Genomic DNA, 131,850 nt, shown 5'->3' on the forward strand with positions numbered 1-131,850 from the left:
TTAATTTTACCACCTTGAAATGTCTTGAAACAAAAGTATAAGTTCCATTTTGTTAATATCGTGTTGATATTATTGTTTGCATTTCGTCATGAGCCTTACGCTCGTACATTAGAGAATGTAAAAATCGCAGGGGATTAATTTGGATTTATTCGTTTTAATCTCCTCCTTATCTGCCAACAATGGAATACTTCTTATCGATTGTTGATGCCATTGTCTCGCAACAATCGCCCATTCATCATAAACGCTAGGCTAGGTTTACAATGAAACTCGAACAGCCGTAATTGTTCGAATGAGATTTATTAGTTTTTTCAATTTTAAAATCAGTTAACACAATTTCAGTTAATGTTTTTTTTCTAAATATGTATTAATAAAAAAGTATTACTTTGAAATAAGTTGTAAGAAGCCTAGTTTTGTTCTTTGTAAGAAATAGTTCAGTGTGATTCAGAGCAAGTTAAAAATAACATTAATATTTTGATATTGTTGCTCAATTAAACGTTATTGCAAAAATATATATTTTAACTTTTAGGTAAAATAATTTATCCAGATATGTCGAAATCCTGTTAGCTGCTTTTACTGTTTATATTCATGTCCTTCAATTTCATATTTAACAAAGCTTGTTTTCCTTATTTTAAAAAATGCGGACTAAGCTAAGTATATTTAATTAAAAAATGACCTTGGTAAATATATAAAAATGTGTTTTGCAAATAAAATTAAGCTTCCACAAATCGACCTTTTAATAAAATTGTTTAATGTTTGTAAATATTTTTATTGGTGTGACATAAAATGTTTTTTAACCGCATTAAGTAAAGCGGTTTGTACTAAACTTTTTAATTAAATCATCACAAAAATGTGCGTTTATAGACTTTTACAAAACAGGTTTAAAACAGCAACAATTCCTGGTTGTTCCCACTCAACAACATTTGGTTAAAGAGGGTTGTGTCTGGTTTTATTTGCAGGAATTTGTTTGGTTTGAGTGATTTATTTGTTGCAATTGTAGGTTTGCGATGAAAACATAAATGTGTCGAAAATGAAATGTCAACCGTCAAAGAAGAATGTATCAGCTCGCTACACAAGGTTCGTTGCTTTCAGCACTTCGACCAAAAACATGTTTTACCTTCCTTAAAAACACTTGCTGGCATAAATTACCATCACACTTATGCTTCTTTCAATATTACCCAGTGGAGAAGTAAGCCCGAATGATGTTACGGTAAAAGCAATATATTTAGGTTCATCGGTGGAGAAATGTTCAATTCCTACCAGGCCATTTCTTTTTTAACTTGACCATCTTCTTGCGTGGATTTAAGCTAGGTTTCAGTTTAATGTCTGTGCACGACATCGAACGATAACCTCAGGTTTCCTAGGTTTCTTTTTCAAACGTCCTGTTATGAACTCAATTTTGTGACGTCATTTCTGAGTATTTATGCGTCCCGGTAAAAAGTATCTCATTTCACCTCTGCTGCTATTACGTTGTCAAACCTCGATGAAACGATCAATATATTGTGTTTTTAACAGACTTCGGAGCCCTGATCAAAAGCATTGCAAAGTTTATCAGTTAAAGCAACAGCTAAAAGACATAAAATATATTTGACTGGCACTATATTATATTTTCCGACACCAAGTTTTTGGTAGTGGTGCCAATACCGATACAAAATTATACTATTTAAGCTTTTCAGATGCACTTCAGTTTAACCTATAAATGCTGCGTGAATTTTAAATAGTTAGTGTTCAATTAGTGTTGGATTTGCGTGATAAAAATACAAAGCCCAACCCACCCTGGTTTATGAGTGATATATGTTTATTTCACCATAGTAATGACGTCATTCTATACTAACCTCCCACTGATCAAATATCGGGCGAACGCCTTGTCATCCGTGTTCATGACACAAACCTTTCTTAAACCCCGCAAATATTTCCCAGAACTCTGAAAATCTTGGTCGTTTTATTGAGCTGACGTCACTCCATCGATTCCTGGCATCCTACGGCTCAGGATCTTTTACCGTGTTGGACCAAAATGGACCGGATTTAAGAAAAAGGATCACTGTTCTTGAAATTCAAATTGTTGAGATGGCTTTCGACATCATGAAAGTTTTATTGCCAACTTTTAAAAAGTAATACACTTTGTATAAAATGCACTTATAATTTAAATAAAGTTAAAAAAAAGTGTATTGTTTGTTTTAAGGTAATTAAATTAGCCAAGCACATTTTCTTGGTCAACTTCTACCATGGTTGTTTGTTAGCTTATAACTCAGTTTGTTACGTCACAACGTAGTGGTTACATCATAACGTGGTTTGTTACGTCACAGTGTGGTTTGTTACGTCACAGCGTGCTATGTTACATCACAGTGTGGTTTGTTACGTCACAGTGCTGTTTGTTGCAGGGTGAAGCAGGAGCGAATGGGCGATAGTGTGATGGAATCTTTGGAACTCCAGTGGACAGATTTCACCGCTGGACTCGACTTCTTCCTCCATGACGTCACAGTCATCTACAAAATAAACGCAGTCTTCAACAAAAAGACAAACGTGCAAAGTAAGAATACCCAAATACTGACCCAACAGCTCAATCAACAATCAGCACAAATGATTCCCAGCATTTTTTGCTAATTTCAGAAAACTGAAACGATTTCTCGATTTAATGAAATGAAAATCCTATTGTGTATTATAAACGAATATAAATTTAATTAGCATAAGAAAATTAGACAGAAAGCATTAATTTTTGTAAATTGTTTATTGTTTTATTAAAAAACATTTTATGTTATTTAATTTGATAACTACAAGGAAAATGTGACAGATGTTGTACAGACTCTAGACTAGACTCTAGAGCAGTGGTGGGCAATTATTTTTAGCCGCGGGCCGCATGAGAAACCTAAAATGTTGCGGCGGGCCGGGTCAAAAATGAATCTGAAATACGCGCAAATTGACGTCATACTCTGACGGTATAAAACAAATAAGCTAACGAACTTGATATTACGTTTGGAGTTGTGCGAAAATGTGCAATTTAAGTCGAATATAAAAAAGGCGCGAAGCGCGAAAAAATTCGGACTATGTTTGTTTGAAAATGCAAACTTTAATTTGGGAAGTGAAATCATGGAGCAGATAAAAATGTACATTGCTTGATATATTGGCGTTTATCAAGTTGGCGCGTTGACCCAAAAGTTAAGATTAAAATACGAAAAAAAAAGTTACCGGTTGTATTACTTGCTCTATACAATAATCGACGGAATAGTTTCGACGCTCAAAAAATATATAAATATTAGGGTAAGTTTGTTAAACTTTCGCTGGAGAGAGTGCCACTGTGCATAGGACGCCATTTGTCTGTAAAGTTGCGAATATCGCGCCGAACATACGAGAAAGACAGAAAGATTCGTTTTAGTATTTTCAACAGGCTAAAAATCGATTTTGTCAAGATCATGACTAGATCCGTCCCTGATAAAAGTTTGATACAAACATGTAGAAACTCACCCCTTGTTTTCGATTAGCCTACAGTATATGTATTTTAAGGGAAATAAGCCGCGGGCCGGATGAAACTGCTTGGCGGGCCGTATGTTGCCCAGGTCTGCTCTAGAGTCTAGACAGAAGTTTGCAAACTTGTTAAACTACAAACACAAGCAAACCACAAAATGTAGTGTTACAAATATGTTCATTACTATTGGAGTTCAACAAGAGGAGCCACAAAAACATGTCGGCCTTGGTTTGACGGCTTCATCGGTTAAATGTTTGCCCTCAGATGGAATGTTGGATTGGTCGGGGGTGAGGGATGGGGTGCAGACCCCCCCAACCGTGTTTGACGTCACAATGCCCAACACAAAGGAATCTTTGAAGGAAGAGAACAAACCTGTGTTGTCGCGGATCGAAGATTCCATCAAGAAGTCCAGAATGATTTTACACGCCTTACATGTGAGTAAGACCAGTAATGGCGGCCAATTTTACACGCCTTACATGTAAGTAAGACCAGTAATGGCGGCCAATTTTACACGCCTTACATGTAAGTGAGACCAGTAATGGCGGCCAATTTTACACGTCTTACATGTGAGTGAGACCAGTAATGGCGGCCAAATTTACTTGCCTTACATTTGAGTGAGACCAGGCGTGAGGTTCGAACCAGCGACCCTCAGATCGCCAGTAAAAGTGTAAAGTTGGTTTGTTTTTGTTTCAGACGCAAATGGCTGTTCAGGCTTGGACCATAGAAAACTTCAGTTGTAAGTAACTTGCCTAACATTATTCACAATGATGTGGATTCAGTATTTTATCAAATTCCTGCTAATTTTATTTTAACTTGCAGCTTTCAAAATGGACATAATCGCCACTGAAGCGAGACGCGGAATACAGGTGCGCTATTAGGGGATTACCCCAACTTTAACGATTTTCCAAGTTTTCTGATATTTACTTTATACAAACTAAAACACTACTGACGTCATAATGCCAACTATTGTTTAATCGCGTCCTTTGAAATGCACAATCGCACACCGACCAGGTGGCCTAATCCGGATCATTCCGATCAATTAATTGACACCAGGGCGACCCGGATAAAATATATACGATTGTTTACGGTTGAGTGCACACGATTCATGCTGCTTGTTGCCATGGGAACAGGGTTTCGGGGGGGGGGGGGTTAATGGTCGCTTCAAATGTGAACTTGCCTTCACCAGTAAGTTGTCAGTGGGAGGTAATAACTGTAGATGACAGAATGAAGCTGTTTACTTCATTGCCGTTTAGTTATTTGGTTGTTGGTTGTTTTGTTTGATACAGACGTAACACAAAACTCACGTTTGCCGCCAAAAACACCTATTAACTAAAATACCCCCAAACCACAGAATTTGTGATGGAATATTAATTTTTTCCCCGGTGATCAACTAATTATTCTTAGAATTAATTTTTTTTTACAGAAATCTTTCAAGAAACTTTTCGCGACAAAAACTTCAATCGCCATCTCCATTTTCATCATAATCGTCATTGTTGTCGTCATAATACTGCTACAATTGGGAATTTTCTGACGCAGCAGAAAGCATGGGGATTCCCCGTGATTAAAAAACAAGGCAAAGTGCATTGATGCGTGACGACGGGTCTGCTTCGCTTCTGATGCAATAATCGTTTATTGTGACGTCTAAAATGTGTTTGATCAAAATCTGCGTCAATAAATGTTTATTTTAGGGAAATTGTTATTTGATTCACAAGGAATGTTATTTAAGTGGCCAAAATACACATTCCTTGTATAACCAGGATTGCCACGCTGCCCTTATTCTCAGAACATTTTAAAATTATTTATTGTTATTTCTGAGAAATGTAACCCAAGTAATAAAGCAGGGATCGGCCCGCCAATGCAATCCATCCGGCTCGCCACCCCCATTACCTATATTATTTACTATTTTAACTTGAATGCAATTTTTTTTAGGAAAAAAAAATTTTTTTCGCTTTTTGGAAATCTTGTTTATGCATCTTGTATGCTAACGATTAGGAGAATATTTTCAGCCCAAATGCGCTGTGCGTAATAACCTGTAACTTTCAACAATCAAAGGTTCGCCAACTTAGTATTGTGAATGCAAGTTCAAATATAGGAAGTCTTTAAACATAACTTCAAGTGTTTAATTCAGATTACACAAGAAATAGTTTCAAGGTTGAATAGTTTCATTGTCGTGATGTATGACGTCATGTGGACCCAAATGCTAAAGCAGCAAACTCATTTTTATCATACGAACGCATTACCACCTTCTAAAATGTATGTAGACGCATTTTAAAATGCAAAAGTAAACCTAGGTTCGCTCTCACCAATTGTTGTAATAAAACGTTTAACAACAGAATTGACAGTTAACATTGATTACGGCCGCCACACTTTCCTGGGTTACGACCCGTCAAGAACCTTCCTGGGTTTGGCCCGCAACTAGGAAAAGGTTGCCAGCTGTTGGTCTAACATAAAGGAAAAGTCATAAATATTAAAAACCATTATTATTTTCCTGGATTCGCTGTAAAAATCCTAATTGTTCAAGGCGACCTTATTTGGTTGGAATAGCGATGGTAGGCCTGGGTATAAAGCAACATTTTGTCGCAAATAATAAATTGACCTTTATACGAAAGGTACCACGTCAAAAAATATCGAAACCTTCTGAAAATTCCCAAAACCGCGGAGTTTCCCTCGCACCATAATACCGCATTGTGACGAGGTTATACGTCACACACATGAGCAGCCAAGCGTTAAGACAGGCACTTTTCGATCCAGTGAAGCGGAACGAAGCAGGTTAGGTTGGATTCGGTGAAAACAAGTTTCAGAGGTTTCAACAAAGCGAACAAACAACAGGTCAAGGTCGTGTATTGCGTTCAAGGTCAGAATATTGCGCAGTTGTGAGATAGAGGCGACCAGAACACTTTAGGAAAAGCTGTGACGGGTTTTCGAGTATTTTTCGATGATCAGCAGTTTTAGCAGTTTTGCAAGATGACTCCCACGTTTTACGAGAATATAAAATGTTCCTGATCAACTTGTCTCGCCATCTGAGGTCAACCTCGATCCGCTAGTCCAGTGCTTCTCAACCTGTGGGTCGCGACCCAAAATTGGGTTGCTGTTTGATTTGGTTGGGTCAGTTAGCTCACATGTTTATATCAATTAAGATTGGTGCTGAGAAAGATTTTTCAATTTGGAAATTAAGGAAGCAATACAAATAATGTCTTATAATATTTTTTTAAATTCGAAATTCTTTATGCCAATGTCTATTTTTTGTTCGCTTACAAGAAAAAATAATTGGGTCGCCAAAGCTCAGTCGCCATACTTACGCCTAATATTTGGGTCGCCGCGAAAAAGGTTGAGAAGCACTGCGCTAGTGACTAGAATCTAAGGTGTGACGTCATACATTCAGGAAACAAACCTGGCAATAAACAAGGGTGTTATCGGTACTAGGATGTCCGATAATATCGGATCGGAGTCGATACCTGAAGGAATAATATCGTTACTTGCCCGATACTAGGCTGGTATCGGTGCCGATCCGATATTAAATTGACATAGGAGCCAGGTTTGCATTCCAACGCAGCGATTTCTTGCCAAGATAAACTGTTGGTCAAATAATCTAAAAATATCGATGTTTTAATTTCATCTTTTGTTTTTGCTTGGACGTGGTTATGACGTCATTTGGATCGGATGGCGATATTATTTGTCTAAAATATCGGGATCGGGATAAAATGCATCGTCACCCTTAATCACTAAAACATTTAATATCGTCATGGTTCAATGAGCATTCATTTGTTAGCGGCGCCACCAAGTGAGCTATTCGTGAACTTGCACTACTATGTGTGACGTCATAGTGTCTACATTTACTTCACAGCATTACAATAATATAGCGACAAGCGGAAAACATCCCATAACAGGGCAAAAGTAACGTGACGTCAGCACAATGACGTCACAGCAGATTAAATTATCTTCAAACATAAGTTTGCAAAGTTTATAATTTGCTGCGTGAAAAAATAATTTTGTTTTTCAAACTTTTTTTTTTGTAGCAGAATAATTTGTTTTAATAATTACAAGCGCCGCCCTACCCGTCAATCATCGCAGCGTCGACCAATCATGTGCTTCCAATCGTGCGGCGCCATGTTCTTCTTTGTCCTCTTCCGATTGGCCAGTTTCGCTGGCGACGGACTCATGCTTTATGACGTTATAATCCAGCTTCTGAAGTAACTTTCTATTGTTTAAACAATGTTTATTCCTCATCTAACGCCGAATTGTTTTTGCAGAACTTCCGAGAGTTTCGTATTTCAATTGGCTCGGAACATAAGTTATTGCGAAATAACAAAAGCGTAAGTGACGTCACAATAGCATGCTGTTACAGTGAGGGGTTTCGTTGTTGTATTTAAATCCAATAATCAAGTAGAACATATTGCAAAGCGAAAGTAGCTTGAATGAAATTTCATTCGTGCCTTCAATCATCTTTTACGAGCACTTTGCCGTTTAAAGTAAAATGTCCTTAAACAATTATGTTCCTTTCAATTTATTCCAAAATAAACTAAGCGCCGAGTTATATCGCAACTATGCGTTAAATTATCGGACGGGCATCGATACAATCTATTATCGGGTATCGACCCTAACCCGATATTGTTATCGGACATCTACTTTCAGATCCGATATTGATTTCGAATCGTTTCGCGACGAACTTCTCTACAGCTTGGTGGCGCTAGCGGTCATCGTGGGGTTTTCCCTAATTATTTCCCCCGCTCTCCTGCCCTTCATGGTCCCAAGGTCAAGCGACGTCATCGATGCAGACGACGATGATGACGTCAGTATAGGTTAGAACTTTTTTAATGATGTTACGGGCATTTTTTAAACCTTGACTGAGTTGTGTTGTATTTAGATTACGAGTTCCGCATGAAAGAGCGCGGAGGGAGACGTACTTTGCGATATATTACGTCACTTGTCCTCATATTCATCCACGATGTTCCAACTTGTGCGCTCGGAACTTTCCTGTTCGCAACTATCGTCGCTCCTGCTGAACCGAGGTCAGTGACCTAGGGTAACCCCTGCTGGACCGAGGTCAGTGACCTGGGGTAACCCCTGCTGGACCGAGGTCAGTGACCTAGGGTAACCCCTGCTGGACCGAGGTCAGTGACCTGGGGTAACCCCTGCTGGACCGAGGTCAGTGGCCTAGGGCAAGGGTCCGCAAATACGGGGTCGCGACCCAAATTTGGGTCGCGAGACCATTAAGTTTGGGTCGCGAAAGCCTTGATATATTTTTAAAAGCGGCCTATATTTGGAAAGTTTTTTAATTGTTTCCATGAAGAGCCGTCTTACTTTGAGTGCGACTTGAATTGTCACGCCAAATATATACAACAAGACCCGTAAAATATCGTGAGACTTTTGTTCGATCCAGGTGATGGAAAAGAACGCTGGAAATCACACTATTTTGGCCATTACCAAACCAAACTGATCTGCTGAGCAGGAATTTTGGTTTACTTCCTAGTTAGTGTTTTTAAAAAACTCTTTTTAGCCCGTTTTCTGTAACGAAAGCGTCGTGAGCACGTTGTTCTCTTAAAATTAACATGTGCAAAACTTGCATCAGTTTTATTTATTTTGGTAAACGCGATATGTTATGAGCACTAATTATTGTCTCTACTAATCTTATATTTTTTGCTAACATAAACTACTTAACCAGGTTATGCAGTTTTTCACGGACCCTAACGATATAAACAAGCTATTAAATGACGCTTTTCGTGGATCTTCATTTGCGGAAATATATTTTTTGTGGTCAAGGGCCGTCCAACATTTTAAATGAAAAGTTTTGCTAACTGAAACCAGATGCAGGCAATCTGGTTGCGCTTGGCGCATTGAGTTAAGCTGGACAAATCAGGGTGTTTCACGACCTTGTGTTAACATGTCACATTTTGGTTTAATTTTGTTATATCATGTCTTAATACAGAGGACGGCAACCTTCGGCCGCGGGCCGGATACGGCCCTCCAGTGAAAGTCATCCGACCCGCAAACTCGTTTACAAACTGTACACACGACCATGTCCCAGATTTTTAACTGTTTAAACTATACGAAAATGCACAAAATCTTTCTGACTTTCAACTATATTTGCGTTTTGATGGAGCCTTCTCAGACCAAAGTGGACGTGCGCGTGTCAACTATAAGTAGGATTTTTTCGTAGCATGAAACCCTCTAAAATCCAATTTTCTGGAAATTAATTTGCTGATGTATTCTTTTTATGATAAACATTAACAAAAAGCGTACAAGAAATGTGTTCAATCTTTATTTTGTGTGTGCCAAATGCGTCTCGTCTCATTATAATTAAAAGGTTTGCCAATTTAAACCAAACAATCAAAACATTTAGGTCCATCACTGAATAAGAGTTATTACATTAAAGTTCTTTAAGGCCACACGTTTTTATAACAAAAATGTTAGTCGAAATTTTAAACGACCCGCCGAGAACTTGCTGAGTTTGGTTTAGCCCGGACTTGTTAAAGGTTGCCGATTTTAGTCTTAAAATTTATGTTGTCCCCTAAAAATATTTAGATCCGCGCCTGTTGTGCTTATAATGTTGAGTTTCCTAAAACGATTAGAAGACATCGGGCATTTTTGGTGAGTTGCACCAAAAAATCATTACACACCTTGCCAGTAATTATTGCACTAAGCTAAGTAGCGGACGGGGGTTGAAGGGGTTTCCAAAAACACAATATTGGTTGCTAAATCATATTTGTCATCCGAAAGAGACAACACAAGTAGTAAAACTCAAGGCATCCTTTCAGTTGTGTTACAGAACCCTTTCTCTTTTAAAATTAACAAACCGCATATCATAGGTTTATCTTGATAAATAGAAGCACAATAGTTGCTGCTTTTTTAGCAAAACTATTTTATTAAAACCAACTCGAATAATTTGGGTCGAGACCTCGGGACTAGTAATTTTGGGTCGCGCCAAAAAGTATTTGCGGACCCCTGGCCTAGGGTAACCCCTTCTGGACCGAGGTCAGTGACCTGGGGTAACCCCTGCTGAACCGAGGTCAGTTTCCTGGGGTAACCCCCGCTGAACCGAGGTCAGTGACCTAGGTCAACCTCTCGTGGAACTGAGGTCGGTGACCTACGGTAATATCTGAGGTTATTCTTGTCTAAAGTAACCCCTCTGTATCTGACGTATTGTTCAAAAGGTTACCCCCGATGAATATTTGACCTTTAGTAACCCCAGTGACGTTGCGCAGATGCTTGGATTGCGTCACAGCAAACGACCCACTTTACAGCGATTGCAAGAGCAAGTACGGGGAAACCCCAGGTTGGCCAGCCGATGCGATTTTCCCGATGAACAAGTGAGTTGATGGAATCTACGTTTTAACTTTTTTCGTTGTCTTTGCATTATAAACTTTTCTGTAGAACAATACACATTTGACTAAACCTTTTTAAACCATAAGTTGAAATAAGGGTATAATGTTAACATCCAAAACTCAATTGTTTGACATGTGCTTCATGGTAATGCAATGTTTGTTACACAACAAACCTTTACTCACAGAAAAACACACAAGTTAATGTTTCTCAGCACCTTTACTAAACACCACAACTTGTTAATATTTGCAGCGATTACTTTTGGCTGGCGATGGTTGGAGGGAAGATACTTGCAACAGTAGGAACCATCGGGTTGGTCGCATACTTCGAGCTCCAGTACAGATACCAGATACACGAGTTAAAGGTAACATGGTGTAACAGTTTCAATACTTCAACACACTTTTATTGTGATTATTTTAGTGTTTATAAAGGGTTTTGCCTTTTTTTAATGAACCCTTAAATTCACTTAACTTTTTATTCAATTTTTTTTTAACTTGTTTTACGGTGGTTTCCCAGCTTTTAATCTGCTTTCGTATCTTTAGACTCAAGGAAAACAACAAAAATTTAACACAAAAAAAAATTATAAATATAACTCCAGCATTCAAATAAACGCTCATTAAAACAACTTACTGTATTGGCAATTTCATCATTACTATAAAACACATCTTGTCGGGGTTGCACAGTTGGAGTCAGACTCGGGACTCGAGTAAACTTGAAACTACCAGAGTCCCAAGTCCGACGTGCGCATGCGCTGTACCAAACTTCGAAACTTATAAGGCCGTGAAGTGTTAATTGTAAACGTGAAATATCATATGGTGGATACTTTCCAACCAGGTATTGTGGGTGTATGGGTGTATAAGACACCTCTATTAGTGGATAACTATATTTGCACCCTATTTGAGTGGGTTGTATCGAAAATAGGCTGTAGAGTCGGCCTCGGGTTGTTTTAAACCGACTCGGCAGACCTGACTGTGATTAAGATAATTTGTCAGTAAATTAATTTGAATGGTTTAACTTCCTGGCAACCGTAGTTTGTCAATAATCTCTGTTTTGTTAACACCTTCGACATTTTTGGTCTGCGCAATGTTCAGAGGGGATTACCCTATAACTGACTGCTTTCTGATTGGTCCAGGTTCAACGTCGACGTCAGCTTTTACGACGTCACTTCGGGCCGGATAGGGGGCGCCAGAGAGGCAGGAATAATTATTTCGGGGTCTGGTTGCTCGCACTTCTGGGGACTTCCCTACTCACACTGGTGGTTGTAGCGATGATGTTGGCTCCAACTATCTCGGTTATTGTCATCAGGTGAGCTGTTTGCGACGCCATTTTGTGTCTGTTGAGTTGGTTTGGTATCATCACAAAGTACTTAAAAAGTTAATGAAAGACACACACAAACATATGTGTTTAATAACATCTGTGATCTAGCCCCTCGGAAGTTGCTTTATGACCAACGATTACGGCTTCCGTATCAATAGTTTCATTGATTGATACGGACTGATGATCCCCCAGTGTGAAGTTGCTTGTACTAACAAAATGTGCAAGTATTGGCGCATGGTTGTTTCTCGACTCGCTCCTCTCTGAGCCTGCATAGCTCAGTTGGTAGAGCGACGGTCCCGGCTTGACCGGAGGTCGTGAGTTCGAACCTCACTGCAGGCCAGTTGTTTTTCTGGCTTGATCTGCTTGCATCATAGATCGACAGATTCGGCGAGTCTGCGATGGCTTTTCGGTGTACTATTGATACGGAAGCCGTAATCGTTGGTCATAAAGCAACTTCCGAGGGGCTAGATCACAGATGTTATTAAACACATATGTTTGTGTGTGTCTTTCATTGATTGATACGGACTGATGATCCCCCAGTGTGAAGTTGCTTGTACTAACAAAATGTGCAAGTATTGGCGCATGGTTGTTTCTCGACTCGCTCCTCTCTGAGCCTGCATAGCTCAGTTGGTAGAGCGACGGTCCCGGCTTGACCGGAGGTCGTGAGTTCGAACCTCACTGCAGGCCAGTTGTTTTTCTGGCTTGCTCTGCTTGCATCATAGATCGACAGATTCGGCGAGTCTGCGATGGCTTTTCGGTGTACTTAAAAAGTTGTTTCACACTAGACGCGTTTTGCGTTAACAGAAAACTTCGTCACCTTAAGCGTAAGACGCGCTTAAGGTGACGGAAAGTTTAAATTGTGAACTTTGTCGCTTTCGGTTAGGAGCGATTTGTCCTTAACACTGGCAACACTTTATGTGCGACGCTGTGAATCAGCCTTCAGACATCTTCGTTATATCGGTGTTATAAGGGTTACTGTTTAACATCGTAGGATTAAATGAAGCAGATAATTCAAGTGAACGATATAACGGTATTTCTAACATAAGTTGAAATACAACTTGCCTTTTTAGGTTGTTCTATTTCTTCAATACAACTTTAACAAGTTTTTTTTTAAGTTAAACCCTGGAATTTTATAACCGGGTCAGTTCTTCTCAAAAACTTCACAATTTCACCCAGTATTACTTGGTGACCATGACCTTAAATAACCCCCACAATCTACCCAGTATTACTTGGTGACCATGACCTCAAATAACCCCCACAATCTACCCAGTATTACTTGGTGACCATGACCTCAAATAACCCCCACAATCTACCCAGTATTACTTGGTGACCATGACCTCAAATAACCCCCACAATCTACCCAGTATTACTTGGTGACCATGACCTCAAATAACTCTCACAATCTACCCAGTATTACTTGGTGACCATGACCTCAAATAACCCCCACAATCGACCCAGTATTACTTGGTGACCATGACCTCAAATAACCCCAACAATGAAATTGTTCGATGACAGGTGGGATCTGGTTGGTTCCCCCGAGCTGAAGACCCGCTTGGAGTACAGCAACTTTGTGTGCTGGGGATGCTGGGCTGCAGTCACACTGGCTGGCATCATCGCCACTTACACCTTCGCTTACTGTAGGAAGGCCTGCAGCACCAGCAGGGAATGATGACGTCATATGCGAACTTACGTCATCATCGTGACGTGTCGAAAATTGCCAGACGCACTTTATTGCAAATATTTTGTAACTATAAATCAGTGAAACTTTTTAGGCTGCGGCGCACTAAAAGAACTATTTTACAAATCGCGGCGGCAACTAGAATATCGGTTCCGGGCCGATTAGATGCAAAATGATAATATCGGTACTCGTCCGATACTAGGGTGTATCGGCACTGATCCAATACCAATTTAATTGGTTTATTACAGCAATGTTATGCAAACCAACATAGAATTCTCTTGTCGAAAATGTAATTTATGAGAAAATATTACGTTGAAAATTAGTAACAAAGCAGGTATCGGCATAATGCACTGAAAAATATTCAACAAAGTATAACATGGTACTTTTAATTTGATAAATTTTGCCTTTGACAGTAGTAATGACGTCATTTAGTAACGGATTGGAGCACGATACAACTGCTCTAAATACTTGTGCATTTTTTAAATGTTTGATCTCGTATGACGTAACAACTGCATTACCTACGTAGCCATAAAAATATTCGAAAATTTGTGGCAATGGTTAACATGGATTGTTATGGAGGTTTTGCTCTTCATTTAGTGGTCATTAAGTTGTGGTGAATATTGTTGGATTTGGCCACAAATTTACCCATTGTATAGTTTACTTCTGGGTTAAAAGCGAAATATTTAAAGTAGCCATTACATCGATGGTGTCGCTAGGCCTGCAATGGACTTGTTATTTTTGCGCAGCCCTCTATATTGCACCTTTGTTGACTGTACAAGAATATCGTTAACCCAACTGTATTTAATATTTTGAATCTCTTTAATCAAATCTAAAACATCAACAATTCAACTCACCAAAGTGTCAAGTTACCTATTTAATATCGCCCTACTCACTATAGCATTCGTATATTGAACCCAGGCGCCAGGCGTGGTGCAATCCAAACCTACCTAATTAGTTTAAAAGTAACAACACATTTGAGTCAAATGATTGTTTCAGTAATATTTCAACTATTTGCATGTTTTTTGTGAATATCTTTTCAATACAAACATGATTTCAGTGAATGTACATATCCCTCCAAATGCATGATGCTTTAACTAGTCGTATCCCTTGGCGCGGTATTTATTAGTGCTAGTAATGAAACCATAGTATAATTACACCGTCTACTGGTACGCAGGCTGTATACGGCCACATATACAAGCTGTCTTTAACGCAATGCTATGCATTATTCATCACAGAATGCGATGTGCCGCTTTTATATTGCTGTGTTATTCAGTTTGTAAATCAATCGTAAATGCACTTTTACTGGTGAATAAAAGTTATATAGCACAATTAAAGTAGGGTGTGTTTTGTTAAGTAGCATAGCAACCTTTCATCACACTCAAACAAAAATACACCATTTTTCTTCTTGACTTGCCGGAAAAGGACGTTGAGTGAATTAAACTGAGGAATGTTTATTTAATCGTTGACCACAATGAACTTTAGACAAAAAACTAGGCAACAATATGCGTGACGTCATATGTAACCGGTGCGCATTCCCAAACTACGGCTGCGTCGAGGTTAATATGATTATCCACAAACGGCCAATCAGCGTTCGTACAGCGGGTTGTTTTATCTGGAACGGACCAATGAGAGGCCTGTATCTGTTGGCAACGAGCTAAGCGCCTTGGGTATTCATCGGAAGAAGGTTCGTTAAGTTTTAATCGAAAAGTTTGAAGCTGAGTCAAGCACAACTTTTCGACTGAACTACGCGAAGCTTATACTTGCTACGAGCTGCTTATAAGGTAAACTTTGCTGTTTTAACCGATACTGGCCGTTTAAGATAGTATTTCTGGTTAATTTTAAGGTTAATACCTAATTTTATAAAGATTATGATAACTAAATTACATTTTTTGTTATTAATGCTACAAACTATTTGACAAATTGGTTTTTGCGCCGCTTAATTTCTGTATACGACCACTTAAAAAGACTAAATTACCTTATAATGCAAATTTAAGTTATCCAACTACTAGAATTGTCATTTTAAGAGGTTTTATTATATTTTTAGAGTTAAAAATGTCGGACCGCAAAGCAGTTGTCAAAAATGCCGACATGTCGGAAGACATGCAACAAGACGCAGTCGACTGCGCAACACAGGTAACAAATTATCTTCTTTTTCATATTTATAGTAAAAAATATTTTTATTTTCACTTGTAATGTTGTAAAAAACAATTTTATAAACTTTGAAGTTGTATCAATTAAAACAGCTATTCTGGTATTGTTTTTTCGTCTAATAAGATTTTAATTAAATGTTTAAAAATTTCCAAAAGAGCTGTTCTGATTGATAATATTACTGGCACTAAGAGTTTATAAATTCAAAGCTAAAAATGTATTTTTTCAGGCGTTGGAAAAGTACAACATTGAGAAAGATATCGCTGCTTACATCAAGAAGGAGTTCGACAAAAAGTACAACCCAACATGGCATTGCATCGTCGGCCGAAACTTCGGAAGCTACGTCACGCACGAAACTAAGCATTTTATTTATTTCTATCTCGGACAAGTCGCAATTTTGCTTTTTAAGTCTGGTTAGAACTTTTTGCGATTAAGGATGCGTAAATTTGAAAAGCTGCATCATTTCTGTTCTTGTAACCTTGATATTATTTTTTTATGTTGCTTCAATGTGCCGCATGCCAGAGTTTGCGTTGCCTTTTGGTGTTCCACTTTAACATGGTGCTCACAGAACTTAAATTATTTCACTTCAGCATTTAAACAAAAGTATTTTCTACCAAAGTTTCTCCTGTTATATTCTACACAAGGTTATCGTTTTCACAAGAAGCATTTGCTTCACAAATAAAAAGTACTGACAAAAACAATACATTTTAACTTCTTTGCTTTAAAAGAATCCATATCTTGATTAAATTGCACATTGTAATATCTGAGACAGTTTTTTATACAATGCATTTAGCATAAAGTAAAAAAAAAGTTTATTTACAAAAACAAACGACCCAGGTTATAATTTAAATCCTGAATGAATTGCACATACGCCAAAAGTCATATCTTCGAAGGAAACTTCTTTAAACCCAACATCTTTAATAATCTGTGCAAAATCCTGTTGGTTTGGAAACTTTCGGATGCTTTCAGCGAGGTATTGGTAAGATTTCCAATCCGACGCAATAACTTCGCCCATCACAGGAATCACTTGGAAAGAATAAGTGTCATACATACTGTAACAAAAATAAAATGTGTTAAATATCTGAACATAAATATATTAACTCTACAAAGAAAACTTTTTTTGCAATGTAATTAAAATGATATCCACTAAACAATAACCTTTTAATGAGTGGATTTGTAACGTGGCTAAATTCCAAACATAGAAATCTCCCTCCAGGTTTTAAAACTCGATAAGCTTCCTTTACAACCTAAAAAAAGAAAAAAAGAAGGATGGCAGCAGGTCAATTTGCGTGATTAGCAGAATGCTAAGAAGAACAGTACTCCTAAGACAACTGGAAACCTAATTTGCGGTAATGAAGCATGGTTACCCAAATGAAGGTAAATAGTTGCTTTAGTACAAATCTTTTTCAACAAATGGAAATCCCAATCCAGCTTAACGGGATTAGAAGTCAATTCAATATACAAATAATCCAAGATTGACAAAAATTTGATTTTCAAAACAAACTTATCTATACCAGGTCGTTTGTCATAAAGTGACTGAAGAAAGTCAAACATTAAAAGAATAAGTGAACTACAAGTCACACAATTTACTTAACACTGTTAAAAAATACAGCATCTGCAATTCACATACAATTAAGTTTTAAAAGGGAGCTGTAAACATCATTGTTTTGACAAGCTAGTGAGAGTAGAATAGCGAGAGATGCCTTACAAGTGTTATTTTATTCAATAAAATATTCTGTAAGGAATGAGATGTGGGCTCGATTAAATTGGTTGGCACAGTTGAGGGCGAACCTTGCGAATATCTGTGCAATTTCTGATTCCAAATGAAATTGTGTACGCCGAGAATGAGGCGTCATCAAATGGCAAATCTTCGGCGCTTCCACAAACCCACTTTAAATTGAGGTTTCTTTCCTTAGCTCGCTGCTTTCCCACTTCCAGCATGTCAGGGTTTAAATCACAAACTGTCACATCAACTTTTGACGATGACATTGCTTGTACATAGTGCATTGTACGAAACGCAATATCACCTAAAAAAACAGAAAGTCTTTCATAAATAAAACACATCCTTACAATATTAGCAATTCAGATTTAAAATTCCATTAAAATACCCCTACAATATCAAATAATGTAATTCTGAAAAATAAAATTCTATAAATATTGAGCTTAGTTGAACAATGAAAGTTTAAATTTTTAGTAAAATATCCATACAATTTACAGCAATACACAGAAAAAAATGCCTATTCAGTTAATAAAATTATTTTTGCAACACATGTTGCAAGTATTTTTACTCGGTCTGTTATGAGGGTTTTTTGTCACGTTATTTTTTTACTTCAAAGTTATTTTTTCCACGTACCTGTTCCACCGGCGCAATCCAGAAGTTTTGTGGTTTTTGTCGGGTTTAAAGTTGACACAAACTTGTCTTTCCACAAGCGATGGACGCCAACGCTCATTACATCATTCATCAAATCATACTTTTGGGCAACTTTATGGAATACTTCATTCACTGAAAGCATATATGATTTGATTTTGGTTTATAAAGCTAAATGTAAACTAAATAAAAGCTTGAAAAGTAGCATTAAAACGTTATTATCAAATTAAAAAACAGAAACTTTTACAGAGAAATGTAGCATTTATCATGCAATACTACTCGATATTGCCTAATTTGACGTCACTATAGGACAATGTTATTATGATTCTTTCAATTTTAAGTTAAAATCTTTAATTATCTTCGCCAATAATAAATACCCTTTTCCGCTTTTTCATTTTTGCGAATTGTCTCGTATCCAAAATGAGTAAATTCATCGTCTGAAGCATTTTGACTTGATGTTGATGCGAGTCTGTTAACTTCCACTTTATACTTGTTCAACGAACGTAATAAGAAGGTACATCGACGTACAAACATATTTTAACGTGGCATTAACCAAGTTCTACGTTTTCATCCTTATTACAAATTTTATTTTGAAATCAAATTAGAAATTTTCGCGACCAACTATTCAGTAATAAAATAGGGAATATCCCTTTTGATAATGGCAAATGGATAATTTCATATTGTCAATTAAGAATGTTTTGGAACAAAAATATCATTACAGTGTTGGAATTAAATTATAATATTGTTAAATTATAAGTTTTAACAAAAAATATAAAACTTTTTTACAAGACTTATTAAAAATACACTTGCTAATGTATACGACTTTCGTAGATATAACTACTTTCGCGAAGTTTCTCAATGTACGTTAAATTCTGCGTCATGATATTCTGCAACACTTAGATCAATCTACAAAGAGCGACAAAAAACATTTAAATGGTAGCAAAATATACATTGACATCGTAAAACTATTTACTATTTTCAATTTTAAAGTTAAATTTGATTAATAGCGAATTGTGCTCGAAGAGTTTTTCACTTGCGAACATCTGTCGCAATATTTCCCGCAGCGCGTATTTTCCCGCGTGTTAGCGCATGAAACGCACGTGTTGAAGATTGCAAAGGATTTCATCAGAATGAGTTTGCAAAGAACGAATTGCTCGGTTTGAAATTTGTTCTAGCGTTAGTAGCGCGATCTTAAGAAGTTTATCTGAAACAAATTGGCTTGGAATTTGTTGTCAGCATTATCTACTAATATATTTTATAGTTACTATAGTGATAATTAAAACGCTTACAGAATGGTTTTGTTCGTATAATGACTGAAATTTTTTAGAAAGCTACAAGTTACTCTCAACACACATGCTTCTTCAAGTTATTGATTAAAATAATCATCCTTTCTTTCAGAAAACAATAACTGCAGTGCTGTGTAAATAGTTACATCAAATGATAAACAGTGCTTAATTGTAAATCTTAACTTTTAAAATTTTATTTTTGCAAGTAATTGTAACGTTATTTTGCATGCAATTTCAGACGCTGGTCTAGAATCCTACCACTACCCACAATATTTGGGTTAGGGTGGGTCAAGTATTATTATTAAATAATGAATATAATAATACTTGATCCACCCACACCCAAACGCTATAACTCGAACCCTAACCCAAATATTGGGCTTTGATTTCATAATTGTGGCAGGATTCAAGACCAGCGCCAATTAAAGTAGTATAGAAAATCTTGTTTTTTGAAGATCTGCATAAATAATATAAAAATAATAGTAGTTTCATGTGTTACTAGAACTGTTCTAGATTCCAAACTTTTTTGTATAGTAACAAAATAGGTTGTCCAAATTTAAATTGCAAAAAAATGAATATGGGAGAACAAATATAATAATAATACTTGACCCACCCGCACCCAAACGCTAACTCAAACCCCAACCAAGTGTGTATTCTGTGGCAGTTGTACACCAGATGTTTTATTAAAGAGATCATGACAATTACTTTTGATATAGTAACATTATACTGTGTGGAGGCTAGCATTCACATAATATTATATATCTTGGTGTGAAGAAACAAGAAGTCAGCTCACCGAGAGACACTGATGTAGTGATGCGCATTTCTACTAGACAGTTTTTTTTTTTTAAGTTTAAATAAACGTTCTTATTTTTGATAAAAAGGCGCTTTTATGATTAAAAAAAATTGGTTCGGTTACTTAACTTTGGCACGGGAAGAAGTTATAAGAAGAAAATTGACACGCCGGCATGTTTGAGTTGGACACCCCTGGTGTAGGATTTTCAATCGATGGTAAAAACATGATTGCACACCTCAAAATTCATTTTGCACGCCCGAGATAAAAGTGTATGGAAATGCAATTATGTTGCACCTTACCCAAATAATGTCAGCATTATTGGTAGAATTCAAGACCAGCACATTTTTTGGCTTTCATGTTTTTATTAAACATAAAACATAATTTGGTTATTTTTTACTCTTTTTTTGTAGATATTTATCTCCTAACATCTTATTTATTTCATTGAATCACTAAAATGGCAGCAAAGGCTTTCAAATCTTTCATGCCCCTTTTCGATCGTGTCTTGGTTCAGCGATTTGCGCCGGAACTAAAAACCAAAGGTGGAATTGTGATTCCGGAAAAAAGCTCTGGAAAAGTCCTGAAGGCCACAGTCTTGGCAACAGGTCCTGGGCTGCAGGATAAAGATGGAAAGCTTCGGGATTTAAACGTTTCTCCCGGAGACAAAGTTCTTTTGCCGGAATACGGAGGAACTTCAATCACTCTCGACAATGAAGAATATTTCCTCTTCAGGGATTCCGACATTTTGGGAAAATTCCAAGAATAAAAAAATCACAAAAACATAAAACGCGATTTGCCTGAAGGCGATAAATTTGTTATCTGTGTTGTGAAAATTGTCACGAGTAGCAAATGCCCTTGAAACTTTTGCGGAATTTCTATGAACAGCTGCCCAAACATATATTTAAATCATGCTTATTGTGACGCATTTGTATAAGCAATGCAATTACAATTTTTTGTATTTTAACTTGAGTGTAATTGTTTAATACGATTCATAAAGCAGAACTGCCAGTTATAACATTGGTTCTGATATCGGTTCAACGTAGGAACAGATCGGCATTCTGTTAAGCAAAAACAAAGTGTTTTGAATAAAATATAAGTTGCTGTTTACCATAACTGTTACAAACAGAATAATGGTCCTTTAATTGCCAATTTACTAAATTTATTTTTGTGTTCAAAAACTGCACATTAGGCCATCAAAATACAGATGGGTAATGCCTATTATATTTTGTGTCTGGAGTTTGCCAGTTAATATCAACTTTGGACCTTAGGTTTTGCCATTTAAATGCTCCATTAATGAAAGTCATAGATGTTCTGTGTGTTCTCAATTCTTGCGCTCCAAGTGTTATGTTTTCATCAAACGACTGGATTATATAGCAAAAGTGTTAGTTATGCACCAATATGTAGCAAGTCTATGTTCATCCCACAGAAAAAACGGCCTGTCAAACGAAACTAGAAGTGCGCCTTTTTAACCGTTTCATGTCGCAATTAAAATAGGGGATCATTGCGCTGCAAATTGTGCAATGGTCTGTATTAAATCGTGGATCCTTAAATTGAGAGTTTTTCTATCCTTAATAAGATAAACATACTATTTAATCGCGCTTTGTGCAAATTTTTGAGTGTTTAACATACAGGCATCTTGTATTTTGTTTGGGGAGGGCCCATGCATTTTTCAGGGATGACGTCACAACGTTAAATCGTGACGTCATTTAGAGGTCAAAACACTGCTTGCTACAGACATTTTTGGACTAAAACAAATTTATCAATAAGGGGTAGGACTTCAAGAAACATAATCCAGATTCCCGGGGAGCGTGAAAGGTTTTGCATTTACGTGGTGAAAGTAGGCAAAACAACATCTGTTTCGGGGGATGCTGGTCACGTCTCCCCTCAATAAGCCTATCAACTTGAAAGTTTTTGCACGAAAATTAAATTCTACTTGAATATTTTATGTGTTAATAGTGAGAAGCAAAGAGATCCCTTTGGCGAGAAGTATCTAATTCGAAATTGGAAAGTTTTGCCAGCCTAATCTAGTTGAAAGCAAACTTACTGCGCTACGCGTATGTACAATCAATTTGTTTTACATTTTTTACAGGTTTAGAATTTTTGCTTCTTCGTTTTATATCGTCAAGTCAAAAACATTTGAGTCACCTCATCTATTAAAATATAATGCTTCAGTAGTGAACATTTTATTATTTGTTGCTATTATTCGAAACTAAGTTTTGTAACCAAACTTTAACGATGTGTAAAAAAGGATTGGCCGTGGGCCAAAGGATCTTAATTTAATAGAAACCAAACTGGACAGACACAACCCACTCAACTAACATAATGTAACAGACGGAGTTATTAAGCTGGGCCGTTAGTACCGGGTAAGTTATACCGAAAAGCCATCGCAGACTCGCCGAATCTGTTGACCTATGATGCAAGCAGTGCAAGCCAGAAAAACAACTGGCCTGCAGTGAGGTTCAAACTCACGACCTCCGGTCAAGCCGGGACCGTCGCTCTACCAACTGAGCTATGCAGGCTCAGAGAGGAGCGAGTCGAAAAACAACCATGCGCCAATACTTGCACATTCTGTTCGTACAAGCAATTTCACATTGGGGATCATCAGTCCGTATCAATCAATGAAAGACACACACACATATGTGTTTAATAACAACTGTGATCTAGCCCCTAGGAAGCCGTTATCGTTGGTCATAAAGCAACTTCCGAGGGGCTAGATCACAGTTGTCATTAAACACATATGTGTGTGTGTCTTTCATTACCGGCTAAGTTGATTGACATTCTGTTGTTTTTAAATAAACAAAGATATCATTTAATACCTTGCTGTTCGTACACGTAACCTTAACAAATGGAATCGTATCAAGGTTAGCGGAAATCAGTTTTAGCTCTTTCAAACTCAGTTTAGCCGTGCACTTTTCTGACAAGCACTTGTTAAATCATACAGGTGTTTTACTATTTCTTAGCCTGTGTGATAACCGCTCAGCGACAGACAGTTACTTCGTTCCATCAAAGAAAAATGTTCCTTGATTGAGTTTTAACAAAACATCGATTACGGGTAAAATAATTTAAGTTTGGGTGCCTTTTTCAAAAAGTGTTGCTTTTAATCAGGTGCTCAACATCAACTAAAATGCCTTGAAAGGGATTTTTAGTAAAACCACTAAAAAGATTATATCTTGAAAACATTATCTTAAAATCATTGAAAACTAGTTGTCCATTTCTACTAAAAATTGGCATAAAGGAAACTTCATTTCTTTGTTGATGATTAAGTTTTGAGCAAAACTCGTTTCAAAGAACCAACTTACTTTTTGATTTTAATCGTGACATAATTACATTAAATTAACTAACGCATTTTGGAATTCATTGTCGTGATATTTGAATCTAAGCATAAGTTGTAATACGGTAATAACAAATTTGATCACCTTTTAAAATTGCGACAACATGGTCGCAGTGGTTGGGATAAAATGGCGTCAAAACAGGTTTTGTTTGTGATTTTTTTCTGGCGGGTTGCGCAAGTTTCTAAATCAAGGTTTTGGGGAAATATTAAGTCGTTCCGTCGGGTTTAAACTTAATAAAGAAAGTGTGTGGTTATTTGTGGAACTTCTTTTTGGTTTGTTTAACTATGTCCACATTACAAAGCATAAAAAATAATGTGCATATTGTAAAAAGTCTACAAACTTTACGGTATTAAAAAATTTTAAATCATAACAAAATTTATCAAAAAGTTTATCAGAATTACAACATTTGGGCAATGCACAATGTTTCGAAATAAGGTTAATTTTATCTTCTTAGTTTATCCTGCTTTACAAAAAACAGTCTGAAATGATTAGTTTGATGCCTTATTTTGTTTTTAGTGCAGCAAATTGTTATAAAGTGTTGTTTTAAATGATGGATACGGTTCGGAATCGAACGCCTGCTCTAGGTTTGCCGAATGGTTGGATGCGAGAAGAAAGTGTTCGAAGAAACGGTTTGTCTCGTGGCAAAAGCGATGTCTACTACATAAGGTATGAATATTTCTCGCAGTTTAAAGTATTTATGCATTTAACTTTTTATTTTGATTCAAAAACCAAAAAAAAAACTATAGTTGGTAAATGATTGAATTAAATAGACATTCTACCTCAGAATTCATGATTTAATTTAAAATAGGTTAATTGCAACAATTTACTACTTTAGCATTTATATTGCATTTAATTGCTTTACTCCTCTAACACTATTTCCTTTATAACAAGCCACAATATTCAGACATTGCTCATCATTATTCATTATTTTACTTGTAATACAAGAAACATTACGATATTAGATTTTATGCCAGAATTTCTTTATTAAAGCAACACATATATATATAATAAAAAGAATTGCAAATAACAATGTTTTTAGTCAATTTCTTTGTAAACCAGTATATTTTACAGTTTTTTGTTTTTATGTTGACAGCCCAGCTGGCAAGAAAATTCGCAGCAAACCCGAGTTAATTCGATATCTCGGTTCAAACGTAGATCTTACCTACTTCGACTACAGAAGCGGAACCATTCTGCCAGAAAAATCAAAAGCTCTAAAACGACCGAGAAGTGCAATGGTAGACCAATATTTTACAAATAATTTAATAAATTTTATTGAAAATACATCATTTAGTTTATTAAAAGTGATATATTTTTATTATGGTTTGTCACACAAAATATATAGTAATTAATGTTAGCATAATTATTAATAGAAAAATATAATAGATGTAATGCTAAGACAGTAAGTGCTAGTTAAAAACCTGCAAAATTCATTTATACCAAAGAAGTCAATTTAATTTAAAAAATATTTAAATATTGCCACAAAGGATTCTTTGAAACGGTTATTCATTATTTATTTAAAGAGTAACTACCTATCTGCTCTGCTTTTTATGGTGTCAGCAAATAATAACAGTGCTGCCAACCTTTTTCAAAGCTTTTCACACATTTAAAACACCTAAACCAATACATGCATGGATTTATTTATGCTTTGTGTTAAACAAAAATAAGCGATGTTGTGTTTTTATTTCCAAAAATCTGTGGCATTTGTCTTTTGGCAATTATATGGATTGGAATTAATACTCTACCTATTTGTACTAATTGATTTAGAGGAAAATATTATGCAGAAATCATTTGTGAGGATTTCACAATCACTTTGATTACAGCAAACTACTCTACTTTGTAGCTAACTTTACCCATAACCATAAAATAATAAGAAACTAGTGAATTTATTCCTAGAACTGCTTGTAAATAAAATTATTTTGCAATTTAAAGAAAAATTTCTCACTTAAAATATTATGAAAACAAACAAGAAGCATCGTTGTAATGCGTAAACTTGTTCCACAGAATGGAAAGTTGGACCTGGACACTTCGGTTCCAAACCGCCAATCTGGAACCGTCTTGAAACAACCGGTGACCAAAAGAACCAACCATAAATCAAACAAGGTCAAGTCGGAACCGGTCCGAGGGAGCCGGCGCCAACCCCAACAGGTATGAAAATAACAACATGTTACACCATTAAATTTTATCTGTTAAACTTGGTATCGAACAAATTCTTTGTAAGACATTAATGTTGTTGTGTATTCAGCAATATTGTAAATATTTGTTTTCTAATATTATTATGTCACAATGAGTTTTATTATAAGCAAACAAATGGAAATATTTTCTTGTCCTGATTCCATAGTTTTTATTCCGGGGATCTCATTTTTTGTTGTTGTTGACTAAATTGATAATAATTTTATAAAAATAGTAGTAATGTGTAGAATAATGTTGTATCTAGGTGTGAGATTTCTGTGTGTTTTACTGCAACAGAAGATCTAGATAAAAATTTAAATTTTCCATTGAATCCTGAACTAGCCTAGCTTAAACCCAATAAATATTTCAAAAAATGGTTAAATTTAAGGTTGAATTAAGGAACTTACACTAAGATATGTAGCTACAACAATCAGAATTATATTTTCTTAACTTAGAACTGATTTACTATCAGGAACAAAATATTGTTTTATTGTTTCCAGCTTTTTCGTGAGAAGCGATTGAATGGAATGCAAGCGGTTGATATTGCAAAGAAAGTGATTGAAACCATTGACCTCCCAGCAACTATGCAAGGTAATGTCACAAGAAGAAAGTTAAATACCTGGGACATTGGTTATATTTCTAAAATACAGCAAGTCTGCAACTATTTCACACTAAATACCAATTCTCAGGTGTAGTTGCAGTGATAAGCTGAATTTTGAGAAGCTGTTTGAGAAATTTAATGTGTTTTTTTCTAGTCCCTCAAACACCTCAATCAAGAAGAAGCTTGTGAATGTGGTGAAATTTTAGTCGAGCGTTTTTACAAGTTAAATTTTTCTCATAAAACGGAGATTGTTGTAGAAATTACCTTAACTGTGGAACTAAGATCGCGATCTCTCACGAACTACAGCAAACCTTACCAGGCCGTGACAAAAACGTGTTTTCGTTCAAACCGAAACACGATTATGACGTCATATTAGTGATTGTGCGGTCACAGACATGCTTAAGTGGCTTTGTGTTGTGGTAGTTCACCCACCCGCAATTAAGTTGTTCTTAACGTGAATAAATGCCGTGTTACACTGGGATTTATCTCACCAACTAGATGAGTTAGTTGGAAGGTGTTGAATTGTTATCATCTCCAACCAGATTTAAGGCAACTACAACCTTAAGTTTTTTATTGTTTGAAGAAGCTGAATTATCAGCATGTTTTATATAAACGCCTGATTGTCCGTTGGCCAACAAGTATTTTCACCCAAGCCAAGCCAACATGTTGTTGTTTTGTTGATACCTGGTCGTTATGTTCGTTATGGTTGCCTGTGCCATTTCCGAAGTGCTATTTGTTGAAAGCGTGTTTGAATTGCAACAACTTCGACCAATATGTACGATATCTTAAGGTACCTGTTTGTTGCAGCTTAGCGCAGAACTTACACCAGTGCTTTTCAACCTATGGGTCGCGACCCAAAATTGGGTCGCTGTTTGATTTGGCTGGGTAAAAAAAAGGTTGAGAAGCAGTGACTTACACGAAGCTTTGTGGGTTAACATCTTGACACAAACTAATTTAGAAAGTGGAAGCAAGTGTGGGTCAGGCGCCGCAAGTTGCTTCGTTTTGGCTTCTAATCTCATTTGCGGTAATACTTGCAAATATTATTTCCCATGACCTGTGCATTTGAAATCATTGGTAGGATGAAACTTCTGCAATTGATTATGAATGTCTGACACTAACAACTATCTGAGGGCGTCGCAAGAAAAATACGTTAATCACAGCTTCAAGTCCGCATTAAAATCTTTATAATTTGAATAACGGATTAGTTTTTTTTAATAGAATAGTTTTATGTCTTTTATGCCGTGACACCAATATTTTTTTTATGTGTAATCCCGTTCAGCTTTAATTTTTACACTGATGGTGCCATAAGGTGTTACTGAAACGTATGTGGGCTACGAAATGCCGATTTTATCGAATATGGTGTTTTTATTATTTGTTTTTTTCTTGAATGATTAACAGTTACTGATCAAAGTGGAAAAATTATTAACTTTTCTGCTGGGATTATTTCTAAATTTAACAAGTTAAACGGATTTTCATGATTGAAGTGTTTCACTCGGCCAAGAAAGGAAGGTGTCTTTGCACGAAAGCTGGACTTAATCGCGGTTCCGTTGTCCCATCTTAAATCATGATAAACCTTTAAACCAGCATTCTTAACATTATTCTACTTTACCTTGAACTTTTGTGGTAGCTGTCGGTCCCAACGCAACCTCGGACGAGATCTTGAAGCGGATTGCAAGCCAACTGCACGACGGTTCGAACCCAATCACCGGTGAGTTACGTCATAGATAGACTGTGAACGTCACAGTGACACTGACCAACATTTCAACTAGAACCAAAATCAGTTAAACTTTTGTCGAAGCTAGAGCCGTGTTTGTCCAAACCACAGTTCGAATTTTGCCGGATAAAGTAAGTTTTGTAAAACTAGGCGACAATTTTGTAAAAATGACGCAACAATCGCTGACAATGGACAGCGAGAAGGTCATTGTCACTCACAAGGTGTGACCGATTCAACCTGTATGTCGTAACAATCGCATGTTCGCCTTCGTGACCTCCTTACCCTCAGTTGATCTCATGACCCTCAGTTGACCCCCTGACCTTGTGTTGACCCCAGGCCAAGCTTCATCGGCGCTCACCAAGGATCCTTGTGTTTGGCTCGACACGAAACAACCCATCTGCAAATCCTTCATCGTCACAGAAGACGACATAAGGTACGTGTGACGTCATTAACAACCACGTGTGTGTGACGTCACTAATTATGACACAAGTGTGACGTCACAAAGCTACAACAGTTATTACATAAGACAAGCTTTTTTCAATCTCTGGCCTAAAACCAAATTTACACAAAATATAATTAATTAAATTAAATGAATTTCCCGTCACCCGATCGTGTTGTTACGTCACACCAGCTTGTTGTTACGTCACACCAGCTTGTTGTTACGTCACAGGCGGCAAGAGAGTCGGGTGAAGGCGGCTCGGGAGCGATTGGAGAAAGCGCTGAAGCAAGACACCGACATCCAGAGAAGGGAGCTCCTGCTGCTCGCCTGACCTCTAGCGGTGAGAATATTGAGCGACAACATCCACACGGTGGCGCTGTTGGTGCTTGTGGTTATACATTAGGTTTGAGTGGAAGTAACTAGTTGTGGAGTGTTTCTATTGGTGGGTTTTGGTTCAACAATATCGTAGGCTTCTAGTAACACCAATATAAATCTAGAAGCAAACTTATCTGGTTTCAAATTTAAAAAATCTAAATACGATGGATATTCAGCAATTCACTTATAGGGGTCATGGAAAAAATGCCATCATATGTTATTCCACCTTAACGATTTTGATTTACAGTTTGCTTCCTTATCAATTTCGAAATTTGCGCGTACGTCGGCCTCTAGTAGATTTACCATAGTCTTACTCGAGTCCCGAGTCCCTCCTGTGATCTGTCATCTAGTTTACGCATCTTGGGAGACACCATTAAATCTTATTTCAAAACTTAAATTCTGTAAATATACCCTAACCCTACTCAAAAAATGAACTGTCACGAACACGATACTGTCCCGCTATTTTGGAACAAACTTTGACGCTTTTTAGCTTACACCTAGAAGACAGAGGTGTTAACTATCTTCCATCTTGGTTTCTCAGTCGCACAAAACCACAAGTTTACTTTTAATGTAAAATTCCCTGCTTTAACGCAGTAGACATTAAGCCAATTTTAGGGCATTGTGACGTAATACGAACAGTTAGTTGCAAACAACTAGTTTAACGCGCACAAAAATTTGTGCCAGGGGGTTTCCCGCCCCTGTGCTGGTTTTTAAGAAAATAAACTTAACAAAAAAACTCGATAGGTTCAAATATATTCCGGAGACTAAACGATCACCTCGAAAAACGTGGTTAATCAAACTTTTCTTTGGTCCATTTGGTGTTTACGAATAATTAAGTTTCTTAACCTTCTCGTATTTAGACGTTTTAACAACAAGACGTTAAACCTGTTAAAGATAAACTTGAAAAAAAACTCCAAAAAAAATTATAATTTCAGTTGTAAACCAAAAATATTTCGTCGAACGCCTTAACTTTACTTAAATCAAAATCTTGTCGCGTTAAAAGTTGCGAAAGCTTCAGCATATTGTGTGCTGGAAGCTTTTCTCATGTTCCGTCGCTCAATTAACAAGAACTTCACAAAAACACCACAAAAACGAAACTTGAAACTTCCCGCTTCCTGTCACAACGATTCGCACACCGCTCCCACCCTCAGCCATGCAACGCCACGTCAGTCGGTGTGAGGTTTATCAATCATTACATTGTCACCAACTCCACAGATGGCATCGCTTGGTAGAACACAACTGATTTCTAATGTTACCTTAAAATGACACAATTATTTGCCCACGTTTGTTTTTCTCTATAATTTTCGATGAATTACTTTTTTTGTTTCATTCTGAAACTTACGCAACGCGATGTAAGGCTTTATAAGCTTGTAGGTTGTCGGCCCATAACAGTTTCAAACTTACCACAACACTCCATGTTTTACAATCTTATATTTCTCGCGCCTCGTGCGCATTTGTCAAAATGACTGAGTTAAGGATTGTAGGCAAAATACTGACGCACTTTGTGAAATCGAATTCTCGCCGGCACTGGAATCATTGCGCAACCTCGGTCTGGAGCTGTACGACCTCTGTTCCGTCACACACGCTGATAATATATGCTTCTGGGTCTGTTACGATTTAATGCCCATTGTTGAAGAGTGCCCACTCGGTGTCGCTGTGTGCGCTGACCACGTGTCGGAGGCGTGGTTAACACGTGGTCAACACGTGGTGGGGGAACACGTTCTACCCACCCACAATGCATTTAATCGATAGTGCGGTGTCCGATGCTGTGGGATCGTTCCGACGCCCGATACTTGTTGGTCATTGTGCGAACCTTAGGCATTCCACAATAAGTTGCAAATATCGCACTCATTCGGTGTTTTGAGGTGGAACAACATTGCGAGTATCGATATATCGCTACGATCCCTGATTATCGGTCGTTACATTCCTGACGTTTCCACACACAATTGGAGTATAGTCCCGAAACTAAGTTGAAGGTACCGTCCCCAAACGTGAATTAGGCAACCGTGTTCGCTCGACCGTGACGCCCTTTCTGTTGCCACAAAGCCGCCTTAAGTTCCTGACGTATTAAGACGCATGGGTTCCTTGGGTTAAAGCATTGTGTTTGAACAACACCCCCATCCAACATCGGCGCCAGTATTGCGCAATTAATGGCGAGCGCTCGATGGGCTGTTATGACGTCATAAACAACTAATTTGTCATAAACACTTAAAACATGAAAACCATGTTGGTTTATTTTATTAAAGATAGATTTACAATTTTGAACATCGATCAGAAATGTGGGTTTCCAGGGAGTGGTCAAAGACCGTTATCTACCTCAGCTGCACCTGGTTGCGCTTCTGTTCGCATTAAAATTTTATAAATAAGGAATCTAATTAAACTTTTTTAAATAATTGATAATAGTCCATATCTATACTGTAAATGCACAATACCCTCCTTATGGCATACAAAAAAATACGCAATACCTGTTGTTATATATTAGCACCAAACAACAACAGAAATTAAAAGGGGAGAATTACAAAACTTTGTATTGAATTTATGTAGTTGCAAACTCCTTGAACTTATTTGTCTCGATTAAAGTATTAGCTAACGCGTGAAACCTTAAAACCATTCGGCATATCTTAACTTAATAATAACTTAAACTTAGAAATCTACCTTGGTCACATTTAACTTAAAGTCGGTGATTTTACTTTTTGCCGATTTCTCACCGCAACCTGTTTATCGCGACGAAGCGTGTCGGTCCGCGATGCGATTGTGTGTCGATTGTTATCTAACAATGGTTTACACAGGGGCGTCTGTGGTGGGGGGGGGGGTCAGTCCAAACACTACCGCGTGGAACCAGGTTAAGTGGCCAACATCGTGTTTATAAATCGCAAACTTATGTTTTAACAAATCTTCAAACCAGGTGGCCCTGGTGAAACAAGTTGTATTGTAAAGTTAAAAACCTCTCGCTCATTTAGAAATCGTGTTACAATGTTGACAAACATTTGCACAAGCGCGTTTTTTTTCATATATCACGATTTTCTAATACAGTTTGTGTAAGGAGTTATTGTAGCCATTCTATATTACCCTACATGGTTTTGTGATTAGTGGTTTTTAATTTAACCATGTTTAACCTACTTTTAAAGGGTGCTTGCTTTTTACATCCTGCTATAAGTCTGCATTCTATAAACTTTATTGGATTGTTTTGTTTTCTAGTTTGCCTTCTTTATATTATTTCGTTCGTCGGATGACTGCGAGGCTTCCATGGAACAACAATCATGATGACGTCACTATAGCGTTTGTGACGTCACTTTCATACCAAGCTGCTTAATGCTTTGATATTTTTTCACTGCCTTTAACTTTTTTGAAATTTTCTCCTTAATTGATTGTTGAATATTTTTTTAGGTTAGTCGTAAAAATGTGCTTTTTTGATCTTTTTAGTTTTTTTCACACGATTTATTTCTTTATTGAATAGTTTGTCAGAAATTAAAAAGTATTTCATTTTAAAAGTTGGCTGAAAAAACGAACAATTCTGTTACTTGTGTACATATTTTGTGATGTCATAATGTTCACATTATTTTGAAATAACGGCTTTTGTTGTTGCCTTATCCTCTTTATGACGTATGCCGCTGTATATGACGTAATAGTGGTGTAAGTGACACGTTTTATGGGTTTACACAAAACGAATGAAAAGTTGATTTCCTGATACACTTTCCGCTCTGCTTTTTCAATAAAAACTTGTTCAAAATATCGTTTCTCTTTGTTAGTTGCGATTGTCTGGAAGCTAGTGTTAAAACAAACTGACTGTTGACAAAATGTATTTTAATGTTGACAAGCTTTTGCACAACCGTGCTCCGTCAGGTCAGATTAGGAATAAGAACTACTCTGTATTTTAATCGCATTTAAAGCAACATTGTCAACATTTTAAAACCATTTGTCAACAGTTCCACTTCTTTTCAGTTTTTGAATAAGAGAAATAATGAGAGAGAAATCAACCAAGATTAAAAATAAGAGATTGTTCAGCGACTAAAACCCAAGAGTCTACACCGGAATTTCACAACCCCCCTTGGAACTTGCCTATTATATTATTTGTCATTACGGCTTCACAGACCTCACTTGTTAATGTGACGTATTTTTTGCGAAACGTAAGAGGGAAAAAGTATTAAGGGGCTATGGAAGTGGGTACAACATATGAAATGTTATTGGTACAAAGAAAACTAAAATATTTTAAAGACTTTTACTTGTTTCTATTCCTCACTTGCCTCCAATGGTTCCATACAGCCTAGTTCCTTAATCCTTTACATCAGTGCGCAACGTGCACACCTCTAAAACGTGGCGCATCTGGCGAGCGAAGCAAGCGATTGTGGGGTTAAACCGGTATCTCTCTTGAATCGCAAGTTTCGCTAGATAGGCCTCATAGTTGGATCATAATGTCGACTCAACGATTTAAGTTGAAAGGAAAGTAAAAAATGTTTCATATTTTGAAATATTTTCCATTTTCCCGTGGCGCACCTGGCAACTTACCGTAGCACGGTTAAGAAGCGCTGGCATATTTGTTTTAACGGGTTATTTAAGATGCTAAAGTTGCAAACGATATCGACGATAACTTTGTACACGTTGTTGTTACCAATTACTATTAAGTGTGTCTTAACCCCCGATATTTTATACCACCTTTTGATTGACAGCTTAAACTTTCAATCAAAGTTTTTAATCCAAACTTCCAGCACAAAACTCGTCGCATTTCTCACCTTTTCTTTGCAATCGCCATTTTTAAATCCTGCTCCAGTTCTGGCGCCAACCCAGCGACGCTTCGCGCTGCACATTATGACGTCACAACAGCACAGCGTGCTCGCCATGCCGCTGAGCTGGCGCGAGATTTCTGCGCGCTTCATTATTGCGTCATGGAGGCGCAACAATCAATCTTGCGAAATGATTAAGTGCGCTTTTCATGTTCTTTGATATTCAAAGTAGTTACTTGGACGATATTTCACTGCGTATCACAATATATATTAATATACTAATGTTGACAAAATGTTATTTATAAAATGCACAATTATTGCGCCATGGAAAAAATGTGAGATGAATCACATAAAACACTTTTAGCTTTTAAAGCAAAATTTCCTAAAAGCGAAACCTGAATAATTCTGTAACTTTTATTTGAGCTTTCTTGCTTCGAATATTCAAGAAGTTAGCGAATAATAAAATCGAATATTTGTTGAAAAGAAATTGGTTGCGCTGTACGATGTAGGTTGACGTTATCAAGTTACAAAAGGAAAAGCGTAGCAAGTTAGAGCAGGTCATTAGTTATTGTGGGCGGCGGGAAATTGGCTGGAAATAGGTGATCTGAACATTGTGAGGTTGCAAGTGGATAGGCTGGAACAGCGGCGCGCTGCTTAATGGAACGCGCTTTGTGCCGTGAACCCTGTTTAGAAGCTGTGAGCGGAAACAATTTAGAACTCGCGGCGCTGAGCTAATCACTCCGCGCAGGTCTGGCTCGACTTTCCAGACCTGCAACTTGCTCAAAGTAAACATAGGATTAGCACCTTGTCTAAACCGACGAAAAAAGTCGGGCAACTCGCCTTTAAATGGCTTCCCATCTTGCAACAAAAACTAATCATAGTTTGATAGCTGGGAGAATAAGTTGCATTTGAAGCAAGAATCGACTGTTTGCAAACTGCGCCATTCTGCTGCGCTTTGCGTTTAGTTATAAGCTAAAGTAACAAGCTGTTCGAAAAGTAACATTTTATCGGGGTTTTTACTTATGCAGGCTTCGCGTGGCGCAGGTACAACAAGATAACAACACAATTTAATTTTATTCGCTAATAGTTTAAGCCATTCTTAAGAGTAAGCGAGTTTTTTTTTTAATGTTTCGATTAAGTTTTTTTGTTGAACCGCATGTTTGTCCGCGCGGTGCCAGTCGAGAGGCGAAGTGCTGGTGATTTATTTGAAGGTAAACAACTCGATGCCGACCAAACTATTGGGTGCTTCTAACGCGCGCCGCGAATATTAAATTAGAAAACCTTAAACTTGGGTTTCTGGCCTCGCCCAACTACAGCACAAAACAGAAAGTTGGTTTCAGTCTTTTAAAAATAACTACAAAAATAACTTAATGAAATATGCGCTGTTGTAGCCCACAGAACTTCTAAACAGCAATCGGTAAAACAAGCTTTTGCCAACGCAACCAAAATGCTGTTCAAGTAAGTTTGTGGCCCACATTTATTTGATGTGAAAAGCGCCATTGTCTATTGAAATCAATCAGTGCGTTATTGCAAGTCGTATTCAGCAAAGCGGAAATGCGGAAATGTCGGGGTATATTTGATCCGGAAGTGTGTTAAGCACGTTTCTGCGGATTGCGACACTTTTCGCTGCAAAGCGTGGTCGCCTACCGACTAATCTACACGTGCTCTTGAAAGTTTTTGTTGGTCTCTTTGTATTTTGGAACCTCGTGGCCGCATCGTGCGGTGCTAGGTCACGTGCCGCAGTACGCCGCGCTGATTGGTCGAGAGAAGGGTAAAAAGCGCCATAGCACGAGGCCCTGGCTTAAAGCGAGGTGTTTTTGTGGCTAGACGCTTAGAATTGTGAAAGATGCCAGACTGGCGTGAGTGCAGCAGTTGTTAGGAGCTTAAGTGCTTTCAGCTAGCTCCGAGTGTTTTTTAGAGTTTCAGGGTTGTTAGCAGTTTTACATGAATTGCCCTTGAACGTAACAGCACTGCTTTGGCGCTGATCTACAATGCTACTTTATTCACAGTAACCAAACTAGTTGTCAAAATAGAAGTTGCAACAAAGGCAGAAATATGAGAGAATAAATAAAATAATATGGCGCTGGTCTAGAACCCTACTACAGCGCACTTTATTTTGGTTAGGGTTTGAGTTTGGGTGGGTTAAGTCATAGTATTAAATAATAATACTTTTGTTTGAACGCTGTGGTAGGATTCAGCGCCCAACACAGCTTTATTGAACTTGACTTTTACTTCCAGTAACCAAAAAAATCAGCTTAAATGTTTATTTTTTCCAGGTTTTAACAAGATTGTTTTGATAATCTAAAAATTTTATTGCTGCTAATTGTCTCGTACAAATGAAGGCTGACGTCATAATGCAGAGCCCGAGCGTATTCCCGGGCGAATCGGCGCCGGGCGGAAGTCCAGAGGACCAACGTGCGCTTCAAATCGCTCTGGAATTGTCGAATCTGGGGGGTCTTTTGGGGGGGAATTGCGACGATGACGCGTCAACTTCGAGTTTCGACGAAAAAAACAAGAAGAGTCAGAATATGACGGAATGTGTCCCGGTTCCAAGCTCGGAGCACGTCGCAGAAATTGTTGGCCGCCAAGGTAATTACTTTTAATATTAATAAATATTTAATTGGTTTGACATTCGATGAAATTAAGCGAGTTGGGCAATTAGGTTGTGTCTGGGATTGTAGCCCCAGGGCAAATATATTTGTAAAATTTCTGTTATTGCTGGTTAGTGACTACGACAACATTGATGTTTGTTAAATGAAATTATGATCAAGAAAAAATGTGTTTTTAAATTATTATCTTTATGAACGTTTACCAGTAATGCACAATTTTAATTCAATAATGTGTAGGACAACAAAATTTTTGAAATACAGGATTTTATATTCACTGTAACTGCTCCATCTTAACCTAAACTTTTTTAATTTGAAATCAAATAGTTTTGACTAGCAATGTATTTTCATCTATTATTGAAAATTTAATTTCTGCAAAACCAGGTTTTTGCCACTAAATGCAAACCTAGTGTTAAAATAACAAAATTGAATATGAAATTTGTCTCAGGTTGCAAAATTAAAGCCCTTCGTGCGAAAACCAACACTTACATAAAGACCCCGGTTCGCGGAGAAGAGCCGGTTTTCGTGGTAACCGGTCGTAAGGAAGATGTCGCGATGGCTCGTCGTGAAGTTCAATCGGCCGCCGAACATTTCACACAAATACGGTGAGAAATAGAAATCCATTCTGAATCGCTTAAATCGTCAAACTCTTGACTTTTTGAGTATTACCATTGTGGACTGTTTCACGTTTCCATGTTCAGTTTATCTGCTGGAATCCACCAAATGTTTAAACAAACTCACATTTGGGTTTGAAAAAGTTGTAGATTTCACCAGCGCCAAAATTCGTTTCGTGTTAACAGTTTTAATGCAAAAACATAAGTATGCTCCCATTTATTTATATTTTTTGCAAAATTTTAATTGTTCCCCTTAACTAATTACTTAATTTTTTATGTCCAGTGCTTCTCGAAACCGTCACGCTGCTTTGATGAACGGACAAACGGTTAATGACAGCAACTCCGGTACGATCACGCTCCAGGTTCGAGTCCCCTATCGTGTTGTGGGGCTCGTGGTGGGGCCAAAAGGGGCAACAATCAAACGCATCCAGCAACAAACTCACACCTACATAGTAACACCGAGTCGTGACAAGGAACCCGTCTTCGAAGTCACTGGTAATTTTGTAGTTTCAAGTTTTTTGGATGTAAAATTTAGAAGTTTTTTTTGTGTGTTTTGTGTGCGTAGATTTCATATGTTTAGTATTACTTTTTTTTAAATAGTTGTTTAGAAATTAATAAAATTTGAGCTATAGCATTTTAGAACTTTAATTTAATTTAAAACGCTAACCTAAACTGGACTGATTCTTTTTTATTCAGGCCTTCCTGAAAATGTTGAAAAAGCAAAAGAGGAAATCGAAGCTCACATCGCGGCACGAACTGGAACTCAGCAGGTGAGCGTGGACGACGATTTCAAGAACAACGGAACAGAAGTCGGTGCATCTGCTCTGAAGCCCCCTCCAGTGTCAAACACAACATACAAAGCAAGGTAAGCGAGATCTGTTCACCAAATGATGTGTTTTTAAAGAATTTATTTCTAAACTGAAGTATTTACACAAAGCAAAGCTGCGTTCACTTATTTGTTATAAGTTTTATTTTAACAATAAAAAAGTTAAAAAAACATCTGTTTTCCAAACGTATTTAAGAATAGATTTTGAGTAGAGGAAGTGTGTGCTTGGCCCACCATTATAACTTGGCAGCATGTTGTGGTTCAGCACCTGCTAAATATAGCAGCTGAGTAGGTGTCTCATACTTAATATTCATCTTTCATCCACAGCATGGCTGCATCTTCAGTTGCTTCCACAATATCAGCGTTCCAACCCTACACCAACCTCGCAAGCAGCTCACTTCGAACCCAGGCCCCAAGTTTTGTCCCCTCGGTACCCCCGCCCCCCCTAAGACAGGAATTACTGGCCGCTCCCCCGACCAACCAGATAAACAGCAACAACCGTGGTAAGTTTTTAACACATGACAACACTATATAATTTTATGTTTGCATAAGTTATATTTTTGTTGCTAGCTTTCAGCCTAAAATTTTGGTTTTCACTTGTCTTCTTACACTTTGTAAAAATAATATTAAATAAGTTTTCACAGTTATTTACCAAATTCCTTTAATTTCCAGACGCATCTTTTGCTTCCAATTTTGTTCCTGGCTTCCCATTACCCCCGACCTTTGACCCCAACATTACCGACAACAACTCTATGTTCGGCCCCATGACCGGTCTCGGGGCCTGGAGGCCCGGTGGAACCGACACACAGTTCCCGTTCACCCCCTTACGTAGCAGCAGTGCTACCGGAAGCACCGGTTCCACAGGGTTCAGCCCCACCTCTTCGTTTGGAAGTGGAACCGCTGGCCACCGATTGTCCCCGACATTCTCTGACCCGGACTTTACGAACTCGGCCCCATTCCTTGGCGCCGGTGCCACCGGGCAGCACCAGACCCTGCGGAGGGTCGGTTCCGATTCTGTTGATTCTTCCGCGAGTAGTTTGGATCTAACATCACTAAGCAACAACTTCTCGCAGTTCATGACAACTCCGGCTCTCAACATCGAAAGTGGATATTCATCAGGTAACCAACACAGATTTTTTTATTGGATAATTTTTTATTGTTTAACATTTTACCTTAAGCTAAGGATTACTTACAGGTTGGTTGTGTATTATAATTGTGTAATTAAAGATAAAAAACTTTTTAATATTTTTATTTATTTTTTTATTCTATACGTTTGATTTTTTATTGGCCTAATTTCACTTAAAGGCCTACAAAGTTTAGTTAGTGCCACTAAATTGCTCTTAACAACCGTTTTGAAACTTTTCAGGTGGAACCAGCGACAGTCTGACTTCTGGCTCTCCGGTCGAGAGTGTTTTGCTTGGCACTCAGCTCTCACCACTGGATGGCAGCAGCAAGCATGTGCAGCGGTGCATGGTTTGCCAGGAGGGTTCGATCGTGGCTGCTTTGGTTCCATGTGGCCACAACAACTTCTGCTACACATGCGCCGACCGGGTAGTGACCCAACCCCAGCCTATGTGCCCCTGCTGCAGCCAGCCCGCGCAGATGGCCATTGTTATCAAGAAGTAAGACAATTCAACGACCGAGCAAACTTTTTATTTTGTCAAATCGAGTTTCCCTTTTTTATTGCAGTGTGATTTTTTACGCTGCTTGTTCTGAACTATTTTATTTGCTGGGCTTTTTGAATCTTTCCGAACTGGCTCCAATTTTATCTTTAAACCCTACAGAATGACATTCCATTTTTTGTGAACTGTACAGATAACAAATGTATGATAGGTTTTGTAAGTGAGAGCATTCATATTTTATACATTGTTTACTGCCATTTATACATATTCTATATATATTACTATAGCAGACTGTCTTCCTGTTAAAATAGTTTTAACGACAATGTTTCCTCCTAGATTAGCTAGAATTAATGTTACTGCCCTAAGCTTTATTGTTGCCATTTTGCAAAATTGTGCCTGCCTTGCATAAAAAGCAAACACCCAAATAAATCAGTTTTATCTCTTGTTTGAAGTTTGATTGTCAAACTTTGCTGCTAAAAGTTTTACCCGAGACGAATCCTATTGAGTTTTTTGTGTTGAGCCTATACAATCATTATGTAGTAGTTTTTAGTTTTCTTGGTTGCCTGGATATTCACTGCCTTAAAATTTTGCTGCTCTTGAAAAAAAAAGCTTCCTATCTTTTTTAGGCCATAGTTTTAAGAGCGCCACAATTTCTTATTTTTTTATTTATTACTAAATAATATATTTTGTATATCTCTGTATGGCTACCATCATTCTTATTACTGTCACATCAACTATGCTTTTCAGTTTGGCCCAAACATTTTCTTTCCACTGGATTTCTGTTTTTGTCACCGTTCTGTGTTATTTTTCTTCTGCGCACAATTTAAAAGCAGCAGAAATTTTCCTATTTTTTCACTTTGTGTTGCAGAATCAAAGTAAGCTTATGTTCCTTTTTCACTGTTGCCAGAAAAAACGTATCTTGTGTTTTTAGAATTTTATTTTTGTGCTTTTTTCACCAAGATTTTTGGCAAAGTAATGCGAACACCTTGATTTTGTAAATCCCACTGTGTTACCAGTTTAGTTTTGCTTGCTGCTCAATTGTGTGGTTTCACACAAAAAGTCACCACAAAGTGCCATCAATTAAGAGTTGATATAACTGCCAAGTTTTTCGTTTTTGGTGCTAGCCTTTTTTGTTTCCACTTGGAAGTTGTAGCCTTGGAGGAAATGCCAGCCACTAGACATGTCTGCTGGCACATGCGCAGAACACACCTGCGCACACACAATGGGCGCGCGCGTTTAGTGTCTCGATTTCGCCTTTATATCGAGTCTTATTAAAAAGGTGATATTTTTGTTAGTTTTGGCCCCAACTAATTAAGTTGCAAATACTGGAAATGTCAATTTGTTTTGTTTCTCGAAATTTCGTTTCAATTATGTCGAGTTTTTGCCGTTTGTATGCTACCATGTACATTCTATACTACTTATATATACATGTCTATATATCTATATATACGCGTACGAGTGTGTGTGTAACAACCCGTAACAGTGTGACACCCAAGTAGGTCTGCCAACAAAATATCGGCTTTCTATTCACTTCGAGATTGTAAAGATTTTTATTTTTCTGCCATTAAAAGTCGTTATTTCGTTTCTACAAATGTGAAGTTGTTTTTGCAGACTCGGTTGTTGACCACAGAGTTCAGGAACTTTACAAAAACAAGGATTTTCTCTTCAGTTGCTTGTTAAGGGTTAATGAGAAAACTAGTGTTCACCTGGATTTGTTCAAAATATTTCGAGCTTAGTATCAAGGGAAATAGATAAAGGTTTATTTAGAAGGTTCCAAGAGCCTACCTAGTTGTGTATAGGCTTGTTTAGAAACTTATTTAAATATTACAAGTAACGAAATAATTAAACTTTTGCAAGCAACAATTTGCTGAATCCACCAGCCACAGACCGAATGTCGCTATTTCGCCGCGATGTAATTATAAACCCGCATCGTTCGCCTCGGGCAACCATCTCGGCCGTCTTTGTGACGTCACGGCGTGTTCAATGACGCGTGTCGGGCTGTATAAGGCCACAGCGGGAGGTGCTCCGCCATGCGGAACGACCGTGTCACTTCAATTTCTCGCGTTTTGGTGTTTCTAGCCCACAATGCACCGCACGTTTTACCCACAGTTCAACCGCCGGTCAAAGATGTTTTGATTAAAAGTGAAATTAAAATTTCGAACAAGTTGTTTTTGACAAAAAATTATTTCAAACTCGGATGTTTAAAACTTAACATGTTTCAATTAAAGTTGGTATTTTTTTTAAGTTATTCTTACTTTGTCAATTTTTTAATTTTTAAAAACATTGTTTATTAAATGAATGTTTCTAGCATTTCAAATACATCTTCCCCTAAGTTGGAATTGCGCTTCGCTCTATGTTGAAGCAAAGCTGCTTTTGCTTGCAGATTGTGATGCAACAATCAATCGAGGAAACGCGGCGCTTTTACGCGACCGGAAGTTATGACGTCACAGATGTTTGGCGCGTAATGCGGTGGTTTGGCGCCAAATCTAGAGCTGGGCATTAGGCTCAAACACAACAATATACTTAATCGAGTCGATAAATAAATACAATCCACTGTATGACATATGAAGCAATAATGTTCAGCAGAATAATCTAAAATACCAAAGACATAATAAAGCTAAATACGCAGTAATGTCTACGAATTACTAAAATAAGATGGATAATTAAACTTCACTCCTGCCCATTGTTATTTACAAGTTTTAATTGTGACGTAACACGCGCTAAAAAAGTTGGTGTTAATGATTTTTGCACAAAATGAAATAACGCGAAGGTAGTTACCCTAAAATATTTCACACAAGATTAAATTTACCTTCTGTTGAAAATATAAACTTGGTGACCTGCTGTTATGACGCAACAGTAAGTTATATGTCAAAACATCCGGGTTTCAGTTAATTGTGACGAAAATCAGGAAGTACGTGACGAAACAATGCAAAATAATGAAGGCATTGTTCGCAATCGATGAAACAATGGGTCGGAGTTTTGCTGAATTTGGAAATTCCTCCAACGTTTCATCGAAAGATGCTTCGTTATTATTCAAGCATTGGATCGCTGTTTCGCTCAACTTTGTCAAGTTTTTTTAAATTTGCCTTAGTAGAGTTCGTTTTTTGAGCATTGTCTATGAGTTGTATGACCTAACAATACGAAACAAGATGTGTGATTGTTGGAACAATCGGCAAAACAAAGGCTGTTTGTTAACAAGAATCGGTGATAACGGGAAAACCCCTTTGTGTTGTTACTTACTGCGCATGCGCGTTGCCCTCGAAAAATGCAGAAATAAAATTGTGGCTCGAGAGAAATCTTGGAGCATTCTGGATTTGCCGCGAGTGTGAAACGATCTTCGATTATGACGCATAATGTCGTGTCCATTCATGCATAACCTCTGTTTGTCTCGTCATAAACATTCCTATGTGGCCGAAATATTTTGACGCAACAATTGGCATCGATTGTTTCGCAACAAAAGTGATCGAACATCGGAAATAGTTTCGACCTCAACTGTTTAGCATAACAATGGCCGATTGTTGCGTAACAATAAGCAGGTGTGCGGTGAAGTCTGCTGCGAGTCTACAGAGCACCAATCGACCTTGACAATGACCAACGCGATTCTATTGTTGACAAACAACGGAAGCGGCTCGTTTTTGGGTTCTCACTTCTTAGCATTATTTTTATGCCACCAGCTCCTTAAATATATTATCCAGCTCCGGGTAAAACTCCACCGTGTTGGTGCCCGATATCGCCTGTTTTAGTACGATACCCGATATTTTGGGCAAAAAATATCGCGATCCGGTCCAATACCAATGACGTCATTGCTATGGACAATTAGGCAAATAGATAAAGTTGAAACGTTTAAATTGATGTCGCTAGTTGTTCAGCAAAAACTTGGTTCAGCGCTTGGAAACTTATACTTTACTTTATTGCAAATATGCAACTAAGGCCTTTAAATTGGAAACGCTCAGTTGGGTGTCAAACAATGACTAAAATGCACCAGTTAGTTTGGTTTGGTTCAGAATGGCCTAGAATCCGCCTCCATTTTACGACTTGTGTTCAGCAAATTGTACGAGCTTGTGGCGACAGAAAAGTAAATATTGTTTCAAGCACAAATTGACCCGCCACCTTTTGAAGTTTGTAAAAAGGTTGTTTCTTAGTGGAACCTGTAAACATTGGCAGCAGGTTTCTGCTTGTCGATCACTGTTCAAAAATAAACAGGAAAAAAACTTTGAAATTCCAGTGAAGTGAAAGGTTAGTCTTTTGTTTAAAGATTTATACATTCAACTCATCAAAGTAAAGAACATCGCATAAGTTGCAGTACCAGGTTATTTATATCGAATTGGCGTAAGCTTTAAACATGCGTCTTGTTCTGCAATTTGTTGGGTTTTTAACTTTAAATTTACTTTGAATTTGGAATCAGATAATTGGATGAAACCCGACATCGACCAACCAGACGATATTCAAACGTAAACAGCTCGCGGTGTTTGATTATGACGTACAATGTCTGGCACACGTGAACAATCGCTTGTTACATTTGCTACGTCACAATACCTATACGCGACGCGTGGTTTAATTGTTCAATCAGGATGTTGAAAATGTTTACGAATATTCGGCGTCAATTTAAAATGGCAATTTTTTGGCGCCGTTAATTTATTAATTTGTCGCCAAAAGAGAAATGTGGCGTAAATGTTGAAATTAATTGTTGTGAAGTAGCTCGAAAGTCAGACACGAGCAGTTTGAAATGTTTTACATTCGTCTGCCTGTTTTCCTTGTTCCTTTAAAAAACTAAAAATAATTTACCACTAAACACCCCTAAGCGAGCATTGTTTTTGTTCGTTACATCACAATTAAATGAACTGAAAACGCGCGATTCGCAAATATTTTGTTCGCTGAATCTCTGGCTGTCCATCAAGCGTTTGTGAGCTATTAATTGAATTAGATGAAACTTTTGCGTTAAAGTTTCGAAATAGTTTTGCTGCGTTTTGAAATTAATGTTGGTAAACTTTTGCAAAATCAATGAAAAGTGGAATTAAGCAGCAAACAGTGATATCACTTTTATCTCCACATCGAGTCTCATTTCAATTTCCTGCTCAAATATTCCCGATTTCGTTCCTGAAACAACAATTTGTGTGCAGGAGTAAAAGCGATATCCGACAATAAACCCACTATGACGTCACAGACACAACTGACAGCTGCAGAACGTTTTAGCGCGAAGAAGTTAGAATAATAACAATTTTCGGTGCATTTTGTGAAGATTGGTTGAAAACTTTGAAAGATATTTTCGCTTCAGAAGAAACCCAGACTAGAATTATTCTTGGAAGTTGAGTGACTTTGCAAAATGTAATTAGACTCGAAAAGTTCGCGCCATGATTAGGCTTTTGTCGCCAGATATAGATTGTTCGGCAATAAACGAAAATATGCAAAGGCGAATATGTTCAAGTTAAAGTTAGAATGTTATCCTTATCTGGTCTGCATCGTATATGTTATTATCATTTCCATCAATAAAATGCACAAACGTTTTTCATGTTGTTGTTTAAATATAAAAGTGGTGTTTTTCGGTTGTTACGAAACTAAGAATATAAACACGTCACAAACAAGCCAGTATATTAAGTATAGTTGACATTTTCCCAAATATGTCAGTTTATATTTGGTGACGTAAACATTTTCGCTAATGTCAAAGGTTCATACACTTTCGTGGGGGTTCACCGCGTTTATGCAAATCAGTGACGTTGTTTGATGACGTCATGGCGCCAGCAACAGATTCAAATTTACCTTATTTGCCTGAATTTTAATTTTTCACTTTCTGCGCAACTTCATCAAAACTCGACTATTCACTGCGACATCAAACACAATTCATTGTGACGCAACACACGAATCACGCCATTCGCGTCCAATTGTTCTCATCGCACCAGGTCGTGCTGTGACGTCATAATTGCAGCGCGAAGTTGCAGTTTTGACACATACGGTTGGTTGCGCTTTTGGCGGCAATCGTGCCACTGTGACGTCATAAGTTTTTATAATGTTAAAAAATGTTTAGAAACTTCGAGAAACGACTTTAAAGAGTAATTATTGCTTATTACGCTAATTACACTTTCCCTGGGTGACTTTCCATGATTAAAAGCAGGTCCAGCATAACAGCCTGTATATTGAACCTGGAACCTGGAGGTTAAGAAAGCGGGAGAATCGATAATATATAAAAACACTTTCTTCACAAACTACGGTTGCAGTTACGTCATCAACTGACGTCATAAAGTATCGTGGCCCGAAATAGCTTCTCAGGTGCGACTGACGCGCGCGCTCTGCACACGACACAATGGAGAAAGGCTCTTTGTTCGTCACAATGCTTGTTTGTCGTGGCACAAGTGTCTGCGCAGCATTATGACGTCACAGTTGCTGCAATTATTAGCAAAATGTCGCGATTTCGGGGAATCACCTGAAAATGTCGCATTTAGAATTTTACTAAAAATAGAAAAATCTCAACAAACTGCGAGGATCTATTTCTTGGTAATGACGTCATTTCGTATCGGATCGCGATACTTTTTGTCCAAAATATCGGTATCGGAATAAAAGTATCGGAGATTCCTAGTTATGACAACTGTGATCAACGTTAAATCTGTAAAATAACGAGAGATGGAAATAAGTTTAAATCTGCTGAATAAGACAAAAGTGCGGCGCCAATAAAATAAAGAGTTTGTGCGAAGACGCGTTTCTTCAGGGGGTGACGTGCCCCCCACAAAAATGTTTTTTCCCGCTACAATTTATCCTCAAACACAAACGCACATTTTCATTTTTAACTTACAGCCTTTTGTAAAGCGAAAATAATTAAAATATTAACAAAGGTTTTTAAATGAAATACTTCAGCGCCAACTCTAGTTTCCACATCGATCAGTTTTTCCGGCGTTAAAACCTTTGATTAGTTGGAAGCGATAGAGGGGTGTCGTGTTGCCCAAACCATTGTTCGTCAACAATCGCTCTTTATCCAGGAACAATTTGTCCGAATCTGATATTTTGAAACCCGAGCCTCCGCTAATGGAAGTGCTGAAATGGCGCGAGCCACAATCAACCAATCAACGTTCGCCTAGCGGGGTCACTCGAGGTCACACCAATCATGGAAACTTTTCTCTCAAAAGTTGGGAAAGGTTGGTTAAAAAAAAACGATGCTAATAGCAACTTGCTGTTGACAAATGATTTTCCAGTCTGTAATGTTCAGCTTACAATAAGTAATGATTTTCTGCATTCAATTTCCTCATTTTCATTATTTTGGTTAAAAAATCCCGAAAACTGAAGAGTCACGACCCAGTCCACATAGTTCCTCAACCTTAACCAACGGAACCAGGGGCATAACAATTTAATTATTTGCCAGATCAACTCAAATATGTTGTTTCATGATGGCTTTATATACACCTTGTGGCGCTTCGAAGTAGATACACAGAGTGCTGGGATCGCATAGAAGGGCATCAAGTCATGGAAGTCAAGAACCAATGACCTGTTTTCAGGTACCTAACTGGAGAAGTCAAATTAAGGATAAATATTTAAAGGGTTGTGCTTAATGCATTGGTTGGTTGGAACCACGAGCTTGGGAATCGTGTAAGTTGGTTGGTGCCAATTTCTGATGTACTCACTTGAGCCAAATTTACATTTACTTAGGTTTTCGTCACTTGTTCAAACTTATTGGCAGCTGGCTAGCGGGGGGGGGATTCCCCCACACCGACCAGCTGCTTCGCGGCTTAAGTTTTGTGGCAAAAAAAAAATTATTTTGTTCAAACAATCGCTTTAAGCAATTGCAAAACGTTAAAACAGCGTGAGTTTTGCGAAATGAAGTTGGTGGTGATTTGCAATTGGCGCAATAAAAATAAAAGTGCATTGTTTGAGTAAAACGTCGTCACATATTTAGTATTTAAGTTAATAATTCGAAAGTTGCTTCTCAAATGTGCTGTTGTACTTTTATATAATATTCTTGTTAAACGTCCAAAGGTGATAAAGTAATGGTAATAAATCGAAACACGACAGAAATCTCGGACGAAATAAATTTGCTCGTAAACCCACTCATCGTAATTAAACGCACAAATTGTCGTAAATTTAACGAGCAGCCAATATTGGATCGCTATTTTTACGACAAACCAATTTGTCACGTGATCGTCAAGGTCGTTACCTGTAAATTGACCCTTTGTCAATTTTTTTTTAAATAGAAATCTTTGTGAAAACAAACAATTCATTGTGTCGTAAAATGCTTTGGCACCAATTTAAGGTCTGGCGGTTTAAAACGCTTCTAACAAAACGTGTTTTTCACATCAGACTCCAAAATCCGGTAGCTTTGCGTAAGCCAAGTTCATTTCAGGATAGCTTACAAAAATATTATTGAAAACTGATTTATTGACAAAGTGTCTTGGTTGGTAGCGTATTTGTGAAATTTGAAATTCAGGTGGAATTGTTAAACGATAAATTGTATTTAAATGTTCAAACTTTCGCACTTCCAAAAACTTTGACAAAACCTTGACTTGAAAAAGCACGGTTGTGCCAAAGCTCGTTTAAAATATAAACACAATGTGTAGTTGACAGTTCAAATTAATTTCCAGATTGCTAAAGTGTGTGAATCAAAACTAATAGTAGCTTTGTATTCTGTCGAACCAAACCATTGCTGCAATGAAACATACATTGCAATAAAGTGTTTTATCAGGGCTTCTCTCACAAACTTCAACCAAGAGCGTTTGTCAAATAAACTCCAACATTTGCTTGACGCCAAAAACACGCACCGCGATGGCCTTGTGACGCACAATGCCCTCTTTGTCTTGTTGGTCACGGTTCGTTGGTTTCAGCCTGCAACAAACAAGATTGGCTCTCTACTGCCGTCTACCGATAGTGTATTTTTGATCGAGTTCCGCTAGTAAGCGTAAAATCTGATTTTGTGCGCTGAAATTTTTGCCCTACGTTTTCATCAAAAGACTAAATATAAGTTAAAACTTATATATCAAAACATAACATGACACCTTAAAATCAAGCTTTAAACAAATCTTAACCCTTGTGCGGAAAATAGTTTTTAAAAGTTATTTTTGATAAGATCATCATTCAGAGTGAAAGTACACAATATTTATACTTGTTGCATAAAACTAATATATTGACTTAAATATTTTAAAATGTAATAGATTTTTGTGCATTACTTGTTTCTATTTGCTGAAGGATTTTGGTCTAAAATCAACTGAAGGAATCCCGCCAAAATGTTAAAGGATATTCTCAGTTAAGCGTATTTTGCTTCTAAAAATAATTGTTCTCATCACAAAATAAAGTATGACAAGTCCCATGGAAGCAAAATCTTTTTTCTAATTCGTGAGTTGGTGAGCCAATCATATGAGCGCGTTTCATGCGAACGTGAAACTATTTACAAATCACTAACTTTGTGACAAACTTCACTATCACGTGATTAAAAGTTATATCGTAAACAATTAATTTTACGTTTCATAAAATGATCACATACTCACGAGTTTTTACAAACTCACAAAACGACTAACAATTTTAAAAAATAATGAAAAGTTCACAAGACGATCACAAATTCGTGAGACGTTAACACATCATGAACACATCACAAATTCACAGATGATTACAAAATCACAGATCATCACAGTTTCACGAAATGTTCACAAATCTCCCGACTCATAAACTCCTTCGTCGGTGAAATAGGCGCCGTAAGGAGAGACATAAGTTCCGGTGAATCCCCGGGGTCTTCGGTTGAAGTCCTTCACCTGGGGCTGGGGGAGCGAAGGGTGGGCGGGGAATTCCCACGGACGAGCGCACAATGACGTCATCAGTTGTTGGAGCTCCTTGGGAAGTCCCGGACTTGCGACATCTTGGCTCGTTATTTCCTGTTGCTCCGAAGTTGTTACGTCAATCGGTTCTTCAACTGTTATTACGTCACTCACTCCCGGTTCATCTGGCTTGATGACGTCACTGGCTTCCATTTTTATGACGTCATCCACCTCTGTGGTTTCTTTTCTTACCTCAGGTTCTTTTACGAGCGCGAATCTTTCCGATCGTTCGAAGCGACGCTTAGTGGAGAAAATATAATTTGCTAAGATTATTAATAAAAATGTTATCTAAAAAGGGAATCTGAAATCGCCCGTTGGGTTAAATTCAGTGGTCGTCAAACTTTTTTTCTTAATTAGGAGCTTGCAACGTTTCGACGACTTAAAAATTCGCCTTTCTTTCAGGATTGGAAAACAAATATTTTTCATTAAATGAGTATTTCTTTAATTAAGCTATTCCTTGTTGTATCATAAAGTAAGTTACACGCCAGAAATTCGCGCTCAATGGGAAGAAACGAACTTATTTATTTTTCTTCTTTATGTTAACGCCCAGTGAATTATCGCTTCATCATTTAACTTCCCTCCATTAATAGAGTGAAGTCTGCTTTTGTTCAAACCTAAGCCTTGTAAAAATAAAACTTAAGTTTGCGTAAAAGGTGTCTTTTGTATGTTCATTGTTACGTCACACTCACTTGGAACATTAGCGCCGCCTTATGTCCGCGACCCGACGTGCACGCTAGCGCCACCTGGTGAGCCTTCGCCTTCTGTTTTTCCCGCGCTTCGTCGATCTTACACGTCATAGTGACGTCATCGTTGATCGACCCGGACGCAGATGACGTAGGCCTGACGGCATCCAACTTCGTCCAGCTTTTCCAGGAATCTTTAAAAAGGGCAAAAGGGCATTATGACGCAATGAAGGCGATTGTTTCCAAGCTTGAAATGACAAAGGAAAAATGTTTTTTGCGGATTCTGGGAAAATTTTTCAATATTTTTCAATATTTTTCAATATTTGACAAGTTATTGCGTTTTTTTAAAACGACAAAACGTAATTTTAACAAACCCTTTCGGTTTATAAACAGATTGAATTTGAATAACATATGAATTTTTGATAAAAAATAGTTCTTCGGACTCAGCTCACTTTAAATGTTTAGTTTGCCGTTTTGTTCATCAAATAAAAAGGCAATTTATTTGCAAGAAACAAAATCTACAAAGAATCGAGATTTTCACCTTTTTGATTTTTTGCTTCGAATTTTGGGAACTTCGCTTCCTCGGGAATTCCCCCCCAGCCTTTAAAGTAGTAAGCACTTCCTAAAACGTGAGGAACGAGGGTAGAATCGTAAAAGTATTGCATTGTACGTAAGGAATAGGGGTATAAAGTACTTTGGAAAACAAAACAGCATATTTCTATTATTTAACAAAGTTTAAACAGTTGTACAAATACGCCAATTACAACAATTGAGCCCTAAATCTTTGAAATACAAGTCTTATTTCTAAGTTGCTGAATAATTGCGCTAAAAGGCTTTTTGGAAAGGTTTAGTCGAGCTGAGCGCAATCGAAGCAATTGAACTACGCCATAATAGCAATTGTTGCGTCATTATGCACTTAAAATCAGAACCTTTGTTACACACAAAGAACACTCTGTTACGTCACAAAGACTCACCGGCTTGCACGAACTGTCCAGCGCTCATCTTGCTTCGATCAAATGAAGTTCGCGACGCGATCGCGCGTTCCATTATCATCTGCGCATTGTCACCATTGTGACATCACAGTGCTGACAGTAAGGACTTGTGACGTCACAGTCGATTATCGGCAATGACAAGACACTGTGACGTAGTGAAGTGCAACTCGTCCGCTTGAATAAACATGATGAGCTTGACATGAATGACATTAACGTTCGCATAGTGGTTTGTGAATGAGCTGGGTTTGGAAAAGTTGGAACGACAAAAACAAAAGTCGAGGTTTCCATGACGACAGTGACTATTTTTACGTCACGATATGAAACATCGATTTCTTATCAAGCCTCCTGCTGGTTTACGGTATGTTGTGTTTACCATTGAAGTCATTTTTATTTCAGAAATACTTCCACTCACAATATGCTAAATATATAGAGGTCCCGGTATTACCGAGGTCGGGAGTTCGAACCTCACCACATGCTTGGTTTTTCTATCCTGGTTTTGCTCGCATGACAATCCTCAATTGATCGACTATTTAGTTCAGGGTGGTCCAAGGTCGACAGCATCGCGGGCCACAATATTTTGTTGTGATTCTTCACTTTTCTTCGTAATACACGAGATGTTGTAAAAGCCATTGGCCCCAAAACTGTTAAGGTTGATCACATGCAAAACGTTCGCGGACTAAACTAACTGTGAGTTGTTTGTCTTGTTAAAATTTAAATCAGAGAGGTTGCATACTACTACGCTATTGTTAAATTCGCGCAAATAACGTTTTAACTAAACTAGTTTGGCTGAAATTGTATCTTGGAAAGAGTTAGGACCCTAGGAACAGGTACACATAAAACCTGTGTTTTTAAAAACTTACCAGAACTTCAATATGTTGGATCGTTCTATTGTTTAAAAGTGATTTTTTTTGGCAAAAATAGTAATTTAAATAGAGTCGTACTTTCTATGTTAAGTTCAAATTAAAAAGACGGAAACATTTGCGTGCTGCAGTAAAAATAGAAATATAACATATAAGTTCGTAAAATAGTTATTTTAATAAGTGCCATAGCGAACTATCCCTTCCCTGGAAAGCCAGTCCAACTCTAACACATATCAAATATTAGGCCTTCTATAGTCACCCTCTATATTTCCGAATTGTTGAGCGGTGGAAACCCGGTTAATTAGTGTAACTCGCAAAACGTAATTATAAGCTAACTATTCGTTCGTAACTTATATTTGTTTGATAAACCCTTTAACAGCATTACATTAATTCATCAGTGCCCCGCGGGCCACGAGCAATGATGTCGCGGGCCAGGGCCTGGGTTTGGACCACCCTGATTTAGTTCATTATTATTGCGTATGACAAGTAATTCAGTTCGTTTAATCAAACATTTGGAGGATTTATTTCTCCACTTGCTATCGCGCGAGAGTCTTAATACTCATCAAGTCTGACCCGATTATTTAAATAAATTAAAAGTTTTCTGTTGTTTTGATTTGTCAACCCCGACCATTAATCCACAATAAAAAGTTCTGTAAAGTTTAGGGTGTTTTTGTCCGTTTCATAGAATGTATTCAGCCGAAAGTCGCTATGCAAACTATACGGTGCCGTGTGAAATCTTAAGCAGGGCTGCTGAGTCAGTTAAAAATAACCTGACTCATTACGAGTATCATAATTCATCCACCCACGATACATGGAAAATTTCCACCATATGCTATTCTGCCTTTACAATTAAACTTGGCGGCAATATCAACTTAATTTGCGAACTCGGGAATCGGGTGGTTTTACGTGGTCTTACTCGAGTCCGACTCCGACTCTAACTCCGCAGCCCTGCTCTTAACCTTAAAAAAACAAAAACAAAAACATGTTGTGCTGTGTAAACTCTTAACCACCAAAAAGTTTAATGTGTATTAAATTGGGGTATAAACAACCATTACATCGAGCAATAAGAGAATCTCTTTAAAAACAGAGTACAAGTTTTGCTTAATTCAAGCAGATAAACAAAATTTTTATAGTGCCGTGGTGATTCACGTTGATTTTAGCTGCTAATTTGCTAGCTCAAGAACAGCAGGTGTTTTTGAGATTATCTATTTGTTTGTTTTATTTTAGCTTAGGTAAAAAATCTGTGTGACTGTAGCATCTCCATAATTAGCCCAGGACCGTTACTTTTGTGATGCTTCAGTTGCCAAAATTAATTCTCAAAAATGTGTTTGATACTTAATGAGCCGGTGTTATAAATGTGGCCATGATTCAAAATGTCGGCAATTGTAACATACTGTTATACCGTTTGTCAATTAACAATTATCACTTGCAACCTTAAGTAAAAGGTAATTAGAACTTTTCCTAAACTATAAGCAGAATTTTTTAGATATATTTAGGTATGAATATGATAAACCCAATTTTCCGTCGGTCGTTATTAAAAATTGTGTCCTACCAATATTTGTTTTTTTTCCCCTTTTTTAAATAAATGTCGCACCACCCCGGCAGGGCAAATAGCGGCTTGTGATTGGTCGAGAGTTTTTCCCTTTTGTGTTTACCAACATTTTGCAGAAGTTTTTTATTTGTTCGTTTAACTTTTGCAAGATTTTCTTTAAAAAAAATATTTTATGGGTCTTCAAGTTGCGTGGCTACTATAAACTTAATGAATTACCTTCGTATGGTGTTTTAACAAAACAAGAAAGTCAATAAATTGCATTGGAGGTGAAATATTATGGTGAAGTGGCGCCAAATAATATGAGTTGTGGTAGGATTCTAGGCGCTCTTTCACTATTGTACGTGAAAAGTTATGCAAAAAAAAATAAATAATACCGCATACCACAACGCATATTGTTTGGGTTAGGGTGCGGGTTAGCGTTTGGGTGAGGGTTTTGGGTGAGGGCATAAGTAATATTATGTTTATTATTAATAATAACTTGACCCACCCTCAACCAAACGCTAACCCTAACCCAAACAATATGTGTTGTGGTATGCGGCATTTGAAGAAAATTTTTTTTTATTAATTTTACGTACAATAGTGAAAGAGCGCCGGATTCTATACCAGCGCCGAATAAATATAATAATAATACTTCACTCAGCAGAACCCAAATGCTAACTCTCACCCTAACCAAATATTGTTAGCAATATAAACCCCCGGACGAAAATCTTGTAGGATTCTGGACCAGCGCCCAAAACAACAATCAAAACAAAGCCACTTTTTCAAATAAAATGCCTTAACTAGTGTTTTCAAACAATTTTTTTGTAGATAATTGCTCAAAAATTAAAATCTTGAAACACTCAATTCCTAAATAGCGAAGTCTAAATCCGAATTAACTTAAAAATATGTCGAAAAAATTAAAAAATATGAAAAATAAAAAGTTAAAAATATTTCACCTTAAGAAATGAATCTATATGTTACAAGTAAATTTTGATTGTAGAGTTTCTTTAATTTTAATGTTCACTGTGATACACCCAGGTTGCAAGGGGAAATGTCTCCACCTAAATCACCTTTTTCCTCACATTTCGTGAAAAATCTACGTAAAATGCGTTCATTTGCTCAAATTGAGTAAATTTGTTTACTGCTGTGCTAGTAAGTGCTTGTCATCAGCAACTGGCAAACATGGGGCCTTACACGAGAATGCATTGCTGGTTTGTATGTGTCCATACTTTATCAGGTTACGACCTGGCATTCCTAATCAAATATATTGGCAACATTTCAACTGAACATTGCTGTTTTTTTTCCAGCCCGCAGTGCAAAATAGGCTGCCAAACCCTGATATACAATATCCTGCTAAATATAAAGTCATTGATTTTTTTGATAATAATATGTTTTACAGTATCATTTTAATTAAGGTAATGGCTTGCTCTTTGAAAGTATAATATTTATGTATTGTTAGTTGTCTCTGCTTGATTTTTGATAACTCCGGGTTACTCCAGACTGGAAACTGTGAATTTTGTGAGGGCAAGATTTGAAATACTTGCTTTTCTCAAGTTTTCACAAATTATTCGATGATTTTGTGCAGCAGTCGTCAAAATTAAACAAATTCAGTAAAACTCTTTCTTGAAATGGTAGACATTAGGATTTCATTGTTTATGTATTCGTTCATAACTTTGTGTGTTAATTTGTGGGTAATTAATTAAAATAAATCTAATTTTGGGATAATATGGATTTTATGTAGAAATGCCAAAAAACAAATTTAGTTTGCGCAAAAGTGAGTTGTTCTCATGTTTGCCTGTTCTGTCTCATGTTAACTGAAAATATTCAGTCATCCATGGTTTTTTTATTTTAAAAATGCAGTTCACAAAAATACACAATGTTATGACACCAATATGACCAAAATTAGAAAACTTATTTCATGTATATTCAAACACTTTTTTTTGTTTTCAAATTAATGTAAGTGCGACCATTCTCCCCGATCTGAATTGTTGCACATTTAAACCAAATTACTTTTTTAATGTCTTGCAAAAAGTTATTCATTTATTTGCTCATCAATTAAACCTAATGTTAAGAATTAAATTAATCCTCATACTGACTCACTTTTGCTAGTTGGTCCTAGTCAACATTTTCTTCCCTCAAAAAGAAAATATATTTTGTTCCAAAAACTGAAAAATGTTGCTGTGCTCGTTTAACCTGTGGTATACTCACTATCACTAATTCCTATTCTACCATCTTGTTAAAACTAAAATATTTATAGTTTTCTTTACAAGAAATCATGCTTTATAATTATGTGTATTTCACATCCCCTTTTTTGACACGCCAAGATATTTTGTTGCAGCATTGAATTTACCTATAATAAAAAATCTGGACTAAAAGTGCGTTTTTTAGGTGTTTATTTAGGTTTATTAAAAGCTTGAGCAAAGTGTTTTTTTTAACCTGGTGGTAATCATTTTGTTATCTTATATTTCCTGTGTTTCCAATGTATCACTAACATGTGTGTTGGGTAAATGTTTTTTGTTTTCAAATGAACATTTGTACAAACAGGGTGCAGTTGACTCGATGCACCTTACGGTCTTTCGCTGCATCCTGGAACAAACAACTGTAATTTTCTTGGTAAATTTGTATTGCGTTCTAGTTGTTTCGGTTCCGAAAAAATAAAATCTATCTATCATATCAAATCCAGTTAGATCACATTTAAAACGTTTCCACACATCGTTTTGCTTTTTCGTTTAACACCTTTAAGTCATGTAACTTTGTTCGCCCGGTCACTGAGCAAGGTGGTCTATAGTTTGATCATCCTCACATATGCAGGAAGTGGCAAGGTTTATCTGTGTAACCCCACTTGTACATTTTAAGTGGCCAAGACAAGTTTGTACCACATCTAGGGCTTCCACATGTTTCATTCCTCATCATGGCCCTGAGGATTATCCATAGAGTGACATGGGAAAAATTCTTGGTGTTTTTATTGATTAAAGTAGAGCCTTTTTAAACTACAGGCAAATTGAATTTCAACAGCAGTGAGTTTAATATTGTGCAATTATTAATGTTAATCTCCGCTAGGCTTGCCATTAGGCATCTGCAATGAACCATTAAATTTTTAATGTTGGCTTGAATTTGCTTAAAGCGTGATCTGTAGTTGTTTGTGAATCTTGTGAATTATTCATCGCGCCATCTTTGCAAGCCGACCACGGCCGACTAATTGGATGTATTACTTGCTTCCTGTTGCATGCCTGTTCACTCACTGCACACCCTTCAATTCTGTTGCCCCTATCAACTACAAACCAGTTGCTAATGGTGCTAAGGTTCTTGGTTTAAATTCATGGTTGCCATCATTTTTTTTTATGTCTTTAAATTAATTTACGGATTAAAAACGAATTGGAAAACTTTTTTTTAAAACTCGAATTGTTGTTTAACTAATTTTATGCGCTTTAAAACTTATTGTTTTATACTGTTTTGTTTATTTTAAAAAATCTAGCCCTATATTTTAAATCTTTAAAAGGCTACAGATTTTCCCTGAAAAGTCTTCACATTGTTTTGTATTTTTTTATAAAATTGAGTGACAACCCTAATAATACTAAGTACTTAAGGTGTTGGCTTTTTGTATTTAAGTAGTGCTGTTTCTATTCAAAGAATTTCAGGAACATTTTATTTTTAAAGTGAAAATTAAACAACCAAGAATCAACAAAAATATTTCGAAGCTTTGAACTTAAGTAATTCCAGTCATTTTAAAAGAACATTACGATAAAATAGTTTGGTTTGGAAGTGCACCATTAGTGACAAGAAAAACAATAAAAGCAAACGTGATGCAGCTTTACATTTTATTGTTTAATTTTCTTCATATGAAAGTGAGATCTGATTGAAAGTTTTAAAATACTTGATGATCAAGTGCTTTTGTTGTTGTTGAGGTTTGTTTTGAATGAGATAATATATTTTGATAAACAATTTACATGTTTTAAACAATAGTAAATACGACTCAGTTTGTATTCTTTTAGTTTTGTGGAAGAAAAATTTCTGTTGTTTACTTTGTCTCTGTGATCTTTCTATAGTTTGCTTGGAAATATCTTACAATATATTTTGTGTTACATCCCACTTTTTATTTTATGTGTTAGTTGAAAGGTTGTTCTAGATGTTTCACTGAATATAAGCGGCTAAACGCAGGTGCTTAATCATATGAAATGAGTGTGGATATATTACCCGTGTTGTTTTCCTCCGATAACAAAAACAAATCACATCACCCAATGTTTGTGGTAACACCTCATTGCAGTGCGTACGTATGTGATTGTTTACAAGTTGCTCGAGTCTATAACTCACCTCCAGGGGGCTTTTGTTCTTGTGGCTCTATTTGAGCAAACTCACTATGAAAGTGTGACCAGCTGAGCAAGTCAATGATTGTTAGAAAATGTTCATAGATTTATTTCAAGTATCTTGTGTCAAACTTTAAAGACTTTTCTAATATTGATGTTCTGTAAACAAGACACCCTCGCTCTTGCAGATAAATAGTGACAAATGATTTTAAATTAAACCAAATATTCATAACGACTTTTCTGTTCTTATCAAAGTCAGTCATTTTGTGGATGACATGATTCGGTAAGTTTGTCACTGGCTTCCGGTGTACTATGATGTAATTATCGTTCAAACAACGATTTCAAAGGGCTTGACAACAGTTGTTGTACATGCATATATATGTATCTTTTATTAACTAGAATTTTGTTTTTTCAAGGCATTGCTTTTTAGATAGAACACAAATGCAGTATGACTTGTAACGATAAAGCAATGATTATCGCCAAAAAGTCTTTTTATAAACGTTTACAAAGTAAAGATGTGGCGAAAACATTTCCTCGACATTGTGCTGTGGCAGGCTCTGTTTGGCTACTGACAGTGTGTCTTGTGGCGCTTGCCACTCCTGCGATTGCCAATGACGGAGTTCAAGCCGTCGCCGTCAACGAGGCTGGTCAACCGAACCGCGGCGACAGCATGAAACTGGGTGAGAATAACGTCAAAGGAATCCCGGTCGCCGTTTCATTTCCAAAGAGTGATTACCAGTGGTAAGCGTGAAACAACATGTTACTAAAACAAATTAGTTGACGAACACTTACAAGTAACCACGCCAACGGGGGCTCCTACCGCGACAAGGTAGTACACCAACTGCTTCGTGACCTTAACCAATTTCAAAAAGCTGACTTTAGTTTTTTTTTTAATTTTGTAAGGGATTTATGTGCAATTTTATTCGATATTAACTTACAAAAATATTGACAAATTTTGACCTAACGTGTAAATTTTGACTTTTTTTGACAAGTGAAAAAATATTCGCCCTAGTAATCACATAACCCAGTGCTTCTCAACCTTTTTTCGCGGCGACCCAAATATTAAGCGTAAGTATGAAGACTAAGCTTTGGCGACCCAATTGCTTTTTTTTTTGTAAGAGAAATAAAAACTAGCTTCTTGTAAGCCAATAAAAAATAGGCATTAGCATAAAGAATTTTGATTTGCGACCTAATTTAGCAATCTAATTTGGGGTCGCGACTCATAGGTTGTGAAGCACTCTAAGCAAACTGATCCCTCTTTTTTCTTATGAAACTTGGTAAAAAAAAATTGTTGTCATATTTTTTGTAGTCTCTGCTATTATGCTATAAGGCTATCTAATAATCTTACGGTTTCAAACTCACTTTAATTCATTCACTTATGTTTAGATGTTTTGGAAAAACTTCCTTGTCATTTTACATTGCTCTAAAGTTCAATTATATTTATGCTGTTTTCGTGAAACAATTCAACCAGAAAGTGAATCACCAGAATGCGGTAAATGTCTATGTTTTTTAGGGCATTATCACTGATGGATTCTTCAAGAATATCGACGTTTGTGATTGCTATCCTGCTCATAGTTTACGGAAGTTTTAGGTGAGTTTCTACCTTTTTGTTTTTAAATCATTCCTTGTTTATAATCTGTTCTAGGCCAGAAAATCAATATAATAATTCCAAATACTAAACATTAATTTAACCGGGTAGCCAAAAGTTTTACATATACTACCATTAGTGTTGAAATTCATCAAATTGTTCCAAGTTTTCTTAATCTGAATTTTTAATTGAATTTTTTTATAAAGCATCACTTGAATCAGTCATTGGTTGACTTTTATTGTTTGATCACCAAACAGCAAAGTAAAAATGATTTGGCGAGTTCCATAATATGTTCACTTACAAAAATCTACAATTTTTTGCTTTTAGATCACTAAACATGGAATATGAAAGTGGGACAAAAGAAAAGACGGAAGAAGCAAACTCAGGCGACCAATGTAAGAATACTTTGGAGCATTTTGTTCAGAAACTTAAGCGTTTATTTACTTGTGCTGATGTAATTTGTACATATTTTCCACATTTTTAGAAGATATAAAAGCAAGTATTAAACGGTTTGTTATGAACTGATGTTTTCAAGTCTTCTGCCGAACAACTTTTAGAGCAAACTAATTGATTGAAGTGAACTGATGATCCTCTTGTGTAGTTACGAGAATAAAATATACTTTGAAAGACCACTTTAGTTCCCAAAGACAGTTTAGAAATAATCACTGTTTGTGAATAAAGACATGAGTTTATAACAACCCCTTAATTTTTGTCGAACCAAAAAATATGATTTTTTAGTAGAAAATTTTTGTGCTATTATATTTCACCAGAAACTTTTTTGCAGCCACATTCCAGATGATAAACTCGACGCAGGCCGTATGTCTTCCAATCGGAGCTTCGGTTTCACTTCTAATCATGTTTTTCTTCTTTGATTCGCTGCAGGTCGTCTTTGCAATCTGCACAGCTAGTGAGTAAAAACTAGGGTTGGACATTTGACCAGTCAAATAAAATCCGGTCAATAAAATATTGGTACTATACACACTATCATAATGCAATTGAAGTTAAAAATAAACCTTGATTTTAACTTTAAATAAATATATGAACGTTTTGGCTAAAGTACAATGGTTTGTAAAACAATTGTACGACCGGTTAAATAAAGTGCGGTCAATTGACTGTATTTGACTGGTCAATTGATAGGCTTGCCAACCCTATTAAAAACTAAAAGAAATTATTGACTATCAGTTCACTGTTTAGGCTAATATTTTCACTTTACACCTGTTTTCCCCACCATTGGTGTGAGCAAGTTTCAAGTTGTTTGCTGAACACATTTTAAATAGATACTTTCTAATAAATTTTAATATTTGGAACATAATACATCGGATTTAAATCTTAGTGTAATTATCTGGATTAAAATTTTGGGAAGCAAGCGGTGGAAAGATTCACTGCTTAAAACAAAGGCTGCTGTAGAGGGTTCTAGAAATACGTTTTTGTTGGATTGTTAAAATATATTTCTATACTTAACAAGATGTTTACGTTTTAGTTCTTGCTGCATCAGCGTTTGCTTTCCTTATGCTCCCAATGTGCCAATACATCATGAGACCCTGCTCTTCACAAAACAAGTAAGCTGTAATATTGGTTCACACAAACAATAAAACAATGTTTAAAACTTGTGTTACTGAAGACAGTCCAGTTTGGGTCAAGTAGAATTAAACTAATCAGGCCAAGGTCACTATTTTGCATAAAGCAAAGTTAACCTCCTATGCAAAAGTGATCATTATTAAGGATGCTACCGAAACTTGTGGCATGCAAAGTTTATGCAAAATCGCAAGTTTGAGCATCTTTAGGTCAATATTGTTGTGTCGGATTGCAAATTATGGAGTTGTTTCCATTCCAGCATCATTTCCACTTGTTATTATCTGACCTATGCTCAAGTGTATACTATCTCGATTAATTTTTTTCAATAAAAAGGGTTTATTGTTTGGTATTTTGAAATTTGTTGCAAATTTATTTTGGAACACAACACACAAATTTTCGCAGCAATTTTATTGAATGTTCATGATTTTTTTTATTAAAATTAAAGTTTTATTTATTTATTGTTTCAAGTATTTTGATGTGGTTCTGTAAAGTTTCATTGCTTTGTTTAAGTTTTTTCTCAAATCCCCTGTATTTTTTATTACCTTAAAACAGTTTATCGTTGTAATTACATGTTTCTATTTGCAGATTGTCGCTTGGTTTTTGTGGCCGCTTCACCCCGGCCGAACTACTCTCGCTCGCTCTCTCAATATTGTTCGTTTCCATCTGGGTTTTCACCGGCCACTGGCTCCTCATGGATGGTACGTCAGTAAACTTGCTTCTGGGGTTATAATGTCTTCACAATGGAGAACATACCTATTTTGTGGGGAACAATGTAGTTTTCAGGCAGACCTGAGCAGACTTCGCCTAGTGGGCCAAATTAGTCCTTGACTTGCTTTTTATCAAACTTTTAAAATAATACTTCATGTTTTTTATTAGTTTTAGAATATTTTACTGAATAAATTACAAAAAACAATCACAAAATAAATAGCCCAGCCCAGTGTTAGAGCTATCACATGAAGGCTGAGAACGATCAGTTTTTGTAGCTGGTTTAGACAAACAATGTTTGAAAGTGGTAAATCTAAGATGAAAACTTAACCCAATTTTTGTGTTATAAAACCTGTAGACCCACACACACAGCTTCATTTGTAATACAGTCAATTTATAGCAACACAATAACATCTTAACGAAACATGTTTACAAAGTTTGCTGTGACACTAGTGTAGAGCTGGACAAACTACAGCCCTCCGGCAAATTTGGCCTGTCAATCAATTTAATCTGGTCCACGGCTTACTTTGTATATAAGTAAAAAAAATACGCTACTTTTTATTTACTAATTTGAGATTATTTTATTGAAATAATAAAGTTTTTTATAATTTAAGAATGCAAAGGAACCACAGGGTGAGGTTTGATAGTTTTGACACACTGACATTGAATATTGTTGCAGTGCTTAGCATGGGGCTGTGTGTAGCTGGTTGAAATGTAAATCCACAAAACCTTGCAAGAAGTGCTGAAATCCGCTGATAAATGTTGCAGAGCTCAGCTTATTATTATTTATTGCTGCAGCACTAAGCATGGGTCTCTGTGTGTCGATGATCGCCCTGCTTCGACTCCCGAGCCTCAAAGTGTCATGCCTTCTTCTATCTGGCCTCCTCATCTACGACGTGTTCTGGGTGTTTTTCTCCTCGTATTTGTTCAACGCAAACGTGATGGTTCAAGTTGCCACAGCTCAGGCAGACAACCCGGTTTGTACAACTACGCACAAAATATTGTTTTGTTAAAATGTTTGCTGTCCAAGTGTCGGAGTTTATTACTAACAAACAGTTGGCTGAGTAGCATTAGATTTTCCATTTTATGTCGGCAACTTTGTGTGAACATTAGTACTTGGTAAAGCAGTGGTTTTCAACCCCTTGGTAATTATTTCCGAAGGGGGTTGATTAAAGGTGATTTAAAAGTTTTAACGGGGGGCAATTCTGCACTTCTAGGGGTACTTTTGACTATTGTGTGCAACATCGCCGACTGCTAAATGCTAAAAGCACCCTTTGAAATTTTGAATGGTTTAATTTTCAACGTTTGTTTGAATATAAATGTTTAGCTTATTCTAGTGCTTATTATTACCTATATTTTATCAAAAAGTTTTTTTCAAAAGATTAGTAAATCAATGTTATTTTGGCACTAAAAGGCTTAGAACCACTTTATGACCAAGTTATGCTTTCCCGCCCAGTTTAGTGAGATGTTTTATTGTTGCAGGTCGGGATGTTGGCTCGCAAGTTCAACTTTGCACTTGCTAAGGACGCCCCTCAACTATCGCTGCCTGGAAAACTAATATTCCCAAAGTAACTACTTTTATCTAATTGTATGGCCTTCATGTAAAACTACCTTTTAGATCAGACTCAATTTAATGGACAAACTGTGAAAATAATAAGGCAGCTACAATAATATTGCAATTTGGTTAAATTTTCGCATAGACCCAAAATTACAATATTTGTATTTAAACAGTGCCACCTTAATTCAAAATTTAGAATTGGACAAATACGGCTTTCCACAAATATTTGTTGCTTAAAAATACAATTTTGACCAGTCAACAGCGTCTCGTTGTTTGACGTTGCAGTATTGCACGAAATACGTCGCATCGCAGCTTGTCATATACTTTTTATTGTTAATTTCTTAATGAGGTCAGCTGGCATCTGCTGCTGAAACATGACGCTTTATAAATTTGTTTACAATAGAGGAGATTAAACCTAGGTGAATAATATCAACGTCAGATGCTGCAAATATTTGAATATGTGGGAATATTGAAAATCTAATTTAATTGTCTGTTAACTTCATTTATACCAAAAGAGTAATTTCTATGAAAAACTAATCGCATTTAGTTATTGCAACACTTATGTGTGTGGTTTAACTCTAGTGTTGTTTTAGTATGGAGCAGAACATGGGTGGATCGGAACATTTCTCGATGTTAGGACTCGGTGATATCGTCATGCCTGGCTTGCTGCTCTGCTTTGTGCTCCGCTACGACAATTACAAGAAGCGCAAGCTCGAAGGGGAGACATACGCCCCCTCATCACCCGGAAACCTCATCTATAGAGTGCGATACTTCCACTGTACACTCCTTGGATATTTCATCGGTGAGATTGTAAACATAAACTTTTCATCTTGAGCTTTTTTTTAACCCAGTGCTTCTAACCGGGTGTAGCATACTCAAGTGTATGCCAAAAAGATAGGCTATACAGCTGACAAATTGTATAGATATTACCTAAGAATTAGTGCACGATAAACCTCTAACAGAATATTTTTTATTTATCCTGACTAACGTTATATTTTTAATGCTGCCAAGAAGGTATCCTAAGTTCTGAGCTATGTGATATCTCTTTTTTTAAAGGCAAGATATAAAATCGATAGAATGACTAAAAACTAATTACATTAGTTTATACTTTTTGATTGTACCAAGTTATTAATGAGTTGTTACAGATCATTTTTGAAGAGCACTGCTCTAACATGGTATTTCAAATTGAAAGCCGTACCGAACATTACTTACAGTTAATTTAAAAATGAGTTGTTAGTGTTGGCCTTGTGCTTTTCAGTGTAAGGGTTTTATGACCAAGTTAATTGTGCCAAAAAGGTCCACGATAGGATCGAAAGGTCTGACTTTTAAACCTTGAGGTCGTGGCAATGCACTAATTGGGCCTTTAGTAAACTCCCGGCTCCCCCATGAATTGAAAATATTTGCTGAAAATTTATAAAAGTTAACAAAAAGTGTGAGATAGAATAATAACTTGACCCACCTAAACCCAAACGCTTACCCGAACCCTAACCCAAATAAAGTGCGTTAATTTAATAATTATTTAAACGATGGGGCAAAATCCCAAACTCGGGTGGGCATAAGATAATTTCTCGTCCATTGTATGTAGGATTGTTACGTCACACATATTAGGACCAAAAGCGTTTACATAATTATTAAATCAACGCACATTATTTGGATTAGGATATTGGTTAGTGTTTGGGTTCGGGTTGGTCAAGTATTATTAAATTTAAACTTCTTATGCACATTTTTAAGTCAAATTAGCGCATTGTCCAAGACCTAAAAGTCGGAATTTTTGTTGGATACACTAATTGTCGTAGACCTTTTTGCTTAGAAGTGCGCTAATTCCTGACGAGTCGGGTGTTAAGTTAGTTCGCCTTATTAGTTAGTATGTGACAATGATGTTTAATATTTATTTATCTTAAGATATAATTCCACTTGAGTTAGTCATTGTGTTTGAAATAACTTCCTGCAATCGTTATCAGGCCGGATCCAACCGTTTTCACTTGAACACAAAACCATCTGTTTTATTGTGAAAGCCTCAGTTTTCTTGCTATACAAAGTTCATACTTTACTGTTGAATCTTCTATTGTGTTGGAAGCCTGTGGCTTTTGCATAATAGTGCAGTAATACGATGCATCCGGCCGGGCCCACAGTTCTCTTTTGTGCTTGAATGCTCTGGCGATATACTGGGCTTAATAACGAAACCATCTGTCAGTGTTGTGGGTCTTTAAATCCTGGCCTGTGCATGAATCTGCTGTTTAAGTCACATTTTTGTTCCAGGCTCGTGTTGCTTAAACATCATTCACAACGTTCAACTATTAAGTGAGATTTACGTAGAAATTTTACTTGATTGGTTGTTAGGTTTCACCCTTAATTATTACTGTTGTTGTTATTACTGTTGTTGTTGTGCAGGGCTTGTTACAGCGACGGTTGCATCTGAGGTGAACAGTTGCGCTCAACCAGCTTTGCTTTACCTCGTCCCATTCACCCTCCTTCCACTCGTTACAATGGCTTACATCAAGGTCAGCTGACATAACACACTTTGCTGTCATTTTTTCATAATTGTTTCTTGTACACTTCAACTGTGACGTAACAGTTGATACTTGCACACTTCAACTGTGACGTAACAGTTGATACTTGCACACTTTAACTATGACGTAATAATGATTACTTGCACACTTTAATTGTGACGTCACAACTGTTGCCAGGGCGACTTGAAGCAGATGTGGAACGCGCCATTCAAAGCTGTCACACAACGATTCATGGAAGTGTGACGTCACAAATACACAACAAGAGACATGTTTGTAACGTCACGATGAGCAACTGCCAACGATTGTTTCTATTGTCGGGAGCGTCACCTTGTGACGAGTTGTGTTTGTTACGTCACGATGCGTTGTGACGAAACAATTGCGGAATATAATTATTGTTGTTTTCGTCACAATGAATTATGCTGTTACTATGTCGTCATTACAACAAACAATGAGTTTAGAATATTTTTAATCATGTTTGAACTTGATGTTGACGTCAACACTTTCATCAACTTCAACTTTTAAACATTTTTTTGGTTTTAAATTCCGACTTCGCGGCAACTATTTGAAATAACATAACGATAGCTAAGTATTCCATAAAACTGATTTTTAGAAGTATTAAAATAAAAAATTACTTTTTCATTTATTCACAAAGTCGTTTTAGTCGGTTATTATTTTTCCTTTATTTTTGTTTAGTTCTCAGTTTTTTTAGCGGAACTAGAACAAAATCTCAACAAGTTTTGAACTTTTTCTAGCTCTATAATGCCCCTGGCGGAAGTGCAGTCTCGTTTTTTACTTTCCTTATCTAGCTTTTTATATTACACACGGTCGTTGTTTGTTTCTTTGAAATGAATCGTTCTTTGAATAAAAAGGAATCGCTACTAACTAGAGGGGAATACCCTTACGTCACTTTGTTCAATTGTTTTGTGACAATGCAGGTTGATTTTTCAGACATCCTTAAAAAGCAAACGACGCCTAAGTTTTATGTAGTCTAAAAATTTCGGATGTCCGATAATAACGTTTAAGCCGAAACCAGGTCGCGGGATCGTTTTCTCCCGATATTAGGGCGATGTCGGTTTCGGGGATGTCCCATATTTGATATTTAATTCTAAAACCCGATGTTTTGGACAAAAATTATCCGATTTAATGCCAAATGACGTCATTATTATACCCATACAACAAATCAGATGAAATTGTAAGATTTAAAGGACAAACTTAGAATCGGTTCCGATCCGATATTATCGGACATTCCTTATCGTCCGATACCAACTATATCTCGGATTTTAAGCCAAGGTTTGTGATCGAAGCTACTTTGAACGATTTAAACACAAAAGTTTATCACGATAATTATGACGTAGTTGGTATCGGACCGGGCGGCCGATCTTTTTGCCCAAAGTATCGGTTATCGCGACAAAATACCAACGTTTCTAATCAATAGTCAACTTGAAAAAATAAATAATTTTTCCCAGTTTAGGGTCTGCAACTTTTGGTTCCGTTTTATTACGAAGAGAAACGTTGGTTGTTCGTGAAGGTGATATCCGGGATTGTATCCTGCTTGGCTGGACACTAACCTTGCACCACGTTCGAGAAACTTCCAGTTGATATTTCGTCAACGGCGGTTTGTATGTTGCCTGTCTATGATGTCACAACAGTGACGTAGTAGTGGCTTTTAACGGATATATTTACTCCCTTTATTGTGTTATGGCAGGTAGAACTTGGTTAATATACGCATTTAACCGGGTTGGCATTAATTTCTACAACTACTGAACACATCTATTTTAACAAAGTTTGGAATTTTTTTTAAATAATTAAGTTTATCATGTCACTAAAATGTATGTTATTTTCGGAATCATTTTTGAAATTCCAAGACATGATTTGGCAAAGAGTTAAAATACTTCATTTGCACGTCAGAAAAAGTGCATTTTATAATCCGGTAATTGTTAGACTTCGTGAATGACTCGCGTTTGTTTTAACCTTAAACCACCTATTTGGAAAATGCTCTTCACCTGCACTTCAAACGACGTCACAAGCCACAAATGCAGTTTTGCAACGAATCCTCGTCAAGGCAACCACTTCATAATGCCAGGGTAGCAGGGTAGGTGTTGACTTACATTGAGCGGACATTGAACGGCAAACAGAGCAAGCCTCAAACACAAGTCACTTACTTCCTGACATGTTTTTGCAAGTTTCAAACAAATAAGCTCCATTTTCCACAATCTTTGCACCATTTAGGCAACGCCGAGTAAAATAAAGGCGGGATTAGTAAAACAGGTGAAACAGGAGCTTTTGTTTCAGGCGTTTGAGTAGGAAAACGAAATGTGCTTGTAGTAAGTGGCTTGTGTAGGAGCAGGCTGCGATCATCCAGGCGTCACTTACTAGCGAAGGTGTCGTTTTACCCGACCACGTGCTCGCCACGCCGCCACCCTGTTATTAAAAGCTCACCAATACTTTCGCGGTTTGTGCAAATAAAGCAACCTGGAGACAATGGCTTCGTGCGCTGCCTTTCAGACGTAACAATGGAGGAGCTAAACTTTACCGAGATTGCAGATTTAAATCGTAGAAGCAGGAATACTATAGTTTAGGTTTTACATTCTTTGTGTGGTAGCCATCAATTAGGCTTCGCATAATTCACAGTTTTAGTATAAATTTTAATCAAATACTCTGCAGCTTAAAAATCACGATTTAATGGCGCGCAAGAAAGTTCAAAAACATAAAAACAACTTGAAAAATCATGCATTATAACTATGCAAAGTGCAGAAAAATTGTAACCGTGATTTAGCAAACTTATACTAGCCAGTTTTTTGGGTCACTTTATAAGCTCGGCTCTAAATTTTAGGCCAAAAAATAGCGGACATATTTTAAAGCTTCGCAATTTTGCCAAGTGGCGTAAAATTAAAGTAGGTCACTGCATACCCCAACATCACCAAAGCTATGGTAAGTTTTTGTGTTTTATTTTTTAGATTTAATCTAAAAAGCTTTTATCCTGCTGATTGTACAACGAAACTTTGTTCACATCGCAATGAAACTGACGCTCTTTGTGGGAGTGCTTTGTTTTGCGACTATGACGTCATCAATTAACCCAGAAGGTAAATATTTTTAAACATTTATTTTCGATTATTTTCCCAAAGTCTATCATTAAAAGGGAAATACCCTAATGACCCCAGGGTTTATCGTGAATGTTTTGTGACGTAATAAAATATCGATCAGCGGATGAACATTAAGCGAAATGTGGCGGATGAATACTGGTTGTTTTTGGCAAGCGTTCGAAACAACTCATCCGTGACTTAAGTGGAGGCCAGCGTCACGCTCCAGTGATCGGATGACGTCATAGACGCACTTTTTCAAAATTCAATTGCTGACAATAGCCCATTGTTACGATACAACCTTTGCGCTCACGATATTCTAACCATTTTGTTTTCATCGCAAAAGTTTTGGCAATGACAATGTTGCAATTATGACGTAAACAGTTGGGTTGTTACGTCACAGAGACCTCAGAGTTCTGGAACAAGTTGTCGGCGGATGAATTGGATGAAGTTCTACGAACCGAGGAAAACAACAACGTCGCGAAAAACGTCATCATTTTCTTGGGTACGTCACCATGACGTCATGCTTTGCGTATACAAAGAATGTTAATTATTTATTTATGAATGTTAATTATTTATTTATCAAGCGCAAACAAATGCGACAACGTAATGATACTAAGCACATTCTTAAATTACTCTTTATATTCCTAGTTTTAAGTGAAGAAGGTCGAACGAAGCTTGTCCGATAATATCGGATCGGAACCGATACCCGATACCGAGTTGAAATATCGGTACTCGTTCGATATTAAATTAATAAAAGAATGTCAGCCACGGTTAAACATGATGTTTCAATGGTGCTCGTAAAAATCCCCTAAAACACGCTCCTAACCCTGATCCCGCTTGTTGCTAGGCGACGGGATGGGGGTATCGACCGTTACCGCTGGACGCATCCTCAAAGGTCAACTTCAAGGTCAAAGCGGAGAGGAAGCGGTTCTAGAATTCGACAAGTTTCCAAACTCGGCCCTGATAAAGGTAACTTTGTGACGCAATAAACGTTTACGACGAATAGCATATTACGTTGTTTGTTTAGTGACAAAGGGTTTAACGACGTCACAAAGGTTTAATGCTGTTGTAATGTAATTGTGACGTGTTTTTATGAGAAACCAAAAGTAAGTTTTCAATTTGACCAAAAACTGGTATCAAGCTTTATTGTTGACAAATTGTGTTTTAATGTTTGCGAGCTTTCGCACAACCATGCTTCGTCATTTCGATCAAGTTTACTTTTTTTTAATTTCAACACAGAATGGAACCAATCGTATAGTGACGTCATAAATGCGATTGTTTTGCCAAGCGCACGTGTCTTCGAATTTTAAGCCGTTTTTAGTCGACAAGTAAAAGAATATAAAAAAGAGTCAAAGCGAATCATGGGCCGGTATTTTACCATGACGTCATTAACCTTGTGTGACGTCACAGACGTACTGCGTGGACCGTCAGGTGGCCGACTCTGCCAGCACAGCGACCGCATTCCTCAGTGGCGTCAAGACCAATTATTACGTCATAGGGCTGAACGCGCGAGTCAGGAAGGACGATTGTGTTTCGTCACTTCCCGAAGATCGAGTTGTTCAGTCGGTTTTCGTGGACGCCTTCAACAGCGGTGAGGGGAATACCCTTTAATACTTCACTTTGTTGATAATATTGTTGTTGAATAAAAAGTATATTTATCTATCATTAAAGTTGTCCGATAATATCGGGTCGGAACCGATACCGAGTGATAGTATCGCTACTTGTCCGATAATAGTATGTTTTTGGTGTCAATCCGACATCGGAATCGCAAACATAAGTATAAAACCAAAAAAACAAATGAAAAAAAATTCGATTAAATTGATTTATTCATAATAGGGAACCCCAGCCACAACCTCCAAAGATTGGAATAGACTGTCGTCCCATTAACTGAAGACGATGCAAGAACCTATCATAACGTCTTGATTAAAAATTTAAACGAGCTTTACGCTTTGTTATTTATCTTTTTTCTACTTGCTCCATGATTATTGTTGTAACGCATTATTCCCAGGCAAGTCTTCGGGTTTGGTGAGCACGACCCGCATCAACCACGCCACACCAGCGGCTGCTTACGCGCACACAGTGGACAGGATGTGGTACAGTGACGCACAATTGCCCCCCCAAGCTGCTCAACAGGGGTGCAAGGATATCGCCAAGCAGTTCGTCGAACAATCGGAACTTTTCACGGTTATTACCAACTTTTTGCATGTATTTTTTGAGATTTTTTGTATTTTTATATATTTTTTAAGTTTAATCGTCCGATAATATCGGATCGGAGCCGATACCTGATACCAAGTGGTATAATATTAGGATTGTATTAGTGTCGATTCAATATCTAATTTACGCTGATTTTTCCGCTTTCTAAAAACATTAACGGACCGCTGTTTTTTTTTGGTTATTTTTTTTAAGTTTTACCAAATCCGCCAAGCTGACATGTGTTCATAGGACGATATCAATATAACTCAGTGTTTTGATTAAGAACATGTAATTTTGTCCCAAAATATTTTCGTTTCAGACGTATTAATGGTTCGCGTTTCTTACGTCATAATGCCGTTTGTTCCAGGTGGTTTTGGGCGGTGGGAGAAAATATTTCCTGCCGAACACGACCTTTGACCTCGAGTACCCTGAAATGCGGAACGGTCGATTGGACGGAGAAGATTTAGTCGAGAAGTGGAAAGTAAAACACGGAAAGGACGGGAAGAAAGCGGAGTTCGTGTGGAACAAGGAACAATTTGACAGAATCGACGTCCACAAAACCGACTCCCTGCTCGGTAGGTGGCGCAAGTTGTGAAATCATTTATTATTTTAAACTACAAGGCTCAGTCATAATACTTCAATCTTGTAAGACGCCTTCTTTTAAACTTGACAGTAATATTAAAGGTAAATTTATTATAGTTTAACGGAAGTTACAATTTGGGTAAAGTTAAAAAATATTATTTCCAACATCTTTAAAAGTTGTCAGGTGGCAATTGAATATTGTTATGTCACATTTGCTAAATGTTTTGTGCGCATAGTAGATCAGCATTGAGCTATTTGCTGGTATTGTAAAAACAAAAACAAAAAAAAAATTAACGTGGAGCGTTAAATAACAAACACCTTTAAAACGAGTAAATGTCAAACTTTAACAAAACAAAAAACTTTTAATTTTCCGGCAGGAATGTTCGAACCAGCTGACATGAAGTTCGAAGCTCACCGCATCAACGAATCTGGCGCTAAAGAGCCCTCTTTAGCGGAAATGACGTCACTAGCGATCCAGATGTTGGAGAAAAACGAGGAGGGATATTTGCTCCTTGTGGAAGGAGGGAGGATAGGTAGCCAGGGCGCGTTCTGGGGGGTCATAAGGGGGTATCAATAAGAAAATAAGTGCGGCGGTTTAACTAATTAAATTTTGAGTCGAAATAAAAATATTCGATAAAACCTACGAAGTTCACACATTACAAAGCACGGAATAAAAATTAAATCAACTTTTTCAGTGTGAAACAAAATTCGTGCAATACTCATCATTTCGGAAGGTTTTTGTTTTTGTATAATGCTTTGTATGACGTCACAGACCACGCCCACCACGCGGGAAACGCCCACCTTTCTTTGCACGACACAGTGGCCTTTGATGAAGCGGTGTCTCGCGCGATGCAGATGACGTCACAAAAGGACACAATGATCATTGTTACGGCGGATCACAGCCACCCCTTCACTATAGGGGGATATCCCTACAGGGGAAACCCCATCCTCGGTGGGTTTAGTTTTTTTTCTTTTGAATGAAAAAAATCTATTTTAATTATTTCAAACCTTTAAACTCAATCTTAACAAATCTATGAATCATAATGACTGGAGGTTGTAAGACATAGCACGAATATAAAGTTTGCATGTTTCCTACTCATATTAAAGCTTTGATATTCATTCTTCGTATAATTGAATCTATTTCTTAAAGTAGAATATTTTGTTTTTTAAAATGCAATATCTTGTCAATTTGTTCTGTCTTTTACTTGTAGTAAATAGAATATGGCGAAACGCTTTGGCTACCAACCGGGATGTCGTTTCTAGCGCTTAATGGTGCCTCGACATACTTCAAATTATTTTGGATTCCAATTATTGCTCTATTCCATTCTTAAGCTCATTGAAACGATTTTTTAAGGACAATTTAATTGCAGTAAATCAAGAATGTATTACACATTGTTAACAGTAAAATTTATCTTTTTTACGCAAACTGTTTATACTATATGTAGATTGTCGCAATCCTGGGCCGACAACCACGTAAAATACACAATCAACTATGCTTTACGAATAATTAAACGTCACAAGCCAGTGACGTAACAAAACCAATGACGTCGAAAGTTCCAGCGAGGATATTCGAAAATCCAGTCTCACCCAGTGTTTGTTTCGTGTAAGCCAAGATTTTCCAATATTCCGGGCTAGAAGTTGGGGCAGATGTTGTCAGTTTATTGCTGGGTTGTCCGAAGTCTTCAGACATGCGGCGTTCTTAGTATTGGGCAATCCACAATGACGTGATCTACCGTTTGACCAATATTTTGACCGATTTTATCATTCCAGGCAAAGTACAACCTGGGGATGAAGCCGCTGATGGAAAAGCTTTCACGACTCTTTTGTACGGGAACGGACCGGGGTCATTGGGGGCTTTGGGGGCCGACGGGGAATGCGAGGATCGCCAGAACATTAGCGGGGTCAATACAGGTGAGGGGCGTGGGTGAGCTGGGTTGTGGGGGTGTGTCGGTTTAATACGAAGTTTTACAGGCGTTGATTTTAGTCCAGACTTGAAGACACCAACCACATTCAATAACAAACATATCAAAACAGTAGCATTGCTTTTAGCAAATATAAAATATCTTTCTTACAACAAATGTGTATTTTAAATGAATATTTTGCAACACTTTTTCCGGCCTTGAAAATAAAGTTGAGTCAAGAATCCGAGAAACTTGTTGAGGTTTGCCCCGAATAACGACTTATATTTCTAAATTTACGATTGTTCGCGATTTGCAATAATTCTCTTCTGAGTTTCACATTGTAACCTAAATGTCTCACGATCTTACTGTTACGTCACAGAGGCGATCGACTACCTGCAGCAGTCAGCTGTACCTCTGACGTCATCAAGCCACGGTGGGGAGGATGTGGCCCTCTACGCTGTGGGTCCGATGTCCCACTTGTTCCGGGGGGTCAAGGACCAAACCTACATCGCAAGGGTGATCAGGTCAGGGGGGCAATAAAGTAACAATATCAGGGGTCGCCAAACTACGGCCCTCGGGTTAATTGATTCGACCCGCGCATATTTCCTTAATGAAGATAAAGTAAGGTTAAAATGTTGGCGGGTGCGATCAAACTGTACGAGAATATATTAGGACTATTGTTTTGTAGTTTATAATTTCTTCGGATAGCTTAAGGTAATTAAGTTGATAAAGTTCGACACATAAATTGACGTCCGGTGCGCGATTACCAGGCCTTACAGCGTTGTCCCTTTATGAAAAAAGTTCGTTGACCCCTGATCTCATTCCATAACACCATGGTATCAAGACCAACAATATGGACGATAACTTATTTAGTTCTCATGTTTAACAAAAGTATTTCCACCAAAACCCACGTTTTTAGAGATGAATATCCGCCCATGTTTAATTGTATTACGTTTAACCTTGTTTTATTAATTTAAATTAACACGAGTTCGAACGCCATTGTTCTGCTCAGCTAAAGTTCTGACTATTCTTCAAATATAAGATCAAACTGTAAAATTAAATCTTATATTAACGACGGGAAATCAAGTCAACTGGCACTTCACATAACGGAAAAATTACAACACAAACTAAACATAAAATAAAAGTAAAGTTCTGTAGTGTTTTCATAGTAGCAATCATTTCATTAACATAATATGACGTCATTATTTAGATATGCGTCATGTATCGGTGATGACGTGAGCACTCGGTGCAGCGAAGGGCCTGGGGTTCCAGTGGAACCGGACACGGAGTTCCTGGGGATGTCCCTCACGGGCAACTCGGCGCAGGTTGCTCTTTACGTGCTCTTCGCTCTTCTCCTCTCCCTCTCACTCTTCTCACTCCTGGTAACCGCACTTTTCTGGCGCCACCTCAAGTCGACAAACACCCTTGTGACGTCACACGAGGAACACAGACGACTCAATGACAAGTTGTAATCGTTCAAATTTCAAGGGTTTTTAAGGACCTTGTGATTTTCAACATTATGAGAATATTTTTGTGATGTTTTTTTCGGTTAAATTAACTTTCCAATCGACTCACAACGCATTGACAGATTCTCGCCGAAAAACAAAAAGTAGACGCTGTAACACAGCTTGCTTTCTTTTAATTGTGATGCTGAATTGCCGTATTGTTGAATCTTGTCGTTTTTGTTTAATCTGTAGGGTACTTATATTATGATAATCTGTAAAAAGTTCATTCTAACATTGTTTTGCGCAAATACCATAATGAGCTGTTCTCAATATAAATTACAAGGTCATATTTTTGTAAATAAACAATTATCTATTAAATGTTTAATTTCAAATTAGCCTTCAATACAAAATACCAAGAATATAGCGAATTATTATTTGTAAATAACCGTTTTGCATTAAGGATTTGCGTAAATTTTTGTATAATCATAAATTTACCGAATATTTGGCGTTTGTGTGTTTTGTATTTTCTATTCCAATAAAAAACTTTAACATAGACAGGCAAAGCATGTCGGAAAGATTCATGAAAACCCCGTGAATTGCTGGATACAAAACTTGTTTTTGCGCCTGCGATGTCGTAATTGTGGATGTTTTAAACACGTTTCCATTCCCTTGTTAATCTGGGCTGATTTGTCGGGGTTAACTTTTTTGTTTTGTGTTCTAACTGATAAGACCATTGTCATTTCGGCGAAATAATTTTTTACGCTTTTTTTCACACTTTTACGAACCGCTTACCATAAATTCATTATCTTTTGCTGAACTCATACAAAACTGATTTATAAATGATGATTTGCCTTAATTATCATCAACACATTTAGATTGTCCCAACAACAACACATTATTAAAATATATCTGCTAAAATCTTTGTTTTAGAATAAATTTTAAATAATTTGCACACATCGAAAAGTTCTAAAAAATACAATGCAACAACAATAAAGTTTGCCTACCAAGCATTAGTCTCCTACTCTGGCAATCAGATATTTCCACCGAAACAGCATTGCCGTAATCCATTAATTTTGCTAATATAAATAAAACTCGAAAAGAGTTTTTGGAAAAAAACACAGATTTTGGGGGGTACATTTGGTCGAATTTTTAAAAACTAACCGCACATTAAAATTTCCTAAAAATTTACATACAACTACTAGAAAGTATCCTTAACAAGATAAGCATAGTCTCCCACTCTGGTCATTCAGATATTTTCAGCGAAATAGGTTTTCCGTAGCCCATTTGTGCTTAAAAACAAAACAAAAAATTAAAGTTTGGGGGGTACATTTGGTCGAATTTTTAAAAACTATCCGCACATTAAAATTTTCTAAAAATTTACATACAACTACTAGAAAGTATTCTTAACAAGATAAGCATAGTCTCCCACTCTGGTCATTCAGATATTTTCAGCGAAATAGGTTTTCCGTAGCCCATTTGTGCTTAAAAACAAAAAGAATTAAAGTTTGGGGGGTACATTTGGTCGAATTTTTAAAAACTATCCGCACATTAAAATTTCCTAAAAATTTACATACAACTACTAGAAAGTATTCTTAACAAGATAAGCATAGTCTCCCACTCTGGTCATTCAGATATTTTCAGCGAAATAGGTTTTCCGTAGCCCATTTGTGCTTAAAAACAAAAAAAAAATTAATTTGGTAAAACATATCCAAAATGACGCCTGGCTGGGTCAAATTTTAGTTGCTAACAGGTGGTCTGAAATATATAGAGTATCATAGTTTAATAAAAGATTTATAAGCTACATACCCTATCAAAAATTTTGCGCAGTACTATAGGGCTACCATATTTTTAATACCCATAAAGAGGACATTTTTTTGGCTGCCAAGTAAATGAGATACAGTCGTTAGATTTATAGCAAAAATGGTGCTTTATTGTATGAAATGCCATGGTGGCTTCGGAAGGTGCAACTTCGTCTCCAGGCTTTACAAAAATAGTGGATCACTTTAGATCAGTGGATCATTTTGAATCATCAGTGGTTCTTAACCTTTTTTGAGTCGCGCTGCCTCTTTGGTAATTTTCCTATGCCTTGCTCCCCCCTATGAAAAGCAATTCGGCATTTTGTAATGAAATGTCAGTGGACAGCATGAAAATAGTTAAGCACATTGCTGGTCGCACGAAGCGCGAAACCAATTGTAAGGCTGTGATGTTGAGAACAAAAATTAAACATTGCGTTATTGTGTTCCAAAAATGTGACGACACAAAATATAACGGCAATTTTGCAAAAACATTATAGATTCGCGCAAAAAAGTACAAGTCCCCCTGTTGCTAGCCTGTTATGATATATAAAATTGAATAAAAATAGTACGAAAAAGGGATAACTTTTATGGTTTATCTATATAGTTAGCAAAACTGTAATTAAATGGGGCCGTTACACCTTCGATGATATGTATATTACTAATAGACAGAAAATATCGAATGGCACTTAACGATACTTTATGTCAGAAAAGACAACATAAGTAGTAAATTCGCGCTGAGCGCGAAAATAGGCTGTATCATGCAATACAATGTAAATACATGTTCCGTATGTCCAGGATGTAGCGGTCCGTTGGAATAAATAACATTTGTATTTACTATATCATGTGGGACGTAAGACTGAAAACCTCACTCGCCATGGCTCTGTCCGGCATAAGTTCCAAGTTCCGCTACGTGAACGTTCGAGTAATTTAACTTAGCAAAATGCGTTGGCGAGCTTCGTAAATTGTAGTGATCTCAGTTTAAAAAAAACGCTGTGTTTTCCGTTTCATAAAAAATTATACATCAGAAGGGTTAGCTAGACGGTTTAAGCAACATGCCGACTTTCTTTGGCAAATGGTTGGAAAACCTTTAAACCGGCAATTCAGCATGTTTAATGGCTACAGTAAATTTTCAAAAATAAATTCCACATCTTGCCTAAAAGTCTTGTTGAAAATGCAAGCAAATACCTCGAAATGCGATCAAAGAGGACATTTGGGCATTTTTGAGCGTCCTCGGAGGACCATTAACTTTTCTTGAAAAAAGAGGACAAATTGTCCCAAAAGAGGACATATAATATTTGGCCTAGCAGTACATGAATTACGGGATTCGAGCACAAATATTTGTAAGTGTTTTGGCTTGATGTCTATCAATTAGGAACTATATTATCGCTATGACTAGGTTGTAAATGATTCCTAACAAAATTACTTAAATCAACCCACACTACTGTTTACCCAGTCCGGTTTTATTGGCACTTTAGAATAAGTTTGTTCGTTCACATTACTTACACAAACAAGAAGAAACATACCAACCGATCGTATTTACAACCAATTAGTAAAACAACAATGTGATATTATATGCAAATGAAACGTTGAAAAGCAATATCGCTCAAGAGAGAAGGAAAACGGATAAATCTCACGCACGTTACGCAGGTAAAGTAGGAAAAAGGCAACTGGCGGAAGGCGCCAAAGACAGGTTTACGTATGACATTCGGAAAACCTATTTCGCTGGAAATATCTGAATGATAAGAGTGTGCGACTATGCTTATCTTGTTAAGAATACTTTCTAGTAGTTGTATTGAAATTTTTAGGCAATTTTAATGCGCGGATAGTTTCAAAATCAAGCTCAATATACCCCTAAAGCGGTTGGTGCTTTATTGCGTAGCTGCGACATGGTTAAGTTAAGGTAAAGAGATGGCACAGCACAAACACACGTTTATAAATGTACAATAGCGAAATAGAAAAAAATGCGATCTGCACGCTTTGGTGAACGTGGATAGACATCGATAGGTTCGCTACAGGACCCCCTCCAGAAGATGTGTGAAGCTGCGTAGGTTCCAGGGAAGTTCGTCGGGTTGCTTCGTTACGTCGGTGACGTAGGGAATAATGCAGGTTGCGGTGAAAATAAAGCGGCTGTTGCTTCAACGGCGAAAATAGATGGCGAGCTTGCATAAGCTGTCTTGGAAACGGATTCTTTGAAGGGTTTGTGCGACGTTCGAGACAAGAAAACTATTAGGAAAACCTATTTCGCTGAAAATATCTGAATGACCAGAGTGGGAGACTATGCTTATCTTGTTAAGAATACTTTCTAGTAGTTGTATGTAATTTTTTAGGAAATTTTAATGTGCGGATAGTTTTTAAAAATTCGACCAAATGTACCCCCCAAACTCTCCTTTTTTGGTTTTTAAGCACAAATGGGCTACGGAAAACCTATTTCGCTGAAAATATCTGAATGACCAGAGTGGGAGACTATGCTTATCTTGTTAAGGATACTTTCTAGTAGTTGTATGTAATTTTTTAGAAAATTTTAATGTGCGGATAGTTTTTAAAAATTCGACCAAATGTACCCCCCAAACTTTAATTTTTTTTTGTTTTTAAGCACAAATGGGCTACGGAAAACCTATTTCGCTGAAAATATCTGAATGACCAGAGTGGGAGACTATGCTTATCTTGTTAAGAATACTTTCTAGTAGTTGTATGTAAATTTTTAGGAAATTTTAATGTGCGGATAGTTTTTAAAAATTCGACCAAATGTACCCCCCAAACTCTCCTTTTTTGGTTTTTAAGCACAAATGGGCTACGGAAAACCTATTTCGCTGAAAATATCTGAATGACCAGAGTGGGAGACTATGCTTATCTTGTTAAGAATACTTTCTAGTAGTTGTATGTAATTTTTTAGGATAATTTAATGTGCGGATAGTTTTTAAAAATTCGACCAAATGTACCCCCCAACTTTAATTTTTTTTGTTTTTAAGCACAAATGGGCTACGGAAAACCTATTTCGCTGAAAATATCTGAATGACCAGAGTGGGAGACTATGCTTATCTTGTTAAGAATACTTTCTAGTAGATGTATGTAAATTTTTAGGAAATTTTAATGTGCGGATAGTTTTTAAAAATTCGACGAAATGTACCCCCCAAACTTTAATTTTTTTTTGTTTGTAAGCACAAATGGGCTACGGAAAACCTATTTCACTGAAAATATCTGAATGAATTGACAATCTGACTATATTGATGACAAAAAACGCGAAAATATTTAATTTTAGTCAGTTTTATAGGTAGGCAAAAGAAAGTGAAATTGTGGTAAATGGCGTAAAAAATGTTGAAAAAAGCATGAAAAATTATTTCGCCGAAATGACAATGGTCTGATAAGTGTGTTTAATTTTTTAGTTTTAGTGGTTTCATTCGATACTATTTTTCATTACCGTGTAGGCGTTAAAAGTTTATTTTGGCCACGGCATCTTTCACGGTTGAGTGAACACAGATGTAATTCATGAAATTAAAAAAATCTTGACAAAAAAGCTATTTTAAACCTTGTTAAAATAACAATTCCAAGGTTGCAATCAAATTGGAAACCAAATTATTTAGCAGCAGTAACAAGTCAGCCGTTGATTTAATTAAAACGTGATGGACTGGACGGTTGTTGCAACATGCTCGGCTTTAGCCGGATGTTGTTTGAATGTTGTGTTTCTGGAGCATTTGATCAGGTGAGGAAGTACTTTTGATAATATGTGTTCTGCAACTTAATATATTGAATGGTGCCTAAACTATAGTTGACGAAAATATCGGATTGTTCAAGAGAATTATTTTTAATATAATTCCTTAAAGTATATTTTGGCGCTGGTCTAGAATCCTATGACAACGCACAATATTTGGGTGCGGGTTTGGGTTAAGGTGGGTCCGGTATTATTATTAAATACTGAATATTTTAATACTGGACCCACCCGCACCCAAACGCTAACTTGCACCCTAAATCAAATTTTGTGCGTTGATTTTATAACTGTGGTAGGATTCTAGAACAGCGCCTTTATGTGTTTAATTATTCAAACATGACCTATAATATAAAACAGTGTAATTTTTTTGGGCAAGATATCTTCTATCAAACAAATCATGTTGCAAACGGCACACACAGAACTACTGGATCCTGATTGGACCAGAGGCTGACAAAATAAAACATAGTTCAAATTGAATTTCCTGACTCATTGGCTAGTTTAATCAGAATTTTTTTGAATAAAAGAATTTGCCTGGGTGCTGGTCTAGAATTTCACCACATTTCACCTCAAGGTTTATATTGCTAACAATATTTCGTTTCCGGTGTGAGTTTGGGTGGGTCCACTGTTATTGTTATTTATTCTCCCATATTTATTTCTTCCTTGCAATTACAATTTTGACAATGTGTTTCGTTAAGTAAAATAAAATTTTGTAGAATTCAATGTAGACCATCCTCTGTGCTTGATTTCAAGCGGTCAAAAACATACAATTATTAATTAAACACTTGGGGCAGGGATGTCCAACCCACGGCCCACCTGATGTTTACGTGCGGCCCACCATTTATTCTCACTTTCAGTAGCCTTTATTGAAAACAATCGTTATCCATAATAAGACAAATAAATAAGGCGGAGATTTACTTGCATATTTGGGCACGAGTTCACTCTCGAGAAGCGTGTGTTTATAAAAGTTGCGTTGTTTTATGATGTCACCCCTTAAATTTAAAGGTTTTGCAGTCTATCAACATTTTTTAAGTGGCAATGGAGCTCATTCTGCTAAAAGGTTGGACATCCTAGGACCTTACTAGATATGTGGGAGGATTTTAAATTGTGGTTCGATTTCTGTTTTGTTGTTTTTCCAAACAGAGCATCTTCAAACAGTGGAAATATGATCGTGTTCTTCCAATTCTTGTTCATTTCAATCGAAGGTTTCATATTTCAGAGTAAATTCGGAACGAAAAAAAGAGTCATACCTTTTAGGTAAGTTCTACTAAAATACATCATTTAAACTTTCAATCTATCAACAATGAATTAGAACAATAAGTTGCAATGCAATTTTTTTAAGTTAGAAACCTATTGCAATCAAAATGTCGTTGGTACATTTCAGTATTTCACAAACTGGGTCCGTGAGAAAGTTTTAAAAGAACCGTCAATATCTTTCAAATATATTATTTGACAGCTTGCCAATAGAATTAGTTCATATTGACTGGTAATTTAAATGTTAAGGCTAATTATTTTAACATGATTTTTTTTAAATTGCTGCCTTAGAATTTATGGAGTCTGCCCAAATATTATAAAAGTTGTCTACTAAGCAATCTTGAGAACCGTGACTTTACATTCTTTCTTCTAGTTTTATACCTGAAATAAAATTTGTATTTTTAAATATATATATATGTGCATGTAGTTAACAGAAAGTTGCTGAATATCTAATTGTCCTAAGCATATTGTCTTACTCAAAATTACTTAAATTTGCACTGTGTTTAGTAACTTAATGTAGTTTGCCACAACTTATTGATCTGTTTCATTTTTCTTGGCGTTACCTGCCTCCATGCCTTAATGTTTATCTTCCAAGCGTTTATATTTGTGTTGCAGGAAGTATGTTGTGATGGTGGTAATGTATTTCACAGCAAGTGTAAGCAACATTATTTCTCTGGATTGCAACGTTCCAATGCCTCTGCACATGATTTTCAAATCTGTAAGTTCATCCAATGATATTACATTACATTCTTGGTAAATGATAAAAACATTTTCTATTTTAAAGACTTATAAACTTTATAAATTATATTAGGAATCTATTATCTATAAATTCTGTTTGTGCAAAAATTGTGACTTAACTAGAAATGTTTATTATCAGTGCCTGAAACCTTCATTTCTTATTGGTGAAACGAACATATTGGTAAATTTAAATTATTCAGTTGCTGCCATTAAATGAAACAACACTCTACAAAACATAAATTTTGTAAACGATTAACCCACAAAACACTCCGCAAATTTTGTTTCCTGGCCAGTGTGATGTCACAATTTATTCCCAGGGGTCATTGGTTGCCAACCTGTTGCTAGGGTGTGTGTTGCTACGGCGATCATACCCCGCTACGAAGTTTGTTTCTGTTTTTCTCGTCACCATCGGGATAACGATCTGCACATTTGCAACCGTAAGTAGTAGAATGGTGCTTTGTTGTAAGAATGTAAAGTTTAAAATCTTGTTCGTGTTTTCAAAGTTGAAAATCTCTTTTTGAAGCTTTTATTTACTTTTTTATACCCCCAACTTTAATAAGTCTAAATTTAATCTAGGTTTGTTAATTTTGGCAAATTATGACAATTGATTGGTATTTTATGATTTTGTGCTCGCCAAGTAGTCTTCTAAAATCAAAATCACGGAAAAAATGATAAATCTTGATGCAAAAAGCTTTAAATTTCTGTTGATGCGTACAATTTAAGGTACTATTTCCACATAAATTCTCACAGTTACTCAATCATTTGCCTCAAATTAAAAGACATTTTAACTCCTTCACCACTTGGTATATAAACACCACTTTAGAGGGTAGTAGGTGATCATATTTTGCATAAGATTTTGAGCATCGCTGTGAGAAACGAATTCAGTGACGTGGTTGGAAATGTTGAATACTTCTTTCTCTCATTACTCCTCTGACTCCAGACGCAGAAGAGCCCAGCATCTACAGGGGAATCAGGAGCATCCTCCACAGGAGGAGGATTGTTGATGTTATTGGGGATCTTCCTCATCAGCTTGTCCCTTCTCATCTCGGCTCGATTGGGAGTCTTCCAGGAAGTTTTATTCCTCGAGCACGGAAAGCAATCCAGGGAAGCTCTCTTCTACAATGTGAGTAACATACCTGAACCTTGTTATAACGGGGTTCACAGAATAAAACCTACAAAGCAATGATACCTAAAACAGAAAAATTTATAAAACCATAGTATTAAGACCAACGACATAATAAAGCCAAATACACAGTAATGTTCAGTCCAGAATAAGATCAAAATCATCGGAATAAGGCCTAAATTTATCAAAATAAGGTCTAAATGACCAAAATAACGCCTGGAACTGTAGGGATAGGGTATGGGACGATCGGGGCCGTCGGTCTGGCCACGGACGGTTAGATTGTAAAGTTTGGTGGCATAGTTTAAACAGCGCCGGATTGTTCGTCCTTGTTTAGGGTTAATGGTGGGTAGTGGGTGGGGTTATAAATTAATTGTTGGTGGACTTTGAAAACCTGTATGTATAAAGATAATTGAAGATCAATAAGTAACTGTTCCTTGCTGTTCCAGCACGCGATTCCCCTCCCGTTTTTCGCCATTCTTGCACCGAGCATTCTACAAAACATCTCTATCCTCAACCAATCAGAGCGCAGCATTATCCCGCTTGTTTCGTGGCTGTGTAGCGCCACCTTGGGGCTTGATGTGCAGTGCCCCATCTTGTGGCAGTACATGCTTTGTAACGTGCTCACCCAGTACATTTGCATCCGCTCCATATTCCTGCTCCTCTCCCACTCCTCCTCGCTCTCCGTCACGCTCCTCTTAACACTCCGCAAGTTCATCTCGCTCATATTCTCCGTATTCTACTTCGGCAACAACTTCCAAACACTTCACTGGATCGGGACAGCCTTCGTATTCCTCGGCACCCTTCTATACACTGACGTCATCAAAACACTACTGCCGTATGCTGACGTCATCAAACGAGCTATCTTCAACTATGACGTCGCTAAACGCGCGAATTCGCTAGTAGGCGCCAGTGAGTCGAGTAACGGGTTAACTACGAAAAAGAAATCAGAGTAGAATTCCTGCTATGACGTAATCGTTAGGTCGTGACGTCATGCAATAACAGTGACGTCACCGACCGATCCGTCGCAATAAACCAGCCTCTTCACAAAATATCCTTTATTACTTGCGCTGCAATAAAAACAAGTTATGTGACGTTTAACTGGTTACTACATATGTTATGACGTCACAAAGAAAAAATATTGAACACAGTGGAACGTTTCCATGCGCCCCAGTCACACCATTAAGTTGTTTGTAACATTTCTTCAAAATATCCAATGCATTTATTTCCACAAGTTGAGTTGAACTTATGTGAAGCGAATATAAGCATGTGGAGTAGGAATCTCCAAAACTTCGGTTCAACATATCTTCTGCATTGTTGTAAAATAAAAAAGACATCCAGTGTAATCTTAAAGATTATGTTTCCTTCACACAGAAATTATTAACTTTTAATTATTCATTTCAATTTTTCTAAAACTATACCTTTGTAAGTTTAAAAGTATTTTCAAATCATGCCAGAATTCCTACGTTGATTTGGAATCAGATCGGCGCCGATACTTTCTACTTGGTATCGGGAACCGACTATTCGGGTATTCCTGATGCAAACCTAATTCTGTTGTCACTTTCAATGTTTTTACTTTGGAGCAATTTTGTTGTGAAGCTTTTTCTAACTTGTTTGTTGTTAGTTTTGCACTTTCTTACTTAAAGCTAAACAAATTGGATATTTTGCATTTTAACGTGGCACTTTCCTTGTTGTAACATGGTAACTTGTATTTTCGTAAAAAACAATAATATTACTTTATTTGTTGTCATAGCAGCCAGAAAATACATTCCACTTTTTATTTTGTTGTCATTCTGTACATTAATGTGAGGAGTTATATCCATTTCATTTCATTATTCCCACAATAATTGCAGTTTGTATTGTTGAAGCTCTTTTCGGGCAGATTTTATTTTTCTATCTGTTATTTATCCAAAGTTTATCGACGAATAGAATTTTTTCATTTTTTGGTGGTTTTTAGGTTTTCTAAAAAACGTGTTTTTTACAAGGCAATCAAAATGTACCGAAAACACTCAATGGTTTGTCTTCATTTAATTTCTGTTTTTATTTCCTTGAATATTTCTTCAACTTTTTCTTCATTTAGCAAATTGTCGCACAAGCCTTATTTAAAAACTCTGAATTTAGACGAACCTTTACGTATTTCAATCCCGTTTCTTGCAATAATTTATACTTTGAGTGTAATTTTACATTTTTCTGCCATTTTATTTGTGTTTCTATAAAAAATACTTTTTAAACTAGAAGTAAGACATGTTTTGCAGATGACGTCATAAAACAACCTCAGAGAATAAAACTTAACCAAAATTTAAAAATAGCTGTTATTTCTTTCGTTTGTGATGCTATGCCCTTGCAAAAATCAAAAAACATTTCATGATATATTTTTTATTGTGCCGTTTATAATAAACATAGAAAAACAGTGAACATTACAAAAAGGCGAGTTTGCTCTTTCGTAACGCTAAAGTTATAAATAGGTTAAAAAATTGCCGGGTTTTCAAATTCTGGCAAAAACGAAGTAAAAACATAAAAAATATGATTTTAAGTTATTTTTCTGCAATGTTTAAAAAATATACGTAAGCGAAAATTGCACAAGTGGGAGGCGAACCAACGACCCTCGGAATTTTACATGCAAGCAATATATAAGTAAGCTTGTAAGCGAGTTCCGAAGGTTTATGGTTCGAACCCGCGCTTGAAACTGGTATTTACAAAATGGCGATTTTTACGATAAATAAACAAAAAGTATGTATTTAAATGGCGAGCGTCCGGTTCCGTGTTGGGGCTTCCCCGGTTCAACAGGCGCCGCAGGTTCTGGCGCAGTTGGTCCTCATGTAATCTCGGATGAGAGGAGAGTTACAGCGGCTCCTGAACACCTGACAACTTCCACTGAAGCCAGGGCGATCAAAGCAAGCTGGAACCCCTGCAAAGTGGGTTGTTAAACATCTGCAGTAAGATTACTGTAAAAAGTAAGTTTGACTATTAAATTAAAATTTGAATCAGGCATTTGCTGTCAAGTTTGCTATATATGTTCAAATGCCGGAACCTCTGGGAAAGTGGATTGCTACTGCCACAGCCTTCTAAACGTTTTTCTCGTTTTTTTAACATGCCTAAAGCTATATATTAAAATTTGGTGCCGGTCTGATACCAAGGCAACAAAGTAATTTTAACCATGCGAAATTGACCGGGGATTTCCCAAAAAGTAAATTATCAAATAAATGGTTAACAAGTGAAGTTAACTAAACTTCTTAAAGAAAATTTTGTCATAAGAACCTTTAAAATTACCTTTGAACGTTTAAATTTCATAAAGTTCGCTTATTTGGTTTACTCGTGACGTCATTTGGTATCGATTTGTATCGCGATAATTTTTGTCAAAAATATATCGGGTATCGTAATATGACGTCAGGTATCGTAATATGACGTCAGGTATCGGGATCCCCCTGGTTTTGTGGCTTGAGTTTCGTTCCGGTCTAACGATTCGCTTCCGCAACTTACTTCCGTGTTTCCTCAAGCAGCAAGTTCTCACGCACCCTTCCTTCATGCGTGGTGCGCATGCGTCGGCGTTGCTACGGCAACCGCTGGAGGTGTCAGTGAGCCCGGCGCAGGGATTGTAATTGGCGGGACCTGGGGGGGGAAAAGTAGGGGGTAAAATGTGAACTTTTGGGGGTATTTCGAACAGTATTTTATAACAACAGTGACGTCCTAATTTTATTTTATAAATCTGAAAACATTACGATGCTGTTTTGAGGTATTTTTCCATATTTAATGATAACTTAGAAATCCAAACCCTGGTGTCAAGGAAACTTTTTAGGTTAGTGTTTGGTGACGAATTACCAGCGCAGCAACCCAGATAAAATTGCTCAATTCGAAGCCAACAAAGTTTTTATTTTTTTTTAGAACAAACTTTTAGTGCTCTTAACCCTTAATTGTTGCACCTGTCTAACTTAACAATACTTTTAAACAAAAACCTAATTGCTGTTAACATGCGCTTTTATAAAATGGTTTGTACAATCAACCAAACTATGAAACTACAAAAGTAGAACGTCAGTTGACGCAAGGGGAATCCCCAGGCGGTTAAATCCCGCTTTCGACGTGACAAGTGATTGAGAATTCACGAGTTTCGATTCTGTAACGATTAGTGGTTGTTAAATTGATCGCGAAAAGTTTCAAAAGGAGTTTTAACCTCGTATTTTATGGCGGCGAATATGTTTCGATGAAATGTCAACATAGAGTTATTTAAACAACTCTGGAGAAATTATGTAGCACAAGATTTAGTCGAAACTTATATATGCGCGCATGATGATATACCATCAATGAATCAGGTTTTTATATAAGGACATTATTTTACCGTTTTTATAAAACAATGTACGGCGTCTTAACGATTGTAAATTAAAGTAATAAAAAATCAAACTAAAATGAAGAAGGTTGTTTCGTGTGAAAAAAACCTGAGCTACTACTAATCATGTTTCGAAGTATTCCACAACTTTTGTCCCCGAAATATTAATAAATATAATTTTTGCTAATATTTTACTAAGTGTGTTAGACATAAAAAGAAAACAAGCGTTTTTATTGTTAAAACGTCCAACACACACAGACACACAGACACACAGATACTCACACAACTTTTCCTCGCCAACATTTGCTCGGATCCAATCCTCGAACCTCGCCACATTCGTGTAAACTCCGTAGAAACCTGCTCGACCGCATCCTCGACCAAATGACGTCACTCCTGTGACGTACCAGCTGCATGACGTCTCACGCTGACACACCAGGGGTCCGCCGCCGTCACCTGGGGGGTAAATACGTCATCATGGTTCACGTCATCAGAGTAAAAGTGAATATTACGCGATTTGTTTTTTAATAAATTGGCATTAAATTATTTTTCGGCGTTTTTTTTCAAAACTAGAACAAATTAGTTTAAAAACAACTTTATGATAAAAAATCTCTGTTTTTTTTTTCATTTTTTGGATGTTTATAAAACAGCAACAAAACCTTAGTTTTAAGCGAAAACAATAAAAGAATAAGAAAAGAAATAAAAAAAGAATATTAAGAAAAACAATTTAATTTTAATATATTTTTTTTAAGGTTCGCAACAAACCAGCTAACACTGTTCAATTACGTCACCAATCCGCAGGTACTTAAGTGTAATGACGTCACTCACCGAAGCATGCGTCCTTGCCACCGGCTACGTAACCAGCACACGTCATCGTCTTCTTGTTCAACGTCACGTTGACGTCACTGAAACTTCTCGCGCATTTCTCCGCGTCAACAATCGGTAAATCCACTTCGCGCAATGTTGGGGGGAATGTGATGTTTGCCCCCTCACCTACGTCACAGGTGATAAACAATAAACAATCTGACTGTGACGTAACTACTGTGCTTGGTATTACGTCACGATTCACCATTTATTTTTTTTCAAACCATAACAACGTTCCCACATTTCCGACCGCAGCAAAACCAAATCTAGTTTACAACGTTAAAAAAATTCAAGTTATGAGAACAATAAAATAAAATAAGTAAATTTTTCACTAACATGTGCATCTACTTTTTAATGTCGAAAAAAGGTAAAAAAATCTCATAAATTATTTTCCAAACATTGTTCGATTAATATTTTCACCAAAGTTTTGCTTAGTACTGTGTCAACGTTTCGCATATTTCTTCTCGAACTTTGGAAACGTTCGCACAATCCCACTTGCTTATTAAATCCAATATTCCATGTTACATTAAAATAAAAATCCCAAAATTCCCCCTGACCCACCTGTGAGCCCAAACCCAGTCGCCCAGCACTTCTGCCCCACCTTCGGGACTTCCCCGCAGGGGAGACACACAGGGCTGATGACGTCATTGAACTGGAGGGGCTCGTTAAGTCGGATGAGCGCGATGTCGTGCTCGAGAGAGTCGTGTCGTATCACCTGTAGGTTTGGTGGGAAGGTTATTACGACGCCATTTTGTGTCCGGTGGTTAATTGTCGAAATTATGTTTATTGGCTTAAAATACCCAGAATGGTGATTACGGACAAATTAGAAGTGTTTACAAATTAAAGCTAAATTACTTATTGTACACGTACGTTTATAAATATTTTAGTGACTGTTTATAAATGCGGCTCTACAACATTTACTTGCGAGGAATCTCTCGCACACAAGAAAATGTAATTTTAGCTTTGAATCAGATAATGGTTTATATTATTGTTTAATTGTAATTGAAGAAAATTATAACAAAAATATATATTTCGCCGTTAAAACAGGGTTAGGTTTATTTGACGTACACCAGGAAATTTTGTTTTAAATATAAACACTTTTTTATTGGTCGAAACATTTTAATAATTGATTTCTCGTTTTATTTGTTTTTGTTAAACAGTCATTCAATAAAGAATCGGGAAACACTAGTTTCTTGTGGTTTCACTAAAACAAATTGATTTCAAACAGAGTTGGAAAAAGTTCTATATTTAGCAGGAAATATGGAAAGCAATTTGTTCGATTACGATCAAACATTATTTCGCGTTCGACGCCGATCTGTTCGTCTGTGACGTCACAATAAAATCGCTTTTTATAGAATCGGGCGACATCGCGACAGTTATCTGCCTCGGGGAATTTCGAGGCTTAACATAGAGTTCTTACTCGTTACTTGTTATTTTCACACCTGTTCGACACTCCGTCGCACCAATCGTGATGAACCTAATGTCACGTGACCGAAGATCAGAGTCCAACTTGAGTGTGAATCGGTGTGACTGTAAATATAAAGTTGAATGGTATTTTTTTTTAAATTAGAAATATTATTATTTGTAATTTATTTGAAACCGCTAAAACGTTTTGGATTTCTGACAAAAAAACAAATTTTTAAACCCTTATTTCTGAGTGGTTCTTAAAGTGTTAAATTGCCTCGTAATGGACTTTTAGAATTTAAATTACTTACTTTTAAAAGAGTTAAAACAATTCCCTGAATATATTGGTGATAAAACTTTTGTTATTACCACTGCATAAAAAAAGCAATTAGCGGCAGTTTAAATTTTTACCTAAATAAATAAACATACATTTTAACATTTCATAATATTACACGCAGTGTATACTGGTAAACAGATATTTCATCACATTCAACTTGTTTCTTACTTGAAGCAGTTTGCTGACGTCAGAACAAACGACTTGGAAATAATAGTTCCGCCACAAACATGGCTACCATCTTTATCCACAACCTGGACCTATTGGTGAGACAATATAAAACATGTTTAGGTTTTGTTGTCGGTTAAAAACACGTTTTACTAAAAACGACAAACAGCAATATTTTAAATTTGCATGAGTATGACGTCAGGGGATTCCCCACTCACCATCCAAGGCCATGCTGCCGTCACGGAGGGGGTTCCCCCGAATATCCTGCTCTCCACCTCTGGGTTGAACTTTGACCTTATGTCGACGTTTGTTCCGCAAGTGTCTGCAACGTGGGAAGCGGGAAGTTAGCGGGAAGTGGAACGTGAACATGGGACAAGGCAAGAGGTGGGTTTATGTTAATGAGATATTTGCACTGAAAGTTTTTGTCAAAGCTGGCGGGAAGATTTGTGGCAAGCATTTCATGCCTAAGATCTTTGACTTAAATTAACATGAATGCATTCGGGTCGCAGACACTTTCTTGTTTTAATACAGTTAGAAATTTTTAACTGGCTAGCTTTGGCAGTAAAGTGGAAAATTATTGTTGTATGTCATTTTACTTCAAATCGCTTCCAAAAGTCAAAAAGGTTGAAAAGCAATCGCTGTATTGCATATAGAAAGGGTAAATCTACTTGCCATAATTTTGAAACTTTAAGAATATGGGAAAGTCGCCTAAGTCACGTGATTCCGTGACCTTGACATGACGTATTGTCCACTAGTAACCCCAGCCCCTCAATACCCCAATGTAAACCCCTAATTCCCCTACGAATCGTCCCAACCCACCGTTCTTGAGCGCGCAGCACTTGGGGCTCCTGTAGTAGTTGCTGGTGCTTTGGTTGTTGAAGTTGCACGATGAGCTTGGCAGGCAGACGTGGCTCCCCTTGATGTTGTGGCAGTATTGGGGTTGATCGGGGGTAGAGGGGCAGGGGTCCGGACCCTCAGAGCACTCGTCGATGTCTAAACAAAAAATGGAGTTTTATTTTCAAACAAAACAAACAATAACCTACAAAAACAAAAAAGCGGCTTATCACTGTTTTATTATTGAAATATTTTTACATTATCTTTTTGAAAAGTTATCAGTCCTTTTAAGCGCATATTTTTTGTATTGGGTAAACTTATTAATGAAATAACAAAGGTATTTAAAAAAACAAAAAAGTAATTACTGGAAACATTAAAAAGCGGTGGTAAGGTTTTCTACCAATAGAAATACTTTAAAAAGTTATAAAAGTTGATAAACATCCAACCACGTGTTCTCACCGATACAAGTCTTGTTGTCTTTGTCGAGTTTGAACCCGGGAAAGCACCTGCACGTGACCTTTGAACCCTCAGTCCACGTGCATACGTCACTGCACCCCCCGCGGTTCGACTGGCGGCACGGGTCTGGGGGAGGGCAAAATGACGTCACAATAGGTATTACAATTTAGATTTAAAACTAAAATATTTGGTTGCAATTTTATAAAACAACAAAATTAAACGTAAATTGAAATGACAAAGTTCAAGCAGAGGTCATCAAACTTGGGTACGTAAATAAGTTGGAAGAAATTCATTTAAAATTACTAATTGACAAATTTATTCTTTGGAACACATATTTGTGCCTTAAATTAATGGTTGTGAGTGAGTTTTAATATTTTGCTGCTTCTTAAACTTTATAGGCTCTTCAGTTCTTTTAAGAAAGCAAAGAAGTTGATCCAGTAGATATATAAATAGCTTTTCTGGTGTAAATATAGTTTCAAGAAAGAATACTTACAAGCTATACTGTTACCTCGAATCTCGCGCAACAAAGCACGATTTATGACGCAACAATAAACATATGACGTCACGCTAAAATACGCGCCGCGAGCGGATTCGATATTTCGATATTCTCTTACTTTTTGGGCAGTTGTTGCAGGTGATCGGGCAAATTTGCAGCAGAACCTTGTAATTGCTGCATTCATTCCCATATTTCGCGCAATCCGAAGAATAATCCACGCACAGGTCTGGTGGAATATACAAGGGGCTTTTTACAAATAACTGATATTTTTTGCGTTTTCAGCTTAACACAAAAAACGCGCTGCTCGTTTGACAATTATTTTCTGTAAAACATTGGATTAATTTAAAAGCCGAAGTGAACGATTGTGAAGAGGTCCTTATCGACTTAAAAATACATTTCCGTTTTAATTAACTGCTTCATAATCCAAAAAAAATATTAAACAGTTCAAAATACTTTTTATTCTCCCATTGGGACGATATATATAAATAAATCCTTTAATCTAGGCAAGCCGCTTTCGAAAACCTGACTTTAGTATTAATTGATGAAAACCACAAACCGACAGCTAATGTGTTGAACGTGAAGTGAAAAACCAACTTGTTTATTTACCCTGGTTTTGCGAAACTTGCTGAGCTAATGATGACGTGGCAAAAATCCCCAAAATCGTCACCAAAGAGAATGTTGTTAATCCGGACCTGTAAAAACACCTTTAGTCACTGAACAAACAACTGTTGGCTATCCGGTTTCAAATAAATGTATCTGTGCGCGGTTTTAATTTAAATTTTTTATCACGGAATGCTATATCTGTAAGTGTATGAAAAAATATAAAATTCGTTCTGGTTATCATGGTTATTCTGTATTTTTTAAAGTTATTTACAACGAGGTGATTATAAAATAGCAACAAGTAAAACAAAATTTGTATAAACTTGTAACATTAAGAATAAAACGATTAAAAAATCAAATTTCTATAACATCGCCCGATACGATTCTCCAATCTAACAGTTTTGGAAATAATTTTAACATGACGTATGACGTAACAATTGGGACATAATAGAGCAATAGTTAGACCGCTGCAAATAACGCGATTGTGGGTTTTCGGTTGCAAGCGCAACAATGGTTGGTTTGTGACGTAACTATGTAACCTTATTGCAGCATTGAAGTTACAGCAACGAAATACACATCGTTTGTCGATCGCTTTACATAATATTGGTTCAAAACCGCGTTTGGGGCCAAGCGGTCCGTGAAAGCTAAAAACCACTGCTTGAAATAAGCATTCATATATAGAGGAAGATGACATATTTTACTCTTTTTTACGCCAATAATTTCAAGCTATTTTTAAACAAAACAAAAATTAGTCAATAATTTTGCTGCAAGTTTTAAATTAAAATGGAAGCTTTCTAATTTTATTGCAAGATTGCAATTAGCACAACAAAATATCAGGTAAAAATACCGTTTATTGGCAAATAACGGTATATCTATCCAAATGATATCGGTCAAAATTATCAATTTTATACAAAGCAGCAAATATTTCCCACTGTTTGACCCCAATTATGTCCCAAGTTGATAACAAATAAACCAAATTTACCAAATCATTTCGATGCAGTTTTCGATGCTGTAGTTTTCTTCTAATGTTCAGTTTTTTGCAGAAAGTTAATTTCTTGTTTCTCAGTAAACTTGTTTTCTCACAAACTTTTCGTTTCAATTCAGAATGATTCCTCGAAACAATGGCCCCGCGTTTTATAGACGCAGAGGCGTACATTTGTGACGTCACAATGCCTAATCGCCCAAGGTCCAAACGTCACAAACGGCTCGAAATATTTTCGAGGTTTCCCCAGGAAGTGAACAATGCGAAAACAAGCGATTCATTGTCATTGGAACAATGCCCATTATCGAAAACAGCGCGACTTTTGCAAATTGTGCTTAAAAGTCGCGCGATATAAATATGGCCGACTTTATTCTAAATAAGGTTGGAATTCGACGCTCTAATCGATTCAAACCCGGGGTCTGCTTCCGGTGCTTTCACATGATGAGGGTGAATTCTAGAACAATGACGTCATTATGCTAAGCTCTGACACAACATTTGATAATTGTTCGTTAACTTTCGCTGCCGCTTCCATTAATAGAACGCGATCTTGAGTTCTCGAACATCTTCCCTTTGTTATGTCGCGTTGTTATGTGTGAGGTCATAACCGCAACGAGTCACTGTTGTCACGTGACTTCCCTGAAACTTCGCTTCGGTAAGTTCCTGCTTCCTGCCACATTTTACTTTATTGCGTCACAAAGAGGGACGCGCGAGTTTGTTGCTAAGTTGAACTATTTGTTCGAATATTTTCGGTTGCCAGGGTGGCGGGCCTCCCCCCCCCACAAAACGCGCGCTACTTTTTTCACAATTCTTAAAATACAAATGAAAATTTCCGCGAAATATCAGCTGGGTAATAACTGGGGTTTGTGATCAAACAGAGGCATTATGACGTAATAGTTAATCACTTTCGGTGGTTAAATGTCGAGGGTGGATTTAGCGGCAACATTAGATAATTGCAACTTCGTTCATCGAGGTTCGAGCTCGCTTTTCATATATCATAAATAATAAGTAAGTGATTACTGCTTTTGTTTTTTGCATTTTAGTCCCGAACAAATACAATTTACCGATTAAACCGTTTTGTTGCCTATTTATTCTACAGTGCTTTGCTATAAACACAAGGATTTAAGCGAAATCTGCACAAGCACATTACGGCAAGCTGTGAAATAACTGCGTAAGTTTAAATTTGGAGCCTTTACAACATACTTTTCTAACTTGATATTCACCCTTAATACACGCTAAGGTCGCAGGTAATACGAAATAGTATCAGTTTTATAATATATACCACGCCTACTCAAGTGTTACTTGCGTGTTTAGTTTAAAAACCTTCGTAAATGACCAAATGCAAAATATGTGTAACGATTTTAATATTTTAATTAAAGCTTACAACCGACTATACGAAGTGTAATAATCTCTAATCGGATTTTTTATTTTATATGTAAATCTTTAGACAAATTAATTTACACTTAATTAAAATATTACTCAAGATCAATTTCAATTTTATATATGGAATTCATTTTAACAGCTTTACATAACTTTTTATAAAATCGTTATCATATGCATATCACGTAATCTTTTATATTGCGACACAATCAGCTATAAGCATTTTGCTGTAGCGAGTTCGTCTAACGGAAGTGATGACTTAGCACAATTATGGTTACGCAAAACGCTGACGCAGCACTAATTATGCGTTGGGGATTCACGCCAGTGTGACGTCATAGTGGACCGAAAGCGTCGTTCGCGTTTTGCGTCGTTTTTATTTCGCTTCCGCTTTGAAGCAAAAGTCGCTCGAGTTTTGGTAATTTTGACACGAAAGGTTCATTTTTACGTCAAATTAACGAGACTTGTGAAACTGGGACGTAGAACGGTTTATCAGGTTAATAAAATGAATAATTAATACTCCAGTGTGCAGAAAGCCAATAATAAATAGACACAGATATTACCCTAGTATCGGACGAGTATTGAAAGTGCAACTTGGTATCGTATCTGCCATCGGTTCTGATCTCATAATCACTCTGTCGCGATAAAAGTTAAACAGGTTTCTTGTAAATGTTTATTTTTAAAGAATATTTAATGTAAATTTAACAAAGATGTTTCTACTTTGACTTCTGTTGATAACAGGCTTCGCATCTGACAAAACATAACGAAAATATATCTTCGTATAAATCAACTTCACCTGCACGAAAAGCGACTTCACATTTCTCGCTTTAAAGTTCGTCGAATTTTAAAATATCGACCAATCACAGAGCAGTAAACTTAAACACCGCCCTCACTCGGCAAAACATCTCGGAATTCCCCAAAGTGTTTCTCTCCTGGTATTTATAGCAAATCCGAAGCACCCGGTCATATTGCAGCTATACAAAGTAAAACAAAACTTTGAATTGCTTTGCGTTAGAACTCTACCATCAGGTTTTTATTTGGAGTTTCAGATTTATGTTCTTTTTATGAAAATTCTTCCAACGATGTTTTTGTATTTTGCAGCTTCCAGTTTTGATGACGTCACTCTGGTGTAACTGCAGTATTACGTTGTTAACTTATGAACCCAGATCCGTTTTAAAAGTTTGAAGTTATTTTTTATATATTTACCAAATATTCACAAATAAATTGAAATTAAATTTTAATTTGGACTACTCTCTGTCGCCACCTTGCGTTGTGCTACACGTGTCGAAAACCACGACCCACGCGTGCTACGACACAATGCCGCTATTATTGTGTCGCAAAAACTTCTCGATTCCAGATCCCGAAGATAAGCATTTCGGAAAGTCCAAAAATATTTGTAATCAAACAGCCCCGCAATGCCACAAATACAACCCTTCCAAACTTTTCGGTTTCTGTCCAAATTTGGTTTCATTTCCTTTTTCCTGCAGAAGGAAAAGCTCCGTGTTCTATTTTGTCTTGGAATCGATGCTTTGCAAAAGGTCACGAAGTGGTTTCAGAAATCCCCGTTTTTTTCGGTTTCTTTTTTGCTATTTCGTCATTTCTTTGGGTTTCTTGGTAATTATTTGAATAATAGCTTTTTATGGAATCTTTTTTTATTTGTATAAAGTTTTTTACGAAATTATGCAAACTTTACGGCTACAGATAAAACGCGAACTTAAAAAAAAATAGAAAAAAAAATAGATAAAACGCGAATCGTTTTTTTAGAAACAGTTTAAAAAATAAAATGTGGCGAAAAAAATATTTTTTTCAGTTTATTTTGTTCAGATCTAAAAAGCACCAAAGGAGATCCAGAGATGCCCGATACCGATACGCGATTGATCCGATCCGATCCGATACCAAGTGACGTCATCGTACTCAAAAGTAAGTGAGATATTTTTCAATCAGGCAAAAATCTGCTGCAGCCTGAAAAAGTTTGGTCACCTTTAGTTGCAAACCTACTATTTTTATGTAAATTAACCTTTAAGGTAGAATTGTTGCGTTGGATCGCTTATCAAGGCTGAAAAAAACAAAACTGTCACTTGGCATCAAGATATTATCGGAAATAAATACACACTAGTTTAGGATATTTATGCTGGATTGCTGGGATTGTACTTGCCTATAATTTAGCAACCTTAGGGAGTTGAGCTCACTTTAGAAGATCTAATCCTAACCGACGAAATTAAACGTACAATTAATCCAACATTTAATTAACGACTAACTGTTTGTTTCGTTAAACACGAATTGACTATAAACCAAACTGGAAATTCGACAAGCGTCCGAAAATTTAATGAAAGAAAGATTTTATTTTTTTGTGTGCAAATTGCTACAAAATCTTATTTCTAGTTGCTTGGTTTGAGTTCAAGTTCTGCTAAAGTAATGAAATATTTTATAATATATATATTATTAAGATAGGATTTATTCATAAACATGACAAAAATAGAGTGAATTAGATAAAAACCTATTTTAAATGTTCTGCTAATCAAATTGTGCAAGTTCAGACAAAACATGGCGGCAAAAATATTTTCAGCAAGCAGAAATCGAACAACTTGTGTTACATTTTGTGCCGTTTGTTTCGTAACACCTGAAAGGCTTTTCAGCACTTAAACCGTTAAAGTGATATATATATATTTTTAAGTTGCTACATTTTTGTTCTAATAGCTATACTAACTCAAATGTCGAAACATAATTTTAACTTTAGAATAACAAGATAGAATAGTTATGTTATTTTGGGGTTATCACGTGACCACTTAGTTCCCTTGCGCATGCGCAGTGCGACGAGAAAATAATCACATGGAAATTCACTTTTAATGGAGTTCGTGTTAGAAGGAGTTTGAAAGGCAAAATCTTCAGTTTTGTGGAAGTTTTTTGCGGCAGAAGTGGATTTTGAAGTTACATCTTGTCGGTCTGCAATTAAAGCAACAACATCGCTGGAATAACTCCGACAAAATGGTCGTAACTTGCAAAATGTTTTTATGCGGATAATTTTTAGAAGAAACTAAGTTAGTCAGTTTAGATTTTAGGACCAAATTTAATGGGTATTAATACAATTTCAGTTGGTAATGTTGTTAAAAAAACTTGAATGTTTGAAAACAATACGTAATAACTGCTGTTTATGGCCGATAAACTGCAATTCGTGTAAATTTAACTTGGGTTGCAAAAGTTTTGATAATTTTTTATTATATTTTTTTCATACTCCAAATGACCAATGTTTTGTTAAGGTATTTGTATATTATTAGTTTTTGCTGAGATATGATATATTAGAACTGAAGTAAAGTGGAAAGTTGGTCGTTATTTGCTTGTTTAAAATGTTGTAAACTAGGGTAGCTAAATGTCTAAGCTGTTAGCTCGATAATAAACATTACCTTTAAATAAGATACTTAGCTTTCTCCAAGTTTACACAAACTGGAGCTTAAAAAGCCATTTTATTAACTTCTTGCAATTTACTGATCTTATAAGTTAATTTACATTACAAGTGTTTAACTTATATTCAAACACCGTCACATATTAGTTAACTTTAAAGGGGAGCACTTAAATTGTAATACCTTTTCAAGTGTATGGTCTAAAGTTGGTTCCTTCGACATGTGCTCACTAAAATAGTTTTTAGGGCAAACAAAACTGACTCAAAATTAAGACTTACGAAGGTACATTCATCATATTTATTGTGTGGGCAAAATGAAGGGAAAATGCATTAAAAAAATAAATGTCTTTTTTATTAAGTAGCTTTTGTTTCGGTGATATCAATCAGTAAATCTTAACAGATTGCATGAGCTTATTAGGTATCAACTGGTCCCATAGGATGTTAGTAAACCTGTAGAATAAACTTTGTGTTTGTTTACCAAACAAAATATATCTGGATATTCAATAGCAAAATGTTTTCCCATAAACCTCTATCAAGTAAAAATGAAACCAACTATTACACAAATTAGAGAGTGCCCCTCCCAAAGAAATAGCTGTACTAACCAGTCCTAACTTTACAATGATGTTGTTTGGTCCAGCTATCGGCCTCAGTTTGTTGATTTTGACATTTGTCGTTGAAGACAAATCCCAGGGCTTATAATATGCTTGTTTAACTACAACAACCTATTTTAAAATCTACAATTCTTTTTGCAAACACCTCTATGTTAAAACCCTATGCATTTGATAATTAGTTCATCACTAAAAATAGCAATGAGGATTTTACATGTAGGGTCTAAAACTCTTTTCAGTGCCAGTAGTTCTTACTAAACCCTATAGGAAAATCACCTACAATTAGTTGGGTTGCACTAATACCATAGAAGTGTTTACCACAAAAAATGTCTTATGACGGCAAACTGGGTTACAGAATATTAGGGAATATTATTACAAGGCTACCGTTCATCACCCTTAAAACCAGTGCTTTGTAACGGTACACACTTATACGTTTACCGAAGAACTTATAAACCCCAGTCAACGCAATGCACTGAACTTATAGAAACATACACCCTGTTCTGCTATAAAAAGAACTATTTATTAATTGTTATGAAGAACTAGTTAGTAGCTCACAATATCGATTATTATCAAGATATATAAATGTTTATTGTTATAATTTCATGTAGTTTCACTTGTTCAGCCATGTAAATCCAAATACACTAACTGTATTTTAGCATACATAAAAGTAAAATAACAAATTTTTAGGTAAAAAATAACAAAAAAAGGTTGTTAGACAACTATTTTTCGACTTTACCAGAATATATAAATTAAGCACAATGATGTGTTTAAATTGATGTTTGTACTGTGTTTCTACGTTTTATCTAGTTACCATATTTTAACCTTACGACCTATAAAACATTTACAAATACCTAACATTTCCCCGGTAATTTTCTTTAAAAAATATATTTATCTTCATATGTAGTATTTTGTATAAACCAACATTGTGCAAATGTACCATCTTCAAGAGCCATTAATTGCACACTAGGAATAACTAGGCTTCCATTTTTTGGCTTTTATAACCCCATTCGTCAGAAAGTTCTAAGCAAAAAGGTCTACGACAGTTAGTGCATTCAAAGGATAAAAAAGTCGGACTTTTAGACCTTGAGGTCATGGCAATGCACTAATTTGACCTTAACAATGTGCTTCAAAAGATTAAGTTTAATAATACTTGCCCACCATAACCCAAACACTAACCAGCACCCTAGCCCAATTAAAGTGCGTGAATTTAATAATAATAACGCTTTAGGTCCCAATACCCCAATTTGTGACGTAACAATCCTTCATACAATGGACGATAAACTATCGTATGCCCATCCGAGTTTGGGCTTTTTTTTTCAGCGTTCCAATAATTATTAAATTAAAGCACATAATTTGGCTTAGGATTTGGGTTAGCGTTTGGGTTTAGGTGGGTTAAGGGGTAGTGATCCTATCTCACATTTTTCGTTATCTTTTGTGGATTTTCAACAAATATTTTTAATTTATCTACGCCCTGAGTTTACCTTAAGGTCCAAATTAGTGCATTCCACGACCTGAAAAGACGTTTCTGCCTCAGGATGCCCTAATTGTCGTAGACCTTTTGCTTAGAAATGCACAAATTTCTAACGGATCGGATGCTTTTATTGTGACCCAATGTTGGCATCAGACCAGCAGTTTTCATCATTTTTTATTTCTGGGTCTAATTCGAAGATGACCCATTCGAAATGGGCCACATTAGTTTAGAAGAAAATATTTTGTGACAATCCCTTAACTGCATGATTTAGGAGTGGTATAAAAGCAATTCAGTTAGTTAAAAGCAAAATATCCTATGTATGGCACATAACTTCTGTAATACAACAAACAAAAATAATAGCTGATGCCACAAGCAGAAGACAGATTCTATCAGTACTTTTTACTTAACTGTTCACACATAGGCTTAATACATGCTATAATGCAATAATGGGGGTAGCAGTCATAGAATTGAATTAATCTAATAGCAGTGTGACCAATGATATATTACTTTTATTGGTATAACATATAGTAAAAAATGTAATTAATTGTAAAAATGTCATTAATTGCATTATAACAGTGCAACTCTTTCAGTATACATGTGACTTTTATTGCCATTTTTTGGGCAATCCACAGTGGGGTATTGGTGCATTAGATATAAAATGAAGCACTTACAACATACTTTATAATGGTTAAATGTGTTGCTTGAAGACTTGTTGTAAAGGTTCTGTGCACCTCATTCGTGGTGAAAGTTGCAAGCTGCTGTATTAAGTATTCTTATTGCCCAGTACTTCACACTATTGTCTCTTCAGCCCTTGGCTTTTTGCGGCTGAACGGAGTCCATTCAATCCAGAACAAATTTCTATATAGACAAATATAGTTTGCCATAATGCCACACAAAATGTGGTATTTCAATTGTTGCATAATTACTTTGCTAGACAAGAGGAAAATCTTGAGACAACAATTTCAAAATCAGAGTTGGCAGGCCTTAGACAGTACATTTACACCAGCGGTTCCCAAACTTTTCTAAAAATTTTGCCTGGCGGACCTGTTGCAATTATTTTGATATTTCGAAAAAGTTCAAGGGTCAGTTGACCCATATTTCTTGTAATACACTAGATTCTTTCTAATGTAACAACCTTCTAACTCCGGGTGGTCCACTGTTGACTGCATTGAGGGCCACAATATTTCTTGCATATTCTTTGCGGGCCACATAAAGTAGGCTAAATGCGTACCAGGAGCGGATCAACGTTTTTTGTTTGGTTGAGGCATGAAATGTTTAAAGATAACGTCACAAAGTAGCACTGAAAGACAGATACGCTCCAGAAACTTGCTTCTGTCTTTGAACTTGTGCGGAAATAAAATCGAATGTAATGAGACTGGGAAAAATGATGTGCGCGAAGCGCGAAAAATTTGCGTATTTGACTAAAATTTTAATTAGAAGACTGCATTTTTTTAGCGTCGAATGTTCGCGTAAAAGAGATGTTACATACTCCCCAATCGCTAAATTACAAAGATGCTATCATTTCGCCCAAAAAGGTTTAATTAACCAGATATATTTGGCTGAAATTGCAACTGGGCTTGGACCACCCTGTTCTAACTAATGCGAACGATTCGCTGATAGCAGGTAGTACAGCATAATAGATGCTTTATGATGTCACAATAGACATCATAACACACGCTATATTATAGAATAATAAAGCATAACTAAAGATAATAAAGATGACAGATAATGTTTAAAACATGGACTAATGTTTAAAAACTTAAAAGACTAATTCTCCTTGCGGACCCTCTGAAACTGCTGTACGGACCCCAGTTTGGGAACCGCTAGTTTACACTGTTATGTTATGCAGTTTGATTTTTAAATGGCAGGTATATCGACAAACCAAAAGCGTCATCTAGCTTTTTAAAATTGGGATTTAGGTAATCCTAAAAGTTTGGTAATGGTTGTTTGGGCTCAGAGCCAACACAACATATCCTTTGCAACACGTTATTTGAACTTTCCTGGTATCAGATTGGGCCAAGCATGAATTGCTGTAATTTGCATGCTTGAATTTGTGATTGCTTTGGGAATTGTTAGTTATCCGGTCGACATATTCTTTAGGTTAAGCTTTATAAACATTTTTCTGTATTTCCATATGTACATCTTTCTGCTGCCCAGCTACTCTCTTTGACTGTAAATGAATTAACCTAATGCTTTCATCACAAATAATAATATATGGGGTGTAACATGGATTCTAGTATCAGCGAAAATACGAAATACTTTACAAAATCTCCTAAACCATAGCAAATTTTACAAGGAATAGCTATTTTTTATACCTTGGGCAATTTTCTACACAGTAAAAAAAACATGACTGTTTGCACAAATTTTCCATTCGTAGCAAAGTGCTTTGTGATTAGTTTTTATAGGACAATACCTCCATAATGTTGAACAGAAAATTATGTAAACATGGATGAAGCAAAACTTCTAATCGCTGAGTTTCTGCACAACCAGACTTGGGTTAATACATAATATTATTAAAATCAATTCACTAATGGGTTGTATAAAATATGGTTTTGTGGCAAATGTTTAGAAAGTGTATGTTTTAGATCTGTTTCTGTTATGCAGAAGCAACCATATATTGGCAGAATGTAGAAGTAGGAAATTTTAAACGTATGGAATAGCTTTTTGTCAATTATTTTCAACATGAATAAAGAGATTTTCGAAGCGTTCAAAAAATTCTACCTACTTCCATGTATGCTTTGATATTCCTAATAATAAGTCTCATTACAACCTTAACTACCATACTTCAAAAGGAAGGTAGTTTCACATAAAACTGTTTTAGTTTTACCACTTTCGCTCTGTATGTTAGGCCGTGGCAAGACAGGTCATTTAATTTGTGTTTGCTGTGATGGTGTTTACTCTTATTTCCTGCTATCAGCTCAAAGGCAGGGATGCGGAGTCTGGACTCGAGTAAGACTACCCAAGTCCGACTTGCGCTTGCGCTGTACCAAATGTCAAAACTGATCAGCCAATATGTAAATAATGAAGGTGGAATATTTTCCAACCACGTATTATGTGTGGATGAATGCTATGACACCCCTATTAGTGGATTGCTGAATATCCACTGTACTTAAGGTACATTAATGGGTGAAATCCACTGTACTTAAGGTACATTAATGGGTGAAATACACTGTACTTAAGGTACATTAATGGGTGAAATACAGGCTGTTTAGACCCGGGAATCAAGAAATCGCACATTTGGACAGGGTCATATTCCAGTTATTTTTTTAACGAACTTCGCAGCCCTGTTTTTGCTTAGAGAAGTCAGGTTTTGCCGTAAAATAGTGCTTAGTGGTTAGTATCAATTGTTGTGGCTCAGTTAATGCCCCACTGGCAGTAAAACCATTTCGCCTATTTTAGCAAATGGTTTTCCGTCCCATAAAATATTGTAATGCTAAACTGAAAAGTAATCTAAAACAGTAATATGAATTAAAAAAATTACAACTAGTATGGTAATAGTCTTTGCTAATGTCAATATTTGGGTTTAAATGAAAAATTTCAACACACAGACCCTGGTAGAGCCAGAATTAAATAAATACAAAAATGTTTTACCTGTGACATAGAAAATGTACCTAAATGGAAATATCACTGAAAAATAGTTTGAAACTGAAAGTAAAAGTTAGTAAGTATAATGTGCTGTTTTAAAGCTGTTACGTTGTATTGGTATTTGACACTAAAAATATAATCCTTGAAAGGAAGAAAATTGAGCCTCACACCAGGGCTGCAGACTATTAGTCTTACTTGGGACTCAAATACGTCCGCAAGTAAAAAAGTAAAAAGGCTCCAGAATTTAGGAATTTCTTATTAAAGGGTAATAAATTATTATGAAAATATTGTTTAACGAATAACCCCAAAAAAGACACAAAATAAAAGATAGTTTATTGGTAAGGTTCATAATATCAAGAAAATTTCTGTTGTCAATAAAGACACCTCAAAATAAATATGTTAAAAATATAAGCAAAGAAATGCAATTAGCATAAAACGAGTGTCAATTGGGCATTTTTTAGTGTCTTTGCTTAACTATTAATTTTTTATTATGAGGACAAATCGTCCAAAAATCAGGCATATGTTAGTTTTAGTAAGATACATTGCACATTCATTTAAAAACAGTATTTTTCCAAATTACAAAATATTCAACAAAGATTTTACTAATACAATAAGCAACATTTCATACCAAAACTCATTATTTGGAATTAGAAAACTCAAAAATTTAACAGTTAATGCAGCAACAAACACAAAATTGTTGATTTAGGCATTTTCCAATTTGTTCTCATTTCTACCACTGCGCCACGCCTTTAACATTATAATTTAAAAGTACGTTTCTGCTTTTTTAAATGGTTAGGTGTTACTTCAATATAATACAGAAGAATTAGTTGAACACAAATGTTTTTTTTCACATAGTCTTCCTAAAATGTAAAACATAAGTTACAATAAGTAAAATAAGCACAGGTTAAAATGTTTAAAACGTAATACAAAGCGGTTTGGAATTCTAATGCACCTCAGTTATTTTCTGCACGACAACCGTAAATTATTATTTATTAGCTATTGCTTGACTGTTTAAAAGCAATGCGGTTTGGCAAACCAGATATAAAGTAAGGTTTTGTGAAGCACATTTAAATAAGCAAATAGCAAAAAGTGACAACTTTTGTATTCGTAAGATTTTTTATACAGTAGAGAATTGAAATTTACCTCATTTTTACCTCTGCGCACATCGCGACTCGAACAATACACATTGGTCTATTGCAGCGCTTTCAGTCGGCACACCGCGACGCACTCGAGCAATGTGGAAGGTGGCCAGGTGCGCCACACAGAACAAATATTCAAAAAACATAAATACTTTTATTATTCGGCTTGGCCCATTCAGTCTACATAATTTTTAAAATATGCAACTGTGAGGCCTATGCAATAAAAACTAGCAAGTTATTCTGAAGAGATAGAGTACGCTAAAAAACGCACATGCTTAGCACGTAAAAAGTTTAAAGAAACACTGTTTTTTGTGATAAAGGACGACTGTAACTCCATGATAAACACTATGTGTGTTAATCTGCAATTTAATAGAATATGCTGTTAATTTGGTCGAGGTAATATTTTCCGGTGAATAACGTGTTGCGTAATCACAAACATTAGTTCTGACGTAGAGACTAAGTAAAATAAAACACGCTGCTGTATTTCAACGATATCACAATTTACAAGTGGAATTAAACATTTCCCAACTCACCCAGCGTTTATTTTGATCGTAAATTATAAATAGCAATGCTATAATGTTCAGTTAATCGTCGCTACTGCTGCGTTCGATGGTCTTTGTTTACAAACAATGGCCACGCGCGACGCGTAAGATGGCGGCGCTTACTCATTTCTACCACTGCGTCTACAGCGGGAGATTTAAAGAAGGAAAGCGCCACAATATATAATCTGTGAAGCAAGATCAATTAACAACGGGAATTTTTATTATACTTTAAGTAAAAAACAATTTGCATAGAACATTTAGTCAGTCCATAACAACTCTAGACAATATTTATGAAAAAACTTATGCATAATTATTTTTAATCTTAGTGACAAAAAACTTCAAAAGGAAAGTGACAGTCATATCCAATAAGTAAATTTAATATAATCTAACAATTAATAGATTTAAACTATAAATAGGGAGTCAAACCGTTTGACTTTTCCGGTTCAGGTTCGGTTCGGGTTCAAGGATTTTTTCGGAATCCGGTTCAGTTCCGGTTCGGAGGAATTTAAAAGTTCCGGTTCAGCTCCGGTTCGACCTTCGTTATTTTAAAACCGGTTCATAAAGTTCCGGTTCAGATACAGTATAATTTGCGTTAAATCTCAAAATGTGGGTCGATAAATGTAGAGAATAATCTTTGAATTGTAAGTCATTTAATCTAAGTTACGTGATGTATTAAAAAACCAGCAACTCATTATTGAAATATCTAAAAAATCAAAAAAATCAACGATTTTTTCATGTAATATTCATATTTTTTCATAAAATTACGAATATGGCGTAACTTGACTCTGTAAAATAGAAGTTGTGACGTCATGCAGGAGCGAACCGCTTTTATTTACAGGTTCGGGTTCGGTTAAGGTTCAGGTACTTTCAAATTATTCGGTTCAGTTCCGGTTCGGCTCCTTAAAATCTTATAAAAACGGTTCAGGTTCGGTTACGGTTCAGATAAAATTGACCCAAACCGGTTCATAAAGTTCCGGTTCGACTCCCTGACTATAAATGCCTTTTATAAAAGTACAAAAGTGGTAGCCATTCCCATCTTGATCATCAATTTAGTGGTAGGGCATATATAAAAATGACAGAACCACATTTTTTGATTACAATAATACCATTTATTAAATAGCTGTGTGAGGCTCGAATTAGTTAATCGAAAATATTTAAACTTAAAAACACCCTCTTTGATTGTCGAGCTTAGCAGTCATCCTTGTCTTTTAAATGAAGTTAAATCCTTTCACAAAAAAAAAAACAACTCAGTTAGTTATTGCTACACCATGTATTTTTTTGAAAATGTCAATATTTACTAGTTTGAAAGAACAATTACCACCGACTTTTAACGGACACAAATAGCAAGCAATTGGTAGCTATTAGTCAACATTTTCGTGTCACGAGACATAAAAATGACACAACCATGTTTGTTTGTTATTACTTATTCAATTCCTGTACAACAGGGATTCTCAACCTTTTTACGATACCACTTGGACGCTCTGTAGTGTCGCGCCTACCACTTCGTGCAGAAAAAAGAATCTGATTGAATCATATTTTTAGCTTACAACCAGCATTATTCAATGCTATTTGTAACTTAAACTGTAAAACAGTAGATTATTATCTATCAAGAGCAATAAGTTGACGTACATACCGCCCACTGTCCCACAGCGTTGTACAGCTTTTCAAAGCAACTGTGCTCCTTGTCGGCAATTGACATGACCTGTATATTGAAGGTCAGATTGTTTTGACACCACAGGAATAGTTACATAACAATAAGAATGGGCTTCGGGGGGGGATTTTTTTAGGTAAACAAAACTAGATAAACAAAATATAAAGTTGTGAATCAAGGTTTTTTGTAAAAAAAAACGGAAGCTACTTTGCGTACCACCTGAGAAACCTTTTTTTCACTAGTGGTACGCGTACCACAGGTTGGGAACCCCTGCTGTACAAAATAAAACATAATTTTGTCTTAAGCAGATTAAATGTGTTTACCATTTCTAAGCACCATCTAATTTAATTGTACAAAGGGTTAGGCTGGCATAGACATGCAGAGTTACTATACACCTGGCAAAGTGCCAGTGAAATTGGATGATTATATTTGCGATCTAAACTTGGATCTCACGAACGGAGGTTATTCGTGCCAACCTTTAAGCAACGATGGGTTCTCGTACATGTGGGCCGGTACAAAAGCCACTCATGGAATAAGGTGGGTTTACGTTTCAACAATCAGAGAATTACTCCCTTTGCAAAAACTATAGTAATATCTAAATACGGATTTCTTACTACGACTTACATAACCGCATGTGCCAGCCCATATTTTGTGGCAGGTGTACACCTGGTTTATACCCCTATGTGTAGCTACATAGACATCCTTACGAAGGGATCATGAGCATTTGATAATTGATATTCTAATTATCCACCAGTTGCACTTGAGTTTGTTGTTTTCATTATTAGTTTGTAAACCCCTTGTAACATGAGGCGTTTTCTCGTTAAATGCATTTAGACACGCTTTCACTTTCATATTTGCGCACTAGTTCGATTGCAAAAGCACACTTTTATCTTATTCAAATTGTTTTAGATCCATTTTGAAAAATATCATGGCAACCCTGGCCCATGTAAACTATTTTTTTATAAAGGTCCACGTTAACCCCCTGATCTTCAAAGTGTGGTTAGTGTAACTGTAAAATTGCAGTGTTACATTTGTTTTTTTAGTTTGCCAGGATATAAAAATGTTATTTAATAATGTTGAGTTATGTTTGTAAACTATTACTGCCCCAAACTGACTTATTTCATGCAAACTTAAGGAGTTTTATATGCCACCATTTTCACTGCAGTGCATATATCGTTTGTTACTGGAATATCTGACATTGGTTGTTCTGGCTGTGATAGAGAATGTGTATAGTTTTAAGTGGGGACACTTTTACATTTCAATAAACTCTAATTACATGTTTCATTTTAAATAAGTTGTACTACCAAACTTTTTTATCCAGTCCTGGAGGATTAATATTGAATATCATCAAGTTTATTAATATTACAAATATGAATCAGGCTAATTCTAAATATAATAAATATCAACCTTAAAATAAATTAAATCTCTATTGGCAACAATTAGCGTTAAATTACTTAGAAGTCCCTTTCTTTAGTAACGTAGGATGGATAAACATAACAATGTTTAAAAGCTTTTAAATAGTTATTTTAGACAAACAAACTGTGCTTAAAGGTTTTATTGGCATCTGACTGTGATTCATTCATCTTATATATTTCCAGGACCGGTAAAGTTTGCTATGAAGTGAAGATATCGGACTGCTGCGAGGTTTCGAACTCTGACCCGACGGACATCCACGTGGCACGATTCGGTTGGTCGACCGACAGCTCAAACCTTCAGCTCGGTGAAGACAAGAACTCGTTTGGGTTCGGTGGAACTGGAAAGAAATCGGCTAATCGCAAGTTTCTCAACTATGGAAGGAGGTTTGAAAAAGGTAAAACATAAGTTGTAAAATTTTGTTAAAACGGATGTTTAAAAGATCATACTAAGGTCGATTCTTTCATGTTTTCTGTTATACTCTATTTATGTCTGCAATCTTCTTCCATGCATGTTGTTTAATCAGAACTATAATATAGATGACCAATATTCCACTTAAAGTAGCTGTATATCGTTATAAGTTAATTAATATATTTTAAAGATAAAATATGAAAATAGTTGTTAATGTGTTGATCCAAAAAGTGATAAATCAATTAATTGATACATTTTTGTGTTTTTTCTTTTTTGCCTCATGTGTTAATAGTATTTTAACAGTTTTCTATTTTTTTAAGTTTTTGTGTATATATGTTCAGTTTTAAAATTTCAAAATGTATGTCATCGTTCATATTTCTTATTAGTTGTTTTGTGATGACCATGTTGTTAATAGGTGATGTCGTTGGCTGCTACCTCGCAATGGAGAATGGTTGGGTCGATATTTCTTACAGCGTCAACGGAAGATATTGCGGCAGTGCTTTTAAAATCCGATGGATGACGGACGAGGTTGGCAATAAATAATAAATATTTACTCGCTTTTATCTCTATACCTCACTATTTGTGTGCATTTTAATTAGTTTTTTATTCTTTTTTTATTTTAATTCTGCTAAAAATAGTTGTTGCTCGATATGAAACCACAGACAAACACATGTTTATTGTAGTTTTGGATTTCTTTCATCAATTTTTTTATAAAAGAAATTACCTTGATAAACCTAATCTGCAGATAAATCTCAATTCTTTTTGCGTGTGCAATGTGCATATTGAGTTACCTCATGTAGATTTATAATCCATTTTATGAAGCAACTGCTTTGGAACTGATAATGTTGAATTTTAAGGAGTTACTAGTTTTAAAATCAACTCTAATCCTGTTAATATTAAAATTTCTCCTGTAAAACTACCACCTGTATTGTTTATAGGAAAATATCATTGAGATTAGGCACGCTAAATTACACTTTTTCAATTAATTATTACTTTAAAAATGTTTAAAAAAATATAATAGGTTAAAAGAGATTAATTTTTAACAAAACCATTATTTTGTCATAGGCTTTATTTCCACACGTTCTGACCAAGAATTGCAAACTCGATGTTAACTTTGGTCAGTCGTCTCATCCGTATTTCTCGCTACAACCGGGCTACAAACTAATCGATCACATCGCCGGAGATTTCCTCGTTCCTGGGGTGAAATCGCCACAAACACAACATGAGTGTGAGGTCATAATGATGGTTGGACTGCCAGGAGTCGGTAAGTGAATTGGAACAAAAATTAAAAAAAAATTAGAACTAAAACTTTGTAAAATAGTTAACCAGCATTTCTTGGCTATTAAAGCTGTTAATAGACCTCTAGTACCTTCTAATGTTTTTGTTTAAATCCTATTTTTTATAGTGTATATAAAACAATTTTTACTTTTTATTTTTCTATAAACAATTTTTAACTTTTATTCACATTAAAATTGTTCGCCAAATTCAACATTTTCTTCTGTTTTAAAAAAACGAAAAAGTAATGATTAAAATGTGACACAACCTAATATTTTGTGGTAGCATCTAATGTTATGTTTTACTTGAGCTATTTATTTTGCATTGTATCTAATAATATTTTTAACTAACACCTGCATGAAAATAGTTTGCAATTTTTACATTTTATAAGCTTTTCATGAAAAATAAGTTCGGTTAAAAAACTATGTCAACTAAAAGGAAGTGCAATAGGTGTTTTTATGTAATTGATTTTTCAACATGAAAAAATAAGTTTGACATTTTTTTTTAATTTTAAAAGATTACCTTAGAAAAAAAATTCAAAAATAAGTTCAGTTTAAATAAGTAAACACTTACAACAAATGTTTAGGTAAGAGCACCTGGGCGATCAACTACACAAAGATCCACCCGAGCAAGAAATATGTCGTTCTTGGGACGGATTCGATCATCGACAAAATGCGGGTGATGGGTTTACCGAGGAGGAACAACTTCACAGGTAAGTACTTGTTGAAACAAGTTGAAATCTCGCAATTTTGTGCTAAATATAAGATTATAACAAACTAGCTGAGGGTAAGTCTTATTATGTAAAACGATAAAATTTAGAATTTATAAGCAGTATTATTTTAAGCAGGTAATTTAAAAAAAAATGAGTTTTTGTAACTAACAAAAGTAAAGATTTGTTAGGTAAATGCCGATTTCCAGCACAAAATTTCAAACATTTAATTTCACCCACCAGGTCGCTGGGATATGCTGATCAAGCAAGCTTCCGACTGCTTCAACGTTTTGCTGAAGAAAGCTTCGAACCTTCCACGGAATCTCATTCTCGACCAAACCAACGTTTATGCGTCGGCTCGACGAAGGAAAGTCAAGCAGTACAGGGAGAAAGGCTACACCGTGAGTAGAACTTTACATCCGGTTGAACACTTCTAAAGAGTTAAAAAAAGTAAAAAAAAGTTACTAACTTCTATATGGGCTTTCATATCTCTACTACTTTTAAAGAATATCTACCAATTTTATGGCAAAACTTCATAATAAATTAACTAATTTTGTTGTTATGTTACCTAACTTTTGTTGAAATGTATTGCACTCCGACAAGTTTCAGAAAACTGTGATAGTGTGCCTTGCTCAAAGAAAATTTGACAATTTACCCTTTAAAAAATAAAAAAAAAATGTCCTAAATTGTTTTAACTAAACTTCTCATGAAATAAAATATTTGCGACCCAGGTTAACGCGATGGTTCTAGTTCCCCGCGATGAGGACATGGTTCGTCGATCGCAACAACGAACGGTGGATGAGGGCAAGGAAGTTCCGGAAGCTGCCGTCCTCGACATGAAAGCAAACTTCTCGCTTCCCGACGAGCGGGAACAATTGTTCGACAACATCACGTTCCTGGAGCTGCAACGACCAGACGCACAACGACTTGTGGAACAATATAACAAGTAAGTATTTAAACATTGGAGCATAATGGTTGGAGTTTGTAGTAAGACGTAGTAAGAATATCAAAGCCCATACAGAAGCAGGTTGCATTTTGAACTTTTCGAATAACTCTTTATTCATTTAAGAGTGGCATTCTATAGTGTATCTCTCCCTGTTTCCTTCTTTCTGACGTCTGCCTCAGCAATTTATACACTTTCAAGTGCCTTTTCTCCATGTTGAAAATGAATAAAGATTTATTCGAAACGTTCACTAAATGCTTCCTACTTCTGTATGAGCTTTGATATTCTTATTATGTTTAAACATTATTGGGGACAAGTTTAGCTGAGCTTAAGTATAAAATAAATCTTTAAAAATTAAAGTTTTTTAATAAATATGTAAGTTTTATACTTTTCCATTTACACTTTAAAATTTAATCACAAATTTTTGAAAAAGTGTCTAAAAAAAACAAATTTTAAAAGTTTTTAAGTGTCTAAAAAATTTCTGATTAAATTTTCGATGATGAAAACATTTTTTTATTGTTGCTAGGGAAGCATTGGACAAAGGTCACCGTAGCAACCAACAAAAGGGCGTTGGCGGGGGCAACCCGAACCAAATGCAGCGGAACCAGTTCGACTCATCCGTAAAGTAAGATGTGGTTTGCGAATATTTAGTGTTTGCTGTAATCCAAGTAAATGTTATCGCAATGTTGATGCATATTTATGTTTAATTTTTTTGGATTAGTGCTTTTTATTACCATCTTGTAATTTAGAATGAAAAACACTTATTTTTTTGAAATTTGACTAATTAGTATCATAAAGTTGATTTTCATCGTGTAATGTTTATATATTGTCCACAGCAATAATTTATTTACTCATTAACATTGGTTCTCTTTCACAGGCACGAGAGAGGTTACGGACAACAAGGAAACACTTACAGTCCGGCCACAAGGGGCAGCATGGAGCACTCTCACAGGTGAAAAGTTTTTGTAGAGTGAAGTGCTGGAGATGCTTTGTCGCTACATTCCTTGATACTGCTCGGCATTAACATCAAATATATATATTAAAGCTTATATTCATTCCATTAAGGTATTTTTTTAGCATAGGTTGATGTTATATTATTTGAATTGCTACTTTACTTCCTAAAAAAAAAAAAAAATAATTTGATTAATTGTCTTAGTTTAAAGATTGTATTTTGATCATTTTAAGAGCTTAATTATTTGAATATTATTTTTTATTGATGTTAATAGCTTCTTAAACACAGACATTTTCTTGTTTCATTTTTTTAAACCATTGCAATCCTCACTCAGACCTTCTCCAATGCAAGAAAGATACTCTGGAGGTGAAAGTAGGAAATCAACTCGTTGGGACGATGGACAGAATAAAAACAATGATGTGTGAGTTTTGTTGATGTTTTGTAATGGAGATATGGAAAGAGTTTTTTCGTAAAAAGTTAAAATAGGTAAAAAAAACTCTTTCAAATTGTTTTTCATATTTTTGTTTCTGTTGACGACAATGTGTCAAACAGCGATTGTTTAAATAATAAAACAGCTAATTTAAAAAATTAAAGAAAAGTTTTCAACGAGTTGCCATAACTATGTGGACTCAAACGACAACAGCACTCTTCTAACTTTGTATTATTATATATTTACCCCAGAACCCCCCAGCGGCCCCCAAACCATGGATTGCCCCCCTCACAACATTACCAACGCAGCAGTGTCGGGAAAACACCAGATGGGAAACCACCTATACCAGGGGATTCCCCAAGACAACAACAATTCCAACAACCTTGGAACAACAGGGTAAGACTTCCTGAACCATTGCCTTCAGCCCGCGGCACAATAAAACTAAAATGAAGGTCATTTCAAACGTCCAGTGTGAAGAGAAATGCAATAGTTTGAAACCTTGTTGATGAATCTACACAGTTTTGAGCTTTAATAATTGGCAGGATACAGGCTGTGGAGTCAGAGCTTGGCTCGACGAAATCACTCATTTGACCGGAGTCAGACTCGGGTTTATTTTTGGCTGGAGTCGGACTCGGGTTGTCGGAGCCCTGCCACAGATAACCACAAACAAACCTATGGAAAAGAATTTTTTTGTGTCCTATATTTCCTGTGATGCGCTAAAAGTGTGCCGAGAGATATTTTAAATTTATTAGGATTCCAATTTGTGCTTTTTTGTTGAACTTAGATGCTACTTTTTGTGTAAAGTTGGAGCACAATATAATCATGTTCGTCACCTTTTGCGCATTTTAATTGTGCGCTTAATTTGTTTGTTGAAATATCATCTCAGTAACCACTTGACAAAAGTAGCAGCAATAGTCACAATATATTTATTGTTGTTTAATGTTGTAAACCTAAATGAGCTAAAACCAATGATTTGGGGGATCTAATGCATTCTAAGGTGTTTCAAACTGTAATTCCTATTTTGTGCTGGGATTGTCAACTTTTATGTTTAACTTATTTTTTGACAATTGCCTTTACTTGATATGGTTAAAAATTTATCATCTTTAAAACTATGTTGAATACTATGAAATGTTGATGTATTACTGAAGATGACTAATTCTAAAAACCAAAGTTATTTTTCAGACGCCAGATCAGGGTCAGATGAGGGAAAATCCCCAGTCTGGTCCTCCATTTAGGGGGAATCCTCAGAAACCGGGGGCCAAGTGGGAAGATTACGAGCGCCCTCCTGTGGCCAACCAGAGGTATTTGACCTTTGACCTTTGACCTTTGACCTTTGACCTACCTCGAGATAAGCCACTTTTTGATAGCACTTACTGGTTAAAGTAGGTTAGAGATACACAATTCATACATTATAATTGTTGGATGCTGAATTTGTGCAAATCTTGGAACTAAGTATAACTTACACCTTAATTCCTGCTTTACCGGGCTCTTAACTATTGCTATTTACATAGAACATTTAGACACATTATCTTAAGTTTCTTGATTAAACTTTTTATCAGTTCCTTAAATCAACTTTCATATTTTTTAAAACTTTTTGTCAAGAAGTGTAACAATACTAAGTGTTTCTTACCCAAAACTCCTCTTTGGGCTTCTACTAAACCCCAAACCGCTGAATGTAACAAAATGCCACCCCACATTTAAACTAACCTCATACTTTTACTTCCAGGCAACCAAGAGAAAACGAAACACAAGATTACCGACCACAGTACGACGACAGGGTGAGTGATCTGTATTGTTTTTTATGTCCTTGAGTCCATTTGCTTTCATTTATTTTAATTTAAAAGTTTCTCCCCGTTTTGTTTTCTTAACTATTCCCTTTTACTGTTCTTACATCATATTGGCAATTATAATAATAAACAGTTGTTTCCATTTTTATGCTTTTTGGTTGTACACCGACAAAATAATAGAAAAATATGTCGCTAAAAGTTGTTCAAGACACTTTTACCAAAAATAATAATTACAAGAGTTAGATCAATGTATTTTAGTTCAAATTTCAAATAATTTTCAACTTTTTTTTCAGAGTTATTACGATCAGCAGCCACCAATGAAACAAGAGCCCCCATTTCAAGGGGGATTCCCCGAACAAACCCAACCCGAACCCCAAAGCCGGGGAAACCCCCAAAATGCTCCCAGGGGCAACGAATGGGGCCGGCCCCCTAAAAGTGAAAACCTGAGGTCAGGTTACCCCGAAAGTGGGGGTAACAATTTGGGGCATATGGGTGAAAATGGGGGGAGGGGGGATCGTTATACCCCAAGACCTCAACCCCAGGGGAATTACCCCGATCAAACACCTAGGGGTTACCAACAGGGGAATACCCAGTACCCCAAGCAGGAACCCCAGGGCGGGGATAATTGGGGGGGCGAGGGGCAATCTTACCCACCCTGGCAACCCCAACGGGGTGAATTTGAGGGGTCTAGGGGGAATAACCCAAATGAGTCGAGATACCCTGGTGATGCGTACCCACAAGATGGGGGAATACCCGCAGAGGAAACCAAGTGGAACCAATACGGCCAACAACCGACCACAAGGGGTCCTAACACCCAGGGGAACCACCTTAAGGGTGAGTAACAACAGATACCCCCAATATTGCATGATTATGGCATACATACTTATGTTTAACCTAGATTTTTTATCTACACAGTGACAGTGTAATAATTAGGGATGTTCAAAGTAGAATCCCAAGGTATTCTAGAATAATAGGTTTCGAATCTAGAATAACGAATCCTAGTATATTTTTATTAAATTATTTATCCTCGATTTTGTTTGGGGAAGGGATTAATTTTAATCTACCCTACAGGGCCCACAATCACAGCAATAAATCGCCCAAACAATTTGGTAACACGTGTACATTATAAAAAAAATCTCCCATATGTTTAGCATTCTTAACAACTGTCATCTGAAGCCGTTCTGTAAACTGTAATATGTCAACTGTCCAGGTTGTGTCCAAAACTTATATTTTTGCCAATAGTGAGAAAATGCAATACTGCACAAAGAAGTCTTAAGCAATTCGGTCCTGTTTTTGAAAGCATTGTTGAGTCCTAGTGCTTCTTTTGACTAACATGATCTGTTATGCAGTAAAATGATACTGCAAAGAATACAAAGATACTATTGACATAACGAATTCTTGACAATTACGTTGTGCATAACTGCATAACTTCACTGAATATTGGCCTAAATTTAACCTTAAGTAACCCCATAGCGCATTTTGTGGACGGCCAGCACGTTTTGCAACGCTATGTTACTTTTGCAACTTAACGCATTTAGGGAATTTGCGAACTCCACACCAGACATTACACGTTAGCCGCTCGCCCAATAACGCTTGATTGACACTTAATTATTAGACGAACGTTATCGCGAGACGCGGTAATTGGTCGCCCGAAAAAACGCTGACACTGCACTACGAGGTTACATTTAAAGCAAGCACTATAAATTGGTCGCCGCGGCGACAGGCCAACTTACCACACGCGTTTGTGCAATTAGGCGCAACAATCGGCGGTAAAACATTAAATTATATCGGTTCCAATTACCCGAAATAAACGGCAGAATTGGATTCGAATCCCAACTGGATTCGAATCCAAGGATTCGATATTCTACTTTGAGCATCCCTAGTAATAATATCATCCTTCATTAACCAATAATACTTTTTAACATAACCTTGGTTCAATGTAACATTTTGCGATACTATTACCTACTATTTATTATATTTAAGATAAATTCTTATCCATTATAAGTAGGGCAATTATTTTTTGACTTGTCAAAAAAAGTCAAAATTTTGTCAAAATTTTTTCAAATCAAAATCAGGTGAAATGCACATAAATCGTTTACAAATTGAAAACAAAACGTATAGTCAGCAATTTGAAATTGTCGTTCAGTTAACATTTTATCATGACAATTTAGTTTTTAATGACGTTTAAAGACATTAACCGTATTAAATCTTCACTAAAGCAATATAACAGTATATGCGAGTCTGCAGAATTAACGACCCAGGTCTAGTTTATCGCATTAGGTTCAGCTCGAACTTCTTACGCTTTATATAGTTGTGTATTCCTGATTTCCTTTTTATCGCTTGTGATTTGCAATCATCCTATTTCTTATTTGAATAATATACTAACTAGCTCCAAATTGTTAATTTTCAGCAATTATTATTATTTTATGAGTTTTGCATAAACCTGAAAAAATAACTGATTTGTGTTCTACAAACCTCAAAATTATGTGGTTGTCGACAGCAAGACACTAATGCAGTACTTCATACAACATTATGATGTTTAAATCAATGCATTTCTAATAGGTCAAAATTTTTGTCAAAAAATTAAATTTCAAGGTCAAAATTTGTCAAAATTTCAATTTTTTAGGTCAAAATTTTTCATTTTTTTGGTCAAAAAACAATCGACCTAATCATTAGTGTTGGTTGAAATCACAATGTCAGAAATAAACCGAAGATTCTGTACAAATTTTCTTTGTTTAAAATTTTTAATTTGGCCAAAATGATATTTGTTAAATATGTGTCATAAGTTTAATATTATCATAGTTTATCGAAAAATTTGGTTCAATGGTATATGGTTTCCCCGTTTGTTTATTTTTAGCCGAACCATCAGAACAAAGAAACTACAATCACCAACCACAAGACAATTACAGCAACAACCAATATCCCGGGAACCCTGGTAACCAATGGCAACAAAGAGGTGTGACCTTCATCGCTAATTAATGACCTTGAACGCTTTAGTATTTAATATTGTTTTTAAGATAATCGTTGTTTGATCTTGGCTTTAAAATTACTAATTCAGTTTGTTTTTGAAAGAATGAACCTAAGAGAAACACTTAATACAATTATTAAAATGTTCTTAAACATGTGGGTGAATTCCCACAAAGAGGTAATTGAACAATTTTATGAGTAGTTTTGATATTGATTTAAGATGCTACCTTTTATTGCCAAAAAGGAAAACTTTGTTCCCCAACTGTTTGCTTGTTTGAAGTATTATTGTTAATCTAAATCAGTGGTTCCCAAACTGGGGTCCATACAGCAGTTTCAGAGGGTCCGCAATGAGAATTAGTCTTTTAAGTTTTTCAACATTAGTCTATGTTTTAAACCAGGGATGTCCAACCTGCGGCCCGCCAAAAATTTGTTTGCGGCCCGCTTGTCATTTTCACCCCCAAGTAGTATTTTAAACGTTTAATATTAGCCTAATTAAAATGTACCAGTCAGCTTTTAGGGGCGCACTAATAGTATAATATGGGTAAAATATATATATATTTACCTCTTTATATATATATGGCCCGTTATAACTCTAAAGACCAATACTTACTCTTGAAACTTTATAGGTTCTGCGGCCCATTAAATTATTTCAAGTGTCAATGCGGCCCACTATAATAAAATGTTGGACATCCTGTTTTAAACATTATCTGTCATCTTTATTGTCTTTAGTTATGCTTTATTAGTCGATCGTAGCGTGTTTTATGATGTCTATTGTGACATCATAAAGCATCTATTATGCTGTACTGCTTGCTATCAGCGAATCGTTCGCATTGGTTAGTGTTAGAACAGGGTGGTCCAAACCCAGTTGCAATTTTAGCCAAATTGATCTGGTTAATTAAACCTTTTTGCGCGAAATGATAACGTCTTTCTAATTTAGCGATTGGGGAGTATGCAACATTTCTTTTACGCGAACATTTTACGCTTAAAAAATGCAGTCTTCTAATTAAAATTTTTGTCAAATACGCAAATTTTTCGCGCTTCGCGCACAGCAGTTTTCCAAGTCTCATTACATTCGATTTTATTTGCGCACAAGTTCGACGACAGAAGCAAGTTTCTGGAGCGTATCTGTCTTTCGATATTATTGTGTGACGTTATCTTTAAACATTTCATGCCTCGACCAAACGAAAAACGTTGATCCGCTCCTGGTACGCATTTAGCCTACTTTATGTGGCCCGCAAAGAATATGCAAGAAATATTGTGGCCCGCGATGCAGTCAACCGTGGAACACCCTGAGTTCGAAGGTTGTTACATTAGGAAGAATCGTGACTGCACTAGTGTATTACAAGAAATATGGGTCAACTGACCCTTGAAATTTTATAGGGCCGCGAAATATCAAAATAATTGCAACGGGTCCGCCAGGCAAAATTTTTAGAAAAGTTTGGGAACCGCTGATCTAAATTTTTATTGTTCTAGTTTTTTATCAATACTTAATATAGGTCACCACATTTGTACATTTATTGCATGCAATTAGTTGCTTTTGTTAGCTTAAGTGATCAAAGTCTTTAAATATCTACCCAAACATTTTGAAATCTCTAAAACCTCATTCACAGAATACAAGCAGGAACCTGCACAACGTGATATGGGAGGCTACAATGATCAGGGATATTCAAGACAAGATCAAACTAATCGGCAACCGCAAACTTGGAGGTTGGTTACTGTTCTACCTGCTAGTTGTGTGCAGTGGACAATTTTTGTTGGAAATTTGCTTAAATATATATTTTAGGGTAAGCAATAGATAAATAATAATTTTTATGTTTCAGCATTAGTTTTAAAATACATTTTTGGTGCAGTTTTAAAATCTACAACTACATTAAAACCCCTTTTCCTTTAACTTTACATTTCAAGTAAAGCAAGCTAATCTTGAGGAAACCAAAGTAATCTTCACATCATTAGTTACTTTTGCGGTAGCAAGGTTTAACAATGATTTGAATCATCTGTGTTTATTTCTCAGATTAGATTCTTGTAACAACTTTTGAAATTTTTGTTGTTTAAAATGTGTCAAGAAGATAATATTTGATGTGCCACAAACTTGATAAGTTTTTAACCACTAATCTTATTCCCAAATCTAATAATCCATGAAACAATTCTCCTATTTTTAAAGTTTATTTACACCTTATAACTTTTCCTGATCATTTACACAAAACAAAGTTATTCAGTTATTTAATTTTCAATTTGAAGTCAAGCTCTAAATTTACCTCATTTTTACATTTTTATTGTTTCTAGGGATGGTTACGATGATCGTGGTAGCGTTGGTGATTTAGGGGGGCAGGATTGGGGGGGTTCGGGGTACGAGCAACAAAACAACATCAAGCGGGAAGCCAGGTAAGTTTGTGAATATAATTGGTTGTAGCTCACACTAGGTTGCAATTTTGGAGTTTACTTGAGTTAATATAAGGTAAAATAACCAACTCACAAAATTTAACATAAATTTAAGCCTAGGGAGAGCGTTGTTTTCCAAGATTTCCAGCTTGCTCATTTGACTATTTTATTAAAGATGACAACATCAGTTTGTTTCACAACACTTCCATAAAATATCAAAACAATACATAAATTTTAAATTTAAATGAACAACTAATAATCTTTTCGTTTGTTTATAACCCCAGGTCTAACGAAGACCCCCAAAGCCGTCCATGGCCCCCCAGGAACCCCCCAACTGGCCCCAGGAACCCCCCAACTGGCCCCAGGGACCCCCCAACTGGCCCCAGAAATCCCCCAACTGGCCTGAGAGACCCGCCATCAGGCCCGAGAGATCTCCCATCAGGCCCCAGGGACCCCTACAATGCGCCAAGAAGTTCCCCTGCCCCAGCGAGACAACCCCCGACCCCTGCACCCCCACAAATTACCCCCCAAGGCCCCAGGGGGTCTTTCGGTGGCTACCAGGATTTTGGGTCTGGTGAACTACCCCGCGAAAGCCCCCGTTTTGACCCCCTTGCCGACGACGACCAAAAGCAACTTCAGTATTTCGAGGAAATGCAGAAGATGGAGGATGCTGGGTTACCACGGCAACGCGAAGATCGATTTCCTCCTCATAAAGATCAAGGGTTTCCCCGGCAACTGAATCACAATGAAGATCGGGGATTCGATGAATCCGAGCGGTTTCCACGGCAACAACCGGTCCAAGACCCAGCTCGGTTGCCAAGACAACGCAGTCCGGACGTTGGGTTGGCACGGAGACCGGAGTTGTCACGGCAACAAGACGACAAGGGACGACGAAGCGACGATCGGAGGCAATCTTCGCGGGATGTTGATGAGAAGCGGAAGCGGAGAGATCAGCCGGAAGATCGGGGAAGGAGCAAGAGGAGCAGGGAGGAAGATCACAAGGGGAGGGATGATAAGAGGGATGAGAGGTCGCGGTCCCGACATGACGACAGGGCAAGATCAGGTGAGCTTTTCTGGGCAACTTTTGATTCAAAGGTTAAATTCTAAAGTTTGACATCAGATGTTATTATTGAAGTTTAAACGTAGATTGTTCATTATTATTATTATTATGTTGAGGTCGTTGTTATATCCACACTTGGGCGGCATCAGGGTGATCAGGTGGTCTTATATAAAGACAAATTGTATTAAAAGCTTGGAATAAACCGTGATTTTCTACTTTGACCTGATGAATCACTTTGTGCGAAAGCTTGTCGAGATTTCAATACAATTTGTCGTTAAATAGTGTCACCTGATTAGATTGCTTAGAATTCCACAAATTCGACCGTTTATACAAAGTCTTGGTGATACTTGGATGATCTGATCTGATCTCTTCCACTTCCTTCATGTTTTGTTTCAGATGACCGCGGAAGACGGAACAACGATCGTCGAAGTTCTTCTCAGCGACGAGGAAGATCTCCATCTCGAAGAAGTCGATCTCCACGAAGATCCGAGTCGAGCAGGAGATCGGATCGGAGAAGAGAGGATAAAACTCGGGATGCACCACCAGAGGGCAGGAAGGAGCGACCACCGAAACAAGAAGAGAAAGCACTTCCGGTTCCCACAAGGAATCCTGGTATGTTGTGATAACCTATCTATTGACAGATATACTTTTTATCATTTTTTATCAATTTTTTTTTTATAAATCTTTATTAATTTTATTATATTTTTTTAAAATGGTTATCATTTTTTATCTGATTTTTCTTAGTTTATTTTTTAAATTATTATTTTTTCTATATTTTTTCAGTAGGTATAAGTAATGTTACGTAAATAATACAAATTTTTGCATTTTAAGAATCAACCTAATGAAAGTTTGCCAATCTTACCCGCTTGTAATAACAAGTAAAAATTACATTGTACAACATGTTTAAGTTTAAGAGCATGCTATGGCAAGTTAACATGTTATTTAGCAGTAATATTAAAAGAAAGAGTCTTCTTAAACCTTATGTAACCCTTCCTTGAAATACTACTGCACTAATGGCATAAAAACGTATATAGGCTCTTTTTAATTATATGTGTTTGACAAAACGATGCTGTTAACTTATCGTCTTAAATCAAATTTACCATAATAATGTGATCTTTTCATTGTTTCCAATAGAAGCACAGCCCGACCCAACAACCCTCTCAAAACTCGCAAGCGTTGATTTCAATAAGTTGAAAGAAAGTCTCGCCAACATAAGGAAAGGACAGAATCAAACGGTTCGTGGAAATATAATAATAATCCACAAAAAATTAAACACGAGGCGAAGTGGTAATCTACTAGAAGTCCTAAACTTTAAAGACTCAGTTGCTATGGTAATCGAATTGTGGGCTTAATTTATTCTGAACACCCTTTTTCTTCTCGAGAATTTTGTAAATGTGGATATTTGAAACCCAATTACTGGATATGAATTACACAATTTCAATTTAATTCTTGGGATGTTTTAAGATATTGATTCCTGATGTTTAATTTGGTTAAAATGTTTTTTTGCTTTATTTTGCACTAGTTTAGTTTGTTTTATTTTCCCTAACTTTTACATTAATATATTGCCTCTTTGTAAATTGTGTGCACCTCTATATTTATTTAGGACGTGGTTAGACCCGAAGCTACATTCACAGAACAACCAGTTGCTGAAGGTAATGTTTAAAAAATCGTAAAAAAAAAATATTCATCTTGATTTGGCACCTTTACATTTTGCAAATTCAAAAATTTCACAAAATTAAAAATCTACAAAATACCCTCTTTTGCTCAAATCCATTTATTGTCGGACTGGCATCGATACCACCCTAGTATAGAATCAGCAGCGATACTGGTATCGGCTCCGATCCGATATTATCGGACATGCATAAGTGTGAAAATACTTTTAGTATGTTTTTCCTAACTAAGTAAAGCATTTTAATGTGTCTTTAATTTCTAGGGAACTGCGCTTAATCACCCACAACAAACTAAACCCAGTTCCACCCGCTTCTTTCAGATATGGAGATTGACGATTCGCCACTGGGCGGCGTAATACACCTGGAACCGAGGGTTCCGATGGTTCCAAGGATGGGGGTTCCCCGTGGCCCTAGGGGCGCCCCAATGCACCGACCACCGAGGCCAATGCGCCCACAACGGTTCGTTATATATTTACATCTTGTTTTGATGAAACATATTTTTTTATTTGCTGAATTTAGTTTTTATAACATTTGTAATGTTTTTGTGCAGACCGATGGCGCCCCCTGGAGGATTTGAAGAGATGCATCCCAGAAAAACGCTTCTCGGTAAATATTTACATTATGGTGCTGACTTGCCAGATATTTCATAAACAACCTTAATTAACTTTTTTTTTGTTTTAAACTTACTTAAAAAATAAAAAAAACTTGGGTCACAAAAACTTGCGGTGTGAGTTTGTTGTTGCACCCTAGCAACCCCTCCACATGTTAATGTTGCCCCTAGCAACCCCTCCACATGTTAATGTTGCCCCTAGCAACCCCTCCACATGTTAATGTTGCCCCTAGCAACCCCTCCACATGTTAATGTTGCGCCTAGCAACCCCTTCACATGTTAATGTTGCCCCTAGCAACCCCTCCACATGTTAATGTTGCCCCTAGCAACCCCTCCACATGTTAATGTTGCCCCTAGCAACCCCTCCACATGTTAATGTTGCGCCTAGCAACCCCTTCACATGTTAATGTTGCGCCTAGCAACCCTCCTGTTATTATTGTTGCCCCTAGCAACGCCTCCACACGTGGTGACCCCTCCGGAGCCGCGATCGTTCCAGGAGGAGTTTTACGGGTTGGATGAGGATGAAGAGTTGCTCCTTGCGTCCGTTCCTCCTCCTGCTCCCCGGATGAGGATGCCCAGGATGAGAATGCGACCTCCTGGGATGCGGTTGCCAAGACAACGGATGCCGAGAGCATTCGCAGGATCGATGCCATTCAGAGGTTCGGTGTTTGCTTTATAGCTTCGTTTGCTAATATTCAAATGACTTCAATTGATTTCCACATTGTTGTAAACGCACAACATTCCTGTTTAGGAAAACCCGCTTTTAAAATACCTTTTGTGTGGCGCCTGCTTAAAACAACCCGAGGCTAAAATCAGTTTTTCGGCGGCTTGGTTAATCTAAGCAACAATTACCCAAAGTATTTTATTGAATTGCGCTATTTAAGCGGTTCGTTGTCGTTTACGCGTTTCAAACATTCCAACCCTTTCTGTTAAACAATAAAAGTCAAAGTTTAAAAACACGAGTAAAACCAGGATCAGACATTGTTAAAGGAATATATGTTTCGCTTACATGCACTGTATCTATCTGTTAAAGCAGTGTCTCCTAACCTCTGTGTTGTTATATACAGCTAGCCACGCATACGAACCCCACCTATGATTTGTTACGCAGGTCCGCCCCAGTTCCGGCCCCGAATGATGATGCACCGTGGACCCCGGCCCCTCCGGCACCCCCCGATGGGTATGAGGGGGCATATGTGAACCAGGTGAGACATAATAACGTTTAAGCCAAGGTAGGTTGATGGTAAGTGACAAGAAGCTATATAAAAACACCGGCTGGTTAAGCACGACAAAGCAGAAACAAGGACACAAATAGACAAAAAACAACGTCACTAATAAGCCCACAAACAAGCACACATACAAGCACATAAACAAACAAGCCGAAAAACAAAACAACAAAAAAAATACACACATAGACATACAACGACAGATACTAGTACACAAAGAAGGACACAAACAATCAGAAAAACAAGCCCACAAACAAGCAGACAAACACACACAAACACACACATGGACATGCCATAACGACACAGACAACACAACGAAGTTCGCAAACAAGCAGACTACACAAACAATCAGAAAAACAAGCACACAAACAAACAGACAGGGCATCGTTTGCATTTAGCTAGTTGTAAAGTTAAGTAATTGAACTGACACATTCCCCGCATTACGAGGCTGCAACTGAGGAGCATCGCACAACATATTTACACAAACACACGGGAATCATACAAAAGCATTGAACAGCAACTAAACCAGGTCTTTCATCGGGGGTTTTAACAAGTGTTTTCGCATCAGTTTTTCACGCAATCTACTGCAAAACAATAGTCTAAATATGTTACACAAAAAAGTCGAGCAGAAACAAACTTGCAAATTGTCAAAGTGGTTGGAGGTTGTTTTAAAATGTTTGTGTTTATGGTATAATCCCAATCACTGGTTTAAAAAGTTTTTTTATACCAAAAAAATAAGTACCAGCAGTATACATTTCGATAGTAACAGAAGACTGGTAAAACAAACAAAATCAAAAAGTTCCACTTAAGTTTGTGAAAAAAAGCACAGACGAACGGAAAAAGATTGATTTAGGCACCCTAAAACGCAAAGACACCATTTTGAAACAATTTTGGCAAAGCTATTATATAGCAAGGGTCCTGGTTTAGCCGAGGTCGTAAGTTGAAACTTCACGAAAGCTTGTTATAATGTTGCTTGCTTGTTTGGCCATAACTATCCCAATGTGATTAAACCTACTTATTAAATGCACCTAACGTAAAATATAAGTAAATTGCATTCACAATAACCAAACTAAAGCAAGTAGGCTTTACGCTGTTGAAACCATGAAAATTCTGTTTCACTTTCAATGTTATTTGCCTCGAATTATAATGTTAAAACAAATACTCGGCTTAAATCATGGTAAACTGGAAGGCAGCAACAATACAACAATATCGGCATTTTAAAAACAACGACCCTTTAGTTATTGAACCAATAACATTTTTTAATGCTCGCTTGCTTTATTATGTGCGTGACGTCATTAAACGATTAACGATTCACACTGCCACTAGGTGTGCTTTAAATACAGACACCTGTTGTGCGTCGAGGTATGTCACTTTTTTTTCAATAAACAAAACAGCCAAAATTAATAAAAAAACTCATATTTGCATGAGAATGTAAACACTGCTCGGTATTTTCAAGTTTGGCAAAATACGTAGGAAAACATACAACATTGCTCCAAAAGTAGTATAACACCACAAAGCAAGTCTTTCGTCTGGTGGCCTGACATTTTCAGAAAGATTAGGGACTTTTGTTTAGGTATTTTCAATTCTCACTAAACCAGATTGGATTGGAAGGGTGTTTGCATTCTCGCCACAATACATCTTCCTTGTGGATTATCAAATTTACATTTGATCATATTTATTGACAAAATCACACGCAATCAACCAAACACATTTTAATATCTTGAAAACTTATGGTCGGTAAAAATTCTGTTAAAAATTAAATAAACGTAAAGCTTTTTACGAATCAACTGACTGAACAATCCGCAATGCCTCAGAAATTAACTAGTGGAACAAAATACTTCCTACAAATGCTGTTAGTTGTCTGAGTTTTTGGTTCAAAGTGCTGTTTCAGTATCTGATGATATTTCTGAAAGTCGCAGCAGTTAAAGGATTTGTTGGGCCCCATTACAGAAAAACACAAGCGGCCCACAAATATTGCGTCAACATACCCAATTGTTTTGCAGTTATGGAATTCAAACAAATGAATATAAAGTCAAAGTCAAAGCGCAAAGCTATTATCGACAATCTGAAAGTAGTTTTTTTTAGGGTCAATTTCGAAACGAAAAACATTAAAAAATAAATAAAAGCAGGCATGAAGTTACAATTAAAATAATACTATATACTTGTCATTAACATCACATTGGTAGGTAAATTCATAATTTCTAATTTTACACGTTTGGAACAACAAAAAATGCAGTGCTGAGAGTCTTAAAAGCCCGAGACAGTTGAACCTTAGAACTACCAAGTCTGGATGGTTACAGGCCATGACCCTACTGTAACTTCCTTAAATATCTGCAGTCAATATATAGCAACTATTTTTGCAATTTTGCTGTTTGAAGTGATTTGGTTATCGTGGAACACAAAGTTTCAAAAAATCAAAACCACAGCAATGCTGTGCAAAATAAAAAAAAACCTCAAACACATTTCTTGTAGATATTTCGAACGGATTATTTGCGCGGTAATTAGTAACAAGCAGCAATATTTTAAACGCGCCCCATAAAATATGTAGTTTGACGCATGATGCAGCAAACCTGTTCCACCTAAGCTTCACCGTGTGTAGTTGGTGCAGGAGATATATGCTTGCTTCTCTATGCACAGGAATACACTGAACAATAGTAAACTGCATTTTAATTCATACACATCAGAATGAATTACTCCTAGTTACGTTTTGTACCGATCTTTGAAATTTATTAACTACACAATAGAGGTTTTACTTCATCAGTATCAAGTTCACGCTAATGTACCTTTTTTCAACAACATCCATCTGTTCGCAACCTTAAAAACACGCTTTTTGTCCTTATCTTGCACTTTGTTTAATGGAATAAACTGGACATCCGAACCAACACAATAAACGCAACGTTTAATGACGATTTCAAATTTCTTTCTTCAGTTTTGTCATTATAATAACGTGACGTCAAAAAGGTTGCGTCATAACGTTGCGTCGTTCAAGTATTCTTAACAACACGATACATTTATTTTTTTTTGTTAAAGTTTTATTTAAAAAAACGCAATTACGTTGTTTAAGACTAAGTCACCTAAACATTGATTTTAAAACTGCGATGAGACGAACGACGCATTTGGGTTAAAACATATTCATCAAAATGGGGCGAGATAACCTGGAAACATAAGATTCGCGCGGAGATATTGTTTGGGCGGAAGGGGCCGGTCCAACCTGATTTCCACTTTTTTTTGGATTTACATAACATTAAAGGAATCAATAGACGAAGTTCAAATTGTCCATCAGGTGAAAGTTTGACCTAAAGCTTCTTAAGGTCAAAGTTAAACTGTTCGACACCAAAAATTAGCACTATAACCCTTCCTAAACACTCAACCTATTAAAGGTGGCCGACTAAAAACACCCACAAATATTGTGGCCCCAGATCCTGATCCAACCAATCACATTTCGAGTCTGTGTTGCCACTTTTACACAAACACAGTTTGTTGAAATACCGAGGCCGAAACGTAAAAGCCAACTATTTGCAGCGCGGATCACTTCAAGCTGAAACTAAACACTGAACATAAAGAAGGAAGTTTATTGGCACCGAAGCTTTTTTACACCGAGAAAGAAGTATGACGTCATCGAAACACACTCGTCACAGAAGAGGGACGCCCAATTCGTTTCTGTTTGTATTAATAAAAATCGCTGCAATTCGCGAAATTTTATAAGGTTGTCATAGAATGCTTACTCCAGATATCACAAGTAGGGTGTTCCCCCAAGAAGCGACCACTTATATTTCTTCACACAAATTCCTGGCTTTTAGCTAATTGTGAGAAATCTGGACCCAACAGCTTAAGAACTATACAGAAAACATGTAAATACGTTCGCTGGAAGTATTAAAAAAGCTTACAATGCGTTTATCTTATTTGGGGCTCGAGTTGCACGAGTGTAACTTATAAACATTGACCAAATTGAAAAAAAAACGGGAAATTAGCCATAAACACCGAACATTTCAGTAGGTCGAAAGGATGTAAACCAGGAACTGTATGGCATTGAATTGTTTTGTTCGTATTTCAAAATCGGGAAACATTCGTTTGAAACGCAAAAATCTATTTATAAATATTAGTTTTGGAAAATTTTGTTTAGCAAAACGGGTTCGTTAAGTGAAAAATTTAAGATCCACTGCTTTTCTACTTTTGCTAATTCAGTTTTTATTATGACGACATCTTGACAATCCTAAAATCACGTGACTAATAAATCGCGCAGTAGCTTGGCGTTCGCCTTTTAGGGCAATCCCCCATTCAGAAACAATAAAAAATATTTCAAGTTTTCAAATGGTAAGTGTCGATAAAAAAGTAAGCGGTTAAATTAAAGTTGCTCCCACTCAAATGTTTTGATTAAAAGTGAGAAGAGATATTTACTCGAACTGAGAAACGAGTAGATTTCTCATTAAGCATCCGTTTGCCGGATTTTAGTTTTGCTATCGACTTGGTTTATAGTGTTGCCATTGCAAAATAAAAAAAAGGTTTGTCCGACTCATTTTTTAATGGCAATTTTACAATCAAACTGAAATATTAAATCCAACCTACCAGATGGAAAACATTTTACCATATATAAAAACACAAATGATTCTTCGTACTTTCGCAGTTAGCTTACATATTTTGAATAAATAACTCCTACTCGTGGCCAGCCTTAGTACTCTGTTCAGCTCGTCGCATCGTTTGGATACCCTTTAGGCAAATAAAAACGTACAGAGTTTTATATTTTCTACCGCAAGCTAAGTCAGAACAAAAGACAATATTTAAGCGAGTGTAGTTGCAATACAAATTGTTGTAACTCAACCACACCAACGTCATGGCTAAAGCCCTAAAGTTGCCTTTTGGAAAATATAAGTTATGTGAACTTTGTAACGACGAATGGTATGTTCTGCTTTTTTACACTTTTAAATAAAGAGTATTATTGTAGAGTAGACGCTGACTTCTTGAAAATGAAAACTGTCGGTCGGTACAAATTTCTGTTAAAAGCTTTACCCTTTTCTGCAAGAGTCGGCATGTCAAGTTGCTTTAAACTTTAAATCACCTTATTCATTACGTCACTTTTTACGTAGTTTCTTGAAGTTTTGTTGAACTTTCAAAAAAATCTGGTTTTTAAATTACGGTTCTAAAACTTGAAATTTAAGAATTTAGATTATTAACAAATTTTTTTTTATGCCTGCCTTTAAAATTTGGTTCATGTGAACCTGCTGGTTAGGAGGATATTTATAAGTGATTGCGGAACATGTTTTAAATTCATTGACTAATAAACTATTTAAGTTGTAATTTACCTTTGGTAAACATACCACTAGCTCTTTGTGAGAATTAAATATTGATATTTTTGAACACTTTTCTTGTATGGTATATAAAGTTTCCGTCTTGTAGGTTATACTAATTGTGGTAATTTAGCGGTAATATATATAAAATACCCAACCGCTGGTGGGCGCTACCAGTATAGCAGGTAACATCATCGGTTTGGTCTACACATGGATTAGAAGCAGCGAGGTTAAGCAGCTTTCGATTGTGAGGTTGCGTTAGATGGCTTCCGTGTGTTGCTAGTTGTTGTGTACAAAACAAACTTGATTAACGCCGCCATTTAATGGTTTGTGTGCGATGTCTGCCTTGCGGCTAATTTTTGTTGTGTTTACAAATCTCACTTTAGAAGTTAGAGTTGATCTGAGTGGATTTGTAATCTTGTTGGATTTAATAGTTTTTCTTATACTTCCAATTGCATCTGCTGTTGCTGTTTTTGTTGTTGTAGTAATGCTTGTAGGAATTCTACTTGTTTTTAAAGTTCGTCCTATTGTAGTTGTTGTTGTGAAATCATTCGGGTCGGGCAAAGGTTTAGTTTCTTAGGTGCTTGTTGAAGTTGTAAATTTTGTTGTTCCAGAAGCTGTTGTTTTTGTTGTTTTTGCTATTGTTGGTGATTTTGCCGACGCGAAGTCCGCTGTGGTTGCGGGTTGAAAACTATTGAATAGAATTGTAAAAACAGTTTCAGTCAACTTTCGAATGCTTTTTACTCGCGGCATTCGACCAGTTTCGAGACTAATATTTTTACTTTTTGTTTTAAAACTGAAAAACAAACCATGAGCCCCAGAAATTACTTGCATTTTTATCCCGGAAAGGTCTTATAATCTCCTTCAGTGCAGTATATTGAGGGGAGCATTAAGGTAGGTCAAAACATTTTGCAACTTTTTTTTGCAACCACGACTTCGATTATTGGAATCCGATAAAAAGTCCTACCTTTTAGTTAGAATCTTAAAAATGTCGGACTGACGTTCTAAATCACTTTATTCTTATCAAAATAATCCAAATCTTTGTTTGCAGATTTGTCTAATTCTATTGCTTTAAAGCCAGTGACAAAGTTAGTTAAATTGTATTCTAATGTATTTAAGTTTATGCTAAATCGCGTCAAATTAAGAGAAATGTCGTTTTTAAAATCGCACATGGCTTGTTTGAACCTTGGTAACCTAACTTGACTTGAGTGACTATGTAGGTGT

General features: G+C 36.5%; 13 protein-coding genes across 13 annotated transcripts; 10 read left to right on the top strand and 3 right to left on the bottom strand.

The window, feature by feature from the left end:
* The first annotated feature begins 1,032 nt into the window (after nucleotides 1-1,032).
* Nucleotides 1,033-4,338, top strand: LOC146166372 (uncharacterized). The gene is made up of 6 exons (XM_083392017.1): nucleotides 1,033-1,074; nucleotides 1,918-2,108; nucleotides 2,379-2,527; nucleotides 3,725-3,894; nucleotides 4,154-4,196; nucleotides 4,280-4,338. The coding sequence occupies exons 1-6, from the start codon at nucleotides 1,033-1,035 to the stop codon at nucleotides 4,336-4,338; spliced, it is 654 nt and encodes a 217-aa protein (XP_083248143.1).
* Nucleotides 4,339-7,480: 3,142 nt separating this feature from the next.
* Nucleotides 7,481-14,239, top strand: LOC146166373 (uncharacterized). Its single transcript, XM_083390970.1, has 8 exons — nucleotides 7,481-7,650; nucleotides 7,711-7,773; nucleotides 8,093-8,259; nucleotides 8,325-8,469; nucleotides 10,663-10,767; nucleotides 11,033-11,144; nucleotides 11,913-12,085; nucleotides 13,613-14,239. The coding sequence occupies exons 1-8, from the start codon at nucleotides 7,544-7,546 to the stop codon at nucleotides 13,764-13,766; spliced, it is 1,026 nt and encodes a 341-aa protein (XP_083247096.1). The 5' UTR covers nucleotides 7,481-7,543; the 3' UTR covers nucleotides 13,767-14,239.
* A 1,180-nt stretch (nucleotides 14,240-15,419) lies between these two features.
* Nucleotides 15,420-16,624, top strand: LOC146166374 (dynein light chain 2, cytoplasmic). The gene is made up of 3 exons (XM_083390972.1): nucleotides 15,420-15,556; nucleotides 15,820-15,908; nucleotides 16,153-16,624. The coding sequence occupies exons 2-3, from the start codon at nucleotides 15,828-15,830 to the stop codon at nucleotides 16,339-16,341; spliced, it is 270 nt and encodes an 89-aa protein (XP_083247098.1). The 5' UTR covers nucleotides 15,420-15,556; nucleotides 15,820-15,827; the 3' UTR covers nucleotides 16,342-16,624.
* Nucleotides 16,360-18,906, bottom strand: LOC146166375 (2-methoxy-6-polyprenyl-1,4-benzoquinol methylase, mitochondrial-like). The gene is made up of 5 exons (XM_083390971.1): nucleotides 18,669-18,906; nucleotides 18,277-18,426; nucleotides 17,715-17,950; nucleotides 17,082-17,170; nucleotides 16,360-16,975 (listed from the first exon to the last, which is right to left on the bottom strand). Exons 1-5 carry the CDS (start codon nucleotides 18,823-18,825, stop codon nucleotides 16,762-16,764), a joined length of 846 nt encoding a protein of 281 aa, XP_083247097.1. The 5' UTR covers nucleotides 18,826-18,906; the 3' UTR covers nucleotides 16,360-16,761.
* Nucleotides 18,907-20,757: 1,851 nt separating this feature from the next.
* LOC146166376 (10 kDa heat shock protein, mitochondrial-like) lies at nucleotides 20,758-21,372 on the top strand. The gene has a single exon (XM_083388879.1). It carries the CDS (start codon nucleotides 20,822-20,824, stop codon nucleotides 21,128-21,130), a length of 309 nt encoding a protein of 102 aa, XP_083245005.1. The 5' UTR covers nucleotides 20,758-20,821; the 3' UTR covers nucleotides 21,131-21,372.
* A 2,844-nt stretch (nucleotides 21,373-24,216) lies between these two features.
* Nucleotides 24,217-32,717, top strand: LOC146166377 (methyl-CpG-binding domain protein 2-like). The gene is made up of 8 exons (XM_083388951.1): nucleotides 24,217-24,362; nucleotides 24,790-24,931; nucleotides 25,698-25,841; nucleotides 26,366-26,456; nucleotides 28,094-28,174; nucleotides 28,517-28,613; nucleotides 28,851-28,959; nucleotides 32,193-32,717. Exons 1-7 carry the CDS (start codon nucleotides 24,244-24,246, stop codon nucleotides 28,948-28,950), a joined length of 774 nt encoding a protein of 257 aa, XP_083245077.1. The 5' UTR covers nucleotides 24,217-24,243; the 3' UTR covers nucleotides 28,951-28,959; nucleotides 32,193-32,717.
* Nucleotides 32,718-35,601: 2,884 nt separating this feature from the next.
* Nucleotides 35,602-40,971, top strand: LOC146166378 (RNA-binding protein MEX3B-like). Its single transcript, XM_083398006.1, has 7 exons — nucleotides 35,602-36,304; nucleotides 36,770-36,926; nucleotides 37,219-37,430; nucleotides 37,632-37,800; nucleotides 38,089-38,264; nucleotides 38,434-38,880; nucleotides 39,128-40,971. The coding sequence occupies exons 1-7, from the start codon at nucleotides 36,052-36,054 to the stop codon at nucleotides 39,385-39,387; spliced, it is 1,674 nt and encodes a 557-aa protein (XP_083254132.1). The 5' UTR covers nucleotides 35,602-36,051; the 3' UTR covers nucleotides 39,388-40,971.
* Nucleotides 40,972-49,000: 8,029 nt separating this feature from the next.
* Nucleotides 49,001-50,853, bottom strand: LOC146166379 (uncharacterized). The gene is made up of 4 exons (XM_083392028.1): nucleotides 50,826-50,853; nucleotides 50,393-50,473; nucleotides 49,858-50,045; nucleotides 49,001-49,408 (listed from the first exon to the last, which is right to left on the bottom strand). The coding sequence occupies exons 1-4, from the start codon at nucleotides 50,851-50,853 to the stop codon at nucleotides 49,001-49,003; spliced, it is 705 nt and encodes a 234-aa protein (XP_083248154.1).
* A 6,145-nt stretch (nucleotides 50,854-56,998) lies between these two features.
* On the top strand, nucleotides 56,999-66,359 carry LOC146166380 (signal peptide peptidase-like 3). Its single transcript, XM_083380368.1, has 11 exons — nucleotides 56,999-58,279; nucleotides 59,052-59,129; nucleotides 59,454-59,521; nucleotides 59,911-60,033; nucleotides 60,607-60,685; nucleotides 61,287-61,399; nucleotides 62,205-62,383; nucleotides 62,889-62,974; nucleotides 63,558-63,766; nucleotides 65,356-65,465; nucleotides 65,652-66,359. The coding sequence occupies exons 1-11, from the start codon at nucleotides 57,987-57,989 to the stop codon at nucleotides 65,715-65,717; spliced, it is 1,404 nt and encodes a 467-aa protein (XP_083236494.1). The 5' UTR covers nucleotides 56,999-57,986; the 3' UTR covers nucleotides 65,718-66,359.
* A 2,088-nt stretch (nucleotides 66,360-68,447) lies between these two features.
* LOC146166381 (alkaline phosphatase-like) lies at nucleotides 68,448-75,209 on the top strand. Its single transcript, XM_083380588.1, has 11 exons — nucleotides 68,448-68,557; nucleotides 68,958-69,059; nucleotides 69,405-69,526; nucleotides 69,968-70,148; nucleotides 70,566-70,741; nucleotides 71,118-71,325; nucleotides 71,710-71,865; nucleotides 72,105-72,293; nucleotides 73,103-73,243; nucleotides 73,613-73,757; nucleotides 74,444-75,209. The coding sequence occupies exons 1-11, from the start codon at nucleotides 68,491-68,493 to the stop codon at nucleotides 74,703-74,705; spliced, it is 1,749 nt and encodes a 582-aa protein (XP_083236714.1). The 5' UTR covers nucleotides 68,448-68,490; the 3' UTR covers nucleotides 74,706-75,209.
* A 4,766-nt stretch (nucleotides 75,210-79,975) lies between these two features.
* LOC146166382 (nucleotide sugar transporter SLC35B4-like) lies at nucleotides 79,976-85,703 on the top strand. Its single transcript, XM_083383057.1, has 6 exons — nucleotides 79,976-80,174; nucleotides 81,321-81,434; nucleotides 82,047-82,149; nucleotides 82,487-82,606; nucleotides 83,110-83,292; nucleotides 83,739-85,703. Exons 1-6 carry the CDS (start codon nucleotides 80,095-80,097, stop codon nucleotides 84,243-84,245), a joined length of 1,107 nt encoding a protein of 368 aa, XP_083239183.1. The 5' UTR covers nucleotides 79,976-80,094; the 3' UTR covers nucleotides 84,246-85,703.
* On the bottom strand, nucleotides 85,676-93,854 carry LOC146166383 (serine protease 27-like). Its single transcript, XM_083383047.1, has 13 exons — nucleotides 93,746-93,854; nucleotides 92,770-92,855; nucleotides 92,282-92,389; nucleotides 91,671-91,793; nucleotides 91,197-91,370; nucleotides 90,596-90,699; nucleotides 90,381-90,469; nucleotides 89,914-90,001; nucleotides 89,033-89,186; nucleotides 88,436-88,600; nucleotides 87,893-88,063; nucleotides 86,770-86,898; nucleotides 85,676-86,197 (listed from the first exon to the last, which is right to left on the bottom strand). Exons 1-13 carry the CDS (start codon nucleotides 93,751-93,753, stop codon nucleotides 86,070-86,072), a joined length of 1,527 nt encoding a protein of 508 aa, XP_083239173.1. The 5' UTR covers nucleotides 93,754-93,854; the 3' UTR covers nucleotides 85,676-86,069.
* A 14,022-nt stretch (nucleotides 93,855-107,876) lies between these two features.
* Nucleotides 107,877-128,387, top strand: LOC146166384 (uncharacterized). Its single transcript, XM_083392060.1, has 25 exons — nucleotides 107,877-108,049; nucleotides 109,111-109,322; nucleotides 109,752-109,864; nucleotides 110,402-110,600; nucleotides 111,198-111,323; nucleotides 111,564-111,721; nucleotides 112,052-112,266; nucleotides 112,790-112,888; nucleotides 113,141-113,215; nucleotides 113,550-113,636; nucleotides 113,897-114,041; nucleotides 114,828-114,946; nucleotides 115,372-115,423; nucleotides 115,726-116,266; nucleotides 118,290-118,388; nucleotides 120,010-120,106; nucleotides 120,683-120,781; nucleotides 121,063-121,841; nucleotides 122,235-122,450; nucleotides 122,973-123,073; nucleotides 123,442-123,490; nucleotides 123,829-123,967; nucleotides 124,059-124,114; nucleotides 124,568-124,777; nucleotides 125,227-128,387. The coding sequence occupies exons 1-25, from the start codon at nucleotides 107,889-107,891 to the stop codon at nucleotides 125,313-125,315; spliced, it is 4,236 nt and encodes a 1,411-aa protein (XP_083248186.1). The 5' UTR covers nucleotides 107,877-107,888; the 3' UTR covers nucleotides 125,316-128,387.
* Nucleotides 128,388-131,850: the final 3,463 nt, after the last annotated feature.

The sequence above is a fragment of the Ascidiella aspersa genome, chromosome 1 (genome assembly GCF_963924565.1).
Source record: "Ascidiella aspersa chromosome 1, kaAscAspe10.2, whole genome shotgun sequence".
Classification (NCBI taxonomy): domain Eukaryota; kingdom Metazoa; phylum Chordata; class Ascidiacea; order Phlebobranchia; family Ascidiidae; genus Ascidiella; species Ascidiella aspersa.

Excerpts from the sequence above, each read along its gene's own strand:
- LOC146166373 (XM_083390970.1), top strand. The coding sequence starts at position 7,544 with ATGTGCTTCCAATCGTGCGGCGCCATGTTCTTCTTTGTCCTCTTCCGA. Across the intron at positions 7,651-7,710 it reads GTTATAATCCAGCTTCTGAA|AACTTCCGAGAGTTTCGTAT; the intron begins GTAACTTTCTAT and ends TTGTTTTTGCAG. Across the intron at positions 12,086-13,612 it reads ATCTCGGTTATTGTCATCAG|GTGGGATCTGGTTGGTTCCC; the intron begins GTGAGCTGTTTG and ends GTTCGATGACAG.
- LOC146166379 (XM_083392028.1), bottom strand. The coding sequence starts at position 50,853 with ATGAGCGCTGGACAGTTCGTGCAAGCCG. Across the intron at positions 50,474-50,825 it reads TGGACAGTTCGTGCAAGCCG|GAAGTGCTTACTACTTTAAA; the intron begins GTGAGTCTTTGT and ends CTCACGTTTTAG. Across the intron at positions 50,046-50,392 it reads CGAAGCAAAAAATCAAAAAG|ATTCCTGGAAAAGCTGGACG; the intron begins GTGAAAATCTCG and ends CCCTTTTTAAAG.
- LOC146166384 (XM_083392060.1), top strand. The coding sequence starts at position 107,889 with ATGCAGAGTTACTATACACCTGGCAAAGTGCCAGTGAAATTGGATGAT. Across the intron at positions 109,865-110,401 it reads TCCGATGGATGACGGACGAG|GCTTTATTTCCACACGTTCT; the intron begins GTTGGCAATAAA and ends ATTTTGTCATAG. Across the intron at positions 120,107-120,682 it reads CGGCAACCGCAAACTTGGAG|GGATGGTTACGATGATCGTG; the intron begins GTTGGTTACTGT and ends TATTGTTTCTAG.
- LOC146166378 (XM_083398006.1), top strand. The coding sequence starts at position 36,052 with ATGAAGGCTGACGTCATAATGCAGAGCCCGAGCGTATTCCCGGGCGAA. Across the intron at positions 37,801-38,088 it reads AACACAACATACAAAGCAAG|CATGGCTGCATCTTCAGTTG; the intron begins GTAAGCGAGATC and ends TTTCATCCACAG. Across the intron at positions 38,265-38,433 it reads GATAAACAGCAACAACCGTG|ACGCATCTTTTGCTTCCAAT; the intron begins GTAAGTTTTTAA and ends TTTAATTTCCAG.
- LOC146166380 (XM_083380368.1), top strand. The coding sequence starts at position 57,987 with ATGACTTGTAACGATAAAGCAATGATTATCGCCAAAAAGTCTTTTTAT. Across the intron at positions 61,400-62,204 it reads CCACTGGCTCCTCATGGATG|CACTAAGCATGGGTCTCTGT; the intron begins GTACGTCAGTAA and ends TTATTGCTGCAG. Across the intron at positions 62,384-62,888 it reads CAGCTCAGGCAGACAACCCG|GTCGGGATGTTGGCTCGCAA; the intron begins GTTTGTACAACT and ends TTATTGTTGCAG.
- LOC146166375 (XM_083390971.1), bottom strand. The coding sequence starts at position 18,825 with ATGTTTGTACGTCGATGTACCTTCTTATTACGTTCGTTGAACAAGTAT. Across the intron at positions 17,171-17,714 it reads ATTGCACAGATATTCGCAAG|GTTGTAAAGGAAGCTTATCG; the intron begins GTTCGCCCTCAA and ends TTCTTTTTTTAG. Across the intron at positions 16,976-17,081 it reads ACAAATCCACTCATTAAAAG|TATGTATGACACTTATTCTT; the intron begins GTTATTGTTTAG and ends TTTTTGTTACAG.
- LOC146166376 (XM_083388879.1), top strand. The coding sequence starts at position 20,822 with ATGGCAGCAAAGGCTTTCAAATCTTTCATGCCCCTTTTCGATCGTGTC.
- LOC146166372 (XM_083392017.1), top strand. The coding sequence starts at position 1,033 with ATGTCAACCGTCAAAGAAGAATGTATCAGCTCGCTACACAAG. Across the intron at positions 3,895-4,153 it reads TGATTTTACACGCCTTACAT|ACGCAAATGGCTGTTCAGGC; the intron begins GTGAGTAAGACC and ends TTTTTGTTTCAG. Across the intron at positions 4,197-4,279 it reads GACCATAGAAAACTTCAGTT|CTTTCAAAATGGACATAATC; the intron begins GTAAGTAACTTG and ends TTTAACTTGCAG.
- LOC146166374 (XM_083390972.1), top strand. The coding sequence starts at position 15,828 with ATGTCGGACCGCAAAGCAGTTGTCAAAAATGCCGACATGTCGGAAGAC. Across the intron at positions 15,909-16,152 it reads CAGTCGACTGCGCAACACAG|GCGTTGGAAAAGTACAACAT; the intron begins GTAACAAATTAT and ends GTATTTTTTCAG.
- LOC146166377 (XM_083388951.1), top strand. The coding sequence starts at position 24,244 with ATGATGGATACGGTTCGGAATCGAACGCCTGCTCTAGGTTTGCCGAAT. Across the intron at positions 24,363-24,789 it reads AGCGATGTCTACTACATAAG|CCCAGCTGGCAAGAAAATTC; the intron begins GTATGAATATTT and ends TTATGTTGACAG. Across the intron at positions 25,842-26,365 it reads GCCGGCGCCAACCCCAACAG|CTTTTTCGTGAGAAGCGATT; the intron begins GTATGAAAATAA and ends TATTGTTTCCAG.
- LOC146166383 (XM_083383047.1), bottom strand. Across the intron at positions 88,601-89,032 it reads GACTGGGTTTGGGCTCACAG|GTGAGGGGGCAAACATCACA; the intron begins GTGGGTCAGGGG and ends CCTGTGACGTAG. Across the intron at positions 86,899-87,892 it reads TGTTGGCGAGGAAAAGTTGT|GTCCCGCCAATTACAATCCC; the intron begins GTGAGTATCTGT and ends TTCCCCCCCCAG.
- LOC146166381 (XM_083380588.1), top strand. The coding sequence starts at position 68,491 with ATGAAACTGACGCTCTTTGTGGGAGTGCTTTGTTTTGCGACTATGACG. Across the intron at positions 70,742-71,117 it reads AACAATCGGAACTTTTCACG|GTGGTTTTGGGCGGTGGGAG; the intron begins GTTATTACCAAC and ends CGTTTGTTCCAG. Across the intron at positions 72,294-73,102 it reads CCCCATCCTCGGTGGGTTTA|GCAAAGTACAACCTGGGGAT; the intron begins GTTTTTTTTCTT and ends TTATCATTCCAG.
- LOC146166382 (XM_083383057.1), top strand. The coding sequence starts at position 80,095 with ATGGACTGGACGGTTGTTGCAACATGCTCGGCTTTAGCCGGATGTTGT. Across the intron at positions 80,175-81,320 it reads TTTCTGGAGCATTTGATCAG|AGCATCTTCAAACAGTGGAA; the intron begins GTGAGGAAGTAC and ends TTTTCCAAACAG. Across the intron at positions 83,293-83,738 it reads GGGAAGCTCTCTTCTACAAT|CACGCGATTCCCCTCCCGTT; the intron begins GTGAGTAACATA and ends TTGCTGTTCCAG.